The sequence below is a fragment of the Mya arenaria genome, chromosome 15 (assembly GCF_026914265.1).
Source record: "Mya arenaria isolate MELC-2E11 chromosome 15, ASM2691426v1".
In the NCBI taxonomy this organism is placed as follows: Eukaryota; Metazoa; Mollusca; class Bivalvia; order Myida; family Myidae; genus Mya; species Mya arenaria.
Window position 1 is genome coordinate 986,888 of NC_069136.1, and position 103,114 is coordinate 1,090,001.

At 38.6% G+C, this 103,114-nt stretch overlaps 2 protein-coding genes across 4 annotated transcripts; both read right to left on the minus strand.

Annotated features, from left to right (window-relative positions):
* Positions 1 to 17,909: 17,909 nt before the first annotated feature.
* On the minus strand, positions 17,910 to 39,259 carry LOC128219924 (mucin-22-like). The gene is made up of 7 exons (XM_052928102.1): positions 38,861 to 39,259; positions 29,375 to 29,572; positions 28,603 to 28,741; positions 27,919 to 27,963; positions 27,206 to 27,312; positions 26,392 to 26,465; positions 17,910 to 25,887 (listed from the first exon to the last, which is right to left on the minus strand). Exons 1-7 carry the CDS (start codon positions 38,891 to 38,893, stop codon positions 19,677 to 19,679), a joined length of 6,807 nt encoding a protein of 2,268 aa, XP_052784062.1. The 5' UTR covers positions 38,894 to 39,259; the 3' UTR covers positions 17,910 to 19,676.
* Positions 39,260 to 43,850: 4,591 nt separating this feature from the next.
* LOC128220720 (uncharacterized) lies at positions 43,851 to 85,928 on the minus strand. Of its 3 annotated transcripts, none has more exons than XM_052929217.1 (11): positions 84,990 to 85,928; positions 71,060 to 71,265; positions 69,558 to 69,778; positions 64,994 to 65,070; positions 64,134 to 64,179; positions 63,961 to 63,996; positions 62,227 to 62,295; positions 49,111 to 49,244; positions 48,751 to 48,892; positions 47,672 to 47,817; positions 43,851 to 46,465 (listed from the first exon to the last, which is right to left on the minus strand). In XM_052929217.1, the coding sequence occupies exons 1-11, from the start codon at positions 85,138 to 85,140 to the stop codon at positions 45,549 to 45,551; spliced, it is 2,145 nt and encodes a 714-aa protein (XP_052785177.1). In that variant the 5' UTR covers positions 85,141 to 85,928; the 3' UTR covers positions 43,851 to 45,548. The 3 variants fall into 3 exon arrangements, with proteins under 3 accessions (XP_052785177.1, XP_052785179.1, XP_052785178.1); XM_052929219.1 differs by lacking the exon at positions 84,990 to 85,928 and adding an exon at positions 72,387 to 72,737; XM_052929218.1 differs by lacking the exon at positions 63,961 to 63,996 and having other exon boundaries at positions 84,990 to 85,927.
* Positions 85,929 to 103,114: the final 17,186 nt, after the last annotated feature.

Genomic DNA, 103,114 nt, shown 5'->3' on the forward strand with positions numbered 1-103,114 from the left:
ACACGATCTCTGTGTCAGCATTTGGCAATACTCGATCTCTGTGACAGCATTTATCAATACACGATCTCTGTGTCAGCATTTATCAATACTCAATCTCTGTGAGAGCATTTAGCAATACTCGATCTCTGTGTCAACATTTATCAATACACGATCTCTATAACGGCATTGATTAATTGATATCTGTGTCAGTAAAACATAACTTCATAACTGCGTTGCCTGCCTGACCAGCAGACACTCCACTCTCCACACAGTTGGTATTGCTTGTTTGCTGTATGATGCACGTGCACTGAATAACCTGGTTGTTCTTTCAGATACCAATATCCGTCATTTAGATTCGGATATGACACCAGCAGAAGAGTCGTACCTCACGAAGAAATTCTGCAATTTGGTACGTTAGCAAAAGTAATGAACGTTTAGTTGCTGAAATGTCATTTTCGTTTTAAAACCATGCCATATTGTGATATGATAGGCGGCATTATGCTTGTAAAATAAGGTTCTTCTAAATCAGATCAACAACTGATTTCAAATCTAAATTAGGTGAAAAGATACCTTTTTGGAGTTTTAAGATCTAAAAAGTAACTATATGAGTCGGTCTATGTATCAAATGCAGGGAGAAGTTCAGTTTCTGGTTGTATAGACCCGCATGTTATCATAAATTTATTGTTATTATTAAAGTGTGTTAATGATGTTCATGCATATGTATATACTAATTGCACATTGAATAAGATTTAAAAAAATCCTGGTGAGTAGATTTGTTTTGAAATTGGAACCTCGAGCTTAACATTATATTCAGTATGCCTTTATGTGTAAAACTGATAGAGGTGACATAATGTAATTTGCTCACCAACAGCCGGGGCTAGCTTTATCATGAATTTCCACACTGCGAGTTGACATATATAATATCAACCTTTCCCCAAGGCCCAAAAAATACACTTTAGTTTTTCAGGCACCGCCACGTTTTTTCCACTTGCTCCAGTTTTTCCGATTTGATCATGTTTCTTCACAAATCTCTTTTTCACTCAAAAATCAACCGATATTTAGTGTTTCAGTAATGAAACCTCTTAATCAGTCTGCATCATTGAAACGCGGTTATCTGTTTTATAAGCGTCGCCATGATATGTATATAAAAAAGTAATGTGATGTCCACTGTTGTATCATTCTTTTTTTAAGAAAAGACAATGTTTTACTTTTTATGTTTTCACATAAATGTACAAGGAATCTACAAACTTTAAAACTATTCAGGAAAGATATAGAAATATGAATTATTTTTTTTTGTATTATTTATTTAATTCTTCATTCAACGCATGTATTTTAAGAACAGTAAAGAAGAAACATTTTGTTAAGAATAACTTGTACAAAGAAGATCGTCTATAAATCATACAATTTAGGTATTATAAGTCAACCTGAAGATACACCGTTACTGGTTGTGCAACATGTCTAACAATGATTTGGCCAACCTGAAGATACACCGTTACTGGTTGTGCAACATGTCTAACAATGATTTGGCCAACCTGAAGATACACCGTTAATGGTTGTGCAACATGTCTAACAATGATTTGGCCAACCTGAAGATACAACGTTACTGGTTGTGCAACATGTCTTACAATGATTTGGCCAACCTGAAGATACAACGTTACTGGTTGTGCAACATGTCTAACAATGATTTGGCCAACCTGAAGATACACCGTTACTGGTTGTGCAATATGTCTAACAATGATTTGGCCAACCTGAAGATACACCGTTAATGGTTGTGCAACATGTCTAACAATGATTTGGTCAACCTGAAGATACACCGTTACTGGTTGTGCAACATGTCTAACAATGATTTGGTCAACCTGAAGATACACCGTTAATGGTTGTGCAACATGTCTTACAATGATTTGGCCAACCTGAAGATACACCGTTAATGGTTGTGCAACATGTCTTACAATGATTTGGCCAACCTGAAGTTACACCGTTACTGGTTGTGCAACATGTCTAACAATGAATTGGCCAACCTGAAGATACACCGTTACTGGTTGTGCAACATGTCTAACAATGATTTGGCCAACCTGAAGATACACCGTTAATGGTTGTGCAACATGTCTAACAATGATTTGGTCAACCTGAAGATACACCGTTACTGGTTGTGCAACATGTCTAACAATGATTTGGCCAACCTGAAGATACAACGTTACTGGTTGTGCAACATGTCTAACAATGATTTGGCCAACCTGAAGATACACCGTTACTGGTTGTGCAACATATCTAACAATGATTTGGTCAACCTGAAGATACAACGTTACTGGTTGTGCAACATGTCTTACAATGATTTGGCCAACCTGAAGATACACCGTTAATGGTTGTGCAACATGTCTAACAATGATTTGGCCAACCTGAAGATACACCGTTAATGGTTGTGCAACATGTCTAACAATGATTTGGCCAACCTGAAGATACACCGTTAATGGTTGTGCAACATGTCTAACAATGATTTGGCCAACCTGAAGATACACCGTTAATGGTTGTGCAACATGTCTAACAATGGTTTGGCCAACCTGAAGATACACCGTTACTGGTTGTGCAACATGTCTAACAATGATTTGGCCAACCTGAAGATACACCGTTAATGGTTGTGCAACATGTCTAACAATGATTTGGTCAACCTGAAGATACACCGTTAATGGTTGTGCAACATGTCTAACAATGATTTGGCCAACCTGAAGATACACCGTTAATGGTTGTGCAACATGTCTTACAATGATTTGGCCAACCTGAAGATACAACGTTACTGGTTGTGCAACATGTCTAACAATGATTTGGCCAACCTGAAGATACAACGTTAATGGTTGTGCAACATGTCTTACAATGATTTGGTCATCCTGAAGATACACCGTTAATGGCTGTGCAACATGTCTAACAATGATTTGGCCAACCTGAAGATACACCGTTAATGGTTGTTCAACATGTCTAACAATGAATTGGCCAACCTGAAGATACACCGTTAATGGTTGTGCAACATGTCTAACAATGATTTGGCCAACCTGAAGATACACCGTTAATGGTTGTTCAACATGTCTAACAATGATTTGGTCAACCTGAAGATACACCGTTACTGGTTGTGCAACATGTCTAACAATGATTTGGCCAACCTGAAGATACACCGTTAATGGTTGTGCAACATGTCTTACAATGATTTGGCCAACCTGAAGATACACCGTTAATGGTTGTGCAACATGTCTAACAATGATTTGGCCAACCTGAAGATACACCGTTAATGGTTATGCAACATGTTTAACAATGATTTGGCCAACCTGAAGATACACCGTTAATGGTTGTGCAACATGTCTAACAATGATTTGGCCAACCTGAAGATACACCGTTAATGGTTGTGCAACATGTCTAACAATGATTTGGCCAACCTGAAGATACACCGTTACTGGTTGTGCAACATGTCTTACAATGAATTGGCCAACCTGAAGATACACCGTTAATGGTTGTGCAACATGTCTAACAATGATTTGGCCAACCTGAAGATACACCGTTAATGGTTGTGCAACATGTCTAACAATGATTTGGCCAACCTGAAGATACAACGTTACTGGTTGTGCAACATGTCTAACAATGATTTGGCCAACCTGAAGATACAACGTTAATGGTTGTGCAACATGTCTTACAATGATTTGGCCAACCTGAAGATACAACGTTAATGGTTGTGCAACATGTCTAACAATGATTTGGCCAACCTGAAGATACACCGTTAATGGTTGTGCAACATGTCTAACAATGAATTGGCCAACCTGAAGATACACCGTTAATGGTTGTGCAACATGTCTAACAATGATTTGGCCAACCTGAAGATACAACGTTACTGGTTGTGCAACATGTCTTACAATGATTTGGCCAACCTGAAGATACAACGTTACTGGTTGTGCAACATGTCTAACAATGATTTGGCCAACCTGAAGATACACCGTTAATGGTTGTGCAACATGTCTAACAATGATTTGGCCAACCTGAAGATACACCGTTAATGGTTGTGCAACATGTCTAACAATGATTTGGCCAACCTGAAGATACAACGTTACTGGTTGTGCAACATGTCTTACAATGATTTGGCCAACCTGAAGATACAACGTTACTGGTTGTGCAACATGTCTTACAATGATTTGGCCAACCTGAAGATACACCGTTACTGGTTGTGCAACATGTCTAACAATGATTTGGTCAAATTAAGTACATGAGAAAAGGCAGCTAAAAATGACCGCTCCCTCCCCTTTTTTTTAGAAAAGTGCATGAGAAAATGAAGTGTGTTTGTTGGGCCTAAAATTTCTGACTCAATCTTTTCTATCTATATAATATAAGATTTATTTTCGTGAAATCAGTACATGGGCGAAAACATATTTTCTGAACAATAGGTGTGTTACGCATTACCTTTTTTCTAATATAGCTGAAATGTTACCATAGAAACCAACAAATAGTAGTTGTCACTGTAGCTCTAAAGGGATAAAATATATTGACTAATTTGCCGAAGTACAGGACATGTATATGTATGGCTTACGCACTGAAACTGTCATAGTGTTGTACTACAGGTACGAGTCCTGCTGTCAAGCGTGCACTTCCCCGTGCACATCGGTTTGCAGTCGTGTACAACATCACTGATGTAAGTGCAAGTCTATCGTGTATGTTTTTAACCAATTATTCATGTTAGGAAAAAAATCTTCCTTGGGGATTATATTTTATGTAGATTGTCCCATACCGCTTAGATGAATTCGTAGCACGGTACATCTATGTACATTATGCATTAATGTCTATGAATAATTTTTTCAAACCCTAAATAACTAAATTAGGTAAATCGGTATTAAAGACATGTTTATTTGATTTATTGCATGACTATAGTAACTATGATGAAGAAAAAACAACAGAGAAATTAATATAAGCCCAGTTCTTACGTTCTTTATTCACGAATTGATTTTTTCCTTGCACAGGTACATTAAGGATACAAATGGCGTCCGTATAGAACTTCTCGTCATACCGAAAGATGGCTTCACTATAAGGGAGAAGTTAGCACGAGCCATTAGAGACGAAGTACTTGCTGACGGTATCTACAGGTATATTGACATCCATTGCAGAAGAATTGGATTTCTTTTTTAATCATTTAACTTAAGAATAATAATGACATATTTAGTGTAATATGTATTTCATGTTGTTGTTGTTTTTTTCAATTTATATTTGGATATAGTTTTATTTCTCATCATTATGTTGCAAAGCATAAGATTGAGGCCTGGTTTATGTTTAGTTTCAATATTGTGAAACACTCTTTTATTGTCATTTAAGAATTGCTGGGCAAGAAAAGTATATACACACAAATGGAACGGTGGCAGACCTCAGCATCGGATGGGAAAATATGCCATGGGGGAGCTCTTCAACACAGTCACTGCTAGAGAAGGAGACAGTTTCATCTAAACTTGATTCGGCATCTTCGACAATTCAAACGACAAAAGAAATTGAAATTTTGTCTTTAACACCTATGTTGTCTTCATCGTCCTCTATTAGCACGCATGCTTCCTCGCCGTCATCACCTTTCTCCTCTATTACTTCACATGCCTCCTCACCGTCATCACCATCCTCCTCTATTACTGCATATGCCTCCTCACCGTCATCACCATCCTCCTCTATTACTTCACATTCCTCCTCACCGTCATCACCATCCTCCTCTATTACTTCACATGCCTCCTCACCGTCATCACCATCCTCCTCTATTACTTCACATGCCTCCTCACCGTCATCACCATCCTCCTCTATTACTTCACATGCCTCCTCACCGTCATCATTATCCTCTTCTATTACTTCGTATCCCTCCTCACCGACATCACCATCCTCCTCTATTACTTCACATGCCTCCTCATCGTCATCACCATCGTCATCTAGTAGTACGCATGCTTCCTCGCCGTTATCACCTCCCTCCTCATTTGCTTCTTCTGTATCATCCACTTTCTCTACGTCGACACAATTACAATCAATTCATTCATCATTTTCAAAATCACCGACCTCGACTGTCAAACTTCCGTCATCACCATCGGAATCACTATTTTCATCGTCCTCTTCCTCATCATCGTCTTCTTCTACCAGTTCTTCATTTTCCTTTCCTACAACATTTTTTTCATTTGAATCATCCACTTTGACATCTCGGGAATCAAGGAGGAATCCGTCTTCATCAAATGAAGAGTTTACTGCTGCGCCAGAAACGATACCAATGCACATCATTCCATCTTTTCCTGCAACGGTTAATACGAAAGCATCAACATCTAGATCAACAGAATCGTTTATCACAGCAACGGCAACAGAACTTCCGCCTATCGTACCAGGCAAGTCAATGGGTTTAGGTAAAGCTAACGTATTGAGCTTTCCATCCACTAGTGAAGCCCGTTTAACCGAGCAGACTAGACTAAGTGAGAACTCACAAACAGCCTCAGTAACGTCAACTACTGGCAATGCTGTTGATTCCTGGTCTACAGATGGGACGCACACGAGTATAAGTACAAGATTGTCATTGAAACTTGAAAATAATAAAGACAATAAACACACATTTCTGCAACACACGACCGGTTTTCCAACAGACACTCAAAACTTGCAATCGAAAGAAAATAGAGAAGTGTTTGTCGAAGAGAAGCCTGCAGACATACCAGTTGTAACAAAACTGTTCAACCCAAATGAAGTTACCAACATAAATGCAGATGCCTCAAATACAAGTAGGGCTACCCTCGATTCTGAAACCAAAAGGGAATCACCTTCGGTGTCTGAATCTCTCATGATTGGTGGTGTTGTTAAATTACCATTCCGAACCAATTCCAATTTTAGATTCTTATTTTCTAGTGACTCAAACAATAAGACCCCATCTCGACCAAGTGTAGTTTCAAAACCAAACAATGTTGAAACAAAACCAAGTGTTAACGAAATAACGTCATACAATATTGACGTTGATAAAGATAAACCTCTGTCTAACCACCCAGAACCTATTTTTCCGACATTGGAACGGTAAAACTCCTATGAATTATTTAAAATTCGGATAATAAGTAGTTGAATGTGGAGTCTGAGAAGTTTATCGAAGTCAAAACATTTCGATCAAAGAACAAATTCACATTTACTTGAGTTTTTATAAAACAACATAAGTGTTGATAACATATTTTTGGCAGAAGAAATATCCAACCTATATAACATTTGCTACCAGCTTAACCCAAAGTCATTTTAAATCTTGAAGGGAGTATGCATATAAATTCATTTATTTTGCACTTAACATTGGAAAGCCTCATACAAGATCAGGTTTTGTTCTTCATTGTTCCAGAGCTGTCTTGTTTTGTTCATCAATTAATACCCTCAATAGTACCTCAGCAGAAACCGATATGTACCCTCAATATAACCATCGGCCGAATCGTTTCGTACGCTCAATATCACCACCAGCCGAACCGTTATGTGCACTCAATATTACCACCAGCTGAACAGTTATGTGCACACAATATTACCCCAGCCGAACCATCATGTACATGTACCCTCAATATGACCCACAGCTGAATCATCACGTACCCTTAATATAACCCCAGGTTAGCCATTACGTTCATGTGCCCTCAACATTTCCCCAGCTGAATCATCACGTACTCTTAATATAACCCCAGATTAACCATAACGTACATGTACCCTCAATAATACCCCAACTAAATTATCACGTACCCTTAATATAACCCCAGGTTAATCATTAACTACATACCCTCAACATTTCCACAAGCTGAACCGTTAGTACCCTCAATAATAAACTCAGCCGAACCGTTACGTACACTCAATATAACCCCCAGTAAAACCATTCATATGCTCAATATAACCCAAGTCGAACTGGTACGTACCCTCAATATATCCCCAGCCGAACCGTTATTTTTTTCTGGAGACAAAATGAAGACAGCTCGATATTATCTCCATATTACCCCAAGTCCAACTGCAACATACGCCTGCGAGTTTGTGAGGCAATCTCATTACATCCTCCATATTACCCCAAGTCCAACTGCAACATACGCCTGCGAGTTTGTGAGGCAAGCTCAATACATCCTCCATATTACCCCAAGTCCAACTGCAACATACGCCTGCGAGTTTGTGAGGCAAGCTCAATACATCCTCCATATTACCCCAAGTCCAACTGCAACATACGCCTGCGAGTTTGTCAGGCAAGCTCAATACATCCTCCATCCATATTACCCCACGTCCAACTGCAACATACGCCTGCGAGTTTGTGAGGCAAGCTCAATACATCCTCCATATTACCCCAAGTCCAACTGCAACATACGCCTGCGAGTTTGTCAGGCAAGCTCAATACATCCTCCATCCATATTACCCCACGTCCAACTGCAACATACGCCTGCGAGTTTGTGAGGCAAGCTCAATACATCCTCCATATTACCCCAAGTCCAACTGCAACATACGCCTGCGAGTTTGTCAGGCAAGGTCAATACATCCTCCATCCATATTACCCCACGTCCAACTGCAACATACGCCTGCGAGTTTGTCAGGCAAGCTCAATACATCCTCCATATTACCCCATGCCAAACTGAGACTTCGTGAAGACAGATCGATATACCGTAGTTTGCAGACACAACTTACATGTACATACTATAAAATTATCATGGTTTATAATTGCGCTATTCATAATATTTGTATATTTATACACAAAACTTACGTGTTTTAACTTACATTTTTGTACTGTGTTAATGTTGTTTTTACTTGATTGTTTATGTTTTGAGTATTATTATCTACGTGTTTCGCCATATTATGTTTGGCTGTAAAGATAAATATGTATATTTTAAAACAGAGTTTGTCTAAACTAATAAAAACGTGGGACCATTACACCATTGTCTATACTTCTCATAGTGCTTAATTAATAAATAATGGATCCTGTACACCTCTGTCCATACTTCCCATGGTGCTTTATTTATAAACAACGGAACCTCTACACCTGTGTCCCTACTTCCCATGGTGCTTTATTTATAAATAATGGATCCTATACACCTCTGCCCATACTTTTCATGGTGCTTTATTTATGAATAATGGAACCTCTACACCTGAGTCCATACTTCCCATGGTGCTTTATTTATGAATAATGGAACCTCTACACCTGTGTCCACACTTCCCATGGTGCTTTATTTATAAATAATGAAACCTCTTCACCTGAGTCCATACTTCCCATGGTGCTTTATTTATAAACAATGGAACCTCTACACCTGTGTCCATACTTCCCATGGTGCTTTATTTATAAATAATGGAACCTCTACACCTGTGTCCATACTTCCCATGGTGCTTTATTTATAAATAATGGAACCTCTACACCTGTGTCCATACTTCCCATGGTGCTTTATTTATAAATAATGGAACCTCTACACCTGTGTCCATACTTCCCATGGTGCTTTATTTAAAAATAATGGAACCTCTACACCTGTGTCCATACTTCCCATGGTGCTTTATTTATAAATAATGGAACCTCTACACCTGTGTCCATACTTCCCATGGAGCTTTATTTATAAATAATGGAACCTCTACACCTGTGTCCATACTTCTCATGGAGCTTTATTTATAAATAATGGAACCTCTACACCTGTGTCCATACTTCCCATGGTGCTTTATTTATAAACAATGGAACCTCTACACATGTGTCCATACTTCCCATGGTGCTTTATTTATGAATAATGGAACCTCTACACCTGTGTCCATACTTCCCATGGTGCTTTATTTATAAATAATGGAACCTCTACACCTGTGTCCATACTTCCCATGGTGCTTTATTTAAAAATAATGAAACCTCTACACCTGTGTCCATACTTCCCATGGTGCTTTATTTATAAACAATGGAACCTCTACACCTGTGTCCATACTTCCCATGGAGCATTATTTATAAATAATGGATCCTCTACACCTGAGCCATACTTCTCATGGAGCTTTATTTAAAAATAATGGAACCTCTACACCTGAGTCCATACTTCCCATGGAGCTTTATTTATAAATAATGGATCCTCTACACCTGTGTCCATACTTCCCATGGAGCATTATTGATAAATAATGAAACCTCTTCACCTGAGTCCATACTTCTCATGGAGCTTTATTTATAAATAATGAAACCTCTTCACCTGTGTCCATACTTCTCATGGAGCATTATTTATAAATAATGAAACCTCTACACCTGTGTCCATACTTCTCATGGAGCTTTATTTATAAATAATGGATCCTCTACACCTGTGTCCATACTTCTCATGGAGCTTTATTTATAAATAATGAAACCTCTTCACCTGTGTCCATACTTCTCATGGAGCTTTATTTATAAATAATGAAACCTCTTCACCTGTGTCCATACTTCTCATGGAGCATTATTTATAAATAATGAAACCTCTACACATGTGTCCATACTTCTCATGGAGCATTATTTATAAATAATGGATCCTCTACACCTGTGTCCATACTTCTCATGGAGCTTTATTTATAAATAATGGAACCTCTACACCTGAGTCCATACTTCCCATGGAGCTTTATTTATAAATAATGGATCCTATACTCCTGTGTCCATACTTCCCATGGTGCTTTATTTATAAATAATGGAACCTCTACACCTGTGTCCATACTTCCCATGGAGCATTATTGATAAATAATGAAACCTCTTCACCTGAGTCCATACTTCTCATGGAGCTTTATTTATAAATAATGAAACCTCTACACCTGTGTCCATACTTCTCATGGAGCTTTATTTATAAATAATGAAACCTCTTCACCTGAGTCCATACTTCTCATGGAGCTTTATTTATAAATAATGAAACCTCTACACCTGTGTCCATACTTCCCATGGAGCATTATTGATAAATAATGAAACCTCTTCACCTGAGTCCATACTTCTCATGGAGCTTTATTTATAAATAATGAAACCTCTACACCTGTGTCCATACTTCTCATGGAGCTTTATTTATAAATAATGAAACCTCTTCACCTGAGTCCATACTTCTCATGGAGCTTTATTTATAAATAATGGAACCTCTACACCTGTGTCCATACTTCTCATGGAGCTTTATTTATAAATAATGAAACCTCTTCACCTGAGTCCATACTTCCCATGGTGCTTTATTTAAAAATAATTAAACCTCTACACATGTGTCGACACTTCCCATGGAGCATTATTTATAAATAATGGAACCTCTACACCTGTATCCACACTTCCTATGGAGCTATATTTATAAATAATGGAACCTCCACACATCTGTCCAAATTTACCATGGTGCTGTATTTATAAATAATGGAACCTCCACACCTGTGTCCACATTTCTCATGGTGCTTTATTTATAAATAATGGAACCTCTACACCTGTGTCCACACTTCACATGGAGCTTTATTTATAAATAATGGAACCTCTACACATGTGTCCATACTTCCCATGGTGCTTTATTTATAAATAATGAAACCTCTACACCTGAGTCCATACTTCTCATGGTGCTTTATTTATAAATAATGGAACCTCTACACCTGAGTCCATACTTCCCATGGTGCTTTATTTATAAATAATGAAACCTCTACACCTGAGTCCATACTTCTCATGGTGCTTTATTTATAAATAATGGAACCTCTACACCTGAGTCCATACTTCCCATGGTGCTTTATTTATAAATAATGAAACCTCTAAACCTGTGTCCACACTTCCCATGTTGCTTTCTTGGTAAATAATGGATCCTATACACCTCTGTCCATAATTTTCATGTTGCTTTATTTACAAATAATGGAACCTCTACACCTGTGTCCACACTTCCCATGGTGCTTTATTTATAAATAATGGAACCTCTACAACTGTGTATATACTTCCCATGGTGCTTTATTCATAACAAAATGGAAACTCTACACCTGTGTCCATACTTTTCATGTTGCTATATTTATACATAATGGAACATCTAAACCTGTGTCAATACTTCCCATGGTGCTTTATTCATAACTAATGGAACCTCTACAACTGTGTCCAAACTTCTCACGGAGCTTTATTTATAAATAATGGAACCTCTACAACTGTGTCCACACTTCCCATGGAGCTTTATTTATAAATAATGGAACCTCTACACCTGTGTCAATACTTCCCATGGTGCTTTATTTATAAATAATGGAACCTCAACATCAGTGTCCGTACTACTCATGGTCATTTTTTTACAAATAATGGATCCTATATCCCATGGTGCTTTATTTATAAATAATGGAACCTCTACAACTGTGTCCACACTTCTCACGGAGCTTTATTTATAAATAATGGAACCTCTACACCTGTGTCCATACTTCCCATGGTGCTTTATTTATAAATAATGGAACCTCTACAACTGTGTCCATACTTCCCATGGAGCTTTATTTATAAATAATGGAACCTCTACACCTGTGTCCACACTTCCCATGGAGCTTTATTTATAAATAATGGAACCTCTACACCTGTGTCCACACTTCCCATGGAGCTTTATTTATAAATAATGGAACCTCTACAACTGTGTCCATACTTCCCATGGTGCTTTATTTATAAATAATGGAACCTCTACACCTGTGTCCATACTTCCCATGGAGCTTTATTTATAAATAATGGAACCTCTACAACTGTGTCCATACTTCCCATGGTGCTTTATTCATAACATTATGGATCCTATACACCTCTTTCCATACTTTTCATGTTACTTTATATATAAATAATAGAAACTTTACATCTGTGTCCACACTTCCCATGGTGCTTTATTTATAAATAATGGGACCTCTACACCTCTGTCCATAACCCCATGGTGCTTTATTATAGATAATGTATCCTATACACCTCTGTCCATACTTTTCATGTTCCTTTATTTATAAATAATGGAACCTCTAAACCTGTGTCCATACTTCTTTTCATGTTGCATTATTTATAAATAATGGAACCTCTACACCTGTGTCCATACTTCCCATGGTGCTTTATTTATAAATAATGGAACCTATACTCCTCTGTCCATACTTCCCATGGTGCTTTATTTATAAATAATGGAACCTCTACACCTGTGTCCACACTTCCCATGGTGCTTTATTTATAAATAATGGAACCTCTACACCTGTGTCCACACTTCCCATGGAGCTTTATTTATAAATAATGGAACCTACACACCAATATCCATACTTCCCAAGGAGCTTTATTCTTTAAAAAATGGAACCTCTACACCTCTGTCCACACTTCCCATGGTGCTTTATTTATAAATAATGGAACCTCTACACCTCTCTCCATACTCCTCATGGTGATTTATTCATAATATAATGGATTGTATACATCTCTGTCCATACATTTCATGGAGCTTTTATTATAAATAATGGAACCTCTACACCTGTGTCCACACTTCCCATGGTGCTTAATTTATAAATAATGGAACCTCTACACCTGAGTCCATACTTGTCATGGTGCTTTATTTATAAATAATGGAACCTTTACTTCTGTGTCCATATAGACACTTCTCATGGAGCTTTATTAATAAATAATGGAACCTCTACACCTGTGTCCACACTTCCCATGGTGCTTTATTTATAAATAATGGAACCTCTACACCTGTGTCCACACTTCCCATGGTGCTTTATTAATAAATAATGGAACCTCTACACCTGTGTCCACACTTCCCATGGTGCTTTATTTATAAATAATGGAACCTCTACACCTGTGTCCACACTTCCCATGGTGCTTTATTTATAAACAATGTTACCTCTACACCTGTGTCCACACTACCCATGGTGCTTTATTCATAACAAAATGGAACCTCTACACCTCTGTCCACACTTCCCATGGTGCTTTATTTATAAATAATGGAACCTCTACACCTGTGTCCACACTTCCCATAGTGCTTTTTTTATAAATAATGGAACCTCTACACCTGTGTCCATACATCCCATGGTGCTTAATTTATGATAATGGAACCTCTACACCTGTGTCCACACTTCCCATGGTGCTTTATTCATAACAAAATGGAACCTCTACACCTGTGTCCATACGTCCCATGTTGCTTTATTTATAAATAATGGAACCTCTAAACTTGTGTCCATACTTCTCATGGAGCTTTTTTAATAACATAATGGATCCTATGTACCTCTGACTATACTTTTCATGTTGTTGTTTTTATAAATAATGGAACCTCTACACCTGTGTCGATACTTCTCATGGTGCTTTTTTTATAAACAATGGAACCTCTACACCTTTGTCCATACTTCCCATGGTGCTTTCTTGATAAATAATGGATTAATGGATCCTATACACCTCTGTCCACAATTTTCATGTTGCTTTATTTATAAATAATGGAACCTCTACACCTGTGTCCACACTTCCCATGGTGATTTATTTATAAATAATGGAACCTCTACAACTGTGTATATACTTCCCATGGTGGTTCATTGATAAATAATGGAACCTCTACACCTGTGTCCACACTTCTCATGGAGCTTTATTTATAAATAATGGAACCTCTACACCTGTGTCCACACTTCACATGGAGCTTTATTAATAAATAATGGAACCTCTACACCTGTCTCCACACTTCCCATGGTGCTTTATTTATAAATAATGGAACCTCTAGACCTGTGTCCACACTTCCCATGGAGCTTTATTTATAAATAATGGAACCTCTACAACTGTGTCCACACTTCCCATGGAGCTTTATTTATAAATAATGGAACCTCTACACCTGTGTCCACACTTCCCATGGTGCTTTATTTATAAATAATGGAACCTCTACACCTGTGTCCACACTTCCCATGGAGCTTTATTTATAAATAATGGAACCTCTACAACTGTGTCCACACTTCCCATGGAGCTTTATTTATAAATAATGGAACCTCTACACCTGTGTCTATACTTCCCATGGTGCTTTATTTATAAACAATGGAACCTCTTCAACTGTGTCCATACTTCCCATGGTGCTTTATTCATAACATAATGGATCCTATACATCTGTGTTCACACTTTTCATGGTGCTTTATTTATAAATAATGGAACCTCTATACCTTTGTCCATACTTCTCATGGTGCTTTATTCATAACATAATGGAACCTCTACACCTGTGTCCACACTTCCCATGGTGCTTTATTTATAAATAATGGAACCTCTACATCTGTGTATGTACTTTCCATCATGCTTTATTTATAAATAATGGATCCTATACACCTCTGTCCATACTTCCCATGGTGCTTTATTTTTAAATAATGGAACCTCTACAACTGTGTCCATACCTCTCATGGTGCTTTTTTAATACACATTGGAACTTCTACACAAATGTCCATACTCAGGGTGCTCTATTTATAAATGGAACCTATACACTTTTGTCCATACTTCTCGTGGTGCTTTATAAATAAATAATGGAACTTCTACACAAGTGTCCATACTTCTCAGGGTGCTCTATTTATAAATGGAACCTATACACCTGTGTCCATACTCCTTGTGGTGCTTTATTTATAAATAATGGAACATCTACACCTGTGATTTTTAATTTTGCTTTTGAATTCGAAATGAATTAAAAATAAGGGAAATCCTAAAAGTATATCAAAACACTTTTAGCATCACTAGAAACACAACCGTATTTATAAAACTTGGTTTTGGATTTAGCATTATCTACAAAAGCGTATAATTATGCCAAATGTGGTTTATGACACTGCGTGGGCTTAATTAAAGTTTCACATGGGTTTGTTTGGATTAAGGTGGTCTGTTCTGCACGGAGAAGTCTTAACTAGAGTTGCACAAACAAACATTTGGGCTCTAAATGGGCTTAATGGTTGCCAACATGTGGTCCGGTTGGCACTGAATAGTCTTCATTAAAGTACATGTGTTTGTTTGTCTCTTGGGGCTTTATGGTTGCCAACTTGTGGTTTGTTTGGCACGGAGTAGTCTCAATTGGCTTTAAAAGGGCTTTTTTGGCTGCCTGAAAGTGGGCTTTTGGGCTCTAAGTAGTCTATACAACTTAGCATATGCGTTTGTTTGGGTCCAAATGGGCTTAATGGTGCCAACAAGTGTTCATGTTTAGTTGTGAGAAGGTATTTGCTCATGTGTTGTTGTTTTGTTTTGCTTTAACTGGGCGTTATTGTTGCAAACATATGTGTTTGTTTGGCTCTAAAAGGGTTTAAAGGTTGTCAACATGTTTTCTGTTTGACACTGCGTAGTCTCATATAGAGTTGAACATTAATTATTTGGCTCAAAATGGGATTTCTGGTAGCCTGCAAGGGGTTTATTGGGTACTTAGTAGTCAATAAAAGAATTTCATATATATGTGTTTGGCTCTAAATGGGCTTAATGGAGCCAACATGTGGTCGTTTCAGGTTAAACGTTGTCTAAATAAGAGTTGCATGTTGTTGAGGTTGGCTCTAAATGAGCTTAATGATCGCAAACACATGACCTGTTGGGCACTAGAGTTGTTCATGGGTTTGTTTGGCACAGGTCGATATAAACTAGAGTTGTTCATGGGTTTGTTTGGCACAGGTCGATATAAACTAGAGTTGTTCATGGGTTTGTTTGGCACAGGTCGATATAAACTAGAGTTGTTCATGGGTTTGTTTGGCACAGGTCAATATAAACTCGAGTTGTTCATGGGTTTGTTTGGCACAGGTCGATATAAACTAGAGTTGTTCATGGGTTTGTTTGGCACAGGTCGATATAAACTAGAGTTGTTCATGGGTTTGTTTGGCACAGGTCAATATAAACTAGAGTTGTTCATGGGTTTGTTTGGCACAGGTCGATATAAACTAGAATTGTTCATGGGTTTGTTTGGCTATATTGGCTTTATTGTCGGTAACCTGTAATCTGTTTGGCACTGTCTCAATAAGAGATGCACATCTATGCGTTAAGGGAACACGCTCATATTTTGGCACCATATTTTTCGGAAATGCATCTGAAAACACCAAAATCGCAGAAGAAATACTATTAAGGTATAAAAAAACTGATGTTTTTTTGTGGGGAGCGAACCCATGCCGGTGACTAAAAAAACAATTACAATACCTGAGCATACGGACAGATACTTCAGTGATGTAATTTAAACCTATATTGATAACATTGGTACCATCACGGGATAATGTCAATCAAACAATCACGCTACAGCCTTTAGTTGAATCGCGTTGATAACGATTCTTAAAATTGTGGACTTTAAAGACAATATCTGCGCATATATTAACATTTGTTTCTCACCCATTCTGTGAATAGAATGACCCGACCGTAAATTTGAAACACTAATGACAACAATATACATGTATAATGTTATGCGACAATTCGCGACCCGAAATGTGTTCATTTAAGCAATGGAAGTTGAGTTGTATATATAAATTATTGAACTATGCTCTTTAAATGCAATATTGCATAAGTGTTTTTAAATGATTAAACTCATTTTAAGGAAAAAAATGATTTTTAATACATTTTTTTTTGCATTTCGACATTGAAATGACCTTGACCTTAAGAAAGTATGTCCTTAAAATAAATTTTGAAAATAAACTTTTGTTTACAAATATTATAGACAATTTTTTTAAATATTGGATATAAATGCTCACTTTGTAGAGAGGTTAAATTAGCCCAAGTTCGGTAAATATTTCAATACAAATGCTACAACTATTCCTAATCATGTTCAAACAAGTGACCCGCATGGATGAGCATTCATATGAAATATCTTGGCTTTGTGGTGTTTCTCTATTTGTTGCCAATTCTAAATGATTGTTCTTTTTTGAAACGAGCCTCATCTGTATTATTCCTATGAAGTCTGGCTGAGCGTGGCTCTGTGATGTGGGAGAAGAGGTACATTGAACAAATTATTGACGAGGTAATACGGATGACTGACAAAAGCCGCTAACAATATACCACCAAGAGCAAAAACAGAGCGCATGCGATCATGTGATTTAAAAAGCAAACTGCAGTCAGTTGTTTACAAATTTATTTCAAAGATTTTTTTTTGCTGATAAAATTTATTATGACTGAGAGACAACACATACATTGTATTAAAACATAAAACAGAATCACATGATTAACCGGTTTCTAATTGCTTACACAAACAAACGTGACATTGTTAAATATGTATATAAGAAAACAATTATAGCATATGAAATAAAATTAAATATAGTTTATAAATACACTGTGTCAAAATACAACATATACTTTTCAATGTATAAAGATATAAATGTGTATATGCACTCTGAATATCTACAATAACTCAAAAAAATAACTTGAATCAATTGCATATAAAGCAGATTCAATGACCGACGTCAACTTATTTTCATCAAAAGCATACCAAAGCAATAACAGCCTCCTTTAGTTCAAATCAGGCGCGTAGCTGCCTATACGCGAGTACGTGGCTGAATCCACGATTCTGACAAAAATAAATCAACAAAAGTTGCAGTGCGCGTACTTGACTACTTTAAACTGTCCATTTTCCAGTACTGAATAAAGCAGAACGCCATGAATACACCAGATTGCATCATGGTCTTTAAAATTTTCCGAGCGGGGGGGGGGGATGCCTCTTACCCCCCCCCCCCGCTTCCCCAGCACAATTATTTATCCAAATGAATAAAGGGCTAGCTACGCCCCTGCAAATGTCATTTTAGCAGGAAATATACATATTGAAATAACAGAAACTATTATCTTATGCTTCATGGTGGTTAATAAATATTTATTAGTGAAAAGAAGTATATTTTACTGTTTTCAACACTATCTCTCACGTCCAAATCAACGTCAGCACGCACAGGGTTGGAACACATTTTCAATGACGTCATTTCCGAATTGATATTAAGTTTGCATACAATTTGGCGCGCCTGTTTTAAAAACTACTATCAACTGTCATTCTTTACACTTTGTAGTAAGATAAAACTATTATTTTAATGTAAGAGCGAGATAATTAGCCTCGCTAATAGCACTAGAAGCAAATATTACACTCGTAATGCGCTACTCTTGAAATCTAGCTTTTAGTGCTAACTCATTGAAATTTATTTCGCTTTCACACTGAAACAAGCAAATAACATCAATAGTCCATACTTCACATTTCCCTAATAATAATGATAATAATAAAGCATAGAAGCTAGAACCCTCATATCAATAATCGTCACTCGTGACATATAATTCAAACTAACACAATGCAAATAATTGTGACAATTGTAACTTGAGGAGACATCCCAAAACGTCACATGAATAGGATTATAGAATATATCAATATTGTAGTGCTTTTGAAACGATTTGAGTAAAAAAGCCAATTGATTTCAAAATTAAAAAAAGGGATCTTACAAATTTTCTCGATACATAACAGCCGTGGTATTCAATATACTCGATACATAACAGCCGTGGTATTCAATATACTCGATACATAACAGCCGTGGTATTCAATGTATATATTCACTGACGCCGGAAGAAACGTGCTATACAAGGATATACAGTGATGTAACATGTTATTAGCTACTGTCTGAATTACCGGACGTGGTACATTATAAATTTGTATCTTGCACTTTGTAATGTTTATACAACAATATAATCGCACAGCGTTATCCGCAACAAACTACAACTTCCGCGATCGTTTCTTATTAGCATATTATTAGTACTCGTACTATAATGTATTGAAGTCAATAACGAAACTGAATGTTTATGTTAATATGTGTACATTATTTACACCTTTGCAAATAGACCGCTAGATCTAGAACAATTATGGCACAACATCAGGAACAGCATCAGGAGCGCTCGTTGAGTAGTCAGGGTAGTCAGGATAAAGTACAGATGTAATGGCGTCTAAAAAGGGGGCTTCTGTTGTCACATTTGAAGCACTAAGTGTAACCCGTTTAACATTTTGCATATCAGCAGTTACTGTCGTATTTGTGTGTTCGATTGTATTATGCAACATGCTTGATTTGGAAATTCCCTCTCTGTGTGAACTTTCTGGTTTTATCGGCGTAATGTCTTCAGAAACGTGTACCGCTTTGGTAACGTTTTTGTAATCATTTGTAGTGGCATCGAACACAGGCGTTTGAGTTGTCAAGTTTTCCATGGTATAATTCTCTGGCGATGTCAGATTAAAATCAGCAGGTATATCCGTAGTCTCATAGTAGTACTCATAATCAGTAGTTTTAGACGTGGGTGTTTGTGTTGTTCCGGACAACGTCAGAGCAACATTGGATTCTAAAATATTTAAAGAGGTCGTCTGTGTTTCTTCCTTCGTTGCGGTTGTTTGTATCATTTTTGCTAATGTAGTTTCCTGTATGTTTACACTACCAGGGGCCATTGTTGTTTCGGTTGGTATTAATTCCGTTATATTCTCAGGCACCACTGTATCGTTATAACCTGTCTCCTCTGACATTATGGTTTCGTTGAATGCAGTTATATTTGAAACTGAAACAGTGTCGGTTGTTGTTTGACGGTTAATCTTTACTCTTGTTGAATCTGGAGAAACCGATGTCTGTACAATTAATGGAGCTTCCGTAGTCTCATAAAAATAGTCCAAAAAACTTGATACGTCCATTGGGGCGGCAGTTGTTAAGTCGGACAAGGTGTTGTTTTTGTTTAATTCAACTTGTTTTGTAATTTCCTCTTGCATCTGTGTATTACTATGTAGTTTAGATGTTTGAGTTGAGTCAACAAAAGAAGGTGTTGTGAGATCTTGTTTATGTATGTCCGTACCATCTTTAATTCTAAATGTTGTAATATCTACCACCAAGTTTTCAGTGGTTTCCTGAGGAACTACTGTTGTTATGATATCTCGACTTGTTAAATCAATTACTTTATCTGATCCTGAAGTAGTGTTAACCGCCTTTAATGTTACTGATCCAGATTGTTTACTAGTTGTTAATTGTCCTTGGGTTTCAGGTTGAAGCGTCGTTTCAAACGAATCGAATGTTCCTGAAACACTTGCTGTTTCTGGTTGTAATGTTGTAGTCTGAATAGTTTTAGATTTTTTCGTCGCTTCAACGCTAGTCCCAACAACAGTAAGCGCTTCTGTCTCTGATAACACTTTACTCGTAGATTGAGTTTCAATTGGAAGGGCTTGTGTTGTGTCTGTGACGGTTTCTGCTTCTCTGGTGCCTTCTACAGCTGTTGTTAAGTTAAAAGCTCTATCTTGAGGTGTTGTCATTTTGCTTTTAGTCAAGGACATTGGATCGACGTCCTCTGATGTCACTGATTCAGATGGTAGACCCCCTGTTATTTGTTCCGCTGTTTCAGGTAGAAGTGTCGTTTCAATCAAATCAAGTGTACCTGAAACACCTGTGGTTTGTGGTTGGAATGTTGAAGTCTGAATTGTTTTAGTTTTTCTCGTCCTTTCTACACTAGTCCCAACAACAGTAGGCGCTTCTGTTTCTGATGACACTTTACTCGTAGGTTGAGTTTCTATTGGAAGGGCTTGTGTTGTGTCTGTGACGGTTTCTGCTTCTCCGGTGCCTTCTACAGCTGTTGTTAAGTTTACAGCTCTATCTTGAGGTGTTGTCATTTCGCTTTTAGTCAAGGACATTGGATCGACGTCCTCTGATGTAACTGATTCAGATGGTATACTCGCTGTTATTTGTTCCGCTGTTTCAGGTACAAGTGTCGTTCCATTTGGTGTTTGCACTGCTTCAGTCATCTGCTTCCCCCCATCACTTGTCCCTTTTGTTTCAAAACCAAATGGTGTTTTTGTCTCTGATGGCACCTGAGACACTGTCTCCGTAGATACTATTTCAGTTGAAATTGATCGTGTGGTTTCCATGCCGATTTCGATTGTTCCAATATCTTTTCCAACTGTTATTAAGTCAACAGCCACAATTTGAGGTGTCGTCAAATCAGTTACTGCCGTGGACGTAACGTTTTCTTCGTTCGCAGTTACGACATCTTTGGATGAAATTATTTCAACTTGTTTGCTAGTTGATTTTCGTACTGTCATTTCGGAATGAAGTGTCGTTGCCGCAAACTCAGATATTTTTGATACAGTTTCTACATCCGGCTGAACTGTCGAAATCAGAATTGATTCAGTTATTGACTTCGACCCGTCACTTGTCCCTTCCGATTCAATAACATTCGATGCTACTGGTTCTGATGGCACCGTAGACACTTGTTCGTTAGTTATGGTGACAGTTGGAAAAGCTTCTGTCTTTGTGACTGTTTCCGGTGTTCCGGTGGTACGTCCGATTGTTGTTAGATCATGGGCTATCTTTTGAGGTGTCGTCATTTTAGTCTCAGTCGAAGTAACAAGACGATCTTTTTTTGTTGAGGTACTTCTTCCTGCACTTTCAGTTTGTTCTTGCACCACAGTGGAGATCATTTCTGCAGTAGTAACTGTTTTAACCGTTGTCATGAGGTGGTCTTGTTCCGTTGAATATTCGAAATCATTAAAGGAATCCGTGCCTCCGAAAACTTCAGTTGTTGTTAATTCAGGTGTTGTACCTCTTCTTTCCTTGCTTGAACCTTTTGTCGAAACTGTTTGATTTGCATGCGTTTGTTGTGTCGTGCCAACAATATCAATTGAAGTTTGGTCCACAACTGGAGTACCACTAGTTTTTTTACTTGAAACTGTCGTTGAAAGAATTTGTATCTGCGATGTTTGACTAAATGCTTCAGAAGTCGGATTGGTTTCAATTGCAGTGGATTCTGGAACTTCCGTCGATGTCAAATCGTTTAAGGGCGTTTCTTTAAACTTAGAACTTGTTTCATCTGTTGGTGACACTTCTAAATTGCTTGTTTGTGTTGTAAAGTCTTCAGTTTGAAAATCAGATTTTGAAAAATCTTTAATTCTAGAGGTTGCACTGCTGGATGTAAATTGAGTTTCGTGTTGTGTTGTTTTTGAAGATCCAGCAGTCGTTACCAGTCTTGTTATGCTTGTCGCCGACTCAAATTTTGGAGTTGTCTCTTCTAATAAGTTCGACTTTGCTTCGGTATGCACCTCCGTCATGACAGTGGTTTCGACCTTGGTAGGTGATTCCGTCGTTTGCGTCCGATCAATGCTGGTAGTAAAACTGTCAGATAACTCACTTACGAATTCATTTTTTGTAGAAGTTGTAGGAGCTGTTGTTTGCAGTTGTGTAGTCTGGTGTTCTTCAGTGTCTGTCGTTTTTTGAGAAGTAATGTTTATTGCACCTTCTGCATTAAGATTTATTAATTTATCAGTTATTTTACTAGAAGGTGTACTAGTAGTGGTTTGATTTAAAATCTCAGTCGACTCTATTATAATTTCTGTTGTAAATTCAGATGGAAAAGAAGGAGGCGAAATCGGCGTTTTTCTTGAAATAACTTCTGACGAAGGGGATAATAGTGTACTGCTTTCTAACGAAAAGGTTCCTGTTTTCATTTTTACCGTAATATTTTCTGAAAATGAAGTTGCGTCACCTGTATCATGCACTAAAGATGTTGGTATTTCAAGAGTAGAAAAAGACCCAGTTGTATATTTAAAATTAGTTGTATCAGATACAGAGTCCGTCATATCAGAAACAGTTGTCAAATCGCTTAAAGATATCGGCTTCGTTTGGCCTTGAGTAGTTATGTTCTGTCTCTTGTCTGACTTAAGGAAAGATTCAGTTTGTGTTGGTGCGGCCGTTGATAGAACCGTTGATGTTGTGTCGCTTTCTGTTTTAGCCGCAGCGATTTCAGCAAAAGGGGTTGTCTCAAATTCATTTGGTAAATTTGTTGTTAATTCTGGAGCAGCAGTGATGGTTGGTGTTGTTTGTCGGTCAGTAGAGACGGACTCGTTTGTTTCTTCAAATGTTGCCTCAGTTAAGGTGGTGGTTTCGAGAAGAAATGTATCATTGTAATATGAATAATAGTCGATTCCAATTTCTGTTGTTATTACAGGTGTTTCTCCTGTTGTGGTTATTGAAGATTTTATGGATTTGCTTGTTGTTTCTGGCACAGATGTCCTTATGAGTTCAGGGACAGGTTCAGTTACAGCTTTAGGGGGACTGTCAGTACTTTGATTAATCAAATCCGTGGGAGTAGATTCCGTAACTTCTTTTTTCTCAAATAGAATGCTGTCTGTTTTTACCTCCGGATGTTTAGTTGATATTCTCCTTTCGAATTTCGGGGACGTTGATAGTTCTATAGGTGCCTCAGTTATATCAGTCACTGAAGCTACATCTGTTGTTTTTGTCATATCATCTTTTGCTATTTCTGTAGGTACTGCTGTAAAGGTTTCCTCAAGTTTTGATGCACTGATTATCGTCGTAGATATTTCAGTGTCAGCATCTGACGTGCCGTCTCTTATTCTTGTGATATCATTAAGTGTTGACCCTTCAATTATCGTTGTTGTCATTTCAACGTTCGCTGCTGTTGATGCTTTGACTCTTTCTGTTGGTATTTGAGCATCCGCTTTAGTGGTTGGATATAACGCGTGTATGGTGGATTCAACATCCTGTGTGATTTCAGTTGTTTTTTCGAACGATACAGGTGTGGTCTCTACCATCGGTTCAATAAGTTTATCTGATGAAATATCAAGCTTTTCAGTAGTGGTGCTTTCTTTTGTTCCTACGACAGTGGTTCTTTCCGCTTGAGTAACGTTTGACATCTTTGTATCAAATTTCTGTGTTGTCATATCAGTCTTCTGTGTTTTTTTGTCCATGAAGTCGGTACCAACAGACTGTGTTGTAAACATTTCCTGTGTGGTAGCATCCGTCATGGGAGCTTCAGTTAGGTTTTCAATTGAGCCTGTTACATCTTGTTCCGAAACGATGACCTCTGTCTGTGTGTCCAATGTTTTTGATGTTGTTTCCTCTGGTAAAACTTCTGTAGTGGCTAACAATTGTTGCCAATCTAATTCCGATGTCTGTTCAGTAAATTCATCAATTGTTGTTACATTCGGTTTTGCTTCAGTGGTAACGGCGACTGGTGTATCAGACGACATAACCTTTGCATCTGTTGTAAAAGGTGTTGCAGTATCTGATGTTGTAAATTCAAATAATTCAGTACTTGGTATTTCTGTCGTTTTAAGTGTAGCTGTACTTGAACTTTTCAAGAAGAGTTTTGTAGTTATTTCCCCAGATGTTGAAGTTTCAGCTGGACCTGTCTTGTCTTCAATAAAATAGCCTTCAGTCGATTGCACATGTGTTTTTTCAGTAGTAATTAAAGATGATATAGTATCTGTTTTTTCTGTAGTGTGGGAAATAGATTTTGTTTTCTCTGTTTTCGTTGGTACAGTGACATTAATTGTTGTTACGTTCGGTTTTGCTTCAGTGGTATCAGCGACTGGTGTTTGAGACGACATAATATTTGGAGCTGTTGTGAAATGCTTTACAGTATCTGATGTTGTAAATTCAATACTTGGTACTTCTGTCGTTTGTAGTATAACTGTACTTGTACTTTTTACAAAAGGTTTTGTAGTTATTTCCCCAGATGTTGAAGTTTCAACCGGACCTGTCTCTTTTTCAATCATAAAGCTTTTTGTCGATTGCACATGTGTCTTTTCAGGGGTGATTGAAGATGCCATTGTATCTGTTACTTCTGTAGTTTGGACAATTGGTTTAGTTTTCTCTGTTTTCGTCGGAAGAGACGGGACTGTAACAGTCTTCGTGCTAATTGCATTAGTAACAGGATATGTGACATTTACAGCCGTGACATTTTCGAAAACTGACTCTGTACTGGTAATGTTTGTAAATACAGTTTCGGTCACATTTTGAGCGACAGCCGTAGTTGCGGTAACATTTGAAGTTTTGTTGGTAGTAGTGATTACAGGAGCTGGCGTTGTTGGTTGGGATGTGGTTGTTGCAGGGGCAGGGGTTGTTGTTTCTATTTTAACAAACTCTTTGGCGAAATCGGGATTAAACTGTACTCTCTGCCAAGTCCCTCGTTCCTTTATTTTTGTTTCAAAATAATCCTCAAGTTGCTTGTCTATTTTGTCTTCTCCTTTAAATCTGTCCATGCTTTTCGGTTGCAGTCGTATCCTGAACCTCGCTATTATGCTTCCGTTTCTGAAAAAAGTGTTCATAAATTTACTTCAGTGTTTTCTTGGGATACACTTATTACAAAATTTATTGATTAGTGATAATTAAATCTGATTGAATTTGGTATGTCCTCTTTAACAATAACCTGATTGATATTGTAATAATAAAACTAATAAATAGTTGTTCTTCAGGAAGAATAGTATAGTTGGTATAGTAATTAATATCCACCAATAAAACTACTTGTATTAATATATCATTTGTAGTCTAGCAAACACATAGCTGGGAGACAACTTATAGGGTTTCATTGGTGTGTCATCTGGGATGGTATTCAATAATCAGCATGGTCATACAGCATTGAAATCATTCGCTGTATAGGTCCGTTAATAATTTCAAGTGTCCGATAAGCTACTTTGATCTTAGATCAAATTTAGACCAATATTGAATATCAGCCCTGAACAACAGCAGCAGCTAACATGATTAATATTTGAATTGAACAGAAGCATTGGTCCTTTCTTAGTTCTTAAGACTTACATGAACTCGAGCACTTGACATTCCGAAAACTCGTGCTTAACTGGTGAATCGTCGTTTGTGAAAATCTCTCTGATCTGAAAATGATAAGATAAACTTATATAAGGTAAGATTTATTTTATATAAAATATTAAAACAAATAACAACTGGAGGGGTGAAAGCCGGGATTTCATCTGTTTCATTATCTAATGTCACTTAAACCTTGTCGCTCTGGCTCTCTCTTCCGCTACTCTCTCTCTCTCTCTCTCTCTCTCTCTCTCTCTCTCTCTCTCTATATATATATATATATATATATATATATATATATATATATATATATATATAAGTACAGGACGACGAAGCAAAAACAAAAGTTATTTCAGATAGCATTATAAAAACAGTGCAATTCGCAAAATTTCTTTATAAGTTACAAGACTACACAACCAATGGTGGATATGTTTACACTCGTTAATGATGGAAATGTTTCTACCCTCGTTAATAATGGATATGTTTCTACACTCGTTAATAATGGATATGTTTCTACACTCATTAATAATGTATATGTTTCTACCCTCGTTTATGATGGATATGTTTCTACACTCGTTAATAATGGATAAGTTTCTACACTCGTTAATAATAGATAAGTTTTAACACTCGTGAATGTATGAGTGAAGATAATTCATGCGTTTTCAAAAATGTCTTAGTTTTGTATCTTGAAAAAAATAATTTACTATTTTTTTCTTACATTCGGTTAACTGTCGATAATTAGTCGAATCTAGTTTTAAATGTTAGATACTGTTCTAATTGGCCGAGGTATTCTTGTTTATTCAGAACTTACCGACTGACAAAACGTTTTTTCCATGTCTTTGAACTCTTTGCTACTATTGTCAAGTAGTCCTTCTGTATATTCGTACTTGTGAAACTTGGCGATTGACTCGAACGTTTCTGTAACAGGAGGAAACACAGAAATGAAGAAACGTCTTCAGCAATAAGAAACGATTCTTCTCAAATAAGAATCTAAAATACAGTTTAAAAATTTAGCGCCCCTGATTGGCTGAAACGATAAGCAACACACAAAATCAAGAAGGAACAGACAGACAAATACTTTCAATGCATTTTTAGTGAGTACATAATTTAGTATAAACAGATCTGAAGGGGCTTCAGCGTTAGAAACTTAAAGTGACACTCTTTTTCAAAATCAATACATACACATGTATAACAACATTTATTTTGAGTGATACACGCTCAACTTCTTACTAAAATAAGCATTTATGGTAAATATATATTACTATTAACAATATCATAACTGTGTGTTTAATAGCTGAAAACGCAAAAGTATAAAATGATTGATGAATGCTAAAAGATTTACTATTGTCTCATACGGTAGATATGCCCTGTTTTCTGCACATTTCTTTTCAATTAAACTCGGTATCCTCCATAAGAACCATTGTTTTCGACATTTGTTCATCCTTTTGGGTATATCAAAACACTTGTATTAAATGTGTTAAATCTTATTTGGGAGTAAAAGTGCATCTTTAAAAAGTAACTCACCAAGAGGGGCCATTCTTATGGAGGATGCTGTTGGAGTCCTGGACACTGGAATAGAAACAAGACAAACATTTCAGGCATTAGTTTTCAGAAATTTATTAATTTCGGTAGCTCTTTAATTCCTCTATTCATCATTTCTATTTGGCCTTTGAGAATGTAGTTCAAATAACCACAAATTTAATTTTATATAGGAAATATCAGTTATAAAATTACTTTAATATGACACAAGCATATTAATAAAAAAAGTTATCAACTTCGTGTGTTTTTAACTTTACGCATGGTAACTATAGATCAGTGTGACAGATGGTAGTAACTCTAGGCGTTTGCATCTATAATGAAGCTAATTAATGATTACTTTGTGTACTATATACCTTAAATTATGAGTGTAGTAAAAAAGGTTTTTGACAGCAAACATTGCCATGATTGTTTTGAATATAATTTTTGAACCACGCAAAAAACTTTTAGATATTAAAAAGCAGAGTGACACACAAGTAAGCCCTAACTAAAATTTATAACAAATCGGTTTCAACGGCCATAATTTTTTTATTGATTTCAATCCCCAAATCGACTAGAGCCAAAATATAACTAATAATGTTTGGATGGACACTCTTTCATCGGAAAGGTTGTGATATTCATAGACCAAATCCACAAATGCATTTACTGGTGTGATAGTCGTGTCATACTCACTGAGGACAGCCAGAGTAATGGCCGCCACGACCACAGCGATAAAGGAGAAGATAAGAAACACACAGAGGAGCACTCGACAGGTGGCGCCACGCCGGAAACTATTCCCTGATGCATAGTCGGAACTCCTCGATTCCTCGTCCTGGCAAAGCAAATAATACTGAGGTAATTTAACTATCTCAAATCACATGTTCAACCCCTATTCATAAAGTTTGAATTAAGGGTCATTATGGTAATTTCGTAGTTCATGATGATAATGATGATCATGATTATGATGATATCGTCATCAAGATCATGATGAAAACAATGATGTTTTGTTTAGTGTAAGATTGTAGTTTATTTCACCGACTGAGCCCCCAAAGCCAAATTCCTCGAGTGGCCCAGCCACGAGTGAAATATTTTCTTTTAGTGTTCACGAGATGAAATATATTTAGATTTTACACTAAAACAAAAACTTTTTGCTTATTATTTTATGCTCTAAAAGAATATAAAATGGCATTGTACTTTTTTCAGAAAAGCGCTAAATTGTATTCGAACGTAGCATCATTTCAGAATGACGTCGTTGAGTTTGTGTCCCAGCCCAGTGCGCGCTGACCTTTGATTCAGAAGTGAAAGCGGGCTCAAATTCCAACACAGTGAAAAATAACAAAATGGTATTTTCCTGTTTTAAATACTGAAATGTCATTTTTAATTCAATGATAAATCTCTATAAATATCTTATATAAGGAAGTATACGAATATAGAAATCACCTTAAAAAAAGGAATTCATTCTCACCTTATACACGGGCCTGTTCTGATAAGGCGGCTCCTCAATACTGAACTCGGACCTGACTGAAGGCTGTATGTAGTACTTGTAGGCCCCGTACGGCTCATGGGGATCAAACACATTGTCCTGGCCCATGATGGGGTCAGGGTGCTTACCCTCTTCATCCAGCTGATGTGTGCTTGCGTATAGGGACGCAAGGCGGGGCCACTGAAAAAGATTAAAAAATTGTGTTCATGCATATCAATAAAGAAAATGGTATTGTGTTCATGCATATCAATACAGAAAATGGTATTGTGTTCATGCATATCAACAAATGTAAGGGTTATCGTATAGCCATCATATTAAGAGAAGGGGTCACTCCTTATATATTAAATTAACTATTTTATATTTTACAACGATTGTGAATAAGTTGTGATGGCCTCAACGAAGTCACTCTCGTTGGCACGATGTTACGCGAGAGTGTGGTCTGGTGTTATGGGGAAACCGGAGTACCTGGAGGAACCCCAGTTGTCTGGCTTGGTGACCAACAACCACTAACTAACATGCGCTCAGGCCGGGAATCGAACCCATATCGAATTTGTGAGAAGCAAGTGTGCTGACCACTGCGCTTAACGGACAGTGAGTGTATGAAAAAGTGCAACTGAATAGTCCTTAATAGTTTGAGAAAGTGTCACTAGGTGTCGATTGGCAGGACTTAACACCACACCATAACTTTTGTTCTCATACTTTATAAATGTCCGGCGATGCAAGAAAAAATAGCACTCATTATCAACCACATTTCTCTTATTAGCGTATGAAAGATGATCGCCATAGACAAACAATTTGTCACCAGCTGCCTTAACTGTCCCAAAACAAATTGTATTTGTTGTTTTGGAGTTTGGGTTCTTATTGTTTCTGTTATTGGAGAACATGTGTCAAAATGATATGTGTTACTTAAACTTGGTCAAGAAATTTGTATAGGAAAATGAACAATCCTTTGAACTCAGTTTGTAGTTTCAGGTACATGCATATTGCTTAATTGACTTAAGTAGTCGTAAAACACAATTCAACTTCAATTGATTCATTATATAATTTGAGTCATCTTATTACCGCCCTACACTATTTACATTTGAATTATCCTGTAGAATTAGATGTAACAAGTACATTACTTGGCTAACAAGTCACATTGACAAACTGCATGTCATGCATGTCTGGAACAAGTCCCTCACGCGATTTGCGGTTTTCACATTACAAAAATGTTATGTAGAATAAAGCCCCGAGCGATCATGACAACAAATCACATGTCAACATTTTGATATTGACATTGTTTAATCAATGATTAGATCATTACACATTGATACTTCATTTTTACAAATGAATAAAACGATCTGCCAATACAAAAATACATGTACATATCTTACAAATGTATTGAAATAAGAAATGGTCATCCCTGATTGATACAGCCAACTTTCATAACATACAACTGAAACAGCACGCAATCAAACTAATGTCAGCTTACTTAACAGATGAACTTGAACTGGTCAAGATAATGAAACATACAGAAAAAAACAACACTATGCTATCTTAGTGGTGGGTGCAGTATCTAAAACATATTGAATCTTCCGCCCGGGTAGGTGTCCGCCCGGATAGGTGGTGACGTATCTAATACACACAGAGGCTACCGCACGGGTATATACAATTAGTATATATATATATTGCGCCAACTGCCCGTACGGTAGCCTGTATGTGTATTAGATACATAGATTAATTGTATATACAAGCGCCCGGGTAGTGGGTATAGTATATTCTACACATTGGGACTAGCGCCCGGGTAGTGGGTATAGTATATTCTACACATTGGGACTAGCGCCCGGGTAGTGGGTATAGTATATTCTACACATTGGGACTAGCACCCGGGTAGTGGGTATAGTATATTCTACACATTGAGACTAGCGCCCGGGTAGTGGGTATAGTATATTCTACACATTGGGGCCAGCGCCCGGGTAGTGGGTATAGTATATTCTACACATTGGGACCAGCGCCCGGGTAGTGGGTATAGTATATTCTACACATTGGGACCAGCGCCCGGGTAGTGGGTATAGTATATTCTACACATTGGGACTAGCGCCCGGGTAGTGGGTATAGTATATTCTACATATTGGGACTTGCGCCCGGGTAGCGGGTATAATATATTCTACACATTGGGACTAGCGCCCGGACAGTGGGTATAGTATATTCTACACATTGGGACTTGCCCCGGACAGTGGGTATAGTATATTTTACACATTGGACTAGCGCCCGGACAATGGGTATAGTATATTCTACACATTGGGACTAGCGCCCGGACAGTGGGTATAGTATATTCTACACATTGGGACTAGCGCCCGGACAGTGGGTATAGTATATTCTACACATTGGGACTAGCGCCCGGACAGTGGGTATAGTATATTCTACACATTGGGACTAGCGCCCGGGTAGTGGGTATAGTATATTCTACACATTGGGACTAGCGCACTTACAGTGGGTATAGTATATTCTACACATTGGGACTAGCACCCGGGTGGTGGGTATAGTATATTCTACACATTGGGACTAGCGCCCGGGTAGTGGGTATAGTATATTCTACACATTGGGACTAGCGCCCGGACAGTGGGTATAGTATATTTTACACATTGGGGCCAGCGCCCGGGTAGTGGGTATAGTATATTCTACACATTGGGACCAGCGCCCGGGGAGTGGGTATAGTATATTCTACACATTGGGACCAGCGCCCGGGTAGTGGGTATAGTATATTCTACACATTGGGACTAGAGCCCGGGTAGTGGGTATAGTATATTCTACACATTGGGACCAGCGCCCGGGTAGTGGGTATAGTATATTCTACACATTGGGACCAGCGCCCGGGTAGTGGGTATAGTATATTCTACACATTGGGACTAGCGCCCGGGTAGTGGGTATAGTATATTCTACACATTGGGACTAGCGCCCGGGAAGCGGGTATAATATATTCTACACATTGAGACTAGCGCCCGGACAGTGGGTATAATATATTCTACACATTGGGACTAGCCCCGGACAGTGGGTATAGTATATTTTACACATTGGACTAGCGCCCGGACAATGGGTATAGTATATTCTACACATTGGGACTAGCGCCCGGACAGTGGGTATAGTATATTCTACACATTGGGACTAGCGCCCGGACAGTGGGTATAGTATATTCTACACATTGGGACTAGCGCCCGGACAGTGGGTATAGTATATTCTACACATTGGGACTAGCGCCCGGGTAGTGGGTATAGTATATTCTACACATTGGGACTAGCGCCCGGGTAGTGGGTATAGTATATTCTACACATTGGGACTAGCGCCCTTACAGTGGGTATAGTATATTCTACACATTGGGACTAGCGCCCTTACAGTGGGTATAGTATATTCTACACATTGGGACTAGCGCCCGGGTAGTGGGTATAGTATATTCTACACATTGGGACTAGCGCCCGGGTAGTGGGTATAGTATATTCTACACATTGGGACTAGCGCCCGGGTAGTGGGTATAGTATATTCTACACATTGGGACTAGCGCCCGGGTAGTGGGTATAGTATATTCTACACATTGGGACTAGCGCCCGGGTAGCGGGTATAATATATTCTACACATTGGGACCAGCGCCCGGACAGTGGGTATAGTATATTCCACACATTGGGACTATCCCCGGACAGTGGGTATAGTATATTCTACACATTGGGAGTAGCGCCCGGGTAGTGGGTATAGTATATTCTACACATTGGGACTAGCGCCCTTACAGTGGGTATAGTATATTCTACACATTGGGACTAGCACCCGGGTGGTGGGTATAGTATATTCTACACATTGGGACTAGCGCCCGGGTAGTGGGTATAGTATATTCTACACATTGGGACTAGCGCCCGGACAGTGGGTAAAGTATATTTTACACACTGGGGCCAGCGCCCGGGTAGTGGGTATAGTATATTCTACACATTGGGACCAGCGCCCGGGTAGTGGGTATAGTATATTCTACACATTGGGACCAGCGCCCGGGTAGTGGGTATAGTATATTCTACACATTGGGACTAGCGCCCGGGTAGTGGGTATAGTATATTCTACACATTGGGACTAGCGCCCGGGTAGTAGGTATATTATATTCTACACATTGGGACCAGCGCCCGGGTAGTGGGTATAGTATACTCTACACATTGGGACTAGCGCCCGGGTAGTGGGTATAGTATATTCTACACATTGGGACTAGCGCCCGGGTAGCGGGTATAATATATTCTACACATTGGGACTAGCGCCCGGACAGTGGGTATAGTATATTCTACACATTGGGACTTGCCCCGGACAGTGGGTATAGTATATTTTACACATTGGACTAGCGCCCGGACAATGGGTATAGTATATTCTACACATTGGGACTAGCGCCCGGACAGTGGGTATTGTATATTCTACACATTGGGACTAGCGCCCGGACAGTGGGTATAGTATATTTTACACATTGGACTAGCGCCCGGACAATGGGTATAGTATATTCTACACATTGGGACTAGCGCCCGGACAGTGGGTATAGTATATTCTACACATTGGGACTAGCGCCCGGACAGTGGGTATAGTATATTCTACACATTGGGACTAGCGCCCGGACAGTGGGTATAGTATATTCTACACATTGGGACTAGCGCCCGGACAGTGGGTATAGTATATTCTACACATTGGGACTAGCGCCCTTACAGTGGGTATAGTATATTCTACACATTGGGACTAGCACCCGGGTGGTGGGTATAGTATATTCTACACATTGGGACTAGCGCCCGGGTAGTGGGTATAGTATATTCTACACATTGGGACTAGCGCCCGGACAGTGGGTATAGTATATTCTACACATTGGGACTAGCGCCCGGACAGTGGGTATAGTATATTCTACACATTGGGACTAGCGCCCGGACAGTGGGTATAGTATATTCTACACATTGGGACTAGCGCCCGGACAGTGGGTATAGTATATTCTACACATTGGGACTTGCGACCGGACAGTGGGTATAGTATATTCTACACATTTGGACTAGCGCCCGGACAGTGGGTATAGTATATTTTACACATTGGGACTAGCGCCCGGACAGTGGGTATAATATATTCTACACATTGGGACTAGCGCCCGGACAGTGGGTATAGTATGTTCTACACATTGGGACTTGCGCCCGGACAGTGGGTATAGTATATTCTACACATTGGGACTAGCGCCCGGACAGTGGGTATAGTATATTCTACACATTGGGACTAGCGCCCGGACAGTGGGTATAGTATATTCTACACATTGGGACTAGCGCCCGGACAGTGGGTATAGTATATTCTTCACATTGGGAGTAGCGCCCGGACAGTGGGTATAGTATATTCTACACATTGGGACTAGCGCCCGGACAGTGGGTATAGTATATTCTACACATTGGGACTAGCGCCCGGGCAGTGGGTATAGTATATTCTACACATTGGGACTAGCGCCCGGGCAGTGGGTATAGTATATTCTACACATTGGGACTAGCGCCCGGGTAGTGGGTATAGTATATTCTACACATTGGGACCAGCGCCCGGGTAGTGGGTATAGTGTATTCTACACATTGGGACTAGCGCCCGGGTAGAGGGTATAGTATATTCTACACATTGGGACTAGTATCCGGGTAGTGGGTATAGTATATACTACACATTGGGACTAGTATCCGGGTAGTGGGTATAGAATATACTACACATTATAGCTAGCGCCCGGGTAGTTGGTATAGTATATATAACACATTAGGACTAGTACCCGGGTAGTGGGTATAGTATATATTTCACATTGGGACAAGTACCCAGGTAGTTGGTATAGTATATACTACACATTGGGACTAGTGCCCGGGTAGTTGGTATAGTATTTACTACACATCGGGACTAGTATCCGGGTAGTGGGTATAGTATATACTACACATTGGGACTAGCGCCCGGGTAGTGGGTATATTATTTACTACACATTGGGACTAGTACCCGGGTAGTGGGTATAGTATATACTACACATTGATACTAGTGCCCGAGTAGTGGATATAGTATTTACTACACATTGGGACTAGTAGTACCCGGGAAGAAGGTGCAGCATCTATTAATCATTTAGGCTACAACTTAGGTAGTTATTGAAGTATCTATTACACATAAGCATAAGCAGCCGGGTAGTGGGTGCAATATATATAAATATACATTAACTATACATTGGGGCTAGCGGCAGGGTAGTGGGTATAGTATAGTAGTTAGTGGGGTATCTATAACACATTGATGCTAACGCTCGGACAGTGGGTACAGATACTTTTACAAAGACAGAAGACAGACTGTACTTCCCAGTGAATTCCAGATATTAGAAGACTTGAGTAAGATACAAGAGATCCTGATGCGATACCCTAGCTCATTGCGAAGAGACCTCTTATTTCTTCCAGGTGCTTGGTGAAAAGCACGGATTCACGGAATACAACTATCCTGGGTTTAACCAGAACTGAGGACCGAGAACTAGACAAGGGAGTACATTTTAATGTTTTTCGTTTTGACGAGGCCGGGGTTTGAACACGCGGTCTTTGTCACCCAAAGCGAGCATTCTATTTCTAAGTTATCGGAGTTAAAGTGCAAATTTGAAGTTCACATAATTTTAATTAGTCTTACCGGCCTTTAAACTCATTATTTTAACACTTTCTGCGTCAAAAAACATGAGGTCATTGATACGTGTGAGCCTTATTCTTATGCTTGACGTCCATCATTGAAATTGGAGATCAGTGACCCCCCATTTACATAATCATATTCAAATAAGTTTGAGGTTTTCTTTCTTCATTTTTTTCTTTCTCATGCACTAAATGTCAAGAAAAATAAGTATAAGCCGAATTTAAAGAAAAAACTTAACTCATAACGTTCAACTCTGGTGCTCTCGTTATACGTGACAATTGTTTTCTCAAAAGTAGCGGTTGAACGAAGTTGAGGTTGAAAACAAAACCATATGATGCATGGCTGTTTTCACCACCAATTCATCCTCTATAAACTACTTTAAAACCATTGTTTTGCAATATGCAAAATACATCTTTCGGCAACTGTTAACCGAAAGAAGGTAGAAAAATTACTTTCATGATTTAGTATAGCATTTGTAGACATTTTTTGTGAAATTTTCTCATTTACACCAAAAAAAACAGTCAGTGAAAAACGTATCCAAAATAACTAATCCGTCATCAGCTAGGCCGTGCTCCATTTCGACAAGCAGTATTTAATCACTCCAACAAGGCGAGAACAATAACAAGATAATTATGCCCTTCGACAAGTGCGCAATTACATTACCAATAATACGGCATGGTACAATTATAAAAATGTTGGTAGAGTTCTAAGTAAATTTCAAAATAATGACACTAATCATATTAGTCATATACCGTCAAAATCATGGCTAGTTTAAGGAAATGTCTGGCTTGATAATCTAGGTAATTAAAAGGATTTCGTACCCTAGTCAGCTCCTGCCTTATTCATTTTGCACCCTCCAGTTAATGGTCATTTCGTAGAAAGTCGTAGTGAAAATGACCGAAAGTCGTTTTGTAATCGTTATTTTATATGTCTTAACATTTATCGTAAGGTCCAATAGACTCATAAAGTTACAAACTTGAATTTCAATCCAGGGGTCGCAGGTTTGATTTCCCGCCGCACAAATAAGCAATTATAATAGACGTTACATGGGTGTCTCGAGTGACAGTGTTCTTTGCTAGTGCAAGTTAAAGAACCAGGGTAGCTGTTACCAGGGTTACATTCTGTCTCTGCACTTTGCTCCAAAATCTAATATGACAAACGGATTATCGGAGCACTTGCCGAAAGGGCCTTGGTCGAGTGCAAATATAAATAAACTCAAAACCACCAACACATGACAACAGTTGGAAGATGACAGTCGCGGCATACTTCAACGTGTCAATTGACTATTCATTTATTATACTTTATAAAGATAAAGACCAAAGCCCCGGACTTTGGAGCAGTGAGGGTCACTTACAAAACGCTGAAGCAAGTCCTCAAAACTTGGATCTCTGGCCCAAAACCAGTGGAAATATATCCCTCGTTTCTTATCACGTCATTCATGTAAGTCCACCCTGTTCCAAAAGGGCAAACAGCATGCAGCGTACGGTCACGTTTGCGCTCACGTGTTGGATGAAACCATGAAATGGTTTGTTTTTTTCACCCAATAATTGACAAATGCAACCATGAATTTACATTGCACTGGCAAAGCCTTTCCCAATGATTAATAACGACCAGGATTTGGCATACATTGTCCAATGTTAAATTTCATTAGGATTCTTCAAATTAAAGGATTACTACCGCCCGATAGCCTATTTAATAGTTAAGCATTCGCTTAGGGTGCGCAATATTGGTTCAAACCCCAGCCACGTCAAATTGAAAGACGTTTAAATATGGCACCAATAGCTTCCTTGCCAAGCCCTCGGCATTAAAATGGTAGTACTTGGGACATGGGGTACATAGTACTTATTAAACCCAGGACAGTTGCTTTACACTGAACTCGTTAAAGGACCAAGAGGTCTCTTCGCAAAGAGCTAGCATACCGGTACGGATCTCTTGTATCTCATTCTGTTTCTTCAAGTCGCATATCTGGATTCGGCTGGTAAAACAGTCACTTCTATTTCATGTCAGTTGTGGCATTTAAATCACAATTGAAGTCGCGATGGTGTCAGGGCGGACCTTGATATACTCAAATCAACAAACTCATAAACAATGACTCCGCTTGAAATGTTACGTAACAGCGCGTTTGGTTCTATCATTAATTTACAAAACATTGACATACATTGTCACATCATAAATTTACAAGCTATTGTTAAGCAAATCGTTGCCTGACATATTCAGTTATTTACCCCAAAATCTGAAGTTCTAATCGCGAATAAAAAAATAACAAAGGTTTAGCATACCTCTCATTCACTCCAATCATTATATATATACAATGTATGGTAAATGAGGTTATACGCACAATACATGTTATATATTCTATATGGACCCAAGTTTGTTTCAAGCATAAGTAAACACGTGTTTGCATGCATGTCCACCATTTGATTCTTTAATGGATAACTTTAAAAAATGACCAGGCAAAAGCAATCAACTAACACCTAGTCATATAATATTATGTTATGTTTTTACACAATCACATTTGTCCGACCGTTCTCTTCAAAACATCAAGTACAGTTACTATAAAGATTTAACCAATCTCTGTTTTGTTCTGTTCTGTTCTGTTCTGTTCTGTTCTGTTCTGTTCTGTTCTGTAACTGCCATTCATGACTATAAGTTAGTAACATACATTAACACTACTGTCTTAATGTTTCATCGTAACAAAAGTTAAAGGATGCGTCTAGGCAAAACGACTCATTAAAGAGAAACAATTAAGTCGGTCAATCGATCACCAGCGTGTAACAAGTGCGTGCAAAGTTACGTTTTATACGTTAACGCTTCAGACAGCCTTACCTTATCATGGAATCTTAATCTCCAAGAAGCCATTTTCGAAATTCCTTAATGACTTTCACTTAAACGTCCAGCTAAACGGATTTCAAAAATTAACGCCCCAAAAATTAGAAGGAATGCGTTGTTTTTAGTAGTATTTCATTGTTTTGAAATGTGTAGGGCGTTGTCATGTTTCGCGTCACAGTAAAGGCACGACTTCACCGTATATATTGTTCCTGTTATCCGAATGCACGAACTCTTCTATATCATTGTTCTGTGATTGCTACGAAATATGTTTTGTTGCACTTTGTAATCCAATTTAAATGCTTTATATCAAAACTTCATTCACGTTTACTAAACTTAAACTATTCCATCGACAAAACCTGTTATGTGCTTATTAGCCGTGACGCCAACGTAACGTAACGCTACGGTAGAATCACCGCTGTTCACAGAGAATACGTTAAAAATAACACAATTGATTGCTTGATGCATTAACGATCCTATTTAGACATTTTTGACAACTCATTATTTAAGGCCAATGTGGTTTTCACTGTACCACCAGTTTGAACAGGATTGTTAAACGAGATTGATGACTGACTTTTAAAAACCGTGGCAAATCAATAATATGGAAACACGTTTTTAATTATTTTCATGAAAAAAATATGTAGGGGGATGGGGGGGGGGGGGTAAACACGAAAGAAGAAAGAAATAATGGGATCAGTAAACGACAAACATGATTAAAAGGGTAATCTTAAAAGAGTAACAAAATAGTGAGTGACCGGGAAGACAGTATCAAGAAAACAAGTTCATGGTAAGAATGACTGGAGCGCGCAAAAGATAAAACTACAGGGGAAAATAGCATAAAAGATACCAGAAACACATAGCAGGAACAAATTATAGAAACATTATATCAGGAACACATAAATATCAGAAAGAAATAGCACCGATAACTCAGTAACAGAGCGTTCGCTTCGAGCGTGGAGAGTCACGAGTTCAAACCCTGGCCGGTTATACGTTAAACTTTGGTAACAGCAGTTTCCTTGCCCTAGTTTCGGCATGAAAAGAGTAGAATGGAGAGTTTGTAATGGTTAACTCCAAGAAAGATGCATCCCGTGTATCGGTGTCGCCAACGTAATGTTGTCAGTGTAATGTATTTAATGCTTTATTACATTCATACTCATACGCACACGATCTTGAATCTAATCAATAACTGAACTATCAACAGACATGCAACTGTTAGGCAGAGGCGAGCTTATCATACAAAGATGCGGGTTTATCAAAAATACTGGACTCTGAGTGGCCACTACAGCGTGCTTTACACCGAGCACGGCAAATATCCAAGAGTGCTAGGGTATCGCACCCGGATCTATCCTATCTGACTTTGTTTTGTCAAGTCTTCTTATATCTATATTTGACTTAAACTTACAGTCGCTTCTCTCTTATGGCATTTCAACACAATTTAAGTCATGATGGCGTCACGGCTGAGCTTTACGCAACAAGAAGGCAAGGGCAGACCTTTATAAACTCAAATAAACTAACAAACAGGAACAAATAGCAGAAAAAAATATAACAGAAATGTAACAACATAAAGATATGGCAGATCATAAGAAACCAAATATTTCAACATCAGTGATAAGATAAAATATAACAGGAAAAGAATTACAAACACTGGATGAAAAAGAAAAGGTAAGCGACAGAAACATTTGGAGAGTATTGTTTACGCAATTAAAGGAAATGACGTCAACAGGCAATGAGAAAACATTAGTAACGAAGTTTGATATACAAACTCTTTTGTAAAACGTGAATTTTTTTTTGAGAATCATTGAGCATTTCGGGATTGAACAAAAACAGATATTGAGTGAGATAAAATCAACAAATAATATGTAACTTCATTAAAGTATGTATTATTATGGCAGACAGAGTGAGGGCGTGAACAGACGTGTTCACGTCTAGGGAAGGTGGCTGTTGACACATGTACATGTCAACCTCTGACATCCTTCTCTTTGGTCAACGTGAATACCACCCCTGGCGGCTTGGTTTTATAGGCGTTTCATTGGGGAATACATCATACTACATTTGCGAAGTTGTTATTATTTTGTAATTGGGAATTCCGGTACGTTGGCTGGCTCAGCGACCTTGTTATGATAATTATACAAATGATAACAAATGAAAACACAGAACTTTAGCCAATGGACAGTATCATTGCAGCCACGTATATTGCGATCGCTTTTTCGAAGGAGCATTTTTAATAAGTTATGAAAACTTTATCAGCACGAAGAGCTTTAAGAGAAAATGGAAACCCCTGACAAACTATTTACCTAAAGATCTTGGTGTTACGATGATTGTTCATACGCCCTTGAGATGGCCGCAATATCCGCAATGCGCAAGTTATTATTCCGCTTCATTTCAATTACCATCTTAAGTTAAATATTCACAAAGTATTTTAAAATCATTATGATTGTATTTGTAGAAAAAAACAGTTTATAGGACTTGAAGTGAAAGTAGAAGTTGTAGAAGAAGTGGCAACAAAGAGAAGCAGAAGAAGTAGTAGCAGCAGCAGCAAGAGATGCAGTAGCAGAAGTAGTAATAGAAATGTTGTTTTTTTGTTGTTGTTGCTTGTATAAGTTGCTGTTTAGTTGCAGTAACAATGGTAAAGGAAGTAATATTAGTAATATAGGTAGCAGCAGCAGCAGCAGCAGTAGTAGCAGTGGCAGCAGCAGTGGCAGCAGCAGTGGCAGCAGCAGTGGCAGCAGCAGCAGCAGCAGCAGCAGCAGCAGCAGTAGTAGTAGTAGTAGTAGTAGTAGTAGTAGTAGTAGTAGTAGTAGTAGTAGTAGTAGTAGTAGTAGTAGTAGTAGTAGTAGTAGTAGTAGTAGTAGTAGTAGTAGTAGTAGTAGTAGTAGTAGTAGTAGTAGTAGTAGTAGTAGTAGTAGTAGCAGTGGCAGCAGCAGTGGCAGCAGTAGTAGTAGTAGTAGTAGTAGTAGTAGTAGTAGTAGTGGTAGTGGTAGTGGTAGTAGTAGTAGTAGTAGTAGTAGTAGTGGTAGTGGTAATAGTAGGAGTAGTAGTAGCAGTGGCAGCAGCAGTGGCAGCAGTAGTAGTAGTAGTAGTAGTAGTAGTAGTAGTAGTAGTAGTGGTAGTGGTAGTGGTAGTGGTAGTAGTAGTAGTAGTAGTAGTAGTAGTAGTAGTAGTAGTAGTAGTAGGAGTAGTAGTAGTAGTAGTAGTAGTAGTAGTAGTAGTAGTAGTAGTAGTAGTAGAAATATTGGTGAAGATTATACTTATTTAATTACGAGCATTATTATTATTATTATTATTATTATTATTATTATTATTATTATTATGACGATGATGATGATATGATGATTAACTTGGTATACGTTTTATACTGAAGTGTGTTTTAGCATGAACATGGCGGTCATTGACGCCATGGTCAGTTTACGTTGTCCCAGTAACATACATACACCTGAGACGCGTTTGACATCTTAAGATAATTGCCAAGTAAATTTGCGTTCGTATGATGGCGAATTGCCGTTTGAATGCATGTGTTACAACTATAAATCAGTTCGAATATTTAAATGTGATGATCTGTAATGTTCTTTTTCAAAATGCTTTTTTGTTCACTTTTATTTCTATCTAAACCAGCATTAACACGTTGAAGCAAAACGAGATTTCATAAGTTTGAATTCTATTTTTTATACTTGTAGATTTTGCATCGACAAGTCTTTGAATATGTTTTGTCTAACAGCATTATTTATAGCTCATCGCGTAGGCTCTTTGATTTTGAGATCAATATTTTTTTTAAAAATGAAAGTACTCCCAATACTTCTTGTGAGGTAAAAAATAGTTCCGAACGCAGTACTCTCCTTTATCGCTTTGCGATTTTGCGCGCTAAGCTTCAACACTACACGAACTCACATAAAATTACTTCAACTTTGCTCATAAATGTCAAAACATTAAGACTGATCAAAGTCATTCCTCAACCTTTAGTACTGAAAATAATGAAATATTGTTTTATTTAATTTAAGGTTTTCAAATTAATGACAGATATAAGACGAGTGATTTGGTTTCAATATCCAGCTGTTTTTTTACCATTTACTCGGTTTTTGGCGATCGTTTACGGTCCGTTTTTATATGGTACTGGACATTTTTTCATCGTACTGGCATATCTATTTCACAGCTATCTACCATAACTATATAACTCACCTCGTTCATGTTCCACAGACTGGAACGCCGGGTACCAGCCCGGGGCGGCGGGTAGGAGCAGCCGTACCCCATTATCACGTTCGTCCGTCCGTTGGCGTTGTCACTCATGGTGTATTCAGTGCTGGAGAGCGGGGAACCATGTAATCAACGACGGATAGCGTCCAGGAGGAGTAAATTGTTAATTTTATCCTCTAAAAAATATATCCTTGCGTCTTTGACTTTTTATGTTACAATAGAAACGACAGAGACACGCCCAGCATGGAACCAGGATCACTGATTACCAGTATTATCAAATTGCTCACAATCAAATCTTTGTATGTACACTTATTTAATACGTTTATCGATAAACAATATAGCTTTAACGTGTTTCCGTCTTCATCTTCTGCAAACACCTTATTAGTATTATAATCAGATGACCAACGTTATTTTTGTCTGAGCGACACTTAAATGAACGTAAAACATTACCATAATAAAGAGACTAAATAGACACCATTACGAATATGCCCATAACAGCGATAATGAAACTGTAACTTTTCCGATTATTGATAGCTCAATCGGCGTTTTTATTGTTTTCTTTGACAGCACGGCTTGTCAAACTGACCCCTTTGACAAAGGGGCCATCAAATACCTAAAATGGTTAGTCGATATCCCATACATATACAGTTTACATATTAAGAAAATAAATCGATAAACATTCTACTATTCTTATCAATTTAGTCAAAGTTTTGTATATACGTACATAACCGTTGTCTAATTTCCTTGTGGTAAATTGAACACACATATATTTATCAAATGTACTGTAAAATAACACAAAGAAAAACATTTATTTCTTTTATTTCTTTTAGTATAACATTTCGTTTTCTAGTTTTATTACGTATACAAAATGTACAAAAAAAATAATTACGAAACATAAATCTTCTAAAGATTATATTGTGTTTCCCTTGAAACCTTGAATGATTAACAATTGCAAAGAAAATATCTATGAGGACCATACTGTGTATATACAAGTATGTGTGTCGTCGGCATATCGTACAAACATTCGGAGCTCCTCGGCCATTTTTCATCGAAAACAACCTCGGGTGAATTTGGACGGTTTACATGCTCAAAAAGTGGTACGTTTAAGTTCGCTGCAAGTAGATCGCATTGTTCTTTTATTAAGCATTTTAACTTTTTGACTTAACTGTTGGGAATCTAAATAATGTATGCAATTATACACTTCACTGACAATCAATTTAAACTTAGATCAATAAATACACACTATATTTAATTAATGATATACATGTAATTTAAAAATTTACGAACTTCCTCAACTGATGTATTCGGGGTTGTTTTCGATAAAAGTGGCCGAAGAGTTCCGAATGACCGTACAAAGTTATTTTACCAATGTAAATCAATAAGCGTTTGCCGTATAAATATACAAAATCCCTGCATAAAATAGACTTAAAAATTGTTCAATGATTAATTGCATATCAGTTCTTTTCTTTATTAAGTTTATCCATTCTAACAAAGGTAAACCACAAATGAACATTCATGAACAGACTACAGTAGACATTGAATTTCACAAATATTTATTAAAATAATAACAAAATCATTATTCTAAGAAAAATGTAAACTATATGTATCACTTATGACGATTCATTGATAGTATATGTAAGTTTTTTTACCGAAACAAGTTTGGCTACATGTTTTAAAACATACCTAGTAGTAATATGTAGGACGCCATATTGAAAATAGACAGCTAGTCACGGTACATGACAAACAAATTAAGGATTTATCCATTATTATGTGGTTTATGCAAGTTGTTCAATGGATAAGTAATGTTTATAAGAAGTTAGACAGCAGTACAATGTGGATAGGTTAATACCAGAATCTGGTTATTACTTATGAGTTATACTTCCGAACAAATACGGAAATGGCCGAGAAGTAGCGATTGGTCAGTTCCGTCACCAATGAAATAACGAATAGATGCAGTTAGTCCACATTAAGATGCCCGGCCCACACATACGTGAGTTTTAGTTGCCTGTTGAGCACATATTATATGTCATTACGTCCGAATTCAATTGTATGAAGGAGTGTATATACAAACGGTTTTAATTTTTCTTATGATGCACTTTTTATACTAGAAATCAGTAAGCAAATACTTTGAAATGGAGTCATTAGGTATCAACATTTAATGTACTAATACAGGTTAATAAAGCTATCATAGAACTTATTTGTGGCAGATTACTTAAGGCACATGCTTCACCGTTGAGATACCAGGCAAAGTGCCAGTTTGTCGTCTGCAATCTCGTTGGCACATGAAACATTCTAAAATAAATATGTTGGTTTTATAATGATTTGGCACAAGTATAGCCACATACATAATAGACAATACCCATTAAACATATGCCCTATTGGCAACAAGCAGTTAAAATACAATTCAAGTTTACAAGGCATTCCGTAGCAATATTTAATAATAAACCATCCCTCTTACTACTATTGCTCATTTCCTACAAACAATATCACTAACACAGTTCTATTTCTTATCACCAAATGGGTAATCCTCTGACGTAACCGGCTGCTGTTCATCATTTTCATCATCCCCATCATTAGCCACTAGTTCCTTCTTTTCAGTTTCAGATATTTCCACTTTTATCACATCTTCAACAGTGTTTTCTGTTTCATTAGTACTGTTGTTATCATTAGATTCAGTCTGATCGCGACTCTCGACTTGCCCACTGTTCTCACTGTCCTTTGTCGCAGCAACTTTAACTGTTTCAATATCGGTCTCTTTGTCATCCATCTCTTCTTGTTCCTCTTTTTCCCCTTCAGTTACAAAGAAAACAACATTATCATCTTTCTTTGCATTTTCAATTACTTGTTCTGTTACTTTTTCGTCATCGTCAGGCAAATCACCAATGTCCTTGCGTTCTGTAATTTCCTGAGTTAAATCTTCTGGTGTCTGGAGATCACTAAAGTTCACTTTCTTAATTGGACCAATTTCCATAGATTTATTATCCGTTAGTTTATTTTCTACAACTATAGTTTCACTTATAACCTTTTCATTTTCTTTGTTATCTCCTTTTTCACCAACATTCTCTTGTTTGTCACCTTTTTTCTCATTCTCAGATACATCACCATTTACATTAAATTCCTTCCTTCCACCACCATCAGCAACCTGTTTAGCAGTCTCCTTTTCCACCGCTTTGATATTTTCATCATTCTGATCTATTGAGCGTTCGCTTGCCACCTTTTCAGGCCTGTGCTTTTCTGTTTCCGCTATGGAGGTATCGACCGGTGTCGGCGGTGGCTGATTGGCGAACATCATCTCATCCATATGATCACGAGGCTTGTTGATCTTGGGCAGAGAGACGCCTGTCACTCTCGGAAGCTTGGAGTCCACTGATTCTATCATCTTCTGACCCTTCAGAGTTACATACACGCCTGATTTTCCTGAAAGGTAATGTCACTATGATGAAATCCAATTTCTTTGCAGAACTCTACATCGTCAATGAATGGAAATGGAACAGAGGTGGTATTCATAAAACATATTTTCCTATTTTAAGTCATTTTCTTAAGATAATATCTCACTCATCATGTGATATTATATCTAGACAGTATCTGAAATTCCTGATCGTCATTTACCTTATTGTATATGCATTCGTTTATTGTATTGATATTTGTTTTAATTTGACTATGCGAAATTTAAGAAATCGACTTAAGTTTAAACAATATATATTCCACAACGATTGAGAAGAAAGCTATGAAAGCTTAAGTCAAGTCATTCTCGTTGGCATAATGTTGCGCGAGAGTGTGGTCTTGTGTTGTGGGGCAAACCGGAATACCCGGTGAAAACCCACTTGTCCGGCTTGGTGACCACTAACCAAACTCACATGCCAGGCCGGGAATCGAACCCGGGTCGCCTTGCGCTAACAACTGCGCTTACCGGACAACATAAGACTTAAGAACAGACTTCAAATGTTTTATTTAAACCGTCCATGGGGTGTAGAACTTTCGTTCAGATTTGAGACACTCGCTAAATATTTAATTGAAAATCTTGATCTAACGACATATTGTCGAACGCTAATTGATAACGTGTCCCCGTTGTTAGTAATGGGATAGCATGGGATAGCATGAGATATCATGGGTTAACATGGGATAGCATTGGAACATAGCAGTGCAGTTTACGAAGAAATCTTACTATAGTTCCATCGTGTATGAAATAGATATTCTAAGAACAAGAGCTGGTTATCTGTTCGGCTAGCCTTGAGACGTTAATTGGACTTAAATAGTCGCTAGTTCGACTTATTACCAGATGTCTTGTAATTTTATTTGGAAACCTTCAAAATAGGATTGAAACTGCTTTAAACTGGGCCATCCTAATACACATTGTTGTTGTTTTTTCAAGTAGAAACAGAAAAAAATCACAGGAATATTCATGATCACTTAAACTCTACAAAAGATCAGTCTAACCTTTGTTTTGCCAGATCTGAGTCTGTGCAATGGATGGTGAGTCGGGCTGGCCACGAAACAAAGTACATGTTTGAGGATGGCACGATTTCTGAAGGCCGATTCAACTGGCGACAACTCGATCTACGGATAGCTCACGTCATAATTAGTTTGAAAATAACTAATAAACTATTATCTGTACTATCTTACCTTTATTGATATGGTCGGGCATCTCCAGTGTGACCTCGTTGGGAAGGGGCAACTCCCGCCTCGGACTTTCCGGGGGCCGCGGTTGGGAGCGCATGCTGCCGGTTCCGCTTCCGCTGATTGGACGGGAGGAGCCACCCCGGGACCTCCTATATGAGAATAAAACGAATACAATACTTTGTACCTGTCATCAAATAAAAAGTTCATATATGTGTTTTACTCGTAAAAGTATAAATTTTGATATTCTTTATCACCACATTAATTTTGATATCTGCTTAAATACTCCTGTTAGCAATCTTCGAAGCTTGTTTCATTTTAGACTGCAAAACATCTAATTTGTTGAATTCAAGAAGAAAAACCCAGATCGTTTTAGACTTTGGTCTTAAAAAACTTCAAGGAATGAAAGGGTGGTCCAAACACGGCGGCTTGCATAACAGCCATACCCCGGACTCGCCAGCTCTAGATTTGTATGCAGTAAAGCTTAATAGTTGCTTCACGTTAGCACACTGTTTTGTTTTGTTTCCCTGTAATTTATGTGCACATACATTGCAAGCGGGGAACCAGATCGCAAACGTTACCTAACGTGTGCGACTGTTAGTTTTAACTGAAAACAGAGCTGTATGACGCGGCACTAGAGGGTAAGTGGTACTGACGTGGCCCCCTGTATACCATATATACGCAGGACTCAATTGTTACACGCAAGTCTGCATAGATGTTTGGTGGAAGGGAGGGGAGGTCTTTCTTAACAGTGCCGCCTGTATAACAGATAGACGCCGGACTCACCTGTTAAACACGGGTCTGGTAGACTACTTGGTGGGAAGGAGGTCTTGATATGACCGCCTGGACAACAGTTATACGCTGGACTAAATGACAACTCTTAGTCTCTAATGGAGAATGGTATTTTTTCTCATGACCGCCGGTATAACAGATAGACGCCAAAACCACCTGTTACATGACCGCCGGTATAACAGATAGACGCCAAAACCACCTGTTAAACGTGAATCTAGATGACTGCTTGATGTGAGGGTGTTGAGGTCTTTCGTGATCTGGCCGCTGATATAACAGATAGACGTCGGACTCACCTGTTGGACGGAGGTCTTGACGACTGTTTTGTGGATGGACGGTTGCTTGTGCCGGGCCTCGAGTGAATGACAACAGGTCTAGAGGACGGTGACCGTGACATGGAAGGCGACAGTGTCTCGTCCGTTTCCGAACGAGGCGAATCTAACATATATAAATATTCAGAATACACGATATGCATGTGGAGCCAAACTTGTTCTCGAAAAAAAAATCATTGGAAGTAAAAATGATATTGTTTCGGAGGGGTCGGGTATTCATTTGGGAGTCTTTACTTATTGATCTTAACTGGTAACAATTTAAGTATCAATACATGAATATACAAATACTCATTAAACACTTAATATGATATAGGCTCATCTTACCCGGTGGGGCTGAAGGAATTTCTTCACCGTGGTCCTTGAAACGCCGCGACCCCGTGATAAAACAGTCGGTAGGGTTCTCCCTCGGCATATAGACACCGTACACTGTAAGGCCCTTGGAATCCAGGAGACGTGCCCTTGAATATGGAAAGAGTATGATAACATCACTGACGTGAATGATGGGTACGGCAGAATTGTCTTGCGGCATGTGCAGATTACAAATAGGAAATTCACTAGCAACTGTTCATACATTTTATCAAGGTAAAAAGGACTTCCGGTGACAATTGACGGGTTTGTTTTGCTTACAGTTCTGGGTTGAGGATAGCTTTATATAATAATATCCCAGCACTTTTTTGTATCGACTCTGACTGATATCGCCACCTATGGTTATACCCCGTGACTGTATCTGTTATATCACGTGATTGTACCTGTTATACCCCGTGACTGTATCTGTTATACCCCGTGACTGTATCTGTTATATCACGTGATTGTACCTGTTATACCCCGTGACTGTATCTGTTATATCACGTGATTGTACCTGTTATACCCCGTGACTGTATCTGTTATACCCCGTGACTGTATCTGTTATATCACGTGATTGTACATGTTATACCCCGTGACTGTATCTGTTATACCCCGTGACTGTATCTGTTATATCACGTGATTGTACCTGTTATACCCCGTGACTGTACCTGTTATACCCCGTGACTGTATTTGTTATATCACGTGATTGTACCTGTTATACCCCGTGACTGTATCTGTTATATCACGTGACTGTACCTGTTATACCCCGTGACTGTATCTGTTATACCCCGTGACTGTATCTGTTACATCACGTGATTGTACCTGTTATACCCCGTGACTGTATCTGTTATATCACGTGATTGTACCTGTTATACCCCGTGACTGTACCTGTTATACCCCGTGACTGTATCTGTTATATCACGTGATTGTACCTGTTATACCCCGTGACTGTACCTGTTATATCACGTGATTGTACCCCGTGACTGTACCTGTTATACCCCGTGACTGTACCTGTTATATCACGTGATTGTACCCCGTGACTGTATCTGTTATATCACGTGATTGTACCTGTTATACCCCGTGACTGTATATGGTATATCCCGTGATTGTACCCCGTGATTGTACCTGTTATATCACGTGATTGTACCTGTTATACCCCGTGACTGTATCTGTTATATCACGTGATTGTACCCCGTGACTGTATCTGTTATATCACGTGATTGTACCTGTTATACCCCGTGACTGTATCTGTTATATCACGTGATTGTACCCCGTGACTGTATCTGTTATACCCCGTGATTGTACCTGTTATATCACGTGATTGTACCCCGTGACTGTATCTGTTATACCCCGTGATTGTACCTGTTATACCCCGTGACTGTACCTGTTATATCACGTGATTGTATCTGTTATACCCCGTGATTGTACCTGTTATACCCCGTGATTGTACCTGTTATACCCCGTGACTGTACCTGTTATACCCCGTGACTGTAGCTGTTATATAATGTGATTATACCCCGTGATTGTACCTGTTATACCCCGTGATTGTACCTGTTATACCCCGTGATTGTACCTGTTATACCCCGTGATTGTACCTGTTATATCACGTGACTGTATCGGTTATATCACGTGATTGTACCTGTTATACCCCGTGACTGTATCTGTTATACCCCGTGATTGTACCTGTTATATCACGTGATTGTACCTGTTATACCCCGTGATTGTACCTGTTATACCCCGTGATTGTATCTGTTATATCACGTGACTGTATCGGTTATATCACGTGATTGTACCTGTTATATCACGTGATTGTATCTGTTATACCCCGTGATTGTACCTGTTATATCACGTGATTGTACCTGTTATACCCCGTGATTGTACCTGTTATACCCCGTGATTGTACCTGTTATACCCCGTGATTGTATCTGTTATATCCCGTGATTGTACCTGTTATATCACGTGATTGTATCTGTTATACCCCGTGATTGTACCTGTTATATCACGTGATTGTACCTGTTATACCCCGTGATTGTACCTGTTATACCCCGTGATTGTACATGTTATATCACGTGACTGTATCGGTTATATCACGTGATTGTACCTGTTATACCCCGTGATTGTACCTGTTATACCCCGTGATTGTACCTGTTATATCACGTGACTGTATCGGTTATATCACGTGATTGTACCTGTTATACCCCGTGACTGTATCTGTTATACCCCGTGATTGTACCTGTTATATCACGTGATTGTACCTGTTATACCCCGTGATTGTACCTGTTATACCCCGTGATTGTACCTGTTATATCCCGTGATTGTATCTGTTATACCCCGTGATTGTACCTGTTATATCACGTGATTGTATCTGTTATATCACGTGATTGTACCTGTTATATCACGTGATTGTATCTGTTATATCCCGTGATTGTACCAATTATATCACGTGATTGTATCTGTTATATCACGTGATTGTACCTGTTATATCACGTGATTGTATCTGTTATATCCCGTGATTGTACCTGTTATATCACGTGATTGTACCTGTTATATCCCGTGATTGTACCTGTTATACCCCGTGATTGTACCTGTTATATCACGTGATTGTATCTGTTATATCACGTGATTGTACCTGTTATATCACGTGATTGTATCTGTTATATCACGTGATTGTATCTGTTATACCCCGTGATTGTATCTGTTATATCACGTGATTGTATCTGTTATATCACGTGATTGTATCTGTTATATCACGTGATTGTACCTGTTATATCACGTGATTGTACCTGTTATATCACGTGATTGTATCTGTTATACCCCGTGATTGTACCTGTTATATCACGTGATTGTACCTGTTATACCCCGTGATTGTACCTGTTATATCACGTGATTGTACATGTTATACCCCGTGATTGTACCTGTTATACCCCGTGATTGTACCTGTTATATCACGTGATTGTATCTGTTATATCACGTGATTGAACCTGTTATATCACGTGATTGTATCTGTTATATCCCGTGATTGTACCTGTTATACCCCGTGATTGTATCTGTTATATCCCGTGATTGTACCTGTTATACCCCGTGATTGTATCTGTTATATCACGTGATTGTATCTGTTATACTCCGTGATTGTACCTGTTATACCCCGTGATTGTACCTGTTATACCCCGTGATTGTATCTGTTATATCCCGTGATTGTATCTGTTATATCCCGTGATTGTATCTGTTATATCCCGTGATTGTACCTGTTATATCACGTGATTGTATCTGTTATATCCCGTGATTGTATCTGTTATACCCCGTGATTGTATCTGTTATATCCCGTGATTGTACCTGTTATATCACGTGATTGTACCTGTTATACCCCGTGACTGTATCTGTTATATTCCGTGATTGTACCTGTTATACCCCGTGATTGTACCTGTTATATCACGTGATTGTATCTGTTATATCCCGTGATTGTATCTGTTATACCCCGTGATTGTATCTGTTATATCCCGTGATTGTATCTGTTATATCCCGTGATTGTATCTGTTATATCCCGTGATTGTACCTGTTATATCACGTGATTGTATCTGTTATACCCCGTGATTGTACCTGTTATACCCCGTGATTGTATCTGTTATATCACGTGATTGTATCTGTTATATCCCGTGATTGTATCTGTTATACCCCGTGATTGTATCTGTTATACCCCGTGATTGTACCTGTTATATCACGTGATTGTATCTGTTATACCCCGTGATTGTACCTGTTATACCCCGTGATTGTACCTGTTATACCCCGTGATTGTATCTGTTATATCCCGTGATTGTATCTGTTATACTCCGTGATTGTATCTGTTATATCCCGTGATTGTACCTGTTATATCACGTGATTGTATCTGTTATATCCCGTGATTGTATCTGTTATACCCCGTGATTGTATCTGTTATATCCCGTGATTGTACCTGTTATATCACGTGATTGTATCTGTTATACCCCGTGATTGTATCTGTTATACCCCGTGATTGTACCTGTTATACCCCGTGATTGTACCTGTTATACCCCGTGATTGTATCTGTTATATCCCGTGATTGTATCTGTTATACCCCGTGATTGTACCTGTTATACCCCGTGATTGTATCTGTTATATCCCGTGATTGTACCTGTTATACCCCGTGATTGTACCTGTTATATCCCGTGATTGTATCTGTTATATCCCGTGATTGTATCTGTTATACCCCGTGATTGTATCTGTTATACCCCGTGATTGTACCTGTTATATCACGTGATTGTACCTGTTATATCCCGTGATTGTATCTGTTATACCCCGTGATTGTATCTGTTATACTCCGTGATTGTATCTGTTATACCCCGTGATTGTACCTGTTATATCCCGTGATTGTACCTGTTATACCCCGTGATTGTATCTGTTATATCCCGTGATTGTACCTGTTATATCCCGTGATTGTATCTGTTATACCCCGTGATTGTACATGTTATACCCCGTGATTGTACCTGTTATACCCCGTGATTGTACCTGTTATACCCCGTGATTGTATCTGTTATATCCCGTGATTGTACATGTTATACTCCGTGATTGTACCTGTTATACCCCGTGATTGTATCTGTTATACCCCGTGATTGTACCTGTTATACCCCGTGATTGTACCTGTTATACCCCTTGATTGTATCTGTTATATCCCGTGATTGTATCTGTTATACTCCGTGATTGTACCTGTTATACCCCGTGATTGTATCTGTTATATCCCGTGATTGTATCTGTTATATCCCGTGATTGTATCTGTTATATCACGTGATTGTATCTGTTATATCCCGTGATTGTACCTGTTATATCACGTGATTGTATCTGTTATATCACGTGATTGTACATGTTATACCCCGTGATTGTATCTGTTATACCCCGTGATTGTACCTGTTATACCCCGTGATTGTATCTGTTATATCACGTGATTGTACCTGTTATACCCCGTGATTGTATCTGTTATATCACGTGATTGTACATGTTATACCCCGTGATTGTATCTGTTATACCCCGTGATTGTATCTGTTATACCCCGTGATTGTACCTGTTATATCACGTGATTGTATCTGTTATACCCCGTGATTGTATCTGTTATACCACGTGATTGTACCTGTTATACTCCGTGACTGTACCTGTTATACTCCGTGATTGTATCTGTTATATCCCGTGATTGTACATGTTATACCCCGTGATTGTATCTGTTATACCCCGTGATTGTATCTGTTATACCCCGTGATTGTACCTGTTATATCACGTGATTGTATCTGTTATACCCCGTGATTGTATCTGTTATACCACGTGATTGTACCTGTTATATCCCGTGACTGTATCTGTTATACTCCGTGATTGTATCTGTTATATCCCGTGATTGTACATGTTATACCCCGTGATTGTATCTGTTATATCCCGTGATTGTACCTGTTATATCACGTGATTGTATCTGTTATATCCCGTGATTGTACCTGTTATATCACGTGATTGTATCTGTTATATCACGTGATTGTACATGTTATACCCCGTGATTGTATCTGTTATATCCCGTGATTGTACCTGTTATATCACGTGATTGTATCTGTTATATCCCGTGATTGTACCTGTTATATCACGTGACTGTATCTGTTATATCACGTGATTGTACATGTTATACCCTGTGATTGTATCTGTTATATCCCGTGATTGTATCTGTTATATCACGTGATTGTATCTGTTATATCCCGTGATTGTACCTGTTATATCACGTGATTGTATCTGTTATACCCCGTGATTGTACCTGTTATACCCCGTGATTGTATCTGTTATACCCCGTGGTTGTACCTGTTATATCACGTGACTGTATCTGTTATATCACGTGATTGTACCTGTTATATCACGTGATTGTATCTGTTATACCCCGTGATTGTATATGTTATACCCCGTGATTGTATCTGTTATATCCCGTGATTGTACCTGTTATATCACGTGATTGTACCTGTTATATAATGTGATTATACCCCGTGATTGTATCTGTTATATAATGTGATTATATCACGTGATTGTACCTGTTATATCACGTGATTGTACCTGTTATATCACGTGATTGTACCTGTTATACCCCGTGACTATACCTGTTATACCCCGTGATTGTACCTGTTATATCACGTGATTGTACCTGTTATACCCCGTGACTATACCTGTTATACCCCGTGATTGTACCTGTTATATCACGTGATTGTACCTGTTATACCCCGTGACTGTATCTGTTATACCCCGTGATTGTACCTGTTATATCACGTGATTGTACCTGTTATACCCCGTGATTGTACCTGTTATACCCCGTGATTGTACCTGTTATACCCCGTGATTGTACATGTTATATCACGTGATTGTACATGTTATATCACGTGATTGTATCTTTTATATCCCGTGATTGTACATGTTATATCACGTGATTGTATCTGTTATATCCCGTGATTGTACCTGTTATACCCCGTGATTGTACCTGTTATACCCCGTGATTGTATCTGTTATATCCCGTGATTGTACCTGTTATATCCCGTGATTGTACATGTTATATCACGTGATTGTATCTGTTATATCCCGTGATTGTACCTGTTATACCCCGTGATTGTACCTGTTATACCCCGTGATTGTATATGTTATATCCCGTGATTGTACCTGTTATATCCCGTGATTGTACCTGTTATATCACGTGATTGTATCTGTTATATCACGTGATTGTATCTGTTATACCCCGTGATTGTATCTGTTATACCCCGTGATTGTACCTGTTATATCACGTGATTGTACATGTTATACCACGTGATTGTACATGTTATACCCCGTGATTGTACCTGTTATACCCCGTGATTGTACATGTTATATCACGTGATTGTACATGTTATATCACGTGATTGTACATGTTATATCACGTGATTGTACATGTTATATCACGTGATTGTACATGTTATACCCCGTGATTGTACCTGTTATACCCCGTGATTGTACATGTTATATCACGTGATTGTACATGTTATATCACGTGATTGTACATGTTATACCCCGTGATTGTATCTGTTATACCCCGTGATTGTACCTGTTATACCCCGTGATTGTATCTGTTATACCCCGTGGTTGTACCTGTTATATCACGTGACTGTATCTGTTATATCACGTGATTGTACCTGTTATATCACGTGATTGTATCTGTTATACCCCGTGATTGTATCTGTTATACCCCGTGATTGTATATGTTATATCCCGTGATTGTACATGTTATATCACGTGATTGTACCTGTTATACCCCGTGATTGTACCTGTTATACCCCGTGATTGTACCTGTTATACCCCGTGATTGTACATGTTATATCACGTGATTGTACATGTTATATCACGTGATTGTACCTGTTATATCACGTGATTGCACCTGTTATATCACGTGATTGTACATGTTATACCCCGTGATTGTATCTGTTATACCACGTGATTGTATCTGTTATATCACGTGATTGTACATGTTATATCACGTGATTGTACATGTTATATCACGTGATTGTACCTGTTATATCACGTGATTGTACATGTTATATCACGTGATTGTACATGTTATATCACGTGACTGTATCTGTTATATCACGTGATTGTACCTGTTATATCACGTGATTGTACATGTTATACCCCGTGATTGTATCTGTTATACCCCGTGATTGTATATGTTATATCCCGTGATTGTACCTGTTATATCACGTGATTGTACATGTTATACCCCGTGATTGTACCTGTTATACCCCGTGATTGTACATGTTATATCACGTGATTGTACATGTTATATCACGTGATTGTACATGTTATACCCCGTGATTGTATCTGTTATACCCCGTGATTGTATATGTTATATCCCGTGATTGTACCTGTTATATCACGTGATTGTACCTGTTATACCCCGTGATTGTACCTGTTATACCCCGTGATTGTACATGTTATATCACGTGATTGTACATGTTATATCACGTGATTGTACCTGTTATATCACGTGATTGTACCTGTTATACCCCGTGATTGTACATGTTATACCCCGTGATTGTATCTGTTATATCACGTGATTGTATCTGTTATATCACGTGATTGTACCTGTTATACCCCGTGACTGTATCTGTTATACCCCGTGATTGTATCTGTTATACCCCGTGATTGTATCTGTTATACCCCGTGACTGTATCTGTTATACCCCGTGATTGTATCTGTTATATCACGTGATTGTACCTGTTATACCCCGTGACTGTATCTGTTATACCCCGTGACTGTATCTGTTATACCCCGTGATTGTATCTGTTATATCACGTGATTGTACCTGTTATACCCCGTGACTGTATCTGTTATACCCCGTGACTGTATCTGTTATATCCCGTGATTGTACCTGTTATACCCCGTGACTGTATCTGTTATACCCCGTGACTGTATCTGTTATATCCCGTGATTGTACCTGTTATACCCCGTGACTGTATCTGTTATACCCCGTGATTGTATCTGTTATACCCCGTGACTGTATCTGTTATACCCCGTGATTGTATCTGTTATATCCCGTGATTGTACCTGTTATACCCCGTGACTGTATCTGTTATACCCCGTGATTGTATCTGTTATACCCCGTGATTGTACCTGTTATACCCCGTGACTGTATCTGTTATACCCCGTGATTGTATCTGTTATACCCCGTGATTGTATCTGTTATACCCCGTGATTGTATCTGTTATATCCCGTGATTGTACCTGTTATATCACGTGATTGTATCTGTTATACCCCGTGATTGTATCTGTTATACCCCGTGACTGTACCTGTTATACCCCGTGACTGTATCTGTTATATCCCGTGATTGTACCTGTTATACCCCGTGACTGTACCTGTTATACCCCGTGATTGTATCTGTTATACCCCGTGATTGTATCTGTTATATCACGTGACTGTATCTGTTATATCACGTGATTGTACCTGTTATACCCCGTGACTGTATCTGTTATACCCCGTGACTGTATCTGTTATACCCCGTGATTGTATCTGTTATACCCCGTGATTGTACCTGTTATACCCCGTGACTGTATCTGTTATACCCCGTGACTGTATCTGTTATACCCCGTGATTGTACCTGTTATACCCCGTGATTGTATCTGTTATACCCCGTGATTGTATCTGTTATATCACGTGACTGTATCTGTTATATCACGTGACTGTATCTGTTATACCCCGTGACTGTATCTGTTATATCCCGTGATTGTACCTGTTATACCCCGTGATTGTATCTGTTATACCCCGTGATTGTATCTGTTATATCACGTGACTGTATCTGTTATATCACGTGACTGTATCTGTTATATCCCGTGATTGTACCTGTTATACCCCGTGACTGTACCTGTTATACCCCGTGATTGTATCTGTTATACCCCGTGATTGTATCTGTTATATCACGTGACTGTATCTGTTATATCACGTGATTGTACCTGTTATACCCCGTGATTGTATCTGTTATACCCCGTGACTGTATCTGTTATATCACGTGACTGTATCTGTTATATCACGTGATTGTACCTGTTATACCCCGTGACTGTATCTGTTATACCCCGTGACTGTATCTGTTATACCCCGTGATTGTATCTGTTATATCACGTGATTGTACCTGTTATACCCCGTGACTGTATCTGTTATACCCCGTGACTGTATCTGTTATATCACGTGATTGTACCTGTTATACCCCGTGACTGTATCTGTTTTACCCCGTGACTGTATCTGTTATACCCCGTGATTGTATCTGTTATATCACGTGATTGTACCTGTTATACCCCGTGACTGTATCTGTTATATCCCGTGATTGTACCTGTTATATCACGTGATTGTACCTGTTATACCCCGTGATTGTACATGTTATACCCCGTGATTGTACCTGTTATATCACGTGATTGTATCTGTTATACCCCGTGATTGTACATGTTATATCACGTGATTGTACCTGTTATACCCCGTGATTGTATCTGTTATATCCCGTGATTGTACCTGTTATATCACGTGATTGTACCTGTTATACCCCGTGATTGTACCTGTTATACCCCGTGATTGTACCTGTTATACCCCGTGATTGTATCTGTTATACCCCGTGGTTGTACCTGTTATATCACGTGACTGTATCTGTTATATCACGTGATTGTATCTGTTATACCCCGTGATTGTACCTGTTATACCCCGTGATTGTACCTGTTATACCCCGTGATTGTATCTGTTATACCCCGTGGTTTTACCTGTTATACCCCGTGATTGTATCTGTTATACCCCGTGGTTGTACCTGTTATATCACGTGACTGTATCTGTTATATCACGTGATTGTACCTGTTATACCCCGTGACTATACCTGTTATACCCCGTGATTGTACCTGTTATATCACGTGATTGTACCTGTTATACCCCGTGACTGTATCTGTTATACCCCGTGATTGTACCTGTTATACCCCGTGACTGTATCTGTTATATCACGTGATTGTACCTGTTATACCCCGTGACTGTACCTGTTATATCACGTGATTGTACCTGTTATACCCCGTGATTGTATCTGTTATACCCCGTGACTGTATCTGTTATATCACGTGATTGTACCTGTTATACCCCGTGATTGTATCTGTTATATCACGTGATTGTATCTGTTATACCCCGTGACTGTATCTGTTATATCACGTGATTGTACCTGTTATACCCCGTGATTGTACCTGTTATACCCCGTGATTGTATCTGTTATACCCCGTGATTGTACCTGTTATACCCCGTGATTGTACCTGTTATACCCCGTGATTGTATCTGTTATACCCCGTGACTGTACCTGTTATACCCCGTGATTGTACCTGTTATATCCCGTGATTGTACCTGTTATACCCCGTGATTGTATCTGTTATACCCCGTGATTGTACCTGTTATACCCCGTGATTGTATCTGTTATACCCCGTGATTGTACCTGTTATACCCCGTGATTGTATCTGTTATACCCCGTGATTGTACCTGTTATACCCCGTGATTGTATCTGTTATACCCCGTGATTGTACCTGTTATATCCCGTGATTGTATCTGTTATACCCCGTGACTGTACCTGTTATATCACGTGATTGTATCCCGTGACTGTATCTGTTATACCCCGTGATTGTACCTGTTATACCCCGTGATTGTACCTGTTATATCCCGTGATTGTACCTGTTATACCCCGTGATTGTATCTGTTATACCCCGTGATTGTACCTGTTATACCCCGTGATTGTATCTGTTATACCCCGTGATTGTACCTGTTATACCCCGTGATTGTATCTGTTATACCCCGTGATTGTACCTGTTATACCCCGTGATTGTATCTGTTATACCCCGTGATTGTACCTGTTATACCCCGTGATTGTATCTGTTATACCCCGTGACTGTACCTGTTATACCCCGTGATTGTACCTGTTATACCCCGTGATTGTACCTGTTATACCCCGTGATTGTATCTGTTATACCCCGTGATTGTACCTGTTATACCCCGTGATTGTATCTGTTATACCCCGTGATTGTACCTGTTATACCCCGTGATTGTACCTGTTATACCCCGTGATTGTATCTGTTATACCCCGTGATTGTATCTGTTATACCCCGTGATTGTATCTGTTATACCCCGTGATTGTACCTGTTATACCCCGTGATTGTACCTGTTATATCCCGTGATTGTACCTGTTATACCCCGTGATTGTATCTGTTATACCCCGTGATTGTATCTGTTATACCCCGTGATTGTACCTGTTATACCCCGTGATTGTACCTGTTATACCCCGTGATTGTACCTGTTATATCCCGTGATTGTACCTGTTATACCCCGTGATTGTATCTGTTATACCCCGTGATTGTACCTGTTATACCCCGTGATTGTATCTGTTATACCCCGTGATTGTACCTGTTATACCCCGTGATTGTACCTGTTATACCCCGTGATTGTATCTGTTATACCCCGTGATTGTATCTGTTATATCCCGTGATTGTACCTGTTATACTCCGTGATTGTATCTGTTATACCCCGTGATTGTACCTGTTATACCCCGTGATTGTACCTGTTATACCCCGTGATTGTATCTGTTATACCCCGTGATTGTACCTGTTATACCCCGTGATTGTACCTGTTATACCCCGTGATTGTATCTGTTATATCACGTGATTGTACCTGTTATACCCCGTGATTGTATCTGTTATACCCCGTGATTGTACCTGTTATACCCCGTGATTGTATCTGTTATACCCCGTGATTGTATCTGTTATACCCCGTGATTGTACCTGTTATACCCCGTGATTGTATCTGTTATACCCCGTGATTGTACCTGTTATATCACGTGATTGTACCTGTTATACCCCGTGATTGTACCTGTTATACCCCGTGATTGTATCTGTTATACCCCGTGATTGTACCTGTTATACCCCGTGATTGTATCTGTTATACCCCGTGATTGTACCTGTTATATCACGTGATTGTATCCCGTGACTGTATCTGTTATACCCCGTGACTGTATCTGTTATACCCCGTGATTGTACCTGTTATATCCCGTGATTGTACCTGTTATACCCCGTGACTGTACCTGTTATATCACGTGATTGTACCTGTTATATCACGTGATTGTACCCCGTGACTGTATCTGTTATACCCCGTGATTGTACCTGTTATATCACGTGATTGTACCCCGTGACTGTATCTAATATACCCCGTGATTGTACCTGTTATACTCCGTGACTGTAGCTGTTATATCACGTGATTGTATATGTTATACCCCGTGATTGTACCTGTTATATCACGTGATTGTATCTGTTATATCACGTGATTGTACCTGTTATATCACTTGATTGTATCTGTTATATCACGTGATTGTACCTGTTATATCACGTGATTTTATCTGTTATATCACGTGATTGTATCTTTTATATCACGTGATTGAACCCCGTGATTGTACCTGTTATATCACGTGATTGTATCCCGTGATTGTACCTGTTATATCACGTGGCTGTACCTGTCATATAACATGATTGTACCTGTCAAATCAGCTGATTGTACCTGTTATATCTTGCTCCGGTGAGAAAGGAATGCACCGTCTCCCCGTCTGATGCATAGATGTTTAGGTACCTAAAGAAATAATGTTACAATTATTAGAATGATAAACTCAGAACGCCTTGAGTTGGGCTCGAATCCAGAAAGTCTGCCGCATCAAAGCGAACTGACGTCGATCTTTTAATGGAAGCGGACCCCAATCGGGAATTTTCTGGATGTTTGTTTCGTGTTCCGTGTTGTTTTAAAGAATGTGATGCATTATTATATAATAACAACGCCTAAATAATAAATAAAAAAATAAAAAATACAAACACATCAAAAAATGTAAAAAATAAAATAAATATGTTTTAGAATGTTTGTATAAACAACGAATAAACTGTTCGTGTTTGTGTGGTTTATTTTCTTTTCTTACATTATTATAAAAATATTTTGATAATCATTTTACTTTTACGATATATCTTAAAGCGTTATATATTGAACAGCGGTTAATAGCCCAGTTTGAATTGTGTAATTTAGCCAGGCCTAAGGCGGTGTTTCGGGCTTTGAATCATGATAAAATATAATTTATGATAAAAAGGATGTTTGTGCATTCAAGCTGTATGGACAAAAGAAAACAAGACAGTGCAATCCATTTGAGGAATCAAACAGAACATGTCAAGTGATATTTTGAGGTAAGAAATTTTCTAGGAGGACTAAAGTACATAACATCAAAGGGTTAAAAAAGTATAAAATGCGAAAAAAGTTTAACACCATTGATACCATGAATAAAACCATACGGAGAAGATTAACGTCAACATATATTGTGTGTTTGTTGTACAGTGGACCCAATGAGTTTCATAATACGTTCTTTTAAAGCTGCACTCTCACAGAATGAACGTTTTGACAACTTTTTTATTTTTTGTCTTGGAACGAGTCAATTTTTGCGAGAATGCATTGAAACCAGTTATATAAGACTGCTGACAAAAAAATAGATCGCAGATTTTTATATTCAAGTTCAAAAATTGATGTTTTATGCATTTTTGTAAACCGTTAGTAACGGTTTAAGCCATAAAACAGTAATTTTCGAACGGAAATATGAAAATCTGCGATCTGATCTTTTGTCAGCAATCTTTTATCATTGGTATGCAGATATTTACGCAAATATTTGCTCTTTCCAAGACAAAAAAGGTAAAAACGGTACATCTGTGAGAGTGCAGCTTTAATAGCATTCATTTTTTGCTCTCTCACAAATTGGCCGTTTTGACAACTTTTTTATTATTTTTTTACTAGGAATGCGTAAACCAGTGATATAAAGCTTCTGACAAAAAAGATCAGATCGGATTTTTCATATTTACGTTCAAAAAGGAATGTTACACTTTAAGAAAAATGAACACTTCGGCAGTTTTCCAAAGAATTGAGATCTGTTCCATTGTGAGTTATCTTGCATAAATGATTTGAAGACATTGATCCCATAATAAGCTAATTCTGAAAAAACTGTCAATCTGTGAGAGACCAGCATTAATTTAATTCGGATTATATCTTTACATATGCATTATTTTCTTATTATCTTTATATAAATGTGCATTCAGAATTTCTTTTAGATTGTTTTAATACAATTTCCTTAAAGTTTTAAGAGTTTTGGTTGATATGTTTTGAAATATCTATGTAGTAAACAAACACAAAATATGATATGTTACAGGGAAATTGGGGGAGGGGTAGAGAGGGAGAGAAGGGAGAACAACCGTGGATGTATTTATATACCTGTAACTTATACGAGTTTGCTCCCTTTCAAATACACTGTAATAAAATATTAACACCTGTATAACATTACATCAGATTATTGTGCAGAACTGCATATTACAAAACATAACGAATATTATTAATTTATTAAACCGAATTTTAAACGACAGAAGATATAACAAGTTTATACGTACTCTTTCGAGGTTTGGAAAATCGAATGATTTCGGACTTCCTCGGCTCCTGAGAAAAAATAAAGAATAAAAGTCAGGATTGAATTACTCAAAATATAAAGCAAAATGGTTAAAGGCAAAGCTGTAAATCGTTCATAACACACATCAAATATTATCAAATATTTGACCGATTTTTGACGAAACGAAAGTCTAATTTACATTGCTGCCACCCACAGGTTCACGTTTACTGTCATACAGCTCATATGAGAACAATTTCACGAGCATGGTGCTGTAATGAGACTGATGACTCATCGTTGTTTTCGTCGTCCGTCCTCATGGTTATTATCACACAAATAGCCCAAAATTAACTGAATGCTGGCCGAATGTGTTCCTCTACAATATCTGGGTAAGGCTCACGTTTTGGCCATGTTCGTCTACAAAATCTGGGAAAGGTTCACGTTTTGGCCATGTTCGTCTACAAAATCTGGGTAAGGCTCACGTTTTGGCCATGTTCGTCTACAAAATCTGGGTAAGGCTCACGTTTTGGCCATGTTCGTCCAAATATTAAGTCAATACGTTTTATGTAACCTTGTTAACACGGTGCATTATGACAGTATTTTGCATCAATATTTGATGTCAAAATTGAGTAGATGTTCTAGATGCAACATATTCTATTCAATCTGCATCGTTACTCAGAGTTTGTCTATGTAAACTAGTCTCTGTCCAAGTTTAATTTTAATCAAAAAACAAAACTGTTGACACTTTCAATCCAGTTGTTATGACACTTGGTTAGACTTTCATTTATAAACTCATATAATATTAGTATATACGTCAACCTCTTCTGGTCATGTATACGTGAAAAGCTAGTGGTTGCAGGCACTTACGTCTGTTATTTTCCCTGCGTATGTCGTAGGCGTTGACGGGCGCCGAGTTTGTCCTCTGTTGTCTAGCCCGCAGTAACCTGCAAAATACAGAGACTTACAGCTTTGATTGTTAATTGTTGTATTGTTTCACAATGTTTTATCTAAATTTGTTTAACGTATGCACGTTTTACGTTTCTCTATATATTATATATCTATATATCAATACAAATATGGCTGCTTAGTCAAGGACTACAAGAGGCACCTGTAATGGATACATGTGTGTACGTATGTGCTAGCATTACAAGAGTCACTTGTAATGGAACCGAGTGGGTTAGGACTACAAGAGACACCTGTAATGGATACATGTGTGTACGTATGTGCTAGCACTACAAGAGTCACTTGTAATGGAACCGAGTGGGTTAGGACTACAAGAGACACCTGTAATGGATACATGTGTGTACGTATGTGCTAGCACTACAAGAGTCACTTGTAATGGAACCGAGTGGGTTAGGACTACAAGAGACACCTGTAATGGATACATGTGTGTACGTATGTGCTAGCACTACAAGAGTCACTTGTAATGGAAACGAGTGGGTACGGGTGTTTTAGGACTACAAGGTAAACCTGTAATGGGTACGAGTGTGTGAGGACTACAAGGTACACCTGTAATGGGTGCGAGTGTGTGAGGACTACAAGGTACACCTGTAATGGGTGCGAGTGTGTGAGGACTACAAGGTACACCTGTAATGGGGGCGAGTATGTGAGGACTACAAGGTAAACCTGTAATGGGTGCGAGTGTGTGAGGACTACAAGGTACACCTGCAATGGGTGCGAGTGTGTTAGGGCTACAAGAGGCACTGGTAGTGGGTACGAGTGGGTGAGGACTACAAGGTACACCTGTAATGGGTACGAGTGTGCTAGGACTACAAGAGGCACTGAAAGTGGGTACGAGTGGGTGAGGACTACAAGGTACACCTGTAATGGGTACGAGTGTGCTATGGCTACAAGAGGCACTGGTAGTGGGTACGAGTGTGCTAGGGCTATAAGAGGCATCTGTAATGGGTACGAATGTGTTAGGACTACAAGAGGCATATGTATGGGTACGTGATATGTGCACGAGTATGTTAGGACTACAAGAGGCATCTGTTATGTGTACGAGTGTGTTAGGACTTCAAGAGGCACATGTAATGGGTACGAGTGTGTTATGCCCACCAGAGGCATCTGTTATGTAAACGAGTGTGTTAGGACTACAAGAAGCATCTGTCATGTAAACGAGTATGTTAGGACTACAAGAGGCATCTGTTATGTGTACGAGTGTGTTAGGACTTCAAGAGGCATATGTAATGGGTATGAGTGTGTTAGGGCTACAAGAGGCATCTGTAATGGGTATGAGTGTGTTAGGGCTACAAGAGGCATCTGTAATGGGTACGAGTGTGTTGCGACTACAAGAGGAATCTGTAATGGGTGCGAGTGTGTAAGGACTACAAGAGGCACTCGTAATGGGTACGAGTGTGTTGGACTACAAGAGGCATCTGTAATGGGTACGAGTGTGTTAGGGCTACAAGAGGCATCTGTAATGGGTATGAGTGTGTTAGGGCTACAAGAGGCATCTGTAATGGGTACGAGTGTGTTGCGACTACAAGAGGCATATGTAATGGGTGCAAGTGTGTAAGGACTACAAGAGGCACTCGTAATGGGTACGAGTGTGTTAGGACTACAAGAGGCATCTGTAATGGGTACGAGTGTGTTAGGACTACAAGAGGCATTTTATGGGTACGAGTGTGTTAGGACTACAAGGGGCATATGTAATGGGTACGAGTGTGTTATGGCTACAAGAGGCATCTATAATTGGTACGATCTTCGTCTATTAGGGTATGCCCATCTTTAAAAGACACCAGGACCCGTATTTACTTACGTCCTGAGTCCTAGTTTGAGACTCAGGCTAAGAAAAGCTTAATTTTAATTTTGGTTGTAAAAATGCTGTTATATGAGTAAATACAGTCAAATGAACTGTCCTACAATCAGGCACGCATATTAAGTTAAGATTAGCTACCCTATATATATATTTTAAACATTAAGTTTCTTGTCTTGGTCTCAAACTATTCTCCCTTTTTCACTCCAATTATGAATTTTGTCTAATATGGCGATTTCTAAAAAGCTTCTCAGTCTATAAAAAGCAATGTTTCTCAATGTTCGGTTTATTATGCAAATTATTTGCAAGGAAGAACATCATTACATGCTATCATTGTAATGCAGTAACAAATGAAATTGTTCTGCATAAGGTGTTCTTTTGTCCATATTTTGAAAATGGACGATTTCAATCAAACGATAAGCGTTAGTTCCTGTCAAATGACAGAGGCAATGTATTGTTTGTGTATATTGTAAATAACCTTATGCTTTATATGTTTCCATAACGTTTGTGTGTTTGTTTGTTTTTTGTTGTTAATTTTCTATGTCTATACTTTGTATTGTATTGTATATATTTGTGTATGTGTATGTAAACTATACTTCTCTTCACATTTGGAGGATAAACAGAATAAACTAAACTAAACTAAATGGATACCACAGGTGCATCTATTAGGGCATGTGCTCCTTAAAGGAGACCACAGGTGCGTCTATTAGGGCATGTGCTTCTAAATGGATACCACTGGTGCTTTTATTAGGGTATGTGCTTCTAAATGGAAACCACAGGTGCTTCTATTCTGGCATGTGCTTCTAAATGGATACCACTGGTACTTCGGTTCTGACATGTGCTTCTAAATGGAAATATTGGTGCTTCTATTCTGGCATGTGCTTCTTAAAGGAGACCACTGGTGCTTCTATTAGGGCATGAGCTTCTAAGTGGATACCAATGGTGCTTCTATTAGGGCATGTGCTTCTAAATGGATACCACTGGTGCTTCTATTCCGGCATGTGCTTCTAAATGGATACCACTGGTGCTTCTATTCTGGCATGTGCTTCTAAATGGATACCACTGGTGCTTCTATTCCGGCATGTGCTTCTAAATGGATACCACTGGTGCTTCTATTAGGGCATGTGCTTCTTAAAGGAGCCCACAGGTGCTTCTATTAGGGCATGAGCTTCTAAATGGATACCACTGGTGCTTCTATTCTGACATGTGCTTCTAAATGGATGCCACTGGTGCTTCTATTCCGGCATGTGCTTCTAAATGGATACCACTGGTGCTTCTATTAGGGCATGTAATTCTTAAAGGAGACCACAGGTGGTTCTATTAGGGCATGAGCTTCTAAATGGATACCAATGGTGCTTCTATTAGGACATGCGCTTCTAAATGGATACCACTGGTGCTTCTATTCTGGCATGTGCTTCTAAATGGATACCACTGGTGCTTCTATTCCGGCATGTGCTTCTAAATGGATACCACTGGTGCTTCTATTAGGGCATGTGCTTCTTAAAGGAGACCACAGGTGCGTCTATTAGGGCATGAGCTTCTAAATGGATACCACTGGTGCTTCTATTAGGACATGAGCTTCTAAATGGATACCACTGGTGCTTCTATTAGGGCATGAACTTCTAAATGGATACCACTGGTGCTTCTTTTATGATATGTGCTTCTAAATTGAGACCACAGGTTCTTCTATTATGGTATGTGCTTCTTAAAGGAGACCATAGGTGCGTCTATTAGGGCATGTGCTTATTTAAAAAGACCACAGGTGCGCATATACAGCTGCACCTCTATCAGGGCATGTGTTTATTTAAGGGAACCACAGGAGCGTCTATTAGGGCGTGCGCTTCTTTAAGGAGACCACAGGTGCGTTTATTAGGGCATGTGCTTCTTAAAGGAGACCACAGGAGCGTCTATTAGGACATGTGCTTCTTAAAGGAGACCACAGGTGCGTCTATTAGGACATGTGCTTCTTTAAGGAGACCACAGGTACGTCTATTAGGGCATGCGCTTCTAAAAGGAGGCTACAGATGCGTCCATTAGGGTATGTGCTTCACAAAGTAGGTCACAGGTGCGTTAATTAGGGTTTGCGATTCTTTAAAGAGACCCCAGGTGTATCTCAAAGAACATGTACTTATTAAAGAAGACCCCAAGTGCGTCAATAAGAAACATGCTTTTATTAAAGGGACTCGCTCATGTTTTGTTTTTTTCTGTAAAATGCACTTTTTGTATGACGAAGTGTGGCAAATCATCAGGAATGTTAAGACTAAAATACTGACGGCTGGAACCCTTCAATAAATGTTGATACAAGCTGAAATAGTGTCTTTGAAGTTTTTGAATACATGTAGCGTTAACACGCGATTCAGCAAAAAGCTTAAATGTTAAGTTATCCTACCTTTTGTGTATGCGTCATAGTGGGCCTGAGGTTTTGTTGTCATTTTTTTTGGAGGGGGGGGGGGGTGGGGGCGGGTTTGCTTAAAAGTACCGGCGTGGGTTCGCACCCCATTAAAAAGTGTTTATACTTTAAGTGTATTTTTGTGCAATTTCTTTCTCAAAAGGTAAAATAGTAATATATTGTCAGTACATTTATTATTTTCAGATTCATAACTGGGAAAAGTGGTTCAAAACATGAGAGAGTCCCTTTAAGGAGAACAACGGTCATGATATCAAACAACTCACGTGGTTCTTGTGGGGCGGCCATATTTGATCATGTTCTCTTCATTCTCATTCATGTTTCTCAGATCGGTCGCCGACAGGTATTGGTGGGTACTGTTTGGTCGATAGAATTCCCGCTTGCCGTTAACGTGCCGCCGACGGGGCGCCGACATCAGCCGGCGTTTGCCGGTCCCGCTGCTTAGCAGCGCACGTTCGTAGCTGACTACCCCGTGCTCTTGTTCGAACTGAATTTAGGTAAGAAATTTATAAACCTCATGTTGTATTTTTCACTAAATCACAAATTAAAAAATCACAAAAATAGTATGTATCCTTACTGGTTCACAATCATTTCTATCACATACATGCACGATCCTACACTAACACACGTGTAGTTTAGAACCCATACAAGTTCCTAAGGTAACACACGTGTGTTCCTTTCACCATAAATAATGGAAAGGTAAATCAGAACATAAGTTTTGATCAGATTTCTTTTAAACAGTGCATGTACACTTAAGTCATTATGTTTACTTTTAAATACCGCGTCTTTCATTCACTAAATCTTTGCTTGCCAAATTTCGCTTACTAATTGTTATACGATAATATCAAAACGTTGACCTTGCCGTGAATTTCGGTGCATGTTAAATCAAATATTTGCACATGCACAGTCATTGAGTTTAAAAATAAAACGAATGAATAATAAGATAATTACCAACCTCAATTTTGATCTTTAAATATAAAACTTATATCCTTCAGGATTTTTTAAAGGCAAAAACATAGATGTAAATGATAAATAATCATTTATCAACAAGCATTGATAGAGTCGATATTTATCTTTAACTCTACAAATTTACGAACAAAGAACAATGCTATGCGCTGTACGTTGACCAAATTTCATGAACAGAGTATCGAATAAGCTTATGAAGACTTGGTAATTGATGGAACAATTGGCAATTTAAGACAAAGGGGGCACTTCAAATATTTGTTTACACAAGATGGTTTATAAAGTCATTATGCCCATACGTTCAGATGATTTTCGATATTCACACCTGTGAAATTAAAGGCATTCGATAAGAATGATTTTTTGCAATGTGTATTTTTTCATTCCATTTTTGAACACGATGCTCTTATTATTTTTTCAATTTCTGTACAGCTTGAATGCATTCACGTATTCACTAAAAGTTGTGCAAATGAAATAATAGAATATGTTCGAAAACTATATGATACATTAAATATATCATATAGTTTTCGAACATATTCTATTATTTCATTTGCACAACTTTGTTTACATAAATATATTGTTAACTAAATACGTGAGGTTAAGCAAAGACACCATACCGTAACTTTAAAACGAAATTAAAATGGTCCATTTTTCAGTATGTTGTTGAAAATATCCGGCTAAAAAAGATAGATTAGACCAACAAAATATTTTTAAACAAACATTTGGTATTCAATACTGCAAACAAAATGTCGCAGTTTTAACGATCTGTGTGTTGTCACAACATTGAGCGTATAAACACATCACTTACTTTGCCAGTAGGAAATAGCTTATTGGTGAAGAGGGGCGACTCTCCGCTGTGAGTGATCTCCCTCTGTACGCCCGGAACCCAGTAGGGGGCGCCATGCTGCTCCGTATTCTCTTGGTTGACTAGAATGTGATACTCATCCTCGATATCTTGCAAATAGGACTCATTCTTGTTAAATGAAAACTGGCCCGGAGGTAACGGCTTAGCTCCTGAAAATGAACGGAATATTGGTGTAAAATCACAGTACATGTAAGCCCAGTACCAAGCACTTAAATAAAATAATGTATCCTTAAAAAAGAAGGGCATAAAGCCAGTTGAACCCACAGTGGTTCGTTGGAAATTAATTCCTTCTTTGGTGACATATGACCTGTACAAAATTGTGTGCCCTTTAACCTATAGTATTTATTTTTCCCTCAGATTATTCAAAGGGGTCGCTCCTACCAACGCTCTAGCATACGGCAGTAATTAATAGCTATTTTAAGCTAGATCGTTGGAGTGACCCCTTTTATAAGCATGAAGATTTCTTTTTAATGTTTTAGGTAAAATGTCACCAAATAAGGTGTTAATAGGTAATATTACACCAAGGCAGGAGAAAATTCCCATCAATATACTGCGGTTGAACCTTTACTTCGCGAGGTAGGACTGTCATCACGGTGGCTGGTGCTTGTGAAGCTATTCATTAAAGCATAAGATAAATAAATGGGAATTCGATATGGAAGTACATGCTAAACTGGGAATTGGGTCACACACGTTTTCTGTTAGAGTCCTCAAAATTGGACAAGTGGTGATGTCTTTATGGAAGAAGTAAATACCTTGAGCTGAAAACAATTTCCCTTAAACAAACGGTGCGGTTGTTGAAGTACTCCAAGCGTACATGCTACTAACATGGCTTAAGTGATTTGTTTTTATTTCTTATATAATTAGTCTTATAAAACAAATATCCCATCTAACAAACGTGCTTTATTACAACAAAGTCAGTGTTCACTTTCTATTTACATTGTATGTACGTGAAGATATGTACTAGTATTTTAATTATGACCAGCACGAGATGGTTAATGCTTTAAACTAAATGATTCATTTGTTGATATTATATTTCAAAATTATACTATGTAAATGTTAGATGACATGCATTAATTATGTCCTTATTATTAAGAATTTGCGGAGTGATCGTAGCGAACGAGTCCTTCTTAATGATTAAGATTTTATTTTTTTGTTATCTAACTGACCTCATTTGCTGACACATTTTCAACGCAATCATTTAATTGATGATATAATATTTCAAAATCACACTTTTATTAGTCTTTTATAATTATATCCTCAAAATACATACCAATCCAGTCATAATTGTTCGGAAAAGCAATACTTTTCCTTGAGTTAAACATCTTGCCGAGAAATATTAAATCCAAAAACTACAATACACATTACATAACACCCTGCAGAGATACAAAGAAGTCCTTTTCCTAGGTCATTTTGTTTTCCTCCGCCCTTTTCAAGGGCAAAACAGAGCAATACCGTGTAGTTCAAGATCCAAACATGAGCGGACTACTTATTAATTAATTCCTTATTCTGCAAACATTTAATTGAAGTCCACGATTATTGTATCCATATGTGAATAAATGCTATTTCGGATTTTTATTTCTATTATTTCAGTATCAGTATTTGACACATCTCTGTTCGGATGGATATGCAATGAAACTCGAGCTGTTTGTGAATCAATCATACTGCAGATCAAATATTTGTTAATCAACGCGCTTAACAGAACAAAAGACTGCCAAAAGGATTATAGCGACTCTATTTAACGATTAAAATACTTTGTAGCATGGAGTATATTTTTCTGCAAATTTAACATAATACATTTGAATAAACAATTTTAAGCCTTACATTATAATACTCGTAGACCGCTTGACTTATACGAAGGTTTTCGATATAGAAATAAGTCTGTCATTCCATCGCACCATTGGCAATAAAGCTAAATATGAATGTCGTATGACCCCATCTAAATGAACGGCTACGGCTAGCAGATAACAAATATCTAAATAATTGATTTAAAGCGCTCTTCAGAGAAAGTCATTGCGCTTTGTGTATTTTTGTTCTTATTTTCAGCTGAAATCAGACTTACATCTTTCAAGGATGCAAAGTGTTTGTGGTATAACTTTAACTTAAACTTATCTACATGTTTTTTTTTCAATGCTATCAAACTAATATAGGTTCACAAGGCATCCAGTGTTCTCAATATCGTACATCGAATACAGCAATGTAAATACAGTTTCCGTGGCTCTACGAGTTGTCATAGGAACATCTTATGAACGAACGTACAACGAAAACTCGTACGATCACGACTTTTAATTGAATATTAATCGATTATCATTTTTATTAAAGCATTCTTGTAAATCTGAAATGGAGGGTAAGATTTCCACTCAGACGTTTTGTTTAAAAAAGGAGATATCGTTACAACGTTGAATAAAGGAGATATCGTTACAACGTTGAATCAAGGAGATATCGTTACAACGTTGAATAAAGGAGATATCGTTACAACGTTGAATAAAGGATTGAAAAAATGGTCCTACGATACAATCGTTCGTAGCATGGGCCCAGTCAGTAATTGATGTTGCCATTCTTACAATGAAACTTGATTTGGAGACATGATATTTATTTTCCATTTTCGATTTTATTATTGAAAACTAACCCACTAACTCATTATGTAAACGAAATTATTCAACCAATAGTTAAATTGTGGTCAATTCAACCATTCAATATCTTCGACGTTTTGTTACAATTTCATTGTAAGGATATTCGATATTAGGCATTAATGTTTAAAGCTCATTGTAAATGCCACATTGGAAAACAATTACTGGATATCGAATGTCAAACTGAGCAATGTTCGTTCTGCTATATTTATGAATAGATTAAATAATTAAATGCATATGCTGTTCGATGCATAGCCGAGGAAATCAAATTTGCAGTGTTTAGACAAGATGTTTATATTAGAGTCCCACTTTTTCCGATGTCGAAAAATTTCAAATAAACTTTATATTTAACGAACATAATTCCATATGTTTGAAATATGGAAGTCGCTCCTATCAACAATACCGGTATCGGGACAAATGTTTAGAATATTGCTTTTTAAGACAAATCGTAAAATAAGTTATAATTCTAGTCAGACAGGACCTACGACAGTTTAGCATTCATAGAACTGTCGGGATTTTAACCTACGACAATCGTAAGACATTCTTAGGGCCTCAGATTAAATTACTCAAAACCGTACGAAATTCGTAACAATCTCGTAAGACGTCGGAGTGATTGCGTGACAGACCTACGAAATGGCCCTAATGTCGTCGCAGAATTTCACTCAACAAAAATCCAAGACTGTCTTCCGTATTTCACCAATCATCCTGCCGTGTACCTGTTGTATACCTGTCATGAACCTGCCGTGTACCTGTTGTATACCTGTTATGAACCTGCCGTGTACCTGTTGTATACCTGTCATGAACCTGCCGTGTACCTGTTGTATACCTGTCATTAACCTGCCGTGTACCTGTTGTATACCTGTCATTAGCCTGCCGTGTACCTGTTGTATACCTGTCATTAGCCTGCCGTGTACCTGTTGTATATATGTCATTAGCCTGCCGTGTACCTGTTGTATACCTGTCATGAACCTGCCGTGTACCTGTTGTATACCTGTCATTAGCCTGCCGTGTACCTGTTGTATACCTGTCATTAACCTGCCGTGTACCTGTTGTATATATGTCATTAGCCTGCCGTGTACCTGTTGTATACCTGTCATGAACCTGCCGTGTACCTGTTGTATACCTGTCATTAGCCTGCCGTGTACCTGTTGTATATATGTCATTAGCCTGCCGTGTACCTGTTGTATACCTGTCATGAACCTGCCGTGTACCGGTTGTATACCTGTCATTAACCTGCCGTGTACCTGTTATATACCTGTCATTAATCTGCCGTGGACCTGTTGTATACCTGTCATGAACCTGCCGTGTACCTGTTGTATATATGTCATTAGCCTGCCGTGTACCTGTTGTATATATGTCATAAGCCTGCCGTGTACCTGTTGTATACCTGTCATGAACCTGCCGTGTACCTGTTGTATACCTGTCATTAACCTGCCGTGTACACGTTGTATACCTGTCATTAGCCTGCCGTGTACCTGTTGTATACATGTCATTAGCCTGCCGTGTACCTGTTGTATACCTGTCATTAGCCTGCCGTGTACCTGTTGTATATATGTCATTAGCCTGCCGTGTACCTGTTGTATACCTGTCATTAGCCTGCCGTGTACCTGTTGTATACCTGTCATGAACCTGCCGTTTACCTGTTTTATCCCTACCGTGAACCTGTTGTATCCCTGTCGTGTTACCTATGTATAACACCTAAGGGTATACATGTATAGGGGATAATTGTTTATTTCAGTATAGTCATATCGTAAAATATTTCACCAAGTGACTACCAAACGTTCATTTCTCGAGTGGCTTTCTTTTGGTGTGTACGAGTTAAAAGACATTGCGATATTGCCCTTACAATCCTTCATTGTTCTGTTTCGGATGCCTTAAACGGGTGTTAAATCAATGTGTTACAATTGTCAACAATGTTATCCAAATGGCAAGGGTTTTAGTTTATATGTACGTGATACAGTATTGTGTGTTGCCATAAGAGGGCTGTCCGGAATTCTTTAATATATTGGAAACGTACATGTTGAGCGCGTAAATATGTGAATGAACATGCGTGTACATGGATAAATCCTGAATAGCGCTAAGGACGGGGCCAGACTAAAATCCTCGTAGTATTAACAGTTTCCCCGAATGTATCACACCGCCAGGTAACCCTTGGATACAGTGCCATTGGTCCCCTTGCTCGTTTTTAAGGCATCCGCACCATAACAGTGTCTGAATATGGGCCAAATTGGCATGGGGGATCGAGTTCATGTCCCTATCCCGCATAGCCTGCCTAAAATCCTAGGGTATTCACATGTGCCATCACCTAGGGCCAGGTCTCGGCTACACAGTGACATAGGTCCCTATGGTCCCCTTGCTCGTTTCTGCGAGAACGAGCCTTACATGTATGGTAGGGGTCAGTGGGGCTTATATTGCCCATATACGCACAATGTTGGGCTAAGGACGGGGCCAGACTAAAATCCTCGTAGTATTAACAGTTTCCCCGAATGTATCACACCGCCAGGTAACCCTTGGATACAGTGCCATTGGTCCCCTTGCTCGTTTTTAAGGCATCCGCACCATAACAGTGTCTGAATATGGGCCAAATTGGCATGGGGGATCGAGTTCATGTCCCTATCCCGCATAGCCTGCCTAAAATCCTAGGGTATTCACATGTGCCATCACCTAGGGCCAGGTCTCGGCTACACAGTGACATAGGTCCCTATGGTCCCCTTGCTCGTTTCTGCGAGAACGAGCCTTACATGTATGGTAGGGGTCAGTGGGGCTTATATTGCCCATATACGCACAATGTTGGGCTAAGGACGGGGCCAGACTAAAATCCTCGTAGTATTAACAGTTTCCCCGAATGTATCACACCGCCAGGTAACCCTTGGATACAGTGCCATTGGTCCCCTTGCTCGTTTTTAAGGCATCCGCACCATAACAGTGTCTGAATATGGGCCAAATTGGCATGGGGGATCGAGTTCATGTCCCTATCCCGCATAGCCTGCCTAAAATCCTAGGGTATTCACATGTGCCATCACCTAGGGCCAGGTCTCGGCTACACAGTGACATAGGTCCCTATGGTCCCCTTGCTCGTTTCTGCGAGAACGAGCCTTACATGTATGGTAGGGGTCAGTGGGGCTTATATTGCCCATATACGCACAATGTTGGGCTAAGGACGGGGCCAGACTAAAATCCTCGTAGTATTAACAGTTTCCCCGAATGTATCACACCGCCAGGTAACCCTTGGATACAGTGCCATTGGTCCCCTTGCTCGTTTTTAAGGCATCCGCACCATAACAGTGTCTGAATATGGGCCAAATTGGCATGGGGGATCGAGTTCATGTCCCTATCCCGCATAGCCTGCCTAAAATCCTAGGGTATTCACATGTGCCATCACCTAGGGCCAGGTCTCGGCTACACAGTGACATAGGTCCCTATGGTCCCCTTGCTCGTTTCTGCGAGAACGAGCCTTACATGTATGGTAGGGGTCAGTGGGGCTTATATTGCCCATATACGCACAATGTTGGGCTAAGGACGGGGCCAGACTAAAATCCTCGTAGTATTAACAGTTTCCCCGAATGTATCACACCGCCAGGTAACCCTTGGATACAGTGCCATTGGTCCCCTTGCTCGTTTTTAAGGCATCCGCACCATAACAGTGTCTGAATATGGGCCAAATTGGCATGGGGGATCGAGTTCATGTCCCTATCCCGCATAGCCTGCCTAAAATCCTAGGGTATTCACATGTGCCATCACCTAGGGCCAGGTCTCGGCTACACAGTGACATAGGTCCCTATGGTCCCCTTGCTCGTTTCTGCGAGAACGAGCCTTACATGTTTCCTCGAGATTAATGCTCTTATTGTATTGATTTTGATGGTGATACGGTGCTAGCACCGCATCCCCGCGGTGATATGGTGATACTGTGCTACGGTGCTAACTTCACGCATATGTTAAAAAAGTGAGGCAGAAATATTGAACAAGAGTTAGACAGAACGTTCAGACCACCTCAAACCCCAAAATTTGATTATTTTCTATTCAACTAAGGTGTATCATTTGGCGTTTGAAAGAAAGCCACACGATTATATTTAAGAAATGAATAGTGGGCGGTAAAATTCAATTTCGTATTCAGATTAGCAAAATACGAATATTTTGGTCCGCATAAAAGCGTGGATATTCCTCTGTATTATATATACAATTGATGTTCCAACAAAGGGTGACTTAAGAATTGGTTTCTTGAATTCTTATTTCCTATCGCATACGCCAAAATAGGTATGCATACTATAAGAGTTTTGTATTCAGTCAGTGCCACTCGTTATGTGATATGATAGCAATAGCTGGTATGCCCAGCCTACTAGGTATTCGCACGCTTACTGCTTAACCAGCCACTAGACCAACTTGAGAATTCAAGTTATATTATGATTGTTGTCATTTGTAAGGCCATTTTGATTATTGCTAAGCGGTAACTCTTTCATAAAACACCCCTGTAGTTCAATTACAAAAACAATATGTTTAAACATACGTAGCGATTGTAAAAGATTATTCTTTTATCACTTAATGTTTTTGCCAATACGATGTTGACTTGACATGACTTGATCCCGGAAGAATATGATGCACAAACGCAGAGTTTGCATGAAAGAAGCCTGTATGCTTGATAAAAATATGAATAGTTTAATATTTCCCTTCTTGTCTTTGGCATGACATTATACCTCAGTATAATGATCTCTGGGTATTTGAAAATCTATCGCTGCATAGCGTATAATACACATAAACTGAACGTCAATAACTGGCGTATGTATTTAAGCAGTTTTCAATAGATAAATAATACTCGTTGAGTGTGCTTCAGCCGGATTATCCCTGGATTAACTCCAAATTAAGCGACTGTTGACAGACCATTGGTGCTCCAAAATTAAGCTGCTAATGAATGGCTGTAAGTGTTCCAAATTAAGCGGCTCATGAGTGGAAACTTTTGTTTCATTTTGTTGTTAACGATGGAACCACTATTTAGTTTCACGTCACTACGGCTATGCTATTTATTATTATTGAATTGCAAATACAATGTACATAGCATTGTATAGCACGACGGTTTGTACCCAGTTTCTTCCTATATATTTTTTTAAACTCTTTACCGGAAATATATGAAAACTTGGCGTTCAGGCCAACGCCTCCGCCAATGAGATCACCGGACATATTAACATTAAACTGATTATAAGAGCTCTGACAACCAACACCAAACCAGACTCTGTCGTTTAGAAGTCCAATAATAAACATTAACTACTAGTATTCCATACTATTTGTCGAAATACTAGACTAAGTGTTCATTGAATTAATATGATTTAAATTAATTGCGAATTTCCTGTTACGCAGTACCTTAACAATGGGTTATACCAGAATAAGTATATTCTGATGCTTTTGGGGCCATGATTGAAAATGATTTAATCGATGTGAATCTTGAAAGATCGTGATCATACAGTGGAACGGCATTTGCGTGAATTGCGGTGAATCGTGGGTGGTCCTGGGAAATTGTTCTTAACTAGCAGGGTGCTGCTACAGCTCGAAAAATAAGCACGAGTTCAATGCAGTCGTAAGTCAGTCCGGCATAGTCGTACAGGTATCGTGTACGCATGTCCGGGCTTCCGTTGGTAGTTGTGAATGATCGTAGATGAAAGAGATTTGAGGCCATCTTAATCGTTAATACACAAACTGCAGTAAATGGTCCATAAAGCTTTTTTTATTTAAGGACACAATTACCCTTTGCCTTTTTTACTTATTTAAGATGTTTATTTATGTAAAGTATGATGTTCAGTATTTCCGAGCTGAAATGAATATTAACGGAAACAACCAAATTATTTGAATTTCTTTTTTTGTGAAATTTAGAAAGCAGTATCCAGTTTAGCTTAGAGAAACAACTACATAAGCATAAACTTAGTCTAGAATATTTCAGTTTTGTATTTTGCTGATTCACCTGTCGATGCATTTTGCTTGCATTTCGATAAGCGAGATTTTTCATATTTGATTTTTAAGATAAGTATTGGAAAAAGTCTACATTTTTAAACCATTGATCCCATGAAATAAATAAATAAAATAATAACTGGGCCTAGATATTAGGAAATGACATGCGCGGTAGATTTTTGACTTACGCAGAGATAGATGCGAGTTTTAAGACCGGGGTCTCTAAACAGGATCAGACTTGGAATGCGAACGTTTGCCGAGGAGTTTGACATGTTTACCGTATTATCTTTCTTTAAAATCCGGCCTTTTCTCCTATGTATTATGGTTATTATTGTGCTTCATCCCAAGCTAATAAATATGCATGTCATTTACATTAATAAAAGTTACAGAAAGTCAATTCATTGTTGTACAAACTCGCAAAGCTTAAACGATTCCAAAATAAATCAATGCAGATTCTCTTTAGCACGATTTTGGCATGTAATACAATGAATGAGATCCGGGTGGATTAAACACACGGTTTCGACAGAATGACAGTGTAGTACGTTCTATATTGGATAGGTTAATAGGTTATTTGAAATTGTTTTCCTCAATAACAAATGTGTAAAAGTAAATGTATGTCTTAAATTTCAAGTGATTGGCAGAACCTACAATACAGTATCCTCGAGGACATCGACATCTTGGTCTTAAACAAAATCATTACTTTTACGTATATCGATTCTGTCGAAAGCACCAACATTCACCAAATAAGTTTAATTTTTGACGATTTACAGAAAACGGAGTGGAATGTCTGCGGTTGGTGTTTGTTGTGGACAGTCATTTAACACAATATCGGCATGCTTAAAATATATTATTAGCATTACATACCTCGATATAACAACCATATAACCATCATATAACCACCATAAAAACACTATATAACCAACATATAACCCCATAAAACAAACGTATAACCCCCATATAACCACCATATAACCAACATATAACCACCATATAACCATCGTATAACCCCCATATAACCACCATATAGCCATCATTTTACCAACATATAACCACTATATAACCCCATATAACAAACGTATAAACCCCATATAACCACAATATAACCACATATAAACAACATATAACCAACATATAACCATCATATAACACCCAGTACAGACAAGATCGAAACAGAACAGATAACATTAATAAACGCTATGGATAGTGCGCACTGAATGTATCGTGTCTAGTACGCGGGGTGATCCAAAGCCATGTGCGTGAACATATCGTTCTTATCTCGAATCGTAGCGACAACACTTGACATTGCCAGTATAAGTACAGGTTAAAGAATGGTACTATAAGATAAGCCAGTGGAGCAACCCTTGACAATGCCACTACCAGTTAAGGGTAAAGAGTGGTTCAGTATGAGGAGCCGTTGGATCGATCCTTAACATTGCCACTTCCAGTAGAAGGTAAAGAACGGTTCAATGCGAGTAGTCGTTGGATCAACCCTTAACATTGCCATGACTAGTAGAGGGTATGGAAAGGTTCCATACGAGCAGCTGTTGGATCAACCCTTAACATTGCCACTTCCAGTAAAGAGTAAAGAACGGTTAAATACGAGGAGCCGTTAGATCAACCCTTGATATTGCCACTTCCAGTAAAGGGTAAAGAACGGTTCAATACGAAGAGCCGTTAGATCAACCCTTAACATTGCCACTTCCAGTTAAGGGTAAAGAACGGTTCAATACGAGGAGCCGTCGGATCAATCCTTGATATTGCCACTTCCTGTAAAGGGTACAGAACGGTTCTATGCGAGGAGCCGTCGGATCAACCCTTGATATTGCCACTTCCAGTAGAGGGTAAAGAACGGTTCAATACGAAGAGCCGTCGGATCAACCCTTGATATTGCCACTTCCTGTAGAGTGTAAAGAACGGTTCAATACGAGGAGCCGTCGGATCAACCCGTGACATTGCCACTTTCAGTAAAGGGTAAAGAACGGTTCAATACGAGGAGCCGTTAGATCAACCCTTGACATTGCCACTTCCAGTAAAGGGTACAGAACGGTTCAATACGAGGAGCCGTTGGATCAATGCTTGATATTGCCACTTCCAGTAAAGGGTAAAGAACGGTTTAATACGAGGAGCCGTTGGATCAATGCTTGATATTGCCACTTCCAGTAAAGGATAAAGAACGGTTCAATACGAGGAGCTCTTGGATCAATGCTTGACATTGCCACTTCCAGTAAAGGGTAAAGAACGGTTCAATACGAGGAGCCGTTGGATCAATGCTTGATATTGCCACTTCCAGTAAAGGGTAAAGAACGGTTCAATACGAGGAGCCGTTGGATCAATGCTTGATATTGCCACTTCCAGTAAAGGGTAAAGAACGGTTCGATACGAGGAGCCGTTGGATCAATCCTTGATATTGCCACTTCCAGTAAAGGGTAAAGAACGGTTCAATACGAGGAGCCGTTGAATCAATGCTTGATATTGCCACTTCCAGTAAAGGGTAAAGAACGGTTCAATACGAGGAGCCTTTGGATCAACCCTTAACATTGCCACTATTAATACAGGGAAAAGAACGGTTATATACGAAGAGTCATTGGTCATTTACTGAATGGCTCTTAAAGTGTTATAGGACCCTTTTCCATTGTTCGCACATGCAGGGAGATTATATTATTTTCTTCCTTAAATGTAAAATAAGTGTGTGTCCAAAAAGGGCGCTTTCATATGTAAACATCTGATATTATCGTTACAGGCCAGTCACGAAATGACATGTACCATTGTGGCATGTTGACGCTAGCTGGGACTGCTACGATGACAGCCCCTGACAACAACATACTCGACCACACTACCACTGTGCTTCCGCAACAACGCCCGAAAAGGCTTTGGAAAGTCAAAAGGGTTAACCATTTTTGATCGATCACTATTTATGGAAAGGGACATCATTTCATTCGACTTACGGATACATATTCCAGATTACTGTTGAAACGTGCCGAATGCTATTTCATGTCGCATCAAAACCCATGCATCGAACTTATACATATAGGAATGTGTTGTGTAAAAGCTGAAATCCCAATATTCACACTTGTGAAGAATATGATATGTTTATTCATATCTGTGAAAAAATGTGATCTGTGAACATTATGGTCTTATCAATGTGATGATTCAAAACAATCACATAATTCAATCACGATAACGCAGCTGTTGGATCACCCCTCTTAAATGGTTTATTAAAACATTTATATACTTATCGCTTTGCAGTAAATATCGCGTTTCTTAGTTGCCATACAGGGGATTGGAAATTTGGAATAGTAGAGTTCAACTCTTCTTTAATATTTTATTCACGAAAACCGAAATTAATTTCAAAAGGCTATGGTAATTGTTTGAACAGAACCCTTTTTTTCGTGTTTCTGATTCCCCGCAAGTGCATTACAAATATTTGTTAATGTTATCTACTGCACTCGAATGCTGCATTTATAAATTAACCAGTCAAAATACTCAATATGCAGTTGTACAAGTAAATACTCGATGAATGAAAAGAATACACTGGCATTCAATTCAATATGACAATACGGGGGAAATGAACGCGATCTAAGCATTACGTGGTTATATATTGAGTCCTTTTGCAAATAAATCAGAACCAACTGTAAATCAAGGTTGATAAAAATGGTATGTGTGTGTATTTATGTACGACCAAAACGGGGTAAAGAAAGTGTCTTAACATAAAGGCAGCCAAGTTCCTTTTAAAAATAAATACCATAAAAATATATACTATGCGTAAATGTTTACCACACAACAAGTTATGAAATGACAGGTTGTTGTTTTTAAAAATCGAAATGATATTATTTTATTTGTAGTTGCTAGTAGTGTCGGTACTATTGCAAACAATTTATGTGTGGAGTTATTAAAAAGTTTCCATTTTTATAACTTTATTTTACAAGTTTCTTTTAGTTTTTGCACTGCTTATTCTATGTACTGTACAAAAAGTGTATCACTAAAGTTGGACTTGAATAGATTTATAGAAGCATTGGCGCTTGTATACTCATGTGTATATACATATATATTATACATGATCCATATACTGATAGTGGAAATGTTTAGGGTACATATACGAGTGTCAGCCGTAAAGTTCTCGTGTGATTATATTACTTTTATTATAACTTTTTCACAATGATTTGTAGAATGACACCACCTAGTTTAATTTTCAGATAAAAAATGTAGAACTTCTGATTGTTCGTCAACTTTGGGCCTTAATGTCAAGGATTTAGAAGTATGCACAACATTTTGCCAAAGGCAAACATAATGACATGTGTTCATAAGACTACATATATATATATATATATATATATATATATATATTTTATATATATATATATATATATATATATTTTATATATATATATATATATATATATATATATATATATATATATATATATATATATATGTTCACGAACCGTAAGCGTTGTACTTTAAGTAAAAGCGTTCCGCTATTTCATTGGCCGGTTATGTATATGTGGTCCCAACCTTTGTTTTGACACCTCGAGTAGTCAATAGCTGGAATAATGAATTAACCAGCATCCAAGTGGCCGATCTCTGACTACTCAAGACTGACGGCCACGCGTTGAACAACCAGCGTCCGAGTGGGCGATCACTGACAACTCGAGACAGACGACCACGCATTTAACAACAAGCTGTAGGAGTACAAAGACAGTGCCAGAAGCAGTTCCGGCGATTATCGAAAATATTCGAAAAAATATTTCTTTAATTGATCAATGCTTTGATCCCTTTGAGATCGGATTATGCAAATACGACCACCGCTTTCAATGGAATACCAATGGCATAACATGTTCGATTTTCATAACCATTGCCGATTTCAATTACAATTCAATTTTCAATACACTGGTGAATGACATGTTTCAAATATCTGAGTATTCAAGTTCATTTTAAATGATTTTAATCGATGATAGGACTTGTCTACCTGTTCATAGTCTCGGACTGCATTTATTGAGTTTTTAAGTACACTGTTTACTTTTATACCATACTAAAGTGAATGCGACTTCAAGTAAAACAAAACTATCAACTCGAACTTCCATACTGGCATCCAATAATGATTCTGAATGGAAATTTCAGATAGTGTCTGTTCTAACATAAATATACTGTCGCGATATTTTAAGGGTGCAAAACGACCTGATGTAGGTCTATAGTTAGTTGACAAATCTTCAGGGCTGATGCTTTTACTAAAATCATATAATATATGATTTTAGTCCTCAACGAAACGCTAAAATACTATATTTAAATAAAGAATCACATATTTCAAAACTCACCCCTGTACCCTCCATGTGGCCTCAATCCATTATGTATCCCCTCTGGGGTTGGTGGAGGGGCCTCATCGAATATAACATCAAAACGCTTCGGCCGGGGCCTCTTAACCTCGACACCCGCACTGTACGGACGGACGTATGTACGGTTGGTCATTTCTGTCCACTTTGGCACAATTTATTATCAATATGAGTAGGTAGTTTCGTGTTTCTATAAGCTATGAGCACATTGTACGAGGATAATTATATTGATATACATTTGTATTTGCAAATACTTCTAAATAGAATCTATGTCAACTTTGGAAGAACATATTGGCAAGTGACCTGCGTTGATTTGTATGTGAACACATCGCGACTGAACGACTTGGAAGTATTTGTATTATTTCACAAACAATACAAGTCACTGGTCATCTTGACTACACGTGTATACAGTATATATGGCTGAAACGTTCCGCCAGTAATTGTCTTTGCCCGTTATCCGACAACAAATCGTCAACATATTCCCTACAACAATGATTCCCATGGAAACAAATACGAAATCCAGTTAACAAGACTCGAAATAGAATATGTATTTAAAAGCAAATCAAATTTCGTGATTTAATAAATCATTTCACTCGCCTTATCCATTACCCGCCACTTAATGCTGTCTCGAAATTAAATCACGGTACTTACTATTTATTTACATAGCGTTGCCACCTGTAGACACTCGCATATAATGCTTTAAACACTTTTTGCTCAATATAGTTCCAGTGACCATTTCCACTGACACGATTCTATAAATTCCATAGAAGGTATGTTTAGTCCAAAACTTGATATAAAACTCCAGAATGGTGAGCAATAGCAATATCTTAAGCATGTAAACGGGAATGTTAACTCCCAGGCAATATATTACAGACGTTTTCACCGATGACCTTAATATAAATATACGGCATTCCCATACATAGAAGCATATGGTTTAGATAGAGAAGCTATCTATAGATCGATCGAAACTTAAACTGTCGGCTGGGTTTAACTCCGTTTCCAATGGCACTTTATTTGGAATGAAAGCGTTTGAAGTCACTGATCGAACTAGATTTTAAAGGTACGCGGTCAGTCAAATGATCGGCTATGATAATACATAAACTAGAATAAAACAGAACTGATAATATCGTTATACTCTTAATAAATTAACCAAATTATTTTATTTTTCTATTGAAACAGCAAACAGTTAAGGTTGTATGGAAGTTGTTTTAGCAAGTGGTTTCATGTTAATGCAGTTGATTCCAAATTAAGTGCTTTGACTTTGGATAATAGTTTCATTGCCGGTTTTAAAGGGAATAGTTCACTGATTTATGTCGGCAAATATTTCTCTTTAAACTTTGCTATAATTGAAATATTTATCCATTATGAATACACACAGAAAAGCAAAATCTGAATAGAATTGTGTAAATTCGAGCCTAAAATCTTTAAAATTACAAAAGCGTCACTCACGTTTTTTATCATTGAAACAAGCATTTTGTTAACAGTTTACATGAAATTAATATGTTTGATGTCTGACCCTCTAGCGGATCCAGGGAGGGGGGACATCCGTATTCCCCACCCCCTAAAATCGTCCCAAAATTTACTTTTTATTTCAATATAGGAGAAAAAAGTAATAAAATACGCCAAACTACACCATTTCGAAAGTGTTAAAATTTTCTTGGGGGAAACCCCACAAACACCCCTGCCAACGTTTGAAACCATATAAATTCCTGTTCTGAGTGAGAGGCGCAAGTCAAAAGGTCACGACCCCTATGTAACGCCCCCTTTAACGTCGATTACTGGATTCGCCCCTGTGACCATATACAACTTGAAGGAGTCACTTTAAGTCTGATTGTTATTTTTGCAATTTTATTTAAGAGCAAATGAACGAGATTAATATGGTATTAGCCAGTAATGGATTGAAATCTATTCAACACAGCTATCAACGTAATACAGCACTATTTACACATGCACTGACGTGAAGTTTAAGCCTATTAAAGGTAATAATAAACCAGGTAATACCCGATCGTTGTCGCCAGAGAATTTTGGATGTCAAGCGTTTCGAGTAACTAATAGAAGACAGTAAGTGCATATCAGTTCATACTATGAATACCATTCTATCGAACAATTTCCAAAGATAGACATCCTCATATTGTTGTCTGTTGCGTATCTTGTTTAAAGTGTGTGCACCGTATCTTGTTAAAAGTGTACGCAGCGTATCTTGTTTAAAGTGTGTGCACCGTATCTTGTTAAAAATGTGCGCAGTGTGCCTTGTTTAAAGTGTGCGCAGCGTATCTTGTTTAAAGTGTGCGCAGCGTATCTTGTTTAAAGTGTGCGCAGCGTATCTTGTTTAAAGTGTGCGCAGCGTATCTTGTTAAAAGTGTGTGTACCGTATCTTGTTTAAAATGTGCGCAGCGTATCTTGTTTAAAGTGTGCGCAGCGTATCTTGTTTAAAGTGTGCGCAGCGTATCTTGTTTAAAGTGTGCGCAGCGTATCTTGTTTAGAGTGTGTGCACCGTATCTTGTCAAAAATGTGCGCAGCGTATCTTGTTTAAAGTGTGTGCACCGTATTTTGTTAAAAGTGTGCGCAGTGTGCCTTTTTTAAAGTGTGCGCAGCGTATCTTGTTTAAAGTGTGTGCACCGTATCTTTTTTAAAGTGTGCGCAGCGTATCTTGTTTAAAGTGTGTGCACCGTATCTTGTTAAAAGTGTGCGCAGCGTACCTTGTTTAAAGTGTGCGTAGCGTATCTTGTTTAAAGTGTGTGCACCGTATATTGTTTTAAGTGTGCGTAGCGTACCTTGTTTAAATTGTGCGTAGCGTATATTGTTTAAGGGTGTGTGAACCGTATCTTGTTTAAATTGTGCGCAGCGTATATTGTTTAAAGTATGCGAACCGTATCTTGTTTAACGTGTGCACAGCGTATATTGTAAAAAGTGTGCGCACCGTATATTGTAAAAAGTGTGTGAACCACATTGTTTAAAGTGTGCGCACCGAATATTGTTAAAAGTGTGCGCACCGTATCTTGTTTAAAGTGTGCGCATCGTATATTGTTTAATGTGTGCGCACTGTATATTGTTAAAAGTGTGTGAACCGTATGTTGTTTAAAGTGTGCGCACAGTATTTTGTTAAAAGCGTGTGAACCATATCTTGTTTAAAGTGTGTGCACCTGATCTTGTTACAAGTGTGTGAACCGTATCTTGTTTAAAGTGTGTGCACCGTATCTTCGTAACAGGATATGAACCGTACACGTGGCTTATGCACCAGTCAATTGTAACCACGCCCCCCCCCCCCCCCCAGGTCGGGGGTATACCGGGGATAGCCGGGGAAATGGGCCGTGTTTTTACCTTCCAGGTGGCCCCGCAGTGCCGGTGAATGCGGTGGTTTTGTCCTCGCGCCAAAATAGCGGGGAATGGGCCTTCCCTTGGGCGCGGGGGCGTTTAGCGGGGAGTTACCAGCAATTCGACCCCGCACGGCGAGGATTTTACCCGGGGTTGACTAGACCGAAAGTCAAAGTCCCCGCTATTCCCCGGACCTGAGGGGAAGGGGGGCGTGGTTACAATTGACTGGTGCATTTTTGCATCTCTTTTAGAAGGTTGTAAGTCTGCGTATATACATGAAGCACATTAAAACATGCTACAGCACCATAATTTGTAATGTGCCTGTGTACCTTAATTTGTTCCATGTTACCTCGAGTCCTAGGAAACTAATGTATGTGCGTATCTCAGGTCCTAGGGTTCTAATGTTCGTGCAGACCTAACATCCTTGGGTTCTAATACATGTTTGTTCCTCGAGTCCTGGGTTTATAATGTTCGTGCAAGCCTACCGTCCTATGGTTCTAATGTATGTGTGTATCTCGTGTCCTGGAGTTCTAATATATGTGTGTATCTCGTGACCTAGGGTTCTAATATATGTGTGAATAGCGTGTACTGGGGTTCTAATGTATGTGTGAATAGCGTATACTAGGGTTCTAATGTATGTGTGTACCTCGAGTACTAGGCTTCTAATGTATGTGCGTATCTCGTGTCCTATAGTTCTAATGTATGTGTGTACCTAGAGGCCTAAGGTTATAGTGTATGTGTGTATCTTAGGTCTTATGGTTCCAATATATTTGTGTTTCTCGGGTCATACTGTGTGTGTGTATCTCAGGTCTTAGGGTTCAAATGTATGTGTGCTCTTTGGGTCCTAGGGTTCTAATGTTTGTGTGTTACTCCCGTCCTAGGGTTATAATGTATGTGTGTTCTTCGGGTCCTTGGATTAAAATGTATGTGTGTACCTAGAGTCCTAGGGTTATAGTGTATGTGTGTTCCATGGGTCCTAGGGTTATAATGTTCGTGCATCCCTCAAGTCCCAGGGTTCTAACGTATGTGTGTTCCATAGGTCCTAGGGTTATAATGTTCGTTCAAGCCTCGAGTCCTAGAGTTCTAAAGAATGTGTGTTCCTCAGGTCCTAGAATTATAATGTTCGTGCATCCCTCGAGTCCCAGGGTTCTAATGTATGTGTGTTCCTCGGGTCATAGTGTTCTAATGCACGTGTGTTCCTCAGGTCATAGTGTTCTAATGTGTGTGTGTTCCTCAGGTCATAGTGTTCTAATGTATGTGTGTTCCTCAGGTCATAGTGTTCTAATGTATGTGTGTTCCTCAGGTCATAGTGTTCTAATGCACGTGTGTTCCTCAGGTCATAGTGTTCTAATGTGTGTGTGTTCCTCAGGTCATAGTGTTCTAATGTATGTGTGTTCCTCGGGTCATAGTGTTCTAATGTATGTGTGTTCCTCGGGTCATAGTGTTCTAATGTATGTGTGTTCCTCGGGTCATAGTGTTCTAATGTATGTGTGTTCCCCGGGTCATAGTGTTCTAATGTATGTGGGTACTTCGGAACCTAGGGTTCTAATGCATGTGTGTTCTTCCGGTCCTATGGTTCTAAAAAATGTGTGATCCTCGCGGCCTAGAATTGTAATGTGCATCGCTCGAGTCTCAGGGTTCTAATGTACGTGTTTACCTCGAAACATAGGCTTCTAATGTACTAGTGTACTAAGAGTCAAAGGTCTCTAATGCATGCTTGTATTTCTAGTCAGTGGCTTCTATTGTATGTGTGTACTTCGAGCCATAGGCTTCTAATGTACAAGTGTATCTAGAGTCATATGCCTCTAATGCATGTTTGTATTTCGAGTCAGAGGCTTCTAATGGGTGACACCTTGAGTCATAGGCTTCTATTGTATGTGTGTACCTCGAGCCATAGGCTTCTAATGTACAAGTGTATCTAGAGTCATATGCCTCTAATGCATGTTTGTATTTCGAATCAGAGACTTCTAATGTATGTGTGTACTTCGAGACATAGGCTTCTAATGTTCAAGTGTATCTAGAGTCATATGCCTCTAATGCATGTTTGTATTTCGAATCAGAGACTTCTAATGTATGTGTGTACTTCGAGACATAGGCTTCTAATGTACAAGTGTACCTAGAGTCATAAGCCTCTAATGCATGTTTGTATTTCGAATCAGAGACTTCTAATGTATGTGTGTACTTCGAGACATAGGCTTCTAATGTTCAAGTGTATCTAGAGTCATATGCCTCTAATGCATGTTTGTATTTCGAATCAGAGACTTCTAATGTATGTGTGTACTTCGAGCCATAGGCTTCTAATGTTCAAGTGTATCTAGAGTCATAAGCCTCTAATGCATGTTTGTATTTCGAATCAGAGACTTCTAATGTATGTGTGTACTTCGAGACATAGGCTTCTAATGTTCAAGTGTATCTAGAGTCATATGCCTCTAATGCATGTTTGTATTTCGAATCAGAGACTTCTAATGTATGTGTGTACTTCGAGACATAGGCTTCTAATGTACAAGTGTACCTAGAGTCATAAGCCTCTAATGCATGTTTGTATTTCGAATCAGAGACTTCTAATGTATGTGTGTACTTCGAGACATAGGCTTCTAATGTACAAGTGTATCTAGAGTCATATGCCTCTAATGCATGTTTGTATTTCGAATCAGAGACTTCTAATGTATGTGTGTACTTCGAGACATAGGCTTCTAATGTACAAGTGTATCTAGAGTCATATGCCTCTAATGCATGCTTGTATTTCGAATCAGAGACTTCTAATGTATGTGTGTACTTCGAGACATAGGCTTCTAATGTTCAAGTGTATCTAGAGTCATATGCCTCTAATGCATGTTTGTATTTCGAATCAGAGACTTCTAATGTATGTGTGTACTTCGAGACATAGGCTTCTAATGTACAAGTGTATCTAGAGTCATATGCCTCTAATGCATGTTTGTATTTCGAATCAGAGACTTCTATTGTATGTGTGTACTTCGAGACATAGGCTTCTAATGTACAAGTGTATCTAGAGTCATAGGCCTCTAATGCATGTTGGAATTTCGAGTCAGAGACTTCTAATGTATGTGTGTTCTTCGAGACATAGGCTTCTAATGTACTAGTGTATCTAGAGTCATATGCCTCTAATGCATGCTTGTATTTCGAATCAGAGACTTCTAATGTATGTGTGTACTTCGAGACATAGGCTTCTAATGTACAAGTGTATCTAGAGTCATATGCCTCTAATGCATGTTTGTATTTCGAATCAGAGACTTCTAATGTATGTGTGTACTTCGAGACATAGGCTTCTAATGTACAAGTGTATCTAGAGTCATATGCCTCTAATGCATGTTGGAATTTCGAGTCAGAGACTTCTAATGTATGTGTGTTCTTCGAGACATAGGCTTCTAATGTACAAGTGTATCTAGAGTCATAGGCCTCTAATGCATGTTGGAATTTCGAGTCAGAGACTTCTAATGTATGTGTGTTCTTCGAGACATAGGCTTCTAATGTACAAGTGTATCTAGAGTCATATGCCTCTAATGCATGTTTGTATTTCGAATCAGAGACTTCTATTGTATGTGTGTACTTCGAGACATAGGCTTCTAATGTACAAGTGTATCTAGAGTCATAAGCCTCTAATGCATGTTGGAATTTCGAGTCAGAGACTTCTAATGTATGTGTGTTCTTCGAGACATAGGCTTCTAATGTACAAGTGTACCTAGAGTCATAAGCCTCTAATGTATGTTTGTATTTCGTATCAGAGACTTCTAATGTATGTGTTTACCCCGAGCCATAGGCTTCTAATGTACAAGTGTACCTAGAGTCATATGCCTCTAATGCATGTTTGTATTTCGAATCAGAGACTTCTAATGTATGTGTTTACTTCGAGACATAGGCTTCTAATGTACAAGTGTATCTAGAGTCATATGCCTCTAATGCATGTTTGTATTTCGAATCAGAGACCTCTAATGTATGTGTTTACCCCGAGACATAGGCTTCTAATGTACAAGTGTATCTAGGGTCATAAGCCTCTAATGCATGTTTGTATTTCGAGTCAGAGACTTCTAATGTATGTGTGTACTTCGAGACATAGGCTTCTAATGTACAAGTGTATCTAGAGTCATATGCCTCTAATGCATGTTTGTATTTCGAGTCAGAGGCTTCTAATGTATGTGTGTACTTCGAGACATAGGCTTCTAATGTACAAGTGTATCTAGAGTCATAAGCCTCTAATGTATGTTTGTATTTCGAGTCATAGGCTTCTAATGTATGTGTGTACTTCGAGACATAGGCTTCTAATGTACAAGTGTATCTAGAGTCATATGCCTCTAATGCATGTTTGTATTTCGAGTCTCAGGCTTCTAATGTATGTGTGTACTTCGAGACATAGGCTTCTAATGTACAAGTGTATCTAGAGTCATATGCCTCTAATGCATGTTTGTATTTCGAGTCAGAGACTTCTAATGTATGTGTGTACTTCGAGTCATAGGCTTCTAATGTACAAGTGTATCTAGAGTCATAAGCCTCTAATACATGTTTGTATTTCGAGTCATAGGCTTCTAATGTATGTGTGTACTTCGAGACATAGGCTTCTAATATACAAGTGTATCTAGAGTCATATGCCTCTAATGCATGTTTGTATTTCGAGTCAGAGACTTCTAATGTATGTGTGTACTTCGAGACATAGGCTTCTAATGTACAAGTGTATCTAGAGTCATAAGCCTCTAATGCATGTTGGTATTTCGAGTCATAGGCTTCTAATGTATGTGTGTACTTCGAGACATAGGCTTCTAATGTACAAGTGTATCTAGAGTCATATGCCTCTAATGCATGTTTGTATTTCGAGTCATAGGCTTCTAATGTATGTGTGTACTTCGAGACATAGGCTTCTGATGTACAAGTGTATCTAGAGTCATATGCCTCTAATGCATGTTTGTATTTCGAGTCATAGGCTTCTAATGTATGTGTGAACCTAGAGTCATAGGCTTCTAATGTACAAGTGTATCTAGAGTCATAGGCCTCTAATGCATGTTTGTATTTCGAGTCAGAGACTTCTAATGTATGTGTGTACTTCGAGACATAGGCTTCTAATGTTCAAGTGTATCTAGAGTCATATGCCTCTAATGCATGTTTGTATTTCGAATCAGAGACTTCTAATGTATGTGTGTACTTCGAGCCATAGGCTTCTAATGTTCAAGTGTATCTAGAGTCATAAGCCTCTAATGCATGTTTGTATTTCGAATCAGAGACTTCTAATGTATGTGTGTACTTCGAGACATAGGCTTCTAATGTTCAAGTGTATCTAGAGTCATATGCCTCTAATGCATGTTTGTATTTCGAATCAGAGACTTCTAATGTATGTGTGTACTTCGAGACATAGGCTTCTAATGTACAAGTGTACCTAGAGTCATAAGCCTCTAATGCATGTTTGTATTTCGAATCAGAGACTTCTAATGTATGTGTGTACTTCGAGACATAGGCTTCTAATGTACAAGTGTATCTAGAGTCATATGCCTCTAATGCATGATTGTATTTCGAATCAGAGACTTCTAATGTATGTGTGTACTTCGAGACATAGGCTTCTAATGTACAAGTGTATCTAGAGTCATATGCCTCTAATGCATGCTTGTATTTCGAATCAGAGACTTCTAATGTATGTGTGTACTTCGAGACATAGGCTTCTAATGTTCAAGTGTATCTAGAGTCATATGCCTCTAATGCATGTTTGTATTTCGAATCAGAGACTTCTAATGTATGTGTGTACTTCGAGACATAGGCTTCTAATGTACAAGTGTATCTAGAGTCATATGCCTCTAATGCATGTTTGTATTTCGAATCAGAGACTTCTATTGTATGTGTGTACTTCGAGACATAGGCTTCTAATGTACAAGTGTATCTAGAGTCATAGGCCTCTAATGCATGTTGGAATTTCGAGTCAGAGACTTCTAATGTATGTGTGTTCTTCGAGACATAGGCTTCTAATGTACTAGTGTATCTAGAGTCATATGCCTCTAATGCATGCTTGTATTTCGAATCAGAGACTTCTAATGTATGTGTGTACTTCGAGACATAGGCTTCTAATGTACAAGTGTATCTAGAGTCATATGCCTCTAATGCATGTTTGTATTTCGAATCAGAGACTTCTAATGTATGTGTGTTCTTCGAGACATAGGCTTCTAATGTACAAGTGTATCTAGAGTCATATGCCTCTAATGCATGTTGGAATTTCGAGTCAGAGACTTCTAATGTATGTGTGTTCTTCGAGACATAGGCTTCTAATGTACAAGTGTATCTAGAGTCATAGGCCTCTAATGCATGTTGGAATTTCGAGTCAGAGACTTCTAATGTATGTGTGTTCTTCGAGACATAGGCTTCTAATGTACAAGTGTATCTAGAGTCATATGCCTCTAATGCATGTTTGTATTTCGAATCAGAGACTTCTATTGTATGTGTGTACTTCGAGACATAGGCTTCTAATGTACAAGTGTATCTAGAGTCATAAGCCTCTAATGCATGTTGGAATTTCGAGTCAGAGACTTCTAATGTATGTGTGTTCTTCGAGACATAGGCTTCTAATGTACAAGTGTACCTAGAGTCATAAGCCTCTAATGTATGTTTGTATTTCGAATCAGAGACTTCTAATGTATGTGTTTACCCCGAGCCATAGGCTTCTAATGTACAAGTGTACCTAGAGTCATATGCCTCTAATGCATGTTTGTATTTCGAATCAGAGACTTCTAATGTATGTGTTTACTTCGAGACATAGGCTTCTAATGTACAAGTGTATCTAGAGTCATATGCCTCTAATGCATGTTTGTATTTCGAATCAGAGACCTCTAATGTATGTGTTTACCCCGAGACATAGGCTTCTAATGTACAAGTGTATCTAGGGTCATAAGCCTCTAATGCATGTTTGTATTTCGAGTCAGAGACTTCTAATGTATGTGTGTACTTCGAGACATAGGCTTCTAATGTACAAGTGTATCTAGAGTCATAAGCCTCTAATGCATGTTTGTATTTCGAGTCATAGGCTTCTAATGTATGTGTGTACTTCGAGACATAGGCTTCTAATGTACAAGTGTATCTAGAGTCATAAGCCTCTAATGTATGTGTGAACCTCGAGTCATAGGCTTCTAATGTATGTGTGTACTTCGAGACATAGGCTTCTAATGTACAAGTGTATCTAGAGTCATAAGCCTCTAATGCATGTTTGTATTTCGAGTCTCAGGCTTCTAATGTATGTGTGTACTTCGAGACATAGGCTTCTAATGTACAAGTGTATCTAGAGTCATAAGCCTCTAATGCATGTTTGTATTTCGAGTCAGAGACTTCTAATGTATGTGTGTACTTCGAGTCATAGGCTTCTAATGTACAAGTGTATCTAGAGTCATAAGCCTCTAATACATGTTTGTATTTCGAGTCATAGGCTTCTAATGTATGTGTGTACTTCGAGACATAGGCTTCTAATATACAAGTGTATCTAGAGTCATATGCCTCTAATGCATGTTTGTATTTCGAGTCAGAGACTTCTAATGTATGTGTGTACTTCGAGACATAGGCTTCTAATGTACAAGTGTATCTAGAGTCATAAGCCTCTAATGCATGTTGGTATTTCGAGTCATAGGCTTCTAATGTATGTGTGTACTTCGAGACATAGGCTTCTAATGTACAAGTGTATCTAGAGTCATATGCCTCTAATGCATGTTTGTATTTCGAGTCATAGGCTTCTAATGTATGTGTGTACTTCGAGACATAGGCTTCTGATGTACAAGTGTATCTAGAGTCATATGCCTCTAATGCATGTTTGTATTTCGAGTCATAGGCTTCTAATGTATGTGTGTACCTAGAGTCATAGGCTTCTAATGTACAAGTGTATCTAGAGTCATAGGCCTCTAATGCATGTTTGTATTTCGAGTCAGAGACTTCTAATGTATGTGTGTACTTCGAGTCATAGGCTTCTAATGTACAAGTGTATCTAGAGTCATAAGCCTCTAATGCATGTTTGTATTTCGAGTCATAGGCTTCTAATGTATGTGTGTACTTCGAGACATAGGCTTCTAATGTACAAGTGTATCTAGAGTCATATGCCTCTAATGCATGTTTGTATTTCGAGTCAGAGACTTCTAATGTATGTGTGTACTTCGAGACATAGGCTTCTAATGTACAAGTGTATCTAGAGTCATATGCCTCTAATGCATGTTTGTATTTCGAATCAGAGACTTCTAATGTATGTGTGTACTTCGAGACATAGGCTTCTAATGTACAAGTGTACCTAGAGTCATATGCCTCTAATGCATGTTTGTATTTCGAGTCAGAGGCTTCTAATGTATGTGTGTACTTCGAGACATAGGCTTCTAATGTACAAGTGTATCTAGAGTCATATGCCTCTAATGCATGTTTGTATTTCGAGTCAGAGACTTCTAATGTATGTGTGTACTTCGAGTCATAGGCTTCTAATGTACAAGTGTACCTAGAGTCATATGCCTCTAATGCATGTTTGTATTTCGAGTCAGAGGCTTCTTATGTATGTGTGTACTTCGAGACATAGGCTTCTAATGTACAAGTGTATATAGAGTCATATGCCTCTAATGCATGTTTGTATTTCGAGTCATAGGATTCTTATGTATGTGTGTACTTCGAGACATAGGCTTCTAATGTACAAGTGTATCTAGAGTCATATGCCTCTAATGCATGTTTGTATTTCGAGTCATAGGCTTCTAATGTATGTGTGTACTTCGAGACATAGGCTTCTAATGTACAAGTGTATCTAGAGTCATATGCCTCTAATGCATGTTTGTATTTCGAGTCAGAGACTTCTAATGTATGTGTGTACTTCGAGTCATAGGCTTCTAATGTACAAGTGTATCTAGAGTCATAAGCCTCTAATGCATGTTTGTATTTCGAGTCATAGGCTTCTAATGTATGTGTGTACTTCGAGACATAGGCTTCTAATGTACAAGTGTATCTAGAGTCATATGCCTCTAATGCATGTTTGTATTTCGAGTCAGAGACTTCTAATGTATGTGTGTACTTCGAGACATAGGCTTCTAATGTACAAGTGTATCTAGAGTCATATGCCTCTAATGCATGTTTGTATTTCTAATCAGAGACTTCTAATGTATGTGTGTACTTCGAGACATAGGCTTCTAATGTACAAGTGTATCTAGAGTCATATGCCTCTAATGCATGTTTGTATTTCGAGTCAGAGACTTCTAATGTATGTGTTTACCCCGAGATATAGGCTTCTAATGTACAAGTGTATCTAGAGTCATATGCCTCTAATGCATGTTTGTATTTCTAATCAGAGACTTCTTATGTATGTGTGTACTTCGAGTCATAGGCTTCTAATGTACAAGTGTATCTAGAGTCATAAGCCTCTAATGCATGTTTGTATTTCGAGTCAGAGGCTTCTAATGTATGTGTGTACTTCGAGACATAGGCTTCTAATGTACAAGTGTATCTAGAGTCATATGCCTCTAATGCATGTTTGTATTTCGAGTCAGAGGCTTCTAATGTATGTGTGTACTTCGAGATATAGGCTTCTAATGTACAAGTGTATCTAGAGTCATATGCCTCTAATGCATGTTTGTATTTCGAGTCAGAGACTTCTATTGTATGTGTGTGTACTTAGAGACATAGGCTTCTAATGTACAAGTGTACCTAGAGTCATAGGCCTCTAATGCATGTTTGTATTTCGAATCAGAGACTTCTAATGTATGTGTTTACCCCGAGACATAGGCTTCTAATGTACCAGTGTATCTAGAGTCATAAGCCTCTAATGCATGTTTGTATTTCGAATCAGATACTTCTAACGGATGTGTTTACCCCGAGACATAGGCTTCTAATGTACAAGTGTATCTAGAGTCATATGCCTCTAATGCATGTTTGTATTTCGAATCAGAGACTTCCAATGTATGTGTGTTCTTCGAGACATAGGCTTCTAATGTACAAGTGTATCTAGAGTCATATGCCTCTAATGCATGTTTGTATTTCGAGTCAGAGACTTCTAATGTATGTGTGTACTTCGAGACATAGGCTTCTAATGTACAAGTGTATCTAGAGTCATAGGCTTCTAATTGATGTTTGTACCTCGAGACATAGGCTTCTAATGTACAAGTGTATCTAGAGTCATAAGCCTCTAATGTATGTTTGTATTTCGAGTCATAGGCTTCTAATGTATGTGTGTACTTCGAGACATAGGCTTCTAATGTACAAGTGTATCTAGAGTCATAAGCCTCTAATGTATGTTTGTATTTCGAGTCATAGGCTTCTAATGTATGTGTGTACTTCGAGACATAGGCTTCTAATGTACAAGTGTATCTAGAGTCATAAGCCTCTAATGTATGTTTGTATTTCGAGTCAGAGGCTTCTAATGTATGTGTGTACTTCGAGACATAGGCTTCTAATGTACAAGTGTATCTAGAGTCATATGCCTCTAATGCATATTGGAATTTCGAGTCAGAGACTTCTAATGTATGTGTGTACTTCGAGACATAGGCTTCTAATGTACGAGTGTACCTAGAGTCATAGGCCTCTAATGCATGTTTGTATTTCGAATCAGAGACTTCTAATGTATGTGTGTACTTCGAGACATAGGCTTATAATGTACAAGTGTATCTAGGGTCATAAGCCTCTAATGTATGTTTGTATTTCGAGTCATAGGCTTCTAATGTATGTGTGTACTTCGAGACATAGGCTTCTAATGTACAAGTGTATCTAGAGTCATAAGCCTCTAATGCATGTTGGAATTTCGAGTAAGAGACTTCTAATGTATGTGTGTACTTCGAGACATAGGCTTCTAATGTACAAGTGTATCTAGAGTCATAAGCCTCTAATGCATGTTTGTATTTCTAATCAGAGACTTCTAATGTATGTGTGTACTTCGAGACATAGGCTTCTAATGTACAAGTGTATCTAGAGTCATATGCCTCTAATGCATGTTGGAATTTCGAGTCAGAGACTTCTAATGTATGTGTGTACTTCGAGACATAGGCTTCTCATGTACAAGTGTACCTAGAGTCATAGGCCTCTAATTTATGTTTATATTTCGAATCAGAGACTTCTAATGTATGTGTGTTCTTCGAGACATAGGCTTCTAATGTACAAGTGTATCTAGAGTCATAAGCCTCTAATGCATGTTTGTATTTCGAGTCATAGGCTTCTAATGTATGTGTGTACTTCGAGACATAGGCTTCTAATGTACAAGTGTATCTAGAGTCATAAGCCTCTAATGTATGTTTGTATTTCGAGTCATAGGCTTCTAATGTATGTGTTTACCCCGAGACATAGGCTTCTAATGTACAAGTGTATCTAGAGTCATAAGCCTCTAATGCATGTTGGAATTTCGAGTCAGAGACTTCTAATGTATGTGTGTACTTCGAGACATAGGCTTCTAATGTACAAGTGTATCTAGAGTCATATGCCTCTAATGCATGTTTGTATTTCGAGTCAGAGGCTTCTAATGGGTGACACCTTGAGTCATAGGCTTCTATTGTATGTGTGTACCTCGAGTCGTAGGCTTTTTATGTATGTGTGTACCTCGAGTCATAGGCTTCTTAAGTATGTGTTTACTCCGAGTCATAGGCTTCTAATGTATGTGTGAACCTCGAGTCATAGGGTTCTTAAGTATGTGTTTACCCCGAGTCATAGGCTTCTAATGTATGTGTGTACCTCGAGTCATAGGCTTCTTAAGTTAAAGTATGTGTTTACCCCGAGTCATAGGCTTCTAATGTATGTGTGAACCTCGAGTCATAGGCTTCTTAAGTATGTGTTTACCCCGAGTCATAGGCTTCTAATGTATGTGTGAACCTCGAGTCATAGGCTTCTTAAGTATGTGTTTACCCCGAGTCATAGGCTTCTAATGTATGTGTGAACCTCGAGTCATAGGGTTCTTAAGTATGTGTTTACCCCGAGTCATAGGCTTCTAATGTATGTGTGTACCTCGAGTCATAGGCTTCTTAAGTTAAAGTATGTGTTTACCCCGAGTCATAGGCTTCTAATGTATGTGTGAACCTCGAGTCGTAGGCCTCTTAGTTGTGTGTGCACCTCGAGGTTTATTTTCAATTTATGCGTGTAATTCGAGTCCGCTGCTTAGTAGGCATTAGTACAGGCGTCCTCTGTAAATGTCGAAGATTACAGTTTAGCCCTGTAATAGTATATGATTGCATGTTACTTATACATTGTATGAGCAAGTGTAATGTATCAGTTGAGTTGTGTTTCGTATGTAACGTACTAAACCTACAATGCAAACCTAGAGCTATTCTGGTATCGTGTTCAAATGAAGCCCCGAGTGTTTAATCCAGATGTCTTCAAAAAATGCTGTCATCGACATTTTTAAAACATTATAAAAACAGCGAATCATCCTCGAAATTCCGTGTACTTTAGTCTGATTGTCCTCGCTTCGTCTGTTTACATAACATCTATGCAATACAGGGTGAGGAGTTTCCGACCTGTTAATAGCTAATGACTGCAGATATTCACTAGCAAAAACAAGCGAACCCCCTCAGGGACTTGATTTCATGGTACATTTTACATTTATTACGCAGTGTGCGACGATTCTTAATCAAGAATAATTGAAAAATCGACATCAATTTACCGTATATTGGCTGTTTTGATTCCCGCTCGTGATGCTTTAGAATAATAAATACGAATTCATGGTAAAGTTTCGAATAATTGGTTGAGGTTGGAAGTTTGGTGCCCTGTTGCCATAGTGACGCGATGGAACAAGAATTGCTTCTGAAATAACAAACATTAGCTGGTGGTCAACCGATGGGAAACAATAAAAAGCTCTTCCCGAGTAGTGCTGTGGAGAGTCATAAAGCGTCGCTTGATTTTCGCTCGCTTATCATTAGCATCCAGGGTAGTTAAATCTGCTCACATCACTAAGTTGGATGAATAATTTAGAAAGTTTTCATAAACTGAATTTATAATTTTCAGGTGTGAATTTCGTTTTACGGCCTTGGAAATAATATGAAACTTATTCTCAATTTTAAAATTTATGGGAAGTCAAAGTGGTACAAGAAAAAGTGGAACGATACGGTTATTAAAGGGATTGATTTATAATAGGGCAGAGCCGCATTTTAAACGTGATAAAGCGCTATTATTCTCTGTGACTGTTGGCCTGAAACGGGCCGTATTTATTTATTTATGACAGGCATATGAAAAATGAACATGTCAAAGGCAAACGGGATTGTAAGGAATGCGTTGTTCCCCGATTTAGTGATGCGGAACGTGTCGTGGTAATCTTTCTTTCCTTGGATTTGTTCAAAGAAGATAAATTGATTTGAAATTATTAAAACCATGGATGTATCTGTGCGACGGAATACAGTTGGTATTGCGCTAAATGGAACACATGTAAACGTCAATGCTATGCAAAATGGCAATAAAAGAGCGTTGAACGTTAAACCGGCAAAATCGAAGTCGGATAACGCTCTGAATTTAAAGGCAAAGAATGGAGGCTATGGACGTCGTGTAAGCGTAGATAGTTCCCAAAAGCAGAGGGCCGCTATGTTTAAACACTCAACCTCTGAAGGTAACGTACCCGGGGAGTCAGTGCCCAGAAAGGTTAGTACAGCAGGCGGGTCTGTAATTAATGAAAACATGTGTGAAAGGTGCAAGAACGAGCGAAAATCATCGTCTGACTGCAGTCACTCCGTAGAGCAGACGACAATACATCAGGAGCCGCAGACGACAATGGATCCTCGCGCCACGCACTCACAGGAGGTCATTAAACGGGAAAACGCCGGAAACGGCCCGGAAAACATTAGACGTAAGTCGTTAAGTCTTGGGACAAAATCTCCAGGTCGGGCCGGAAACGCTAATGGCAGGGTTAATGTTGAAAACCAAACGAAATTCGATACATCTGGCAATGAAATGAAGTCTGTTCAATCAAAAGGTAAATCATACCCTACGCAAAACGGGGTAACGGAAATAAGGAAAACTCAGCAAAAAGAACAACATAATAGGATTGAGTATACTCAAGTTGAACAATTGAAAAACGATCATTCTAAACGTGGCGTAAAGAATGCATTTACTCAAGGTAATGATGTGCCGAGCAATTCAGAGACTGTTGTCGATTCATCGAGTTCTATAAAACGAAAGAACATTTCAAGTGCATCTAGCTCAGACAACGATCAACAGATAAGGCAAGCGTCACGTAAAACGTCAGTATCACAAAAATCAATTATATCGATGACATCATTGACGTCTCAGGCCTCATTAGCCGAGAGGATTATGGAAGCACGTGCTTTGTTTCTACGAGGCGCTTCAGATGACAAAGAAAGCGCTGAATCGGGTGACGTCATGGATTTCGCTCTTCAAAACCTTTCTTTGAAACGAGCGACTTTAAATCCCGAAGTTCTAAAAGAAATAGAAGACAGTTTAGATGAAGCAAATTATAAACAAGTTCAAACTAATACGAGTCCTAATAACGGTGACGTTCGATCTAGACGTTCAAGTGGCACAATTTCAAGCCAGGAAACACGATCTAACTTTACATACGACAGAACAGGAAGCTCCACCGGAAGTGACGTCACTTCGAAAAGACACGAACCGGATATGACGCCCGTCAGTGGTGAAAATTCTTCTCACATTGTGAAACGATATAGACATTCTAAAAAGGTTTATAATACTTAAATACTGCGGGAACTGGCATGTTACTACTTTACCTACGTATCTTTTTATAGATCATTGTATCCAATGTACCGAATCCCGTCTCAATAATGCACCAGTCAGTTGTAACCACGCCCCCCATGTCCGGGGTTGTACCGGGGATAGTCGGGGAAATGGGCGGTGTTTTTACATTCCAGTGGCCC

Excerpts from the sequence above, each read along its gene's own strand:
- LOC128219924 (XM_052928102.1), bottom strand. The coding sequence starts at position 38,893 with ATGGCTTCTTGGAGATTAAGATTCCATGATAAG. Across the intron at positions 26,466-27,205 it reads AAAAAACGTTTTGTCAGTCG|ATCAGAGAGATTTTCACAAA; the intron begins GTAAGTTCTGAA and ends TATCATTTTCAG. Across the intron at positions 25,888-26,391 it reads TGTCAAGTGCTCGAGTTCAT|AAACGGAAGCATAATAGCGA; the intron begins GTAAGTCTTAAG and ends CACTTTTTTCAG.
- LOC128220720 (XM_052929217.1), bottom strand. The coding sequence starts at position 85,140 with ATGACCAACCGTACATACGTCCGTCCGTACAGTGCGGGTGTCGAGGTT. Across the intron at positions 65,071-69,557 it reads GGCCGCCCCACAAGAACCAC|GTTACTGCGGGCTAGACAAC; the intron begins GTGAGTTGTTTG and ends TGTATTTTGCAG. Across the intron at positions 64,180-64,993 it reads ACGCAGGGAAAATAACAGAC|GAGCCGAGGAAGTCCGAAAT; the intron begins GTAAGTGCCTGC and ends ATTTTTTCTCAG.